The following is a 143,314-nucleotide window of genomic DNA, read 5'->3' as shown; positions in this document are numbered from 1 at the left end:
ATTGGGAGAGGTGGGGAGAAGTGGAGACACCAGAGCTCCAAGAAAGCCTTTTTCTTGGCTTTCTGAGAGATATGAACTGAGTTAAAATATGTAGAATTTGGAGGAGGGATTCTGAATACTTCAGTTTTTCCATTTGACTGGAGCAGTAGGTGCTTGAAATTAAGCAGCTGGAAGTCAAGACTGAAAGGTAGGCTGGAGCCAGATCACAGAAGGCCCTGAATGCCAATCTGGGAGAAGATTTACTCATCGACCAGTTACTTGTTTTAGTGGTTTTAAAGATTTGGAGCTGAAGGTGAAGGGCAGTAATAAACTTTATCTCTGAGCAGGTTAATTAACTGGATGGGATTTCACTGCTAACAGGTGAGAAGCAATCAATATTTTTCATTTCATGCCAGAAAGTTCTCAGCTCCTTAATAGATTTATTCTTTTAAATGAGGTTGTTTTTCAGATATATCTCATTACATACAGAGATGTTGGGGTCATATGAATTAGAAGGGTAGAAGAATAAGAGGCTCTAAGGAATAGTCTTCAGGAATAAATATTAGGAGATGAAGATTTCAGAAGACTTATTATGGAGGCCATTGCACTTGCTTCTCCAACTAGGGGAGTCCTAAAGTGATCCCATACTAACTGCTATTGTTTCTTCTTCATCTAGACAGAGAGTACTCAGGCTAGAAGACATTTTGCAGAGGGTGGAAAGAAAAAAAAAAAAGAGGTCCAGAAAGATTAGGTGGCTTTGTGCCCAAGATCCCACAGCAAAGTAAGTGTCAGACAAGAGCTCAAACTTCTACATCTTCTGATCTTCAGTATAGTTTGCTTTCTAAATATCAGTTGGATCTCTTCAAACATATTGTTTCTCAAGAATAATTGCAGAATTAAAGTTATGCAAATTATTAATAGCTACCATGTACTGAGCCACACACCTTTTTCATACATACTTAGAAATATTTGTGCATTTATTAAAAATAGAAATTCTTAAGTGCCACGTAGGTCTCCTGAATAAGAATTTCTTGAGGAGAACCTGGGAAAATGCATTTTAATAAGTGCCTTACCCAAGTGATTTTTTTATTTTTAAAACTCTTTAGGTAGTGGGTATTTTCGACATTTTTGGGGTGAGAAAACTGAGGCTCAGAATAACTAAGCCTAAGACTATGCAGTTGGTGAATACCAAAGCTGAGATTCTAACACCAAAGCTGACAGGCCTCTCTCAATCTAAAGTCTATGCTCTTCTTATGATGCAACAGTGCCTTTTAAATTAAATTTCTGTGCCACATAGAATCCCCACACAGTTATTATCTGTCTGCCATATTGTGTCCCTTATTTAAAACTCAGGCTAAGGCGGTGATAGGCAGCATCTAAAAGGGTTTTCAATGATCCCCATCCCCTGGTAGTCAAGCTCTTGCATAATCCCCTCTTTTTGAGTGTGGGTTGGACCTAGTGACTTGCTTCTAGTAAATAGAATACAGCAAAAGTGATGGCATATCACTTCAGAGATCAGATTACAAAAGACTGACTTTCATCTTGCTCTCACTCTCTCTCTGGCTCTTCTCACTTGCCCACTCTGGTGGAAACCAGCTCCCATGTTGAGAGAGGCCCTATATGGCAGGGAACTGAGGATAGCCTCCAGCTAATAGCCAGCAAGGAACCAAGGCCCTTAGTCCTATAGCCCATGAGGAACCACATATAGCCAACAACCATATGAGTGAGCTTGGAAATGAATCCTTCACCAGTTGAGCCTTGAAATGAGGGTAGCCCTGGCCAAAAGTTTGACTGCAGCCTCATGAAAGAAGTTGAGCCAGAGGACGCAACTTAGCTGTGCCTGAATTCCTGACCTACAGAAGCTGTAAAATAAATGTGGTTGTTTTAAACTCTCTGTACTCTATCACAGCCCCCACCCCAAACACACATAGAGAGACATCTACCTCTCAACCAAGAGTCCATTTCCCAGCATGTAAGGAAATACATGAGTATTTGAGTAGATATCCATCTGCAAGCCTTGGGAGAAATAAAGTTTTGGGAATCCCTCACTGAACCTGAAGACCTGGTGGAGATTAAACCCCTCATGACTAAGAACTCATGAGAAGGAAATGCTTTGGACAGGAAGGGAGATGCTAGCTAGCATCATTTCCTTCCATTTCCTCTTCTAGAATTTAAGCCTGTGGGGCAGGGATTTTTTTTTTTTTTTTGGTTCATTTCAATCCCATGTGCCTAGGTCAGTGATGGCATGTAGTAGGTGTTCAATACATACTTGTTAAATGGATTGTGACCATCACTACCATCACCAAAGGGATTACTCCAAGCAATAGATCTCTTTCAATTGTGGATCACAAGAATCCAGAGCAATTATTACAGCCTTGCCTTAACCAAAAGCCCAGGCTCCTCTTTATGTAAGCTTTTCACTGAGCCACTGATAAGGGATCATCTGAAATGGATTTTAATTTTCTCTTCTTTTTCTGCCCCTGACTCATGTCACCCTACCGCATCCTTCTCAAGGAGTTTCTAATGAGCAAAAAAGTGTTCCAAATGTGAGAAACACACTAGATTTGGGGGTAATTTCTTACACAGCAATTGATAACTCTACATAAGGGCACTGAGAACATCAGTCATTGTGCCCATGCTTTCTCTGCCCCAAGGCACTCTACTCTGACCTCAGACAGAGAGTTTGATAATTCACAAGACAATGCAAGTATAAATGTGAGAACTCACCAGGAAAAAGCAAAATTATTTTGTATGCTTAGTTGGTGGACTGAACTTAAAACCTAAGAGAGCTCCTCTGAAGACTAAGGATGCCTCTAAGATACCTGTGGTGCTTGTTAAAAGTGCAGATTTCCCAGTAAACTCTCACCTCCAGAGATTTTTTACTTCTTTGTCAATCATAGACTTGGGATGTGTATTTTCTACTAGTTCCTTGGGCAATTCTGAAACAGGTGGTACTTGGGTTCCACTGTAGAGAAACTGCTTTATAAGATAAAGCTCAAAGTCAGGCCCCCACCCTACAGTTACCAGCCACTACATGGGCAGGGTGAACACTTCCCTACTAGGAGTTGATATTCTTCTCCAGAAATGAGTGAGGAAAGAGCAAGTTCCAAATCAATATCAAAAAGAGGCAACATAATGGTATGGAAAAGTGCTGAGCAGAGATTTGTGTGTTCACCACTGGAGTCCTGGACCATTCTCAGTGATGCGGATACAATAGGGAGCAAGATAGATGAAGGCTTTGCTCTCACAAAGTTCACATTTGTGTGAACAAAGTGTGGGCAAATAAATAAGTTAATTTCATATGGTGATAAGTGCTAGAAAGAAACTAAACAGATTATGGGGTGCCTGGGTAGCTCCGTCCGTTAAGCATGGGATCTGAAGAGTGATGTGGTTCGTTCCAGCTTCACCATTCAGTGAAATACACTGCAGTAGCCTGAATTTGAGCCAAGCTCTTATAGGTTAGTGGAGAGTAAGTCTCTGGTTTCCCTCTCACCACATGCCATGGTCACTTGATACCAGCTCAGCACTTCCTTTTCCTCTCTAAGCCTCCTGACTGGTGCCTGAAACCACCTGCACAACCTCCTTTCCCTGCTACATTCTTAGCTCAGAGCCATCTGTTGGGGTTTTCAATTTGAAGATACTCCTGGAGGGGTATGATTGTGGCCAGCTCCATGTCTCACAGCCCTCCTGCTCACCTACTTTACCAATGTCTGCATGGAGAGTACAAAAGCTTCTCCAAACTCTGTTTCTGGGAAGGCAAATTGTATTGTTAAATATTCAAAAAGCCTGCAATGAGGCAGTGGACATGAAAGACAGAATCTGCTTCTCAATTGTGCTGAGAGGTAGTTGCCTGCTCAGAGTCATCCTTGGACAAAGAAAGAAGTAGTCTCAGCTGAAGATTCCCCAAGCTCCACTGGATGTGCCTTTGATGTGTCCACCCCACACCTGGTCCCAGAACATGAGGGTTTTTGTCCTTTGTGGGGACAAAGCCCTTGACCAACCAACCCTCTTTGGGAACATATTGTCTTATTCCAGTGACATGTGACTATGCATAGAATTATAGGAACCTGAGATGTGCACGTACATATGTAATCCTAAACAGAAATATAATCTGTATTTATACCATGAATTACCCCCGCCCAGTTCACACATGTACAATGATACCCATACCCTGCAAACTTTAGCCATGTGCTATATATAACCCATTTTAACAGAGAGCTCACTTAATGCAACATGGCTTTAAAAAGAGCCTATTTTAAATGGCTGTCTGATGTGCACATGTAGATCGATAGCCAGACAGATAGAAATATTGATTTTTAGATACATACATGCAATAATAAAACCTTGAATTTATATACCCTCTTTGTCCTGGGGAATTCACAGGATATGTCGTCTCCCCTATGTGGAGAGCACAAAAGTTAATCTGTGCATGAGATGTGAGACAGAGTTAGTCAAAACCAAAGAAAGCCCCTTAGTATCCTGATTTATGCCAACTTGCACCTCGTACATCCCGAGTGTCTAGATTCATATATCCTGCAAAATAGGAAAAACCTGAGCTCTATAAACTACACCAAGATGTATGTAATGCCATTCATGTGCATGCGATATTGCTCTATTCTAAACAATATTAACTGGAAATTTTAAAATTATACCTTCACTTCCTGCAGTATTTATCATCTCTACCTTTTTAGATTAGATATAGCTATGAATATAGAGAGCTGTTACATGAGTATTTAATTGTGTAAAAATCTGTTAAGCTATCCACTTAAGATTTGTGCACTTTACTGTGTAAGTAAATACCTCAATATAAGAAAGTAAGAAAACACAAATTTGCCTCTTGAAGTCCAGGATGCATTCTCACACACTGGAATCAGGTTAATAACGAGTATAGTGTATGGGCATGTCTCAGAATTCTGTTAGTGCAGATAAGGTGGGACACTGTGTCTTGAATTTGATAGTTCCTGGTTGTGTGACCTTGGCTATCTTACTCAACCCTTCTGTGCCTGTTTCCTCATCTGTACACAAAATAGAAACAACCTTGCAGCGTGATATAAAGGTTAAATGAGAAAATTAATGTAAAACACTTAACATGGTGTCTGGCACATAGTGAATTCTCAGTAACAGTTGGCTATTTTCCTTATGGTTGTAGTGACCTCTAGCTCCTTGTGCTGACACAGCCAGAGGCCACTCAATGCATGGCACTCTCTACATGCTGCAACTCCTGCCCCTCCCACCACCAAAAGCATCTGCAAAAACAAAAAGGTTTAAATATAATCAGAAACCTAACTAATGATTTTTAATGTTCTGATTGTCCTACCCCATCCATAACAGCCAAATTAATAAATTTTGATCTTCCAATTTTTGAGCTGGGCATCATGTTTTCTAACATCCTCAGTAAAACAACACAACCTCCTCCCATCACCAGCTCCCCTACACTAACACGCTGTAACACCTCAGCTCTGCTTTTCTAATCTTGAGACTCTGTCTCACAGGCCTGTCACCCAGCAATTCCCCTTTATATACACCCCTGCAGTTATGTGCCCCAGAAAAACTACCTTGGCTAACATTCTCTTCCAGTTCACTTATATGGGGAACATGCGTGTGAGCAGCGTGTGTGTGTAGAATGAACAAGACATGGGCTTTGTAGTAAGAAAGGCCTGGATGCTGCTCCTAGGCATGTCTCTCAGGGCAAGTCATGTCATCTCTCTGAGCCTTAGTTTCCTTATCTAGAAAATGGGACCATGGATCCCTCCCTTAGAGGGCGTGATGAGAATGGGTAAGAACACACATATCAAGTAAGCGCCAAGCACAGCGCCTAGCATTAACACAACAGACCAGAAATATAGATTACTGCTAAGTAGGAGGGAGCTTGCTGCAAATTCCTTGTTTAGGAGACAATTTGCAGTTCTGTTGGACAGGATAACTTTTTATTAGCTGAAATAAAATTGCGTGCCTCCTTGAGAATTATCTTCTCTGAGCATTTTCATTGAGAGTTGGTCCTAGCTAGGACTGGCAAGATTTGTGCAATTCATACATACTTGTGAAATTCAAGCACATTATCTCTTACTGACAAACCATAATGACTGTAATAAACAGGGAAGCCTCTGCTCTAATAAACAAGTAATTATAGTTGACAATAAATGTGTAAGCATGATGCTAATTAGCAAATCCTCTCATAGCTGTTCCCAGTTTGGGGACCCATATACACATGCTTTGGAATATGGGTAAGACTGGGTGGTCCATGTTCTCATCCATAGGTATATGAATATGTGGGCAGTTGGTGCCACCTTCCTCGTCAGTCCTTTTCCCCTACAATAGAATTATCTTCTTCAGTGGAGAAAGCAAGGTCATTTTAACATCTTGGTTTCCAAAGTAATCCCTTTAAACTCAGGTTCTCTAGTAACCTTGGGAGACTGTGATTTTTTACACAAAGTGCCTTTAGATATGGGGACACTGGCCTCATTACCTGGGTTCTTTCCAAAACAAAGTCATGGCCTGTCAATCTTGGGATCTGGGGACGGCAGGTAAAAGAAGACTGAAAGGAGAAGGCGGTTGACATTAATAAACAGTCTTAAACCAACAAATTGTCTTTATTGAACTAAGAAGGAGAAAAGCCACATAGGGAGACAGTGACCAGAATGGAGGTTCTATCTCACTTGCAGACAGAAGGGCTATAGCTTGGAGCTTCTCTTCCAAAGCAGAGAGCATTCCCATTTATGCTTCCCTAGAGATGGGCTGCAAAATTATTTCCAATGAGGAGCAGCTACAATTAATTCCCTGGCCATATGCAAAAATGCCAGAGGCCCTACTTATAAAAATTTTTTCCAAAGAATCCCTTTTTTTATTATTATTATTTTTTATGTATATAATGACCAAAGGAAAGACAAGCATGATTTTCTCCTAATCTCTTTCCTAACTCTTTTATTCTTCTAGTAAGAGGGTTCATAAGTATCACATTCCTTTCTCATGTCCCCTTTCTCTCATCTTTCCTGGGTGACAACTTCTAAGAAGTCTTTTTGGATAAAGAGGCAGAGAGAAGCAATTTGCTCAGTGGTTAAGGACACTGCCTTTTGGCTCAGAAAGACTTGTATTTGATCCCAGCTCCTCCACTGTTTCAGTCAGCACAGGGTAGGTTATGCTGCAGTAACAAATAGCACCACATTTCCAGTTTCTTAACACAATGAGAGTTTATTTTGCCTTTCCACCAAGTCAGTGCAGGTCTGAGGGCCTCCGCAGGGCAGCTCCCTTCATGTAGTGCTCAGCAGTGCAAGCTGCTTTAATCTTAAGGCATCCCTTCTCAACACATGCTACCATGACTGCAGAGGCAGAGGAATGATGATTGAAGGTCGCATGCCAGCTCTGAAATATGTCAGCCCAGAAGTACCTTGTCACTTCCCATTGAGAACACTAGTCACAAGACCTTCCCCAATTGCAAAGAAAGATGGGAAATATAGCTTTCTATGTATCCAGGGAAGGGAAGAGAATCAGAAATATTGATGAGTATTGGTATTAATGACCATAGTTATCAGCTGTTTCATCTTGTTACTTAACTGTCTGAGCCAGTTCTCTCAGCTATAAAACAAGAAAAATAATAGTATCTAACCCATAAGTTTGTTGTGCAAATTAAATGAGGTAAAACATATAAGGTGCTTGGTACAGCATCTGGCATCTTATAAGTGTTCAAGAAATGGTAGGTAGCATTATCAAATATAGCATTGTCAGCACACTTTCTACTTACTTAGACAATAGGGTACAAATGTTGGCAGGGACTAGAAGCAGAGAGGGATAATAACCCTCAAATCCATAATTTTAACTATTAGGCTTCCCAAGAAGGCTAGGTCCTAAAGAACAAGTGTGAGTGACTATCCTTTAGACTTATAGAACATTGGGTGTGATCGAGGCATGTGATACCTTGTATGACAGTGTGGCTCAGTGGATCCTGGACCTGCCACCTGCCTATATTTTTTATTAGTTTCACAGGTAGAATTTAGTGATTCATCAGTTGCATATAACACCCAGTGCTCATTACATCAAGTGCCCTCCTTAATGCCACACCCCCAGTTATCCCATCCCCCCTGCCACATCCCCTCCACTGACCCTCAGTTTGTTTCCTAGAGTTCAGCATCTCTTATGGTTTGCCTCCCTCTCAATTTTTATCTTATTTGATTTTTCCCTCCCTTCCCCTATGTTCATCTGTTTTGTTTCTTAAATTCCACATATGAGTGAAATCATATGGTATTTGTCTTCCTCTGACTGACTTATTTCACTTAACATAATACCCTCTAGTTCTATCCACATCATTGCAAGTGGCAAGATTTCATTCTTTTTGATGGCTGAGTAATATTCCATTGTGTATATGTGTGTGTGTGTGTGTGTACCATATCTTCTTTATCCATTCTTCTGTCGATGGACATCTGGGCTCTTTCCATATTTGCTGCTATCTGCCTATTGTCTGAGTCAGGATTCTTAGAGGAATCAGACAACACACTCAGAGACTTTCTATTGAAGGTACTATATACAGACGTGTAGTTAGGAATAAGGGAACCAATACGGAGTGTTGAGTCACTCAAGAAGGTAACCTCCGGGAGTCAACATGCCACCTTTAGGCCTGAAGGAGCAAAGGGAGGGAATGGTATGATGGAGTCTAGATGAAAGAAGCATCATGAAAGAAGAATGACTCAACAGAAGCACTGGTCATAATGGAATGTAGCCACTGTAAGAACCATGACAGCAAGGAAGAATCAGGAGGAGTAAATGTCTGAATCTCTCCTCCCTCCCTTTCATCTCCTGGTGATGCCAACCATTGACCAAACCCAATCATAAACCAGAGGACAAAGGGGCCTGGGTGATGCAGTCCATAGAGCTCAGTTCCAGGGCAGAGAAATCATCTGAGGTTGGGGACACACAGCACACCTGTACCCCAACTCTCCCTCTCTATGAACACTTCTTAGCTACCACCTCCTCCATTCCCTCCCCCTTCTCTGCCTCTCCTGCTTACACTTCGCCAGGCTGACTGAGCACCTCCTTAGGTGAAAAGTGCTGCCTGGACGGAGGTGATTAAAGCCATAGGACGTCTACCTACCGTGTGCAATGAAGAATTCACTGGCACCAGTCCAGAGTCTTCCTAGACAGTCCCATTGACCTTCCACTGCTGCTGCTGCTATTTTGAGTCCAAGTACAAACACAGTTCTTGCCTCTGTAGTCTCTTGATGGGAGGAGGTGGGTGGTGGGCATCTGTTGTTTTTGCTACCCAGCATCTATTCACCTCATCTTGATTACCATCCCCAGCTCTGTCTGCAGTATCACCCTTTCTTCCCCCACTCTCAGCTTCAGGTAGGGTTGACTCATCCTGGCTCAGAGGTGGAGAACCTGACCTAGGCTTAAACCAATCATTCCTTCATTCCACTTCATCCTCCTGTACACAGTAATTGGTTCAGGGATGGACATGATAGTGAGATTTTCTTAGAAATGTTGGGACAAAAACTGTTGTTTCCAGATAGAACACTGTAGAAGACATTGTGGTTGACTCTTCACTAACCATTCCACTCTAAGCCAAGGTTTTTCAATCTCAGCAATACTGACATGTTGAACCAGATAGTTCTTTGTTGTGAGGGCTGTGTCCTGGGCACTGTAGGATGCTTAGCATCATCCCTGTCCTCTACCTACTAGATGCCCACTACATGCCCAAAAGTGTCTGGATATTGTCTCTGTGAGACAACATCTTCCCTGGTTGAAAACCACTTGTCTAAGCTAACATGATAATTGTATCCCACTTGTCAGTGGTTGGTTGAAAAACGGGCAAGTGGAATAATTCTGTCCCATAATATATGAGAAATCTTCTAGGAGATTCTGGGAACATTTCCTTTTTCTGAAGAAAAAGCTGGAGGAAGAGGTAGTTTTACTTCTTTTGCTGTGCATTGCAATGTCTGGATATGACACTTTGAATTCCAACAGCCATTGTGTGACCATGTGGGGGGCTGTTCTGAGAGAAAAGTTGATACTGAAAATAAAGGAGTAGACAAACTTGGCTCCTTGATGACATTATCGAGGCACTTAAACAATCTGGATCTCGCTACATCTTTGGATTTCTTGTTGTGTAAGGAGAAGATTTTCCTCATTGATTAAGCTAACTTGAATCATATTTTCTGTTGTCTGCAGCTCAAATTATCCCAGCCAACAAAGACTTTAATATGGATGTATGTGACCCTGAGAGTTTCTAGATGTTCTCTTGTGATCACAAAGGGAGATCCTACCTAAGACTTGAGAAAATACAGACGATACAGAGCTGAGAGGAGAGAAGAAATGTATTTTAGTGACAATGGTTCAGACATGTGAGACAATACATTTTCCTTGCTTGGTTTAGTCCATTTGAGTTGGGTTTTCTGTCCCTTGCAATAAAAAATGATCTAACTGATACAGATGGAAGAAGAATAGAGCCTCTAACATCAGAAAGTCACCTCAGAGTAAACAAGAGATGTGAGTATTTAAGATATCAGTCCACCCAAATTAATCTGAACCTTTCGGCTGTGTATATACCAGGAAGTAAAGTGGAATAAGGTACTTTCCAACTTCCCCAGCCCACCTTCCCAAGTATAAAAAATACTCCTGCCCAAAATATTAATAAAATTAAGCAAAGTATGGCCCTCAAATATGGACAACTTCTCCCAATTTCAAATTCCACTGACTCATTCTAGATTTTGCCTAGATGATCCGTGTAGCTATTTGATCAAATTGAGTGATGCTGGATCCATAAAAGGAAAGAGTTAAAAGTAAACTTAGATACATCCTATCTGACTTTTTCACTTTTGCACAGGAGGAAACTGAGGGTCAGGGAGGGGGAATGATAACCAAGGTCACACAGTCCCTAAGTGGCAGAGCCAGGACCAGAAGCCACATGTCCTGACTCTTTCTACCCCTATTCATTCTCCCTCACTTCACCTACCAGATATTGGGTCTCATTTTCTGGAACGGTCCCTGCAGAGACTGGGGACTTGGCTGGGCTTTCCTGAAGTGCTAGAAACCACTCTCCCAGCATCCAAATATTCTCAGTCAGCGGCACCCATGAGAACACGTGCTCTAGTATCTGGAGCAGCTGTGTCAGCAGCCCTGGGAAGCTCTGGGACGCTCATCTTCAGCTGGGATAGAAGCCCCGTCTGGTGAAGCTGGTCCAACTGCCTGCCCTCCTTCAGGCTGAGCCAGAGCCAGATGGATGCTGGAAGGGGGGAATAACTGGAGAGAGCAGAGGGGGGGAACGGGCCCTCCCAGTGGCAGGAGGCACAGCATCTTTTGTGCCACCAAAAATTCAATCCAAGTTTAAAGCTGACACAGGTGGAGTGGGCGGGCCTCTGTGATTTGATGGGTTCTCCGAGGTTCTGGCTGCCTAAAAATATCTCCTCTACCCACCTGCCTATGACACCCTCCCTTCTTATCGGGCCCGCAATTCCTGCCATTAGAGTCTCCAAGGTTGTAGATGACAAAGGATGGAGCATGTTTCCCAGCAGGTCGCCGTTAAAGCAGGTTTCCTGGGAGTGTAAGGGAGGCCCTTGTGTCTGCTCCTTTTAGCACAAAGAGCTAATACTGCCAGGAGCTCAGAGAAGACGAGACTGGCCTACTTTACAATTTTGGCTCCTACTGAGACACCAGTCACTCAATTCATTCATGCCATATGACCAGGGCTTTGAAGAAATTAGGCAGCAGGCTTTAACAGAAATAAGGTAAAGATGCTGACAAGCAAAGTATCATATTCTGCTTCTCCTTTGCATTCCTATTTAGGTTTCTTCCCCCATGGGAACCTGGGTCCAAGTTGGAGAACTTTCCCATGCACCTGCTGCAGCCAGCTATCAGAATCCTTCCAGAGCTCTGCAGGGTGCTCCAATTATTACTGTTCTTGTTTTCCCCTAAATCCTTTCCCATTTCCTCTTGTCATCACTTCCCTTGGGCCAATACCAGAAGAAATTTAAAATCCTGGCATGCTCCTGAGAAGTAGAGGGATGAAATGGTGGAGGGCAGGGAGGGGCAGTGGGAGAGATTCATAACCCTGTTGATTGATTTTGTCCACTCCATTCCGACAGGTGTGAGCCTCTACTCTGCTCTCTCAGAGGCTGGGGCAAGGGAGAGAGATCGACATGGAGGGTCAGAGGGAACGGTTGCTGACAGAAAGGGCCTGGCAGGCAGCAGAGTGATTAATTGTCTTGGGCTTGGGGAACAGACAATGGCCAGAGGAGCGGAGGGTAGTGTTGACGGGGTTTGGAGTTGTGCTAAGAATTTATAAGCTCTGGTGTGAAGGGGAAGCTTTCTGAATACTTACGAAGATGCTTGGTGTAGGGCTGATGGGTTGGAATCAGGGTGGATACCTTCGGTTTGGTCGGATAATTCATGCATTAATTTACAAGGTGCACATGGATAAGACTAGAGAACCCAGTTGAAGGAATGGATTAATGTCAGACCATTCTGTGATTGTCTTATCTGGGCCAGACACACCCTGGTGGCAGGGGGTGGGGGAGATGGGGGTGGGTGGGGGATGGCTTGCCCTTGAAGCAGATGGATCCTCCCTGTTGTCAGTCGTCCTGGCAAGACTTAAATCAGTTGTTTGCTCTAAGAATATAAGGAGGAGGGACTTCCATTGGGAAGAAAAAAAGCGTATCTGTTTTCCTCAGGGTACCCCTTCAGCTGGTGCCTCAAGGCCAAGAACAGCCCCAGGATATTTCTGGTGTGAGTACACGTTCAGGCAGGACAGCTGCCCTTTGTCAGTGGAGGCCCACAAGGGGCCAAGCAAGGAAACAGATTTAAAGGATGAGCCTGATATGGGGCAAGAGTTTTTGACCATTCTCAGTTTTCACAATTTCCTTTCATTAATCCCGGACTTAGAGAAAGTTCTTAAGATACATAATGTGGTTTCAGTGATGCTGTCGAAGCTGAGGGAAGCAGCTAGCACCTGTCTGGGACCCAGCAGCAGAGCAGTGGCTGGAGAAGTAGAAACAGTGGCAGCCGCAGGGCCCCTGTACCCAGTAGGAATGTCATGGAAGTCAGTGGCTGAAGCAGTGGCTCATGGACTTGCTCCTGAACAATGGGTAAGGCAGGATTCTGGGAAGCCCTCAGAATGGTCTGAGAAGGCTAGGGTCTCAGCTCAGGCCACTGTAATTTGAGGAACTTTCTTTTGTAGTCTCAAACACATCCTGAGGGGCCCTGCATTTTGTTAGGCTCTAGGGATATAGGGATGAACTGGACATGATCCCTCCCCTGAAGGCCCTTCCTGCCTAAGTGACTTTACCACATCCCTCCAGGAGTCTGGAAACAGAGGGCCCTGGGTAGGAAAAGGCACTCTGAATCCCGGGCACAGAGGGAGCACACCAGTCGATTCCCTTTGCATTGTTCACGTTGCCAGGCCCGTGGCTTGATTTTAGGAACCACCGGTTTGTAAGATCTGGAAAAAAGGTTGGGGAATATCTAATTCAACCCTCTGATTTTGCAGACTTAGGAACATCTATATGGTAGGATCTGGTGGGGAGGAGGATCTGATAGGATCTGGTGTCCAGATCTGTCCCTTAGCAAAGGGGCACTTTCTGCAAGTTGATATCAGAGCCTCACCCTGGAAATGAGGTTAGCCCTGTGGCCAAGCCTGCAGGCTCACACAGAAGGATTCAAATCCTAGTTCCAGCTCTTTGACCATAGGCACATTATTGAAACTCTCGAAGCCTCATTGCCTCGTCTATAAAATGGGGACAATAACAGCAGCTACTCACAGGGTGAGTCCACTGGGGAATAAATGAAAAAAAATCTGTGTCAAGAACTTAGCACTGTGTATGGTACATTAAAAATGCTCCACGGATTTTAATTATTTAAGAAAAGCTTTTTTCTCAAAATATGCTCGAGTTGGGATTGATTAGCCCTTTTTTTCTGCCTCAAAGTACATGTCACCTATAAACCTTGCTACTTTTGATATCATCAGTCATTATCAATGGATGAAAATACCCTTGCTTAAGCTCTTGATTCTCATTTCCCTGCAACTCTAGTGCTTTTTCCTGCATCTCACAGCCTCTGTAACACTCCTGCTGGTAAGAGGTAATGTTCCGGTCATCTACTCTTGCGCAACAAACTACCCTACAATGTAGTGGCTTAAAACAGAAACTGTCTCTGTTCTGTCTCATGGGTTTATGGGTCCAGAACTTGGGCAGGGCTTGGCTGGGTGGTTCTTTTGCTCCATTTAGTGATGACAGAGGTTATTTGGTGATAATGAGTTTGCCCTGGTGCAAATGGCTAGAATTCTGGGCTCAGCTGGGATGGTCAAGTGCTTAGACATAAACTCTCCAGCAAGGTGGCTTTTAAGGTAGTCAGACTTCTTACATGGAGACTGGGGATTTTATAAGCCAGTGCAACAAGGGTATAACCTTGCATCAGAATTCTCAGGACATTAGTTCTACTATATTCTATTGGTCAATCAAGTCACTAAAGCCAGATTCAAGAGAAGAAGAATTAGACTCCACTTCTCAGAGATAAGAGTAATGAAGGATTTGCAGCCATATTCAATCTCCCAGAGGTAATGAGAGCATACAGATCAACACTGTTAATGTAAAAATAGAAACCACTAGAGGGAAAAAATAAAAAGAAATATACATGATTGTCTGCCCTCCCCCCACGACCATGGATAGGGAAACTAAGCATAAGAGGATTGAAAGAAACCAGTGACGCAAATTTTGATAGAGTTCAACCTTTTGTATTTCAAAAGCATTATAAACAAGACTGAAAATAAAACTCAAGTCATTAAAAAAAATTGCTACAACATAGAATAGGCTGTTTCTAAGGTAGAAAATTAATACAAATAAATAAGAACAAATAAAGTCAATAGAAAAGTAGGGAAAGTAAATGAACAGAAAATTTCCCCAAATAAGAAATGCACATGATCAATAAATACGCAGAAACACTTCAATCTCAGTCCAAAAAATAGATTAAAACCATTATAAGATATTTTATAATCTCGTTGACTTTGGCTGACCGAAAGTACTCATCTGGATACTGGCTAAGATGATGGGGAGACAGACATTCTCAACAAACTTCCTGGAAATCAACTTGATAACATATATCAAAAGCTTTTAAAATGTCATATTCTTTGAACCACTAATTCTGTTTCCAGCAATTTATCCAAAGGAAATAATTATCGGTGTGCACAAAGACTTAGAGACAAAGATATTCACTGCAGTATTGTACAGACTAACAAAAAATGGGAAGAAATCTAACAATAAGAGTTTGCTTAAATAAATTATGGTATGTTTGTATAGTGTAATACAATGCCGCCATTGAAAACAAGGTAAAATATGCTACTGACACGAGGACATTTTCAAAATCCATTGTTAAAGGAAAACATGCAGTATTATTCCATTTCTGCAAGAAAAAAATATATATTTACATAGAAAACAACTTTGGTACCAGACAAATGTCATTGCTTCCACTACAGCCACTTGAAGGTACAAATCTACTCTTTCCATATGACGGTCATGGGTTGAACTGTGTTTCCTCAAAAGATATCAAAATCCTAGCCTCCAGTATCTGTGAATGTGACCTTATTTGGAAATAGAATCTTTGTCGATGACCAAGTTAAGTTGAGGTCATTAAGGTGGATCCTAATCCAATATGACTGTGTCCTTATGGAAAGGGGAAAGTTGCATACAAACATATACCCACAAGGGGAGTGCCATGAGAGAATGAAGTGGAGATTGTGGTGATACAGCAGAAGCCAAGGAATGCCAAAGATCCCAGCAAACCAGGAGACATTAGGGAAGAGGCATGGTACAAATCCTCCATCCAAGCCCCCAGAAGGAACCGACCCTACTGTAATCTTGATCTTGGACTTCGGGCATTGCAGAACTATGAGACTAGGACTTTCTGTTGATTACACCCCTAGCATATGGCACTTCATTACGACTGCCTTTGCAAACTAATACAGATTTGTGACCCGCTCTACCAGATGAAGTTTCCTGGCCTAAGCTGGCGGTCTTCCTGGATATGGAATTAGGACAATGAAAGATGGAGCCAGTGAGATTGAAAAATCATTGAGGCCCCAGAGCAGGCATGAGGACCACATGTGAACGAATAAGTGAGCAAAAAAGAGTGGTCTTCGGAGACAGAAGATTGAAGCAGGTGGACAGATGAAGCAGAGATGCCCTGGGAGGGAGGTCGTCAGGCCCCTCGGAGGCAGAGAAGGCAACTTTGGTGTCTGTTGGAGTTTAGTTCCCTTGAGGCCCAGAGACACTTTGTGCCCTGTAGATTTCTCTGGAGTCCATGGCCGCCTTTGATCAATATTCCTGTGTTGGGGCCAGCTGAAGTGGATTTCCACTGCTTACAACTCAGAGAACATGGAAGAGAACAGTCAGCATGGATCCATAATGTCAGAAATGTCAGCACTGGGTATTTCCAGATGATGGTTCTTATTTCATTCTGAAGGCTTATTATAGTTTCTAATTTTTCTATGAGGAACCCATATAATATGTTTCATTTTTAAATTAACTAGATTAAATCATTTATTCATTCACTTAATATAGTTACTGAAAAGCTTCTAGACCCTAAGGATGCAATGAACAAACCCACAAAAATCCTTATCCTTATGGAGCTAAAGATAAGGAAGATGGAGAAGTAAAATATAATTGGTGATAAGGGTTATGGAAAAAATAACGCAGGGGAGAGGGAGGGCATTGCCAGGTGAGGGAAAGACTTTTAATTTTAAATAAAGTGATCAGGGAAGGTTTCACTGAGAAGGTGAGTTTTTGAACCAAACCTTGAAAGAGGTGAGAGAACAGGTCACTGAGTGTCTGCAAAGTGCCTGAGGTAGCCGCATGCCAGGAGGCTGCTCAGCACAGAGACCTCTTCAGACTGGCCTCCCGCCTCCTCAACCCCAGGGAGTGACCCAAGACAGACAAGGTGACAGCCTCAGTGTCTTCTCTGACCTGGCCTAAGAAGTCCCATTCCACACCCAGTATTTGCAATACGGTACTGGTGAGTGACACAGATCAGCCCTATTTAATAAGGGAGGAGACTCAAACAAGAATGTGAATACCAAGCAGCCCTTTTGGAGGCTGGCTACCACAGCTATTCTCTTTAAATGATCATTTCGAATATGCGCAAAGACAGACGATTTGCCAAGTTCAACCCAATACCCTTTACAGGGGTTATCTAAACATAACTAAATTGAAGCTAGTAATTCTCCAAGTTCTAACTTCCAAGGGACCTAATCTACGGTAGTTGATCTTCAATCTGCTAATCTCCTCCTGATTGTCATTTGCCCCCAGAATGAAAGAATCTTTAACAGACATCAACGTTAAGCTGGCTTGAGCATAAAGAAATGGAATTTGGGGGAAGGATATGACTTTTCACGAGGAGTCGCTTTTAATGTAATTCATCTCCCACACCCAAGACTCCCCATCTCTCAGTTCAAAATGCCAAGTTCCTGCGAAAGGGGATCTGATGGGCTTGAACTGGGTCAGGTGGGCCCCACCCCCACCTGGACCAATCACCTGTTGGGCTGGAGGGGTGGAGGCAAGTGATACCAGGTCCCCAACTGAGGGCTTAGCTTGGTGTTGAATGGAGGAAGTTCCCAGAGAAGCGTGACACCCCAAGAAATATTTTCTATAAAGCTCATAGACATACTGTACTCTGATGGTCACTATTGAGATTTTAACCTGGGAGTGATTTGCTTTTTTGTATTATTGCATGCACATTTATCCGTATTCTGACATGAAATTATTTCATTTTTCAATATTTCAATATTCAATTTCATATTTCATTATTCAATAATGAGTAATTATTTCATTATTATACTGAGCAAAATGAACAGCAATTCTTTCATCCTAGTATCCAGTTCAAAAGTTTCTTGATTATGTCAAGGTGTTCTTTTTACATTTAAAACATCTCCATTTTCATCCCATTTTTTTTACCTTTTATTTACCTTGATTCACATTTTGCATTTAATTAGTTTGACTCACAATCTAATTTTTAGTCTAGCTCAGAGGGCACTTTGGAAGAGTGTGGCATGTTTGGGGCTGGCTCAGTGCTGGGTAGGGGTCTCACTCCTGGCACGGAGGGGATGGGCGTAGATAGGTGGGTACACAGGTGCAGCCTGAACTTTTGCAATCTGTGAGACAATCCTGCACATGCCGGACCCCACGCTCCACACCACTTCCCCATGTCCCACCAACACATTTATAGAGTTGGAAATTTATAATCATCCAATCTTTATTTTTTTTTAAGATTTTATTTATTTATTTGACAGAAAGAGTCAGCGAGAGAGGGAACACAAGCAGGGGGAGTGGGAGAGGGAGAAGCAGGCTTCCCGCTGAGCAGGGAGTCCGATGCGGGGCTCGATCCCAGGACCCCGGGATCATGACCTGAGCCGAAAGCAGACGCTTAACCCACTGAGCCACCCAGGCGCCCCTCATCTGATCTTTAAAATGTGATGTTTTACATGTGAACGGAAGGACTTTTTAAAATGGTTTTTCATATATGCTCGGTGTACACTAAGAATGGGACTGCTAGGCAAATTATAGAAAGATTGGACTTCACTGGGCTCAGTGCTTTCCCAGGAGTTGTCCTGCGTTTTGCAAAGTCACATCACTGACGGCCATGCTGCTTGTGGTAACTGAGTCTCCAAACATGCCCACCTGCGTTAGCCTCCATTCATAGCTGTCCCACTGCAGTGATTTTACCTTTCGTGTCTGTTTCATCGTCTTCCGGTGCTGGCCTCTCTGTTAGTGTCTGTCAGCTCCTCGTTATGCCCAAACCAGACACAGAAGTCTCCAGCTTCATTTCCCTTAGGGTAACGTCCTGACATCCAGGTTTGGAGGGGGTCTGGACGAGAGGTGAGCATGCATTTCCCGAGCTCCCTGACATTCACTCAGGGGGCCAAGGAATGCCCCTGTGGGTCACAACAGAAGGGGCTTACATGGGAAGAAACACTTTGGTGTCGCCCTCTTGCCCCCCTGCCACCACCACAGCTGCCCCGCCATCATCACCGCCCACCTTCAAAACAAAACTCTTACTCCACTGGCTCTAGAGTCAACTTACGTCTCCCTAGGCGCCTCCACCCTGCCGGTCAGTGGGCCACGCATCTCACGAGCATCGACACAGGCATTATTATCCCCATTTTACAGGTGAGGAAACAGACCCGGTTTCCACAGTGCGGGAAACGACCCCGAGAAATCCTCCGAGAACCCTCACCTGCTTTCAGGAAGGGCTGGGTGGTCCTTTCCAAGTTCAGGCAGAGACAGGCTTTCTCTCTGTTCATTCCCTCTGTCCCTTCTTATGCCTGTGCAGGCTTGGAGGAAAAGAGGGGCCGGGAGGAGTTCTGGCCAGATGGCAGGGTAATAAATGTCTGATTTAATAATCTGCTGCTCTCCTCTTAATTAAAAGGCTTTTCCCTAAATGACTTGGTGATCACCCGAGAGCATACACAGCTTGGGTGAGGTCTGGGGGCCAGAGGAAATTTAGACTGAGAGGAGGAGGACCTGGAGAAAGAGGTGCCAGATGGACTGAAGAAACCCACCCTACACATGCCGGGGACCAGCTTCGGGGCCTCCCTCCCTTGTCAGGTCTCAAACATACTCCATGTAATCACAGAGCTGTGAGGAACGGATTCTTCTTTGGGGTCTGGACTGTCCTGGAAGCTGACTTAGCCGTAGGGTTTTTGAATTTCTAGGGTTAAGTATTTTATCTAACACACACCTCGGCACTCAGGTTCCCCAAAGCCCTATCTGGCCTTGGGGGGTGGTGGGATGACCCATGGACCATTTTGGGTACGTAGTGTTACTTACACCCTTGTTATCCAGGGCAGTGGCAGGAGGAGTGATGGGGGTGCCCATCGTTCCAGGCACTGTCAAGATCTGCAGTTGCAATCAGTTAAACGCACTGTTTAGTAAACCCCTATTTCGTCTGTGCAATTATTCTGTATAAGTCCCGGTGACTAAAATCGTTACAGCAATTATCATTCAGCAGCATGCTTTCAAAGCCTCATATGGAATTAGAACATGGTATCGATAAAGTGTTAGCTAAAGATTTAGACTTTGAGTTTGTTCATGAGGGATTGGATTAGTTAATATTGATACTACCCTCCCCCAAATTTAAACTGTAGTGGAGAGACTAAGATGTCAAATTAAATCAAAGCCCACATAACACCCCCAACCAAGGGACTCCTGGCCCTCCCTTACTGCTTCAGATTTGTTCAAAGGACCCCCAAAGATTACGTCTGTCATTCCAGAAACTAGCCTGTCACACTGAAACTCTTTTAAACATATTTCATGTAATTAACCACATTTTCCTCAGCATTTGTAATTTTGTCAGATTGGATCATCCTTGTAGCTAGCATCTTTCCCCCTTTATCTTTGCAGGTCAAACCCCTACTTATTCTTCGAAGGCCAGCTCAGATAGCACTGCACCCACTTGGCCTTGTTGGTCCTGCCCTGGCTCTGTGGCCCCCAGGTGCTCTGTATTTTAATTCGTAACAATGGAATAATAACTTACTTCCACTGATCATTTACTATGTTCCAGGCAGTGGGCTAAGGGCTTTACATTATCTCATTTAACAGGGACAGGAAGTCTCCGGGATAGGTACAGTGATTTCACAGAGGAGGAAATGGAATTACAAAGAAATTAACTCACTTCAAAGCAATGCAACAAGCAAATGCACACCCGGGTGTATAGCCTGTTACCACTTGTATAAAAGGAAGGAGGGATAAATATGTTTTTACTTAAATGTGCACAAAATATACCCAGAAAAATATGCAAGAAACTGCTGACATTGGTTGCTGGTTGGGAAGGGAATGGGGTGGTTAAGAGACGGGGATGGGGGCAGAGGCAGAGTCAAGTTTTGGAGGCACCGAAGTGCATACAATCTGGGGGGCAAGGGAAGCTTTTAAAGAAAAAATAATGCAAGATCGTGAATACAGAATTAGGTGCAGGCCCTCAGAAGGGGCCTATGCAAACGAGGGTCCCTGAAGCCAAAGCTTCTATAGCTTCACGTTAAATCTGCCTCCAGCCAGAAGAAAACATTCCCTGTAGGGACTTTTGCATGTGTCTGGAGTTTGAATCCTGTAACTGTATTGCCTATCCAAAAAGTATATAGTTACTTTAATTAATATTTTAAAATGCCATCTCTCCAACTGACAGCGTGAAATGGGCCTTTTAAATTTTTCAAAAAGCAAATAACTGTTTCGTTTATTTACAAGCAGAGAAGGATATACTTGCAGCAAGCTGGAGGGGGCGTTGAGAAGGAGTTCTGGAGCTGTCTGTGGAATGCAAGCCAGGTAGCAGAAGACAGGGATTTACTTTCATGGTTTAGAAGTAGAGGCTTGTGCCGGAAGTCTAAAAGCCTTGCGTGTGTAACACACTTGCTGTACAAGTCGGGTTAAGAAGAGAGTCTCTGATCTTTCAGAAGCTGACAAGGGAAAAATAAAATAAAAACTAGAATAATATTGAACTGATGGCTAAGAGAGAACTGATTTCCCGAAAACAAGTGCTGGAGGACCAGTGTGAGTGGACTAGATGCTAATGCTCTTTCCCAAATGGATCTGATGGCCCCGTGGTTTTCTATTACTGCATCCAGGAGTAGGAGGTCCTTACCGTAAACTACCTAGAAAGCACTCATCCTCTTGACCACTCAATTAGGATAATTCACCTTCATGATGAATGGCACTGCTCCTTCTCTCTGATTTAGTGTGTGCGGGCCCCCATCGAGTGCAAATATAGATGGTCCTGTTTGCAGCAGAGAGCCAACCCTGCGTCCTCACCACCCTGATGCCCAAACTTGCAGCACTGCACATTCCATCCATGTGGAAGGAAAGGGTAGCAAGCCCCTCGGGTCAACAGAACATAATATAGCTAGCATTTCCTTCCATTTACCTTTCTCCTGCGGACAGAACAAATCTGAACTCACAGAGAATTTGGAGTGGTTACACAGGAGAGTCTTCTGACAGTAAGAACTGAAATACTGGGATAAAGGAAGGCTTTCCCTCCAATCCATAGGAACTCCACACTTTGGGTGGTTATTTAGATGCCCTCTTGGTTACTGTGGAGACAGGTTGCAGCCACCAAGGCCTCTCAAATTTTCCCCTACTCTTGGACTTCCTCAACAGTTGCATGACCTTTTATTTTGCGATGTTTTATTTGGGTCAGGAGTGGGTCTCCTTTCTTTTTCTATTGAAACAGAGGAGAATAGATATGACCATGTAAGTAAAACAAACAAATGAGAGTCAGGGGAACCTAGGGGAAAGGAGTATAAAGTGTTTCACTTATACTTTCTGAGAACTGAAAACCGGGAAGCAATTCAACACATACACCAAACTACTGAAAATAAGCTTTTCCTCCACGCTGTGGGCAGACTGGATACGGAGTGAGAGGAGCAGAAATAAAAAGAGAAGAATAAGAAGCAAATAAATGTAACATAAAATGAAAAAGAAAGACACAGGAAGAGACAAACATACACCGGGAGAAGCAAGATATAAAAAGAGACCCAGACAGAGGGACTGGTGCCCAGAGGGACAGGTAACCGTGACAGGGCTGACCAGCTTTCGTGGACTCTTACTCGCCCCCTTGTGGCCTTCAGGGATATTGCACCAAGCCAATGACCATCCAACCTTAAATTTCCACCTCCGTAGAAACAAATGGGGTGTCATCACATGAGCAATTTCCCATGGGAATGGGAAATTGAGTAGAATACTGAGCAAAGTCGTGGCTGTCTCCTCCTTGTAGGACCCATGGAGGAGCATAGTGAATGAGGAGTAGGAAGTAGGACATCTCAGCAGGTGCTTACTTCAGTGTTACTTGTATCCTTGAAGAAGCTACTTAGCTCTTCTTTGCCCCCATTTTCCATGAATAATAATGAAAAAATGTAACTGTTCCAATTCCCGCAAGGAAGCTGCAGGAAAAAAAAACAGTCCCTGGGAGAGTTCCATATATTACCCTGATTTTCTAAGCCAATTTCACGTCTCTTGCTGCCAGTGGGAGGTGAGCCATGGAGCCCCGAGTGTGGGAGTATGCTAGCCTCAGACATTCAGGCTCCTCGAGAAGGAGAGATGGTGCTGGAGTCTCCCTCCAGGCAGCTTTCCAAAATGAGCATCCAGCCCGGCCAGCCTCATCTCTCCCCTGGACTCCTGCCATGCCTTCCTCCAGGGCACGCTCCGCTCAGAGGCAGCAGCAATGTTCTCAAGGCACACATCGGATCACACCATTGCAGCGTGAATCCTTCAGTGGCTTCCTACTGCTAGCAGAACAAAATCCAAACTTCTCAGCCTGGCCTGCAGGACCCTGAAGTTATCTGTCCTACTTGCTTCTCCAGCCCTCTACATTCACACTGTCCTGCAGCCACCCTGGCCTTCCTTCCGCTCTGCAAACATACCCAGCTCTCTCTTGTCTGGGTGGTGGTGCTGCCTTTGCCTCTGGTTCAGAGCCTTCCTTGCCCCAATATCTGCAGAGCTGCTCCTGTCCTCCTTCAGGTCTCAAGGTTAATGCCTGCCCCCAGCCCCCAGGAGACCTTTTCGAACCACTGTGGAATGGTTCCCTCTTTAGTCTGTAATTAAACCCTCTGTTTAGGTCCTTCAGGCCCTTATCATCTTATTTTCTTTCTTTTCTTTTTTCTTCTCTTCTCTTTCTTTTCTTTTCTTTCTTTTCTTGTCTGCCTCCCCAAATAGACTGTAAGCTTTATGGAGAAAGGGTGACATATTCAGGTTCTTATTTACGGTTGGCAACCCCAGTGCCTTTGCACTCTATGTGGCCCCTAGTAGGCCCTTGAACTGTTGTTAAATGAATATATGAATGGATGGATAAAGTGGAATTTGGGATTTTGGAGGAATGGAAAAAGTGAAATTTTACAGGTCTAAGAAAACTGGATGAGGGTGTTGAGGGGGATGCTTTTGGCAAAGGATATACAAAGCCATCCTGGGCAGAAAATGTGCCAGATTTGAGAGAGAAGCTTGTGAAGTAATCACAGACACCAAGACCAAACAGTTAAGAGAAATTAAGATGCTTGGAGAATACTCATACCAAAATATGGAGTGCACAGCCTAGAAATAATCCCAGAGTTTCTGTCTTTATCATACATTTAAAGTTTTGGGGGAGAGGAGAGCTAGGGAAAGGCAGACCCACGAGGGAGAAAAACTGAACTGTCAGACTCAGAGCAATTAAGTCCATCAGAACGGAACAACCGCTAAGGAAGGTGAATTTCTTGGCTTATAAACCTTCACATTGCTCCTCTGTGCTTTGGATATGTAAATGTCTTTGCCAACTGGCAGCACCGGAGGAGGGAACAGCCTCCTTATCCACCCAAAGTCTTGCATCTACTCCACAATCTTATCACAGCACTCTGGGTGTAATTAACTTGAGCGATGACATGCCCTTGAGGAGGCTGTCAAAAGCTCTCTCCCCAAAGAGCTGTCAAGCCCTCTCTGGGGGATCAGAAACAGAGGGAAGTGGGAAGCCCATCACCTATATCACTAGCATGTAAGCTCCAGGGGGAGGGACTTTAATCTGTTGTAGGTTCCCACACATACTATCAGGCAAGGGCAAGCATGCAACAGCTACGTAATTAGTGTCTGGAAAGAGCTCCACACTGGGACTGAGGTTCCCCTTTCTCTCCTGGTCTCTGCCTGGTCTGTGACATCATGCAAGCTAACTTCTCTGGGTGCAATTTTACAACACACAAAGGTTGACCTGACCTCTATTTCCTCCTGTAGGAAACTCCACAGGCTCTGAAGTCCCTTCTAGCTTTAAAATTTGACATATCAATATATCTGTAAGTCATCTATGTATCAATGTATATTTGTTTGCAGCTCAGCTAACCCTAACTGATAACACGAGTGGACTATTTTTATGGTTGTCAGATAAAATACCAGACACCCACTTAAATCTGAACTTCAGATAAACAATAAATACTTTTTTAGTATAAGGAGTCCCGTGCAATATTTGAGACAGATATTTAGGACCTTGGCTAAATCTGACAATTTTAACTATTTGTCTTCTATCCTCCAGACTTTGTAAACTTTTGGAGAGACAGTAATAGATCTTACTCATCTTTGGAATCCCTTACAATTGTGTCTGCCAGATTTTTGGATTTCACAGATGAAACATGATTGGATTTTCTTTCAGGGGTAAACAGTTTTTAATTTTGGTAAATAAAAGTATTTATAACCATCATCGCTTTACTAAAGAAAACCAGGTAAACATGAAAAACTCTGACACAAACTCTCAAATCATTTTATATAATTATGCATAATCATGTAATTATATTAATCATTAAAAAATTTTTTACCTTTACAAAATACTCATTACATTGTCCTTGTGCGTGCGTGTCTGTGCGCCGCGTGCGTATGTGCGTTTCTAAGGCAACCAGGCGACACTTCCAAGCAGCGTGGCACTGCCCAGCTGCCCTGTGTTTGGGAGCTTCAGTGGTGCGGTGTTTGCTAGAAGGCCTGGCACAACTTTTTGACTTTTTTGTTTTAGTTGCCCGGGAGGGTGAATTCAATTAGAGCTCAACTGCCTCAGCTATCCTCTCTTCTCCCTCCATCCCTTGGCTCATGTGCTCTCCTCCAGGCCTTAAAAACCTTTTAAGGAGTGAATTTTCACTCTAAGTTGCCTCAAGAACCTCAGAAGTATAGGGGAAAAAAAAAATAAATAAATAAAAGCCTTGCCTATCTCAAGGCCTCAACAGATGATGCTATTGGCAAAGCAGATGTGAGTATTAAGTGGGACCTGATTGTATTTCTTTCTGAAGACGATTTTTCTTTTTCTTTCTTTTTCTTTTTCCTGAATTCTTATTTTAAGTTCCCCTTCCTAGAATTTTAGAAAGTTAGAGCTAGAAAGGTAATTGCAACTTCTAGTCCCAATGCCAGACCTACCAAATTGGGACTTTGAGGGGTAAGATCCATAAAATCTAGGATCCGAGTTCCACTGGTCCACATGCCCTCTTAGTAGGTATCAAAGGGCAATCTGTCGTTTTCCAGGAGAGGTGGCTGAGCACCACAGAGTGAAGTCACTGTTATATAAATAGGGGGCAGACACATGTGAAGAGCACAGCACTCAACTTTCTTAGCAAATTAATGGACTCTGTTGGGGAACAGGAAGGGCAGGGAAAGGTGTTCATTAATTTCTGTTCATCTGTACAGTAGAAAGTTCATCTGGGTGTAGAGAAATGAAAGACCAAGAAGATTTACCTCGAGCAATAGCAACATCCATCTGGCATCTGTTCTGGGATTTCACGGTTCACTAAACACTTCTCTTGTCTTGCTTTGATCCCCAGCACAACAAGATTTAGCAAGGTGGTGGTGTTTTCTACCTTAACTTCGAAGAGGAGAAAATGGAGACACAGTCACCGTGCTTACTTGGCCATAAAAGAGGTAGAGTGAGATTGGCCCACTTTCTAGTACTTAATGTCACTCAAGTGGACTAAGACAGGCCAAAGTCTTTGTCAGTTAAAAATTTACATGTTTCAGGGCACCTGGGTGGCTCAGTTGGTTGAGCATCTGTCTTTGGCTTGGGTCCTGATCTCAGGGTCCTGGGATCGAGCCCCACATCGGGCTCCCTGTTCGGAAGGGAGCCTGCTTCTCCCTCTCCCTCTCCCTCCGCAGCTGCCCCTGATTGTGCTCTCTCTCTGTGAAATAAACAATTAAAATCTTAAAAAAAATTTACATGCTTCAAAAATGATTTTGTGTTTCAAAAGTCACAAGTTCTATATAAGTATTATAAGAAAATCCAAATCATTCAGAAAAATATAGATTAAAAAGAAGAGTGAGTTTTGATGTTTCCTTTCCAGACCTTTTTCTATGAGGTTACATGCATTTATAGTTAAGCCTGCCTTCTTTCCTTCCATCCTTCCTTCCTTCCTTCCATCCATCCATCCATCCATCCATCCATCCTTTTTAATGGCTCAATCTATACACATTGCTGTGCTTTGTTTTTCTTAACATTATGTCTTGGCCATTTTTCCAAATTCTTTTTTTTTTTTTTAAAGATTTTATTCATTTATTTGAGAGAGAATGAGCTAGAGAGAGCATGAGAGGGGGGAGGGTCAGAGGGAGAAGCAGACTCCCTGCCGAGCAGGGAGCCCGATGCGGGACTCGATCCAGGGACTCCAGGATCATGACCTGAGCCGAAGGCAGTCGCTTAACCAACTGAGCCACCCAGGCGCCCCATTTTTCCAAATTCTTAAACAGAGATCTACCTCTTTGTTTTTAAGTGAGCCATGTTTGAAAACTGAATAGCAACATATGTGTACACTGATGATAAAGAAATATTATATTTAACACCAATATGTAATAATTGACTTGATGGTGTGAGGAAAGGGGTACTGATGCTCAGAAATGGGGTAAACTGACTCTCATAATGTCAGTTTAGTAATTTTCCCTGAAGAGCAGGGACTTCAGAATCAGAATCACAAATAGCCTAACAAAGCCTTGAAAAAAGTTAGCAAAGTGCTGTCTTAGTTTTCCCGTCTATAAAATGGGATACGAATAACACATGTCCATAAGATTATCGTGAGGATTAAAAAAGAAAATTTACATGAAATGGTCAGCACAACAACCGATGAAGACGATGATGACGAGGCCAAATCTCCTAGTCCGAAAAGGTCAGGTCGGAGTTGGGACAACGGGTGGGGCTTAAATTGCGAGGTAATCAATACCTAGAACTGATGCTCCAGTTGATATTTTTTATTAAGAGCTACGACATCAGTGTCTGGGATATCCCTGGAGACAGGTGAGACCACGAGACTGCAGCTTTGGAAACCTCAACGTTCCAGGCTTTCGAGACGTGGTGTTTGGCCAAACCTTTGTGGGAACAAAGACTACAATTCCCAGGCTGCATCACTCCAGCCCCGCCCCGCCCCGCCCCGCTCACGTTGTTGCGTATCGCCTAATTCTCGCCAGGCTCCCGGCCGGAACTACAGATCCCGGAAGACCTTGCAGCACCGGTCCTGTCTCCCGGCTCATCACTCCCACTTTGTCAAGCGTAACTGCGACCGCGTTGCCCTTTGGGAAGCGTAGTTCTGCGGTGACTGGGCCCCTCCCCCTCCAGGCCCAGGCGCGGCAGTAAGGCGGGCGAGCTGGCGGAGGTGGAATAGCGGTTTCTAATCGCCCACCCGGAAGGGTAACTTGGCGGGGAGGACTCTGGAGACGCTCCTGGGGTCGGGGTGGCCGCGAACGTGGCTCGAGCTCCACGCCTTTGGTGAGAAGGCGGACGAGACCAAATGCCAGCTTGAAAGAGGTAGTGGGCCAACGGGACGGGTGAATCCAAGTGGAGATAATAGGGGTGGGAGTGGGGCGTGGCGTGTAGTGCCTGGCCGGCCGGAGGCGCCCGCGCAGCATCCGCTGGAGGAGGGGTCCCGGCAAAGAGGCAGCGGGGAGTCTGGGTAGTGGGAAGTCTTTAGGGTTTGGGGCTGATCAGTGAGACTTCTTCATCCCCTGGCCTCGCCTCCCCTGGCTCGTGGAGGCGGCGGACCCGGCCGTGGGCCTGGAGAGTTTGGGGGCGTAGGGGAGCCCTGGGTGGAAAGTTAGGAGTGTGTTACCCAGGGAGCCTGAGGGCTTCAGCTCTGCCCCGGGAACAAAGCCTTTCCCAAATCCTTCCTAACTGGTGGTTGGAGGAGGTGAGAGGTCTCTGGGGGTACCATGGAAACCCGTATGTTTTGGAGCTCTGCCCAAAGGGAGTCTTCAGCAACAAGGAAAGCTTTGAACCCTTTCAGTCTCAGCAGTGCTCCTGGAGTCATCCCCATGTCATCGTTGTGAACATTACGTGGCAGTGGGTTGGATGGAGGCTTAGTCTGAACCAAGCCAGAGAAATTGGGGTCCAGCTCCTTGATTCTAGAATATTGTAAAAGATTGTATTGTTCATAGAGAAATGTCCTGAATTGTAAATTAATTGAAAAAAATCAGGATACAAAACAATGTATATAATGAACCTTTTTTGTAATAAATACACGTATCTCCTAAATATGTGGCATGTATCTATGGATATGAATAGAAAAAAAAAAAACAAAAAAAACTAAACTACTCTAAACCACCAGCAGTGCTTATTGATGGGTGGTGAGATTACAGATTAATTTTACTCTTTTCTGTACATCTTTTTGTAGCATCTGAGTTTGTACAATGAGCATGCATTACTTTTTTTTTTTTTTGCTTATTTTTCCAAAAAGTCACGGTTGCTCCACGGTGGTGCATTTTGGAAGGCAGGCACTAAGGTTCACTGCTTTGTGGCTTGCATCTGGCCACCTGCAGCTTGGTTTGCCAGGAATGATAACAGGATTGAATTAAAGGGGTGAATTTAACGTGCAGTCTATGTGAAGCTAATGTTTCTTCCCTTCTTCCAGTTTAGCAGGAGTCTGTTAACAAGTGTCACACCATGGTATGTGGCTGTTTTGGTCTATGTCAGCTTAATCCATTATTCTGGTTTGAAATGTCGTCTTATTATTTGATAGATTGGGATGCACTGCATAACTTCCTTGGGATCTGCTAACTCACATTGGCTGGGGATGAGAGGGAGAATAATACTGCAGCTAACATACCTTTTTAGTTTTGGATTCCATCTCACCTTGCTCTTTGCTTTTTTGTCAGGGTCTTTATTTCAGTATATGCTACTACTATCCCTGTGTGTGTGTTTAATTATAAAAGAAACCTTTAACATATCCCATGATTGTGCAAATTGTGCATTTCCTGGAGGAAAGCTTGTTAAAATCAAGGTAGGAGTATGAAAAATAAATATATTTAATGTTTATTTCAATATTGTTTTTTCTTCCTCAGCTTCTGCCAAGTTTCTGATTAAAGATTGACATCCCTGCATAAGCATTTCCCTGTTAAAATGTCCTTGCCTCTTACAGAGGAGCAGAGGAAAAAAATTGAAGAGAACCGGCAAAAGGCTCTGGCCCGTAGAGCTGAGAAATTATTAGCAGAACACCATCAGAGCGCAGGCTCTAGCTCCTCCATTATTGCCACCAACTCTTCCCAGTCCAAGCAGGGCCCTTCCCCAAACCTCCCCAGGGATCCTTCTAAGCCAGTGAACCATGGTGTTGTTTTCATGCAGCAGAATCTCAATAGTTCATCTAATGGTGACCAAAGACCTCCTAATTCCCACAGTTTTCATCTAAGCGCTCCAGAGCAGGCAAAGGGGATCTGGAAGAGGCGAGAAGATGTGCCCACAGCCTGCCCAGGCCACAGCCCATTAGGTCAAATGACTCTCACTGGCATCTCTCCTCCCTTGGCACAAAGTCCTCCAGAGGTCCCCAACCAACAGCTGTTGGGTGGTATGTTAGGTCAACATCATCCTCAGGCTTCACACGAGATCAGATCCACACTCTTCGCTAACAGAACTCATGAGCCTTTGGCCAAAGCCAAGAGTCTCCAGAAGTCACCAGCTTCTTTCTTTGGACAGCCACCCAGGGATCCTGGAGTAGAGGCCAAGGCAGTGAGGCCCTCCACCTCGGGGCAGGACATTTCTGACACAAACTGTGGCTCAGGGATCGTGGCACCTGGGACAGAAGGAAGATGCCCACAGAAATTGGGGGTCTCACTCCAAAAAGCAGGAAGCTCCCAGAAGGGAACGTGCATAAGGAGTGGGGATCGTTTCCAGGTGAAGATCGGCTACAATGCAGAGCTCATTGCGGTTTTTAAGCGTCTACCCAGCAGAAGTTACGGTAATGAGGCTTCGGTCTTGTGCTTCACATGTTTTTTTTTTTTTCCTATTTTTAAAGTCTCTTTTAATCTAACAGTTTCTCATAAATATGAAGAGAGTGCATTGGCACATTCTGTCTGTCCAGTTGTTGAAATTTTCTGTTTTAGCTCATGTTTCCTTTTGTAATAGACAAATGTTCCTTCCAACAGCTGCCAAACTTGGGGGCTGCCACGTGGCCATATGGAGAATGGATGAATATTTACTGAGAGGCCAGTTCCCCTGCAGGGTGCTTTGTTTGTGTTGTAGCACTAAAGTGTAACAACAGCTTTTTGAGATAAGTAATGTTATTTCCATTTTAAAGGCAATAGGACTGGCTCAGTAAGGTGAAGTAAGATGCTCTTGTTTCCTCTGGAAGGGCAGAGCCAGGATGTGCTAGCTCAGCATCAGCCCAGAGGGCCTGCTCCTTATTCTGTTTGCCTGACTATACTTGGATTCTAGTCCCATGTCTGTCCTCAGCCCTCTTAGGCGAAGCCATAACATTCCAGGGCCTGATGAGTTCCGCTATATGGAGTAAAAGCACTGTCCTCATTTGTATTTGCTGTTTGTCCCCCCCAGGGATTTTGTACATCCATAGGGGCTCTCATTCGACTGTTTTTCAAACCGAGCACTCATTCATTCATTAAACAAGCTTTTACTGAATGTCTCAGTACGACTCAGAACGACAGTCATCAGTCTCGTTATGGGCAAACCAAGTACTTCTGTTTCATTTCAGATCCTGCCACCAAGACGTGGAACTTCAGCATGACCGACTACGGTGCCCTAAGTAAGTAGGCATGTCATTGCCCTGCATGCAGGGAAGTCCTGGTATTGAGAAGCTCCTAGAGCAGCAGATGGGGTCTAGCTTATAGTTTAGATGGCATTTAGGGCGCTACCCCAGTGTCCTTCTCCCTTCTCACTCATGGCCAGCCCATTGAGGCAACTCCTTGGATGAAGGTCACTATATTAACAAAAGCTAGCACTTACTGGATCCACTCTGCCGGGTTGTTCTAAGCCCCTTATACAGGCATACCTCGGAGATATTGCAAGTTTAGTTCCAGACCATGGCAACAAAGCAGATAGCACAATAAAGTGACTTGGATGACTTTTTTGGTTACCCAGTGCATATAAAAGTTATGTTTACACTATATTGGAGTCTGTTAAGTGCGCAATGGCATTATGCCTGAAAAAACAATGTACAAACCTTAATTTAGAAATACTTGATTGCTGAAACATTACAACCATCACCTGAGCTTTTGGCAAGTTGTAATCACCGATCACAGATCACCAAAACAAATGTAATAATAACGAAAGAGTTGGGAATATCACAAGAATTACTAAAATGTGACACAGAGACAGGAAGTGAGCAAGTGCTTTTAGGTAAATGGCACCACTAGACTTGGTCTGTGCGGGGTTGCCACAGACCTTCACCTTGTAAAAACAACTCCATGTCTGCGAAGTACAGTATAGCGAAGAGCAGTAAAATGAGGTTTGCCTGCATATGCGAACTCTTCCACTTCTCACAACAACCGTTTTTACAGATGGGAAAACTGAGGCCCAGGGAGGATAAGTAACTAAAACTGGGTTGCACAGCCAATGAGTTGTATGCCCGGGATTCAGACCCAGACAGCCTGACTTCAGAGCCCATGTTCCCACGGGGCTGCTGGTTCCAGCCATGACAGGCAGCTGGGCTGCCCTGACAGGAACGGCTCTGCTGACAGCCGTGTCCTCACAGTGCTCCATGCGTTCGGTTCCCTTGAGGGTGCAGGGCGAAGATGTTGCCCCATCAGGCTCCAGTGGACCCCATTAACCCAGTGTGGTCCGTTGTCAGAGCCCTCGAGGGCACCCCTCTGCTTCTCAGATTTTGTTGACTCTTACACAAAGGTTTTCGTCACCTCTTGGTGCCCGGAGCCTCTACCTCTGCCAGCACGTCAGCCCTGGATGTTCTGGCCGCCCGTTTTTCCTCCTCTCTTCCCAGAGCCATTTCGATGCTCTCTTTCCCCACCCAGTTCAAAAAGGGGAAAGGCGAAGATGCATGACGAGGAGGTCACTTTGCAGGTGTGGGGCCTGGGGTAGAATTCTCTGGACTCACCAGCACGGATGGGACAGCCCGCTGCACAATCTCCCCTGTCTTTCCTTGGCATCCACCTCTTCAACTTTGTGGCATTGGGTGGTTCTTTGGTAGTGGCTGGTGACCTTTTGCGGGGGCTGGGGGGGGGGGCGCTCACTTTTACTGTTATTTTAATCCCTGTGTTAGGGGTTTAGGGAGGGGGAGAGCCCGTACTCTGGGTTAAGGACTGCGGGTTTCAACACCTGGGTTTCTCATTTCTGCTCATTTTAAACCAGTGATTTCCACGACCGTGGTATTGTTTGTATTACCGTCTTCTTCCTCCCGTGCTCACAATGCATGGTGACTTGGATAACTTCTGCTTTTGCAGATTGGTTTTGGTTTTCTTTGTGGGATGGTTGCTTTTGGTAATGCCCCACATCTTTTTTAAAAACTGGTTATTGGGCACAAAATTCTCTATATAGCTTTTGGATGAATTTTACTGATTACGAATTACTTAGCTCATCTTTGTCTTTACCAGCATTTCATACACTTGACTTGCTGTTTACTGAGATGTCCCCTGAACACTTGTGCAATCATTGTGGAGTTGTGCATTTATCCTTGTTCTTTTTTCCCCTTGTTGCAGTACAATTGACACACAGTGTTACATTTGTTGCAGGTGTACAACATGGGGATTGGACAACACAATGTTAGGTTGTGCTCTTAATTTTCAGAGTTTTTATGATGTGCCTTCCTAGTAGGTTATCCTTTTTATCACTGTAACGTGTAAAGACTGTCAGTCTGTCATTTTGCTTTAGGCATACCTGTGGATTTTGCCTTTTTAACCTCCCACACATACATTGTAGAACATGTGGAAAGTATATCGTCGTGTAAAGATAACAGCTGTTCCCCTGTAATCTCCTTAGTTAACCACTATTAACATTTGATTTTGCTCCTTCCAGCCTTTTTTCTGTGCGTTAAAATATACACATTTGGGGCGCCTGGGTGGCTCAGTCGTTAGGCGTCTGCCTTTGGCTCAGGTCATGGTCTCAGGGTCCTGGGATCGAGCCCCACATCGGGCTCCCTGCTCCGCAGGAAGCCTGCTTCCCTCTCTCCCACTCCCCCTGCTTGTGTTCCCTCTCTCGCTGTGTCTCTCTCTGTCAAATAAATCAAATCTTAAAAAAAAAAATACACATTTTATCTACATAATAGGATTTTTATCTTGCTTTTTTTACTTAGTGTTCCAGCAGAAGTATTTTTATTGTAATGGTGAACGTTAGCCACTAATTCTGAGCAATGACAATACAGGATTCCTTGTTGGACACTTCAAGCCCTAAGAAAAGGATTTCATGCTGTCGAACTTAATACTGGTTTTTGTATTTTTGTCTTTTCCAAAACTTCTCCCTAAAAAAAAATGAAATGGCTGTATAACGTTCCACGGTATAAATGTGTCATAAATTTTTTTTGTTTTTGTTTTACTTGTCTGCTCCCAGTTCGCCCAGGATTAAAGCTGTAGGAATACCTTCCTCCATAACTCTGTATTTTCGGTTGTTGGTTTGGGCAGATTCCTGGAAGTGGAATCATGATCACTGTTTAGGACTCTTGTTCTAGATTGCCAAATTGTTCTTCAAAAGGTTTATTCCCAGCGAGCAATGCAAGACACCTGGTTGGTTTTTTTTTTTTAATCTTGCAAATTTGATGAGTAAAAATGGCTTTTTATTTCTCTGATTATTTGTGAAGTTGAACATTTTTCCAGAAGTTTGTTACATTCTCCCCCCCGCCCCCCCCCGCCAAGTTCATGACATCTCTGTCTTCTTACATTTTGTGGTCTTAGTATTTTCTCAAGTGCCAGCTCTACTCTGATTTCTTGCAAAAATCTTTATTTGGTAGTTTTGCCTTTCAATTCCGTTTGGGTTTTTTGGGTTTTTTTTTTTGACAGTTTAGTTTTATGTAGTCAAATCTGCTAATCTCTACAGTGCATCCGTAACACATAAAATCAGGCTCAAAACTGCATTTGTGGGCTGACAGTTCTGTCTCTTTCCCTGGCTCTCCAAGTAGGAGCAGCTGGGGCCTGGGGATCGGGTTAGGGGGCAATTCCTGGGCCGTTGGCTTCAGTGGCTGAAACAGCAGCAGCAATTATCCATTAAGTTCTCACATCTTGGTGAGACCCCTCCTTCCCCTGTTCGTTTCTGAGTTGCAGGTTTTGTAACTTGAACACTTAAGCAGCAGAAGTTATATTCAGTGAAGACTGGACTTCCCCATGCCCCAGTGAAAGCGCACTTGCAAGCCGTCCTAATCTAACCATGCTTCTTCCCTCCCCGTGTGGAAGTCAGCCACCTTACCACATCTCTCCTTTTCTTCCGCAGTGAAAGCAGCCCAGAGCCTCCCCACGGTCACCCTGCAGCCCTTGGAAGGGGCGGAGGACAGCAGGGGGTCACCCTCCACCGCTGGCGTGGCCCAGACCTGCCTGCCTTCAGCTCCCTCCCTGACCTTTGTCAAAGGGCAATGTGTGCTCATCTCCCGGGTCCGCTTCGAGGCAGACATCGGCTACTCCGAAGACCTGATTGCACTGTTCAAGCAGATGGAGTCCAGAAATTACGGCAAGTAATTGGCTCTTGCCTGATTCCTGGGATGCAGAGTGGTCTGTGATCTCCGAGCAGGTTATTTTCTTCTCTGTTTGAATGTTCAGAAATGATTTGTGTTCTTAGGAGAGCTTGAAACACAGACATATGCCATAAAAGTAAATGCCCTTGGGTAGACTGAGTCCATGGTTGTCAGACTGGAGCATGCATCCAAACTGCCTGGAGGGCTTGTTAAAGCAAATTGCCAAGCCCCACTCCCAGAGTGATCCCTGATGCCTGGTGTCCACCCAGAGATGCTGATTTAATTCGTTGGAGGTGGCCAGAATTGGAAACCACTGGCCCAAGCAGAGCAGTTCTGCTTTATTTTTTGTGAGGCTCTTCAGAAGGTGCCCTATCAGAATCAGGCGCAGAAGTTGTATTAGAATTTGGAACTGCTGGGTTTCATTCTCAGCCTGGGCCATGTCACTTTACAAAACCACGTGGCTTTTATGGATCACTATTCTTCCATCCTTGAAATGGTTTTAGTCTTTTCCTTAGGTAAGTAGGAAGCAGACCTGTAACACCTCATGTTTCTGAGACCTCATGCTCAGGCGATGTCATGGAGGTAGCCTCTCCAGAAATATTTGCTCCGTGAGCTTTCCTCAGGGTTTGGGGCTCCTTCAGGAGGAGGATGATGCCGGCTATAACATTTGTATTCCTTGGATAGAGTTTTAACTCACAAGGGCAGCCTGCTGGTAGGACTTAAGGGAGACTGGCCGGGCCTGGCCTGAGTCGTGAGATGGGCCAGATGCACGAGAGCCAGTGTTCTTGGCCTCCTCTGCTCCCTTGGATTTTCAGCTTCACTGTGGGGTCACCCTTACAGGCCAGTGCACATGGCCTGTGTGCATTCCGCCAAGTGGGAGAATACCTCACCCCTGACGTGACCTGTCAGGTTATACCTGGGCTACCTTGCTTTTTAAACCCTGGACACCTACTCACTGTGTTTATGCCGCTCATTCCCTCAACACCTGGCTTTCTCAGTGATGATGCAGAGAAGACTTAATGTCTGCTGTCCAGAAGGCATTTATCTAGCGGAAGCTGTTGTGATTTTCTCAGAAGTAGATTGATAGGGAAACTCTAAGAACTTAGCTGGTGTTGGGTACTGCGATGCTCGCCCTTCTTGGTCGGTATTGCATGTGGTGTGGGCTGCACTGTACTAATCAGCAGATGGTGTCTGATATAATTGCCAGCTTTGTTTTGAGCGCTCATTGTTTGCCAGACACATGTTCATAAGCATTTTATTTTTTATTTATTTATTTGGGGGAGGAGGAGGTGAGGGAGAGAGAGAATCTTAACTGACTGAGCTACCCAGGTGCCCCATTGTACATTTTGGGGCAGGGGCTGCAGTGTCCTGATTTTTCAGGTGTGGGCACTGAGGCACAAAGAAGTTACATAATTTGCCCAAGGATACACAGGAGGTAGCAGAACCGGGATTTGAATGTAGGCTATTTGACCACTCTGACTACATGCAGCTTGTTTCCCGTGTGTGAAAGAGAGCTAATAATAGTGCCCGGCTCTTAGGGTCGTGAGGAACAGAGGAATGGCGCATGTGAGTCTCTTGGCACCATGCCTGGCTTCAAGTAAGCACTGATTAAATGTAAGCTGCCATTATTCCTGCTGTCTTGGAAATGGAGGGCATTTCTGACCTTCCGGGCCATCCCTGGTCACGGATGCCCGTAGGTCCCCATAGGACCCTTCGTCACCCCCTTAACAGCATGGTATCGTTGCTGTCTCTGGTTGTCTTTTCTCCCTGAATTCTCTGACAGCCTCGAGGGCAGGTACCCTCCGTTTCTGTATCCCCAGTGCCAGGTCCAGGCCCAGCCACAGTGTCCTAGCTTACTGGAGATTTCTGGAACCAGGGAATGAATGAGTAATGTAGTCACCCAGCAGGAGGGTGCAGGGTGTCACGCTTGCTTGTTTGTTTCTTGTCATTGCAGATGTCAAGACCAGGAAGTGGAACTTTCTCTTGGAAGAACACAATAAACTAAGTGAGATGCCTACCTTGCTTGTTTTATATCATGCTAGTGTTAAGCTTTCATTATTATCTGTCTTAAATTTAACATATTTTAGAGGAAGACGACTTCCCCACGGCCCCCGACTCCCCGCGTGTGGTAATTTTACATACTCGTGCACAGGACAAGTGAGGGCGAAGATGTTCCCAGGCAGCTGAGATGGTGGCTTTCCAGCCGCCCAGCAGACGCAGGGCCCCCTCTTCCATCAGAGTATGGCGGTGCTCGTCAAATTCCTAAGGCCCGTGAGAGAAGTGTTAGATGGGGACTTTGGGCATCGGACGTGAACTAGGTCTGCTTAGTGTAGATGGGAGCCACTGTAGATTCCCTCTAAGAACAGGCTCTCGGTTTACTTCTAGAACCAGATGATCAGTGAGAGTCAGAGGGTCTGAGTGGTTACGGGCTTCGTAATAGGCCTGGATGCACACTCACTTAATAAGCATTTTGGAGACTGACCAAGGGAAGGGATGTGTATGGGTGTAAGAATAGGAAGGAGAAGCCTGTTCGGGCTCACCATTCGTCTCTGTGCTCTGCATGGGCGGGGCACTAAATTCTAGTGTGCCTGAGAACGGGGGACGTGGGCATGGCTCAGCCTGTCCTGGTACGCCCATCTGTCACCCATCTACCCAGCTGTCACCCGCCCGCAGTGGGTCTGCAGCTGGTACAACTTCAGTTCCTCCTGCTTGGCCCCCTGAGGATGTATTGGGCCTCGCAGCCAGTCTGGTCCCAGTCAGGCCAGGAGAGACAAGCTCCATCCGAGGAGCTCCGAGTCGTTGCCCATCTTGCCCAGCAGGCCAGGGCTGTCAGCAAGACGGAAGAGCTGGGTTTCTTCCCTCAGTCTTCTCCTCGTATGACTTAGGAGGTGACATCGGGCAGGGGTGATCCAACATTCTGGGTCCCCCCGTCCTTTCAGTGAAAGAAGGGGTTTTCAATCCATATCTGCCCTACTCCCTGAAATTCAGTGTAAGGGAAGTGCCTTTGATTCCTTGCAGAGAGACTTGCTGCAAACTCAAGGTTAAGTTCGAATGTGATGAGATCCTTATTTAGTATCAGCAAACGCCTGATGAGCTGAGACCCCGTGGCCGCTGCTGTTTGGAACTTGTGATTCACAGCGAACTATTTGGCCAGAGCTGAATTACTGATGAGCAATGGGAGCGTTTCCTTCTTGCCCCCTTGTTTTTCAACTACAGAAAGATACATAAAAATGTTAGCCATAAAGACTGACTTTTGTGGACCAACATGTGAAGCAGGGTCTGGACAGAGCAGAGGAATGTAACAAAAAACCGTGACTTGCGACTCATGTGACATTATATAATGGGTCCAAATCTTGTGTAGGCCATACACTTTGAAATGTCTGAGGAAAATGACGGATTCTTCACCCAGAAAAATGCACAATAATGGCCACATGTAAAATTTTGCATTTGATATTAAGAACTCCATGGATCTGGAGTTAAGAATTTTAGAGTTAGGAATCAGATTGCTGTTTTAAGTGCTGGCTTGTCAATACAGCGTCTTATGGAAGGGAAGACAGATTCTCCCCACTTCGTAGATAGTGAAAAGCTTGAACCCAGAGAAAGGAACCCGTTGTTTTCCCTTCCCGGAGCATTACAGGGTCACAATAAAGTCCGTGATGGAGATCAGGCCACACAGGTGATCTTGCCTTTGTAACGTGACCCATTTGGAAGCATAGAAACCAGACTCGTGATGAACAAGAAGCTGAGGAGATGATTCCATTGTTCACCAACTGTAAGCCCGGGGACCCCACACCTCTCCCCACATCCCAGGTCTTGTTCCTCGTGTGCGAAGCTAGCTTACTGACCCTGAACTAGTGAACGTGTGCATACGAAACTCATTAAGAAATGACAATAAGACCTTCTGAGTATATGAATGCTCACTGATGACGTGGTGACGATTATTTTCTCCAGATAAGGGGGATCTGAGAGCTTCCCTCTCCCTCTTTTCTCAGTGACTTGAGGCCTTTTGCCCACAGTGAAATTGGCATAAGGCCTTTTGTTTTCCCCAGGCTGTCACAGTCCAGAAGGGTTCTGCATCCCCCTCACTGATCTTGTCTTGTCAGCTGCTATTTGAAAACATTAACATCTCTCTGCTGTGTAGCTCACTAGCATTCTGCCAAAGAGCTATTTTACAGAAACGATTTCTAGATGACTCATGAAGCCAGACAGCACACTCCTGTCATCTTCCAGCCCCTGGAAAGGACATCTGCGAACTGGGGGGCTTTCTCAGAAACATAGCCCCTTGGCTGAACTAGCAGCACAGGATTATGGAGGTAGTAGTTCAGTGGGGGACAGAGTGGAGGTTGCTTTTTCCTCTTGAACGGCTGGAAGAACATAATGCTTACAAAGCACCACATTTCACACCAGCCAGATCATCAGGCCTTTTCTTAGCTTCCATCAGGTATTCGAGTGCTGGCGATGACCAGGATTAAAATGAAAATGGTTTCTGAAAGCGCATGGGGTGCTCAGTCTCCTGAAGTGTGCAGAAATCAGCATGTTCAGATTTAATTTGGAGGCATAAAATGTATTTCTCCATCAATATGGGAAGTCTCTTTTATATTAAAGCCGCCAACCTTACCTAATTTCATACCATGGTGATTCTGTTCACACAAGGCGTTTCCAGAAATAACTGGTATATACATTTAGTGAAAAATGGAAATGGATTTAAATATATTGAGAACACAAAGCGACTTAAGGTAGCAGTAGATGGCTCAGTCCTCCATATTCAGATCAGTATTTGCAATGGTAGCCAATTGATGGTGTGGCAATGAACTTGGAATGCTTGTGAGGATATTAGGAAAACACATGACTGTATGGAATACAGAACCAACAACTTTAGAATTTCAAATAATATTGGGGAGAAATGAAATATACCCAGTTTTTTATTTGGGTCCTTCTACCAGGTTCCTGAAAACAGCCCCTTGGAGGGTTACAGTGACACCTGGGGTGTCCATGCAAGGTAAAGGATAAAGAGCAGTCGAAGATCTGCAAACAGTAGTTACTCTTCCAGTTAGGTTTTTCAAAGGACATCTACAACCCATAGGATAGCGGGCTGTGATTAGTAGCTGGATGATAATTCTACCACCAGGGTTGTCTGGGCCTATCGTCTTTAATTTTTAACTTGTCTCTCTCCTACCCCCAGAATTATCTGTTTTATTTGTATCTCTGGTTTATTCTTTTTCTGTTTCTCTACTAAATAAAGGGGCTTTTTTTTTTTCCTCCCTTCTTAATTTTAAAGTCAGGTGAGGCTAAATTCCTTCAAAAAGCAAAAATCATTGAAATTAATTTGCTTTCATTTCATGTAGATCCCAAGTAGTTTTTCCCACTTGAGATAATGGGTCTGACTGGAAGGGGAGATTTCCCCATCCATTATATAAGGGGATCTGGAACCTGGAAGGAAAGTAAAGACCCCTAAATACAAGCTTTAATTGGAAGAGTCAGAGCAGTGGTCACTCTTGGTAATAGTTTAGACTCTGAGCATAGCAGGAGTGGGTAAATTATTTTTGTAAAGGGCTGGATAATAGAGACTTTAGGCTTTGTGGGCTGTGTGGTCTCCCGCCAGCTCCATTCTGCCATTGTGGCAAGCCCACAGCCGTGGGTAGTCCATAAGCAAGTCGTCATGGCTGTGTTCCGTCATACTTTCTTTACAAAAGCAGGCAGTAGGCCGGTTTAGCTTGCCAGCACCTGCTTTCGAGCCTAGGTGGGGTGCCGTCCGGTCGCTTCCAGACCAAGGGACTTCCCACCCACTTCACCGCGGACATCCCGCTCAAACTCCCCTCTCCCACGGGGAGATCAGTGTTCTCTTAGGGGAAGGCCACAAGGGCGCAGGGCCACTTGTATTTTTATCACTTGGTGGCCTTAGCGCGGGCTCTGCCCTTTGTCATTGCTATTGTTGTTTGTAAATAGCCCTCCTGTCCTCCTGATCTTCCTTGGAAACACCTAACCGCTGCTCTGAATGGAGCACAGCGCTTCCTTGCCTGTCGGCAGCAGGTAATGTAGAGTTCTCGACTTCTCGAACATCAAAACCCAAAGAAAAAGAGAATGGAAGCATGACAAGATTTATTCATTCTGCATTTTGCTTTTTTTACGGGTCTTTCAGGACTGGTTTTTAAGAATATGAGTCCTTATTTGAATGCGAATACTAAGATAATTTTTTTTAAGTTACTTTAGGTTAAAAAAGAATCAGTCACAGAAACATCTGCAATTCTTCCCAGGGTCCGTGTAGTGTAGAAAATAAATTTGGCATTTGTGATTGCCCTCTTATTTGCAGAAACCAGGAGTAGAGAGGGAGCGTTAGCTCTCTAGGTTTATGTACTTGCTCAGGATACGATTGTCAGCCCTCGTTTTCTCTCCAGTTACGTTTTGAGAAGGTGGCACACAGCAGAATTCCAGTCACTGAGCTCTGTATTTCAAGCCCCTTCGCTGTCCTTAGCTCTCATGAGCATTTCCCTCCAAGTCATACACCTCTGTCCTCCTTTCTAGTCCAGAGCGTGGGCTGCCTTCCGCAAGTTCAGCTGGATCCTCTGCCCAAGACACTCACCCTGGCATTCGCGTCACAGCTAGAGAAGACGTCTCCCTGTCTCACAGAACCCATCCCCGAGGCAGACCTTTCTGGAGTGGACCCCAAGCTTGTGTCCAATCTGCTGCCCTTCCAGAGAGCCGGAGTCAAGTAGGTTCTTGGGTCTTCCTCTCGTCTGGGCTTCATGACTCATACAAACTGGGTTCAGATGCTCTCTTTTAAGAACACTCATCTTTCATGGACATCTAGGAGCATCTAGGCATTACAAGGCCAGGTGTGCTGTAGGCAAAGCCTGATTATAACCATTGATTTCAAATTCCATGAGTTAATCAGGACTGTGGATCCAGGTGTGCAGAAACCCAACTCAGACTGGTTCAAGAAAACAGATTTCTCAGTGTAGGTAGTAGAAAACCAAGGTCTCCAAAGATCTCATCAGAACTCTGTCCCACCCTCAGCTCGGCTTTCTCCTCAGTTTGCTTTGTTCTCAGCCAGGTGCTCCTCAGGTGTGGTGGCTAGAGCTCAGCAACCCAGCTTAAGCACCTCTTTCCTGGTGGGCCCAACACTGATGGGCGTGGAATCAGGCCTGGTGGGCCTGAAATCTGGTGCTGATGCCAGAACCAGTCGCTGTGGCCTGGGGGCTGGGGAATCTTATTGGTGAGACTGGATGACAGGCGCATCCGGAGCCAGCTGGTAGCTCCCCCGGTCCCTGAGTTATTTGGACTGAGAGTGGAAGGTGGTGGTTTTCCAAAAGAAAGTCAGGGTATTCTTACTATAGACCAAAAAGAAGATGAGCCCACATCATGACCTGTCCTGTTTTCCAGAGCTTCTTGGGAGAAGCGAAATGACAAGTTTGAACTTGCCTTCTAGTGAAAATACTAGAGGTCAAGGAGAGGAAAGAGATGGTAAGAGCTTCATCTGTCATTCGACGGTGTGGCTGGGGATATAGCCCTGGATAAGGGAAGAAAGTAAATCATCATGGACCTGGTGAATGAAGACAGTCTGCCCACAGGCAGCCTCCTCGTGAGGTTTTGGTAAAAGCTTGGCCACCTTCTTGGACAGGATTTTGTTCTTCGATTTGGGCATTCCCCAAATCCCCAAATTCCCTCCCTGCATTCCCATGGTCCCAGCTCTGCTCACACCCTTTCCCTCGTTTTCTCTCCCAGTTCCATCTCTCTCAGATAACACGCTTTGCACAACTTCATCTTGCTTGAGAGGTTACCCACCCCCACCCCCAGGCAGCCTCTGTCTTTGGTGCCCAAGCTCCCCTGGGCGCCATTAGAGATCCTGGGCCCGTGGATATGTGCTACCTTGCCAGTTAGGCTGTCCTATCGAATGGCTCTGTGTGGAGGCCCCCCAGGCCTGATGGGAGCCAGAACCAGAGCCCGGTCAGCAGCTTCCATCTTTTTCCCTGTGGTTCTGAAACCACTAATGGTACTTACAGCCTTTCTTCAAAACTGTGTAGTTAAATCCAGATTTTAACTTTTCATTCTCTGAAGAGGAGGATTTTGGTGTTGAGGCAAAAGGGCTGGCAGTTCCATGTTGGTTTTGTAAGACCCACAAGGAAAACACCCTTAAATTTATGGAGCAAAGTCTCTTAGGTATATATCAGGTTCCTCTAACAGCTGAAAGTTTCCTTTTAATGGATGAGTGAGGTGAGACCCAGCATGACAGTCATCTGCCCAAAGTCACTCAGCTTCCAAGAGTGGGAATTGGAGCTGAAATCCATGTTTTGTGATGATGAGCGCAGCACTTGTGTTCTATCGACTGCCCTGTCGAAAATGGCGTCCAGCTGTGTGCTTGTTTCTCTGTTAGGCATTTCCTTTGTTCTCATTTTTGGCCACTTTGTTCCTTAGTTGGGCTACTTCAAGGCAGGGGAAAAAGGAAAGACCACGAATTTCAAGGGTCTCTTCTGCTTTGAGAATGACCGGATGGACAAACCATAGGGACGTTGCAAATGGCCGAAGCAGAGGGTCCTCCATGGTCTGTTGCTTAGGTGCCCCCATCCGCCCTGGCTATCAGTTTTGTAAACTAAAAATGAGATGGAAAATGGATCTTTTTCACACTTGCCTCCCCCATCCATCTGTGTGGAGGGTTGATCCTGGAAATAGTCTAGAAGATTTAACCGGGGCAGATGTGCCGAGAAGAGGCTGAGCCTGTCGGAGAGGTGAGGTGGCACCGCGCCGGGCTCCCTTCCTTGCCACAGAAGGCACATGGTGGTCACGGCCCCGGGGGTGCAGAGGGGGTGCTGCCTCCCCTGGTGGGCCGCCGTGGCCGCTGGGGGGACAGAGCAGTGCTGTGACATGACGCATGTCGTCCGCCGAGCCCGGGCGAGCCGGCTCCTACCACCCGCAGACGCACTGCTCACTCTGCCGCCTTTGCTGAGTGCTGGCTTTCGAAGGACAGGCAGCTCAGAGAGGCCCCCCGCAGCCTGCAACTTCTGTCCGCCGTACCCCGTGCTGATCAGAGGGGGCTACACTCGCTGCCTTGGCTGTGTGAGAAGGGAAGAAAAAGAGCTCATCCACAGGCTTATTCTCAGGCTTCGGAGCAAATGATCAGTTTTTCAGGAATTGAGATGAAAGAGGGCCGGTGTTTGGAGCAGGAGACCAGACATCTGGCACTTGGAATCCTCTTCGCTTTTCACTGATTTATTTGTGAGGCAAGCAAGTCCTTCTTAGCGTTCATCTTGATCATTTTTCTCTTTTTTGTGGAATAGTGGTTAGAAGAGAAACACTTGGCCAGCACGTACGTGGTGCCAGGCACTGCAGTCAGTGCCCTAAACATTAGCTCTGTTAAACCCTGATGAGGGTCTCTGGGGCGGTTCCTTTTGTTCCCTTGTCACGGCTGAGGCACGGGGAGGTGAGATAACTTGCAGGGAAGGTACCCCGCTGCGAAGCGGTGGAACTGGGGTGGCCTGCAGGCCAGTCGGGCTGCCGGAGAGTGGAAGAGCGTGCCCTTCTTCACAAAATGTCAGCAGGAGTTGTAGCGCTGGAGGGCTGAGGGGTCCTGGCGGCTGCTGGTGGAGGAGACGCTGCTGAGGCTGGTGCTCCCCGGTAGACAGACAGACACCTTGGCGCTGTCCTCCCTTGGGCTGTGCTCTTCTGCAGTGTCCTCTGTCTTTGCCGCTCCTTCCCTTTGCCCCTGTGCATAAACGTCCTCTGACCTTGAGAAAGCCTGATATTGATGCCACCATCTCTTCCTTCTTCCCTTCCCTTCCCTTCTAGGCAGACGTCTCACGTGAACAAGACTGCCCCTTCTGGCCCCTGTTTAGGGGCTGTTTCCCAGTCTCCCCCCTCTCTCACTCCTCCAGGTCTTGCCTGCACTGGGCTGAGGGGGCTGCCTCTCTTGGAAGCTTCCTCCCTTGGCTTCCGTGACCCAGTTGTCTTCTAGAGCCTCTCTACCTTTTGACCACCATTCCACATTGTCTCTATTTTGACTCTTTAGTATTATTGCTGTCATGCCGTCCCCTATTGGTTCCTGTCTTCCCTCCCTGGGGGAGCAGGGCCCGTGCTGCGTACTGCGGTGGCCCACCCTGAGTGGCGCGTATTGCTTTACCTGGTGACATGATGGCGGGTTAACCCCTGACGGACCTGCCACGCCCCTGTCCTTCCCTTGTCTGCTTTCAGTTTTGCCATAGCGAAGAGAGGCCGCCTGCTGCTGGCTGACGACATGGGCCTGGGGAAGACCATCCAAGCCATCTGTATCGCTGCCTTTTACCGGAAGGAGTGGCCACTCCTGGTGGTGGTCCCGTCATCTGTGCGCTTCACCTGGGAGCAGGTCAGTTCTCCTTGTGTTGTGATTTTTACCAGGAAGTGTCCTCAGTGTTGAAGCAATCAAATAACAATTTGGGGACAGGGCCTGGGGAGCTTTAGAAGATCCTGTGTCAGCTGAAGGAGGGAGGGAGAGGAGGTGGTGGCCTTCGGAGGCCAGGCTCATGGTTTTCTGAACTAGAATCAGGTTATACCTTTAGGGAAGAAAGCCGAGGGCTTATGGGCTCAGACTTGCCGCTCTCTGGCAGCAGACGCTTCCTGAGCACCTCCTGTGCCCCTGCTGCTCACCCCGCTCGCCTGTACCACATGGAAGTTTCACAATGGCTACCTCCTTTATTTCCCTGAATCCCGTAGCAGCTGTGTGTGAGTGGACGCAGTTGGTATTAAACCCATTTACAGATGACAAAACTGAATCTCAGCGAGGTGAAGCAGCAGGCTCACTGGTAGTTGGAGGCGTTCTTGGACCTCGAAGGGGCATTTCCTGAGTTGTAGGATCAGGGTTTGTGCACCCTGCAGAAGGTGGTGTGGGCAGGGTGTTCACTGTCAGCCGGGTGCCGTTACAGCTGAAGAACCTGATGTGGGCATTGCCTTAGCACTCGGCCATGAGCTTTGCCTGCCATAAATCCAGGGATCAGAGTGCTTCCGTGAAATGAATAAACACCCATAGAAGCAAACTTGCTGGAGAAAGGAGACCTAATTCATCGTCTGGAGCTTTTCCCAGCTCTCTGCTACTCATGGCAGCTGCTTCCTCACACGCTGGCTTCTTACTAAGCCCCCCGTGAGCCACTTGTGGGGAAGAGGCAGCTCTGCCTGTCGCTGGTCAGCCTGAGGCCCAGACATGCCCTTCCAACTGAACGTGCATCACAATACCTCATTTTTCCTCCCGTCCTTGTGACCTGAATTCCGCCACTGCCTCTAGAAATGAACACTTCAACATATTTATTTGGTGTGGTTAGGTTCCCACAGCACCCTCAAAAATTCTCCAAAAAAAAAAAGAATCAGGTGTTCACTTAGCTATGAGCAGGACCAAAACTGGAGGAAGAACCAGCCCATCGACATCACCATAGTGTCAGCCCAGGGACCCAGCTGCTGACCTGCAGGTACCTGGTGGCCTTCCGTTGGCTCCAGGCACTGGCTTGGGCTAGGGATGGCAAGATTTCTGGAGAGAGCAGGTGTAAGTATTTTTGTCATTATCAGTGTCTTTGGTATATACCAGGATCTGCTAAAAATTCCTTCTCCTAAAAAGAATCACATTCTTGCCCTGCAGAAACTTGCCATCTAGTTAGAGATTCGAGGCCTGAAACCCGCAGACACCGCAGTGCCTGCTAACAAGCGCTTGCTTACGAAGGCAGGCGGTGTCGTGTCGGTGGAAAGAGAAGGAGCGGATGGGTAGGAAGGAGGGCAGTGAAGGCGATTGCTGTTCATGGGCCCAAGGGCCCCAGCAAATACAGGGGGGTGTGGAGAGAAAGGCGCTGAGGCCGTTTTTCGGGGAGCATTAACATCCACTGAGTGCTGTTGATGGGTGGGCTGGGGTCTCAGCGGGCAGCTGCCGGCCAGATACCCCAGGTGTCCTTCTCCGCTGTCATCCCCAGGCCTTCCTTCGGTGGCTGCCATCTCTGAGCCCGGACCGCATCAATGTCGTGGTGACCAGCAGGGACCGCCTGACGGCTGGCTTGGTCAACATTGTCAGTTTTGACCTTCTGAGCAAGTTAGAAAAACAGCTAAAGACCCCCTTTAAAGTTGTCATCATTGTAAGTGCCTCGGCAGAGTCTCCAAGTACTTCATCTCTGGGGAAACTTTCTTCTTGAAAGGTCGGAGAACTTTCACGTCTCTGCTCTCCTGGAGCCTCCCTCTGTTTCTGGGAGAATAGAAATCACTGTCTTTAGTTTGTGAGAAACTGACATTTTACTCATCTCAAATTGCAGTTCTCAGCCCTGGCTACATATTAGAATCTCCTGGAGAGTGCTATGAAAAGTGTCATTTACTAGGCCTGAGCTGGGGGTTTGCAGCCCATCTCTCCGACGTGAGGTCATGGATGGAGGCTGGCTTGGGGGCCCTGGGCCCCTGGCCTGGACAGCAAGGGCGTGTGCCTTCATCTGATGGCCTCTCTTGTCCAAATGGCTCAGATCAAACAGTAAGGTTTTTTTCCAGCCAATATAAAGACACTCCCCCACCCCAAGAAAAAGTACAGCTGACCCTTGAACAAGATGGGTTTGAACTGCATGGGTCCACTCATAGGCAAATTTTTTTCAATAGATACAGCAAAGTACAGTAAATGTGTTTTCTCTTCTTTATGGTTTTCTTAATTTTTTTTTCTAGCTTACTTTATGGGAAGAATACAGTAAATAACCATATACCATACAAAATACGTGCTGATTGTGCATGTTATCAGTAAGCCTTCTGGATGAGTAGTTAAGTTTTGGGGGAGTCAAAAGTACATGCTGACTTTTGACTGCAGGAGGCAGGGGGGTTAGCACCCCCAACCCCTGCACTGTTCGAGGGCTAGCTGTACTTTTCACCAGTTTTTGGCTTGTTTTTTTCTTAAGTAGGCTTTACTCAAGTTCTGCTCCCAGATGGGACCGTGCATCTTTCAGTTAACTGGCTTTTCTTCTTTTCGTTCCTCAAGTCCTCCATAAGGAAAGTCTAGAGAGGCCCTGTGCCGGCCACCTGGCAGAACTCAGTGTATTCATGTGGCTTACAAATAAAGATTAGGAAAAGGCATGCAGCTCCCACCCCCCAGTGCAGGTAACCACTAACAGGCATTCAGGGCCACAGAGCACAGTGGATGATTTTCAGCGAAGTTTACCCTTGTTTCTCCTCTTGGCAAAGAAGGGGAAGCCAGTGCCTCCGGACTGATATGAAAGGTTCTTCTTTTTTCAAACGTGTGGATTTTAAAAGCCCGTGGTATTTTCCTTCTCTTAAAAATAGAATTCTCTGCTGACAGTGGCTTCCCAAATCCTGATGCTCAGAACGTGTAGTGCATATCTTATCTAGAAGGAGGGAAAGGAATGAGTTTTTAGGAGGCCCAGAAAAGTCACCAAGATTGCAGTAGAGCCTGTGGGTTTCTCAGCACGGGTCTGGCTGTCGGGGAGGCTCGTTCATCCGTGTGTTCAGCTAACATTGAGCACCGACGGGCACCACACCCTGCACAGACCCACACACTGAAGGTGCGGAGGGAGGAAAGTCGGCCCCATTGTCAGTAGGACAGACAGACACACACAGAGATCATTAGAATACATTTTAGTGCCCAAGTATCATGGGAGCTCAGAGAAGGGAAGAAGGCATAGTTCCTGGTCTCAGGGATCTATTATCATGATTTGGACATGAAAACCATACTATATTCCTAGCTTAAGCAACCTTAAATGTTTATATGTTTTTACAGTTGTAAGGGTAATGAGTCTCTGGGGAAGTCATTTCTGGTTTGGCACAAATTCAGGTGTCGCTTTGAAAAAATGTTAGCATACACGTGAAATGCAAACATTAAAAGAAGTATCCCAGGATGATGGTGATGGCTCTCTAGTAAGTAGGAAGAATAATGCCTTCATTTCTTGGGTGTTCTCCTGTGTCAGGTACTTTACACATAATTGCCGATCTTCCCCATGGCCCCTGAGGCAGACATTATGTCCATTTCACCACTGATGGAACTGACAGAGCGATTTGACCACAGGCATGAAGCCAGAAAGATGGGACATCATTGATCAAAGTTGGACTGCATCATGTGTCTCTGTTTCTGGCTCAACACTTCAACCTGCCATATGATTTTTGTCAAGCCACTTACCGCCTGCTTCAGTTATTTAAGAGCCCTGTCTTCTGATTTCAGAGAAATGTTATAGAAAGGAATAAAGTGTCAGCTCTAAGATGATTCTTAGAAGAGAATTCAGATGTAAGCCATTTCTTGTGGTTAGTTATAATAGTGGAACATTTTAGCCCATTGGTTAAAAGGGTCCATTCCCTTCCCCATCCTCTGTACTTCCTGCTATTTCTCACTATAGACCCCTTCCTTCTTGGCTGTCGTATGGGCTCATCATCAGACAGGAGAACGAATGTTACACCCCAGGTTTCTAGGAACAGATGCTCTGACATTTGCGGGTTCATCTTGCACTCCTCTCTGTTGTGCTTTTGAGGACCACTTTGGTTCATCATAGCTGAAATGGAACAGGACGTTTCTTACAGATCACCTCTCGAGATAGAGCCGGGATCCCCTTGGTGTCCCCATCATAGGGTGGCCGATACCACTGAGTGCTGACCGAGTTCAGTGGCAGGACTGTTCTAAGGGCTTTATGTGTGTTAGTCCATTAAGACTTGCAGCAACTTGGTTAGTTCGGTAGTGGTGTCTTACCCATTTTGTCCATGGAGAAGCTGGCACCATAGAGAGGTACATATGTATCTGTATGTATGCTGTGTATGCTCAGGTCCATGGCATGTGATTTGTGTACCAAAATAGAAATTTCTTCTCCAAATAAGAATGTGTTACTCACTTGGCTTTAGAAAATATGACATGGGCACCTGGCTGGCTCAGTCAGTAGAGCATGTGACTCTTACCCCAGGATTGTGAGTTCATGCCCCATGTTGGATGTAGAGATTACTTAAAAGTAAAATCTTTGGGGAATCTGGGTGACGCAGTTGGGTAAAGCACCTGACTCTTGGTTTTGGCTCAGGTCTGCTCCAAGGGTCGCAAGATTGAGCCCTGTATCAGGCTCCATGGCGTGGAGTCTGCTTGAGATTCTCTCTCCCTCTCCCTCTGTCCCCCACCCACTTGCGCACTGTCTCTTTCCCAAATAAATAAATCTTAAAAAAAATAAAATCTTTAAAAAAGAAAAAAGAGAATATGCCATATTCTAGTTTGCTCATGCATAGAATGCAGAGCTATATAATTAGATTCCATGTTGTAAACCTGACAGTGCCTTGAGGACAGGAATTGGGTCTTCTTCCCCTCCTTGAGTTCCCACGGTACTTTGTCACACTTCGTCACTGACAGCACTTACAACGTTGTCTACCCAGTTGTGGTGTGGCTGACATCCTTCCTGTCTGGTGAGCCCCAGGGGGCAGGAGCCGGGCGCCATGCTGCGCACCAGGGCAGGGCACACGGTGGGCCCGCTCTGGCGTCGTGCTGTGCAGACGTGAGGCATGTTGTACTAAGCAGCAAACCACCTCGCAGCAGGTTGCTCAGCGCCGCCTGGGAGGTGGGCCAGCCAGAGAATCATTAACCCCGCTTCACAGTTGGCAGACTGTCCCGGAGAGTTGAAGCGACTTGCCCAGAATAAGGTGGGGAAGCGGCACCAGAACCTGGGTCCTTACCTAGGCGCACAGCTGTCTCCTTGAACAAGAAACTAAGGGAGGCATCCCCAGTGTGACGCCGTGCCAGGGTCAAGCTTAACGTGGGCTCTGGCTCCATGCACTCAGGATTTGGCCCTGTTCACCTGTGTGACCCTTTCTTTTCAGGATGAATCTCACTTCCTCAAGAACATTAAGACTGCCCGCTGTCGTGCAGCTATGCCCCTCCTCAAGGTGAGTCCTGCTGTGTGTTGCTTAGGCTAGCAAGGGGGCCAAGGAGAACGAGGGCTTCCATCCAGGGCGAGGGGTTGCAGGCCATGGACGTGACTTAGCCTTGACTCCGGCCATCAGCGCCAGACTCGTTTTTCTTCCTAACTTCCTGCTAAGGAACTGGCAGTCGGTGCAGTCGTTTCTTTCTCTCAAAGATGAAGGCCTCTGGAAGGTCGCAGGCTTGATGGGGACCACACTGTAGGTCCTCCTCAGGCTCGCGGACAAGGCAGAGGGGGGCCGCCAGCAGCATGCCCTCTGAACAGCTCAGGAGAAACTGCCTGTCTTCTAAGTCACTGTGGGGACAGAGCTGTCGTGGTGTTGAGAACCAAGGGAAGAGGAGTCATGCAGACTTGGAACCAGGCCATCGGGTATCAGCAAGAAGCCCTGCAAAGCTGAGGTGTGCCTCATAAGCCGACGCCCTTTCCCGGGGCCCCCCTAGGCCTGTGTGGTTATCGAGAGGATCAGCCGTCCACGCCCTCACTGTGGTGGTCTAAACTGAGGCCTGAGTGCTTCGGTGGGTCAAGCCTGCAGGGCAGGTGTCGGTGCGGCTCTGGCGTAGCTTCACATCTGTATCTAGAAGTGTGCTATTCTGGCATCCCACCCCAGATGGTGGGAAGGCCCCCAAACTTCCATCTTTTTGTGGTGAGCTTTTTCTTAATACTGGGGAGCACTAGTACAATTAGGAAAGTCGCTTTTTCTCTCAGACCCACATAGAAACCTCCCGCAGATGACTTTGGGAGACTCTACTTTGGTTTATGTACACTGAGCAAACTAAAGTCCGTGTTTATCTTGCGCTTCCTTAAAGCAGCCTTTGTGTTGTGCCAGCAGTCTCAACTGCAGTTTTCATTGCTTAAATGAAGCTCGACGTTGTACGTAAACTAGGGAAGACAAATATGCTAAATGTTGGTGAAGCTTATTAACATTTGAAAATTAACTTAATTTTTCCAACTGCCCGTAAAGCACAACTGTCTACTTGTTTCAAGTTTCATTGTTTTCTTTTGTTTTAGGAATAACAAGTAACATGATACATCTTCCAAAGCAGCATTACATCCTGTGCTCCAGACTTAAAAGTCCTTTACTTAAAATCCCTGATTCTCTGCTCGCATTACCTATAAATATTTACGCACACACTTAAATGAAATGTTTTTCCCAGAGTGGTGACCCTTCTTTTGGGGGTGGCTTCAGTAGGTTTTCTTTTGAGACACGTTAACAGATCTTCATACCGTGGTTCCAGTATTACAGCCGCCCCTAGAATTAAATCTGGGCCCCTGATTGCTTAGAAGCTGTGCAGTAGGTAGGGTGTATCACTACAGGTGGAGAGGAAAGCTGCTTTAAAAAAAAAAAAAAAGTCATCTATTTGAGAGAGAGAGCATGAGCAGAGGGGAGAGGGAGAAGCAGAATGCCTGCTGAGCAGGGAGCCTGATACGGGGCTTGATCCCAGGACCCTGGGATCATGACCTGAGCCGAAGGCAGACACTTAACCGACTGAGCCACCCAGGCACCCCAGTAGAAAAGCTGAGCAACCATCTTGTTCATGTGGTCATCGCCTGGCCAGGCAAACTCGACTACATACTTGTTTCTGAAACGTATGCTTCTGGGTCAGACCTTTTAAAGCAGCATTTACATCTTTAATGTCGTGGGTGTATTTCAGATTGATGCATTTAAGACAAATCTTTTAGCTGTTAACTAGTATAGATTACTCTGCATTGGCTATAGAACTTGGATGAGTTAAACTTTAAGATAGGACCCATGAACGTAGCCTTCTGTTTATGGAGGTGTCTTGAAGGCCCTCTTGTCTGTAACGTTGACTTCACGGGAATCCAGGCTGCTGATGGGATTGAGTGGAAGTGCGGCTGAGGCATTATGTGCTATTCTGCTAACCAGACCTTTCATCTCTCTGCTGTATTTTCATCTAGGTCAGAGTTTCTCGGTCTTGGCACTATGGACACTTTGGGCTGGATCGTTCTTTCCTGTGCAGAGCTGTCCTGCACACTGTAGGATGTTTATCGGCATCCCTGGCCTCTGCGCACTAATTGTCAGTAGTCCCCCCTGCCCCACACACCAGTGGTGACAACCAAAATTGTCTCCAGATATTGCCAAACATGCCCTGGGAGAGACAGATCACTCCTCTCCATCTCTGTTGAGAACTACTGATCTAGATACTCTAAGGAGATGGATCTAAATATTTTGGGAACAAGAGGAGAATTGGGAGAAGTAAAATATGCTTTTAAAAAGGCACACAAGGGCCTAATTTAGTACCACTTGATTGTTCCTCTAACTTGTGCATCTCCTAGAACTGTATTCTCATAATTAATATTTCAAGACATGTTCAGCAAATGTGCACAATGAGGTAATTAGGTGATATCCTGCAGTCTGTGAGCTAGCCAGGCTGGATCATGTCCTGGAAATGTGGGTCTTGTAAATGGTGACAGCAGGCGCACGCGGGGCACACGTGGCTTAGGTTGTAGGAAGTTGGTGTTGTGGTCCCCTGGGAAATGTGACATCTTTCTTCCCCCACAGCACTATTTGCTTGGGTTACCAAGCAGGGTAGTTCTATTTTTTATGTACACATGTGTAAAAGTAGGCAAGACAGAAAGCTATGAAGAACAAAATTCAATCACCTTAATTCCTTCCAACAGAGAAAAACCACCATTAACACGTCCGTTGTAGGGCAAGGTCATTATTTTTAATGGCTCTAGAGCCTTCTGTTGGGATGGATGCATCCCATAATTTAGCCCTTAGTTGGACATTGTTTTGCTGTAATCAGTAATTCTGCAAGTGAACGTCATCGATGTACTCGTAGTTTGCAAACTTTGACCTATTAGGACAAATTCCTACGCGCAGAATTGCTGGGTCAAAATTTCACCTTTTGATAGATGCCTCTGAAGTCTAGTGTGGCCAGTCATAACCATCTTTACTCCCACTCAACCCAGGTCACACAGTCTTCTCCATATGACTCCAACCTGAAGGTTGTCAGTCTCTTGCTTTTGTGCAGTGAGGTATGTGTTTGAGTTTTTCTTTGATTTATAGCGCTTTTTATTGTCAGACTAGTGTTCGATTATTTCTCTAGAGGTAAAAAGCCCTCAAAATCCCACCATCCTTTCCTACTAAATAGCTTTTTCTCTTTTTGTGAGTAGAGTCCTTTTTACATCTCTACTGATTGGTTAGATGAAACAAGAGTAGTGGCCTAAAACGAATGAGCTATTTCTTTTTTCCTTTCTCATTAAAGGAGTTTAAGTAGATGATATATTCAAAGGGTGTACAGTGAAAAATAACTCTTTCTCCCTCCTCTGGGGCCCTGATCCCTTGATTTCTGTCTCCGAAGGCAGCCAGAGTTACCAGATTCTCACATTTACTTCTAAAATTTAGTCTGTTCCCAGCTAAGCGTGTGTGTGTGTGAGAGTGTGTGTGTGTGTGTGTGTGTGTTTCCCTCCTCCCTCCTCAGAGTGTTCCTCAACCACTGTTTGCTCCTGCCTTTCTTCTCTGAATAGTGTATCTTGGAAATCATCCCACCTTATTTCAGATGACTGGACCTCGTTCTTACAGATAGTATTGTATTGTATAAATCTATCATAATATGTATCATCTGCTCCCTTTTGATGGATTTATAGCCAGGTTTTGGCCATTACATATAGTATTACGGTGAACTGTTTTTCACATGATATACAAGAAACAGGTGGTAGAAAACCTAGTCTCTCCTCGTCCAGAAGAGATGGCTCTTTGCCCCTCTTAGCCTGAAGGGAGAGTGGTATCATTTGGAAGTTCTGTTCTCCCAGTGTGATTCCTGCGGGAGGAGTCCCTTGTGGTCCTGCTGTTCTGGCAAATAATCCTCCACTTTATCACAGAATCAGGAAGGAAATTGTTGGAGTCTAACACTTAAGGTAAAATAGACTATTTTTTTCTAGAGGAAAAAAACATAATGTTTAACTTGAGCCTGTGTGTTATATTAATAACATCTATGCACATGCATGCCTTGAAGGTCAAAACAATGTAACTTTAATTAGCTGTAATTATGGCATTTGATGTGTTCTCATACATTTTGGTGTTTGTGAACCAGAACACCTGTAGTCCCATCCTTCCTTCTTTCTTTTCTTTTTTATTTTATTTTTATTTATTTTTATTTTTTTTAAAGATTTTATTTATTTATTTATTAGAGAGCGAGCGAGAGAGAAACAGCATGAGAGAGGAGAGGGTCAGAGGGAGAAGCAGGCTCCCCGCTGAGCCGGGAGCCCGATGTGGGACTCGATCCCAGGACCCTGGGATCATGACCCGAGCCGAAGGCAGTCGCTTAACCAACTGAGCCACCTAGGCGCCCTTCTTTTTTTTTTTTAGAGATTTATTTATTTATTTGACAAAGAGAGACACAGCAAGAGAGGGAACACAAGCAGGAGGAGTGGGAAAGGGAGAAGCAGGCTTCCCGCGGAGCAGGGAGCCCGATGCGGGGCTCGATCCCAGGAATCTGGGATCATGACCTGAGCCGAAGGCAGATGCGTAACGACTGAGCCACCAGGCGCCCCCTTCCTTCTTCTGTTCTTCCCGCAGAACTAGTCACCTTTTACATGGCTTCAGTATTTTATTAATACCAGGGCAGTGATGCTTGCTTAGCTCTGGTTCTCATGCAGATCAATTTGGTGTTGGCAGGAGCACTCAGACTTGTGACTGGAACTTTGTCTCTTTTGGGAAAAGGCTAGATCCTAGAAGGAACCGTTTTGTATGAAATATGTTGACCCAGCCAGAGACTCAGAAAGGCCATCTGACGTATCACTGGGTGGTAGGTGGCCCTCTGCTGATCCCTGGAGTGGCCTCTGGTCAACAGTGGTCATAATGATGCCGTTTGTCTTGGTTTGGTCTTGCATATCATGGAGAGCAGAGGAAAAAACAGAGCCTCGATCTTTTCCCCGATTCCAGTCACTGGGTTTCTCCTGAAGAATGGGTTTCCCCTCTTGTTCTCAGGGTTTAGACTTAACCACAGGTGTTGACTCTTCTGTTGCTTCTTGGCTCGTGACGGTGATCCTGCCTCTGTTCTTGATCTCTGTACTTTTGGTCACATGCCCCCAGACTGTGTTTGCCATTCTCCTTGTTTTTGAAGATTCTGTAATGACTTCTGAACTCATGACAGTGTAGCTCCGGTGTCCCTGCCTCATGGGGCCAGTGTGTATCAGGACACTTGGGTGGCACAGGTGTGACCTTCTCTTCGATGTTGCCAGCTTTCTCAAGTAGTACTTCTAAATCACAGGGGACTCCGCCTGTAGACCGAGCTTTATTTAGAGTACCATTAGGAATAACATGGGACAAGAATGGGGCTCAGCTTTGGGGAGCATGACGTTTTCCCCTGTCCAGAGTCTTGGTGAAGTGTGTTATACCCAGTCAGAATTATTCGGTAAAGCAAGTTATTGGCTCAGTTGGAAAAAAAGAGGTAACAACAGAAAGTGATGAAGAATTCCCAGGCTGCTGCTTGTATGAACTTACAACAGTTTCGGCTCTTCTCTGCAACAGAACATTCTCTTGGCTCATATTTAAAAATCTATGTGTAGTTTTATTTACTCTGAGTTGGATTGGATTCTCCTTGGCAAATTATATATACCAACTCGTCCTGCTAGCATCCTGTTCCCCAGGGCTGAACTGATGACCTTAATCCCTTAGGAAACTGAACCTGTCTTTGAAAGTCACCTGCCCCCAACAGCGTCTGCTCCTGTGAATCACATCATTTCTCTCGGACATCACACAGAAATGATTTTTTTACATTGCTCCATGATGGGTTTCCCGGGTGCCGCTCTCTTTTGTTAGCCAGAGGAGTTGACTATAAAGTGTTCTGTTTAGTGTTGATTTACGTAGTTTTATGCATTTCTATTTTCCGAAATTGGAGGTTCTCCGAGGTGGAGGGTGACCCATAAATCATGGGCAGCTGGGCAGGTGGACAGGATTAAAGGCTGTTTGGGTGACAGTGGGATGACAGTACCAGTGTGTTGGGGCTGAGCAGGGAGCAGGCTAAATCATTCCAGAATAGAAAAGACGCTATTCTGGTTTCTTTTCAAAGCTGGCCTTTTTCTTTTTCCATAATGCTGCCTCTGCTTTTTAAACACCCACAAACGCCCATTTTCAATGGTCTTATCACCCCTAGTGTATGGGTGAACGGGCTCAGAATTGACTCTGTCCTGTAAATACCCACCCAAGAACCTGGGAGTTATTTTCCATCACCTGATGAGCTGTCTCTGCCCAGGCTCCATCCCCAGGCGGCAGCAGAACAGCGACGTGGGGAATCGGTTTGGGAAGACAGGCCAATTTTCTCTCATTGGTAAGACTTCTCATTGTCCCCGTTTCATTGAAATGGTCTTGAGCCAAGGCAAACGATGCTACAGACGTCATTCAAGAAGCTCATTGTTATTTTAATGAGCCTACATTAAACCGTGCAGGAAATTAGAAGCCTGGGTAATTGAACTGTGGAAAACTGTGGAAAATTATAGCTGGAGAAATTCATACCTCTCCTGTCATAATGGAATTAGGTATTGGCAGTCACGGAGAGGGCAAAAGTGCATCTTGAGAGTTGTATATATTGTATATGTATAAAGAGTCCTTTTTCTTCCCTCTGTTGCACCTTTATTTATTTATTTTTATGAGGCAGCATATCCATTTGAAAACCTAATTTCCTCCCTTAGGTGATTTACTGCATGCCATTGCCTTATACTTACACTCGTTAACTCAAGGTTACAGTGGTTAACAAGGTGTTTCTAGACGATGAGCTCCCTGGTAGGCTTCCTTCTAGGGCTGAAATGGATTTTACCTCCAGGAATTTTTGGCCATTCCATGCCCTAATACAGTGAGGAGTGTCTCCCTTATTCTCATCCTCTGTCTCATCTTAGTAAGAGGTAGGATATTTCGGTCTGATCTCTTCGGGTCAGGTTGGGGTCAAGCTAGTTAGGAACCTGGAGTTCATCACTGGAATCGACCATTTATTTCGGTTCTACCCATTGCTGAGCAGGCTGCTGCAGACCTGGGCTGAGTTTAGGGTAAATGGATCTGGGTCCCACTTTTTAAAGTCCTTATTAACTGCAAAATGAGCTAAGTCAGGGAGCTCTGGGCTCAAAGCGTTGTGCAGCTGAGTTAGCGACAGCCTCTTTGTCCTCCGAAGAAAATCAGGTAGAGGCTTGTGCACAGGCCACCCCTGACTCTTCCTCCTGGCAGTGAGAAAGGGCTGGTCCTCAGTGTCATTTTCTGACTGGAAGTTCAGCTCGGATGTCAGAGATCCCCTCTGGAAGCAGGTCAGACCTGTTGCTCTCTGTCCCCCACTTCCACTTCCTCTTCCAATGCTGGATTCGTTGAGTTTTTCCCATCTTCCCGGGGACACTGGTTAGCTGAATATTTCTCAGCATACAGCGAACATTTGTTGGTTGCTTACTTTGTGCCAGGCTCTGTGCTACAGAAGATAAAGGTGAACACAGCCCTGATCTCAAGATGCTCACAGTCTAGTGAGGGAGACAGAGAAGGTGGAATTCAGTATCATGTGCTGAGTCCTGATGTAGGGACTTATGACAAAGGCAGCCTAGGAGGTGGTATCTCACTGCTTATTACATGGGTCATACCATGAGGCTCTCGGAACGTGTGTGCTCCTCTACCTTTGCTTAGAGTTCCCAGGTATGGGCCACACCGGGATCTGGAGTGAGGCCAGCCTCTGGTGTCATTGGGATCTAGATCTCCCTGGGTCAAGAGGAGTAAACTGGCGAACTGCCAGCAGTCAGGGCGCCCAGGAAGGGAGAGGTGCTCTTGCTGCCTTCCAAGGCATTTTGCTCTTCCTGGGGCATCCAGCTCCAATCCCGGTGGGGCATTTGGGATAGTCTCTAGGTGCTCCTCTGTGTGCTTTCAGCACCTTTGGCTGTTTGTCTTCTAGGTTGCAAAGAGGGTGATCCTGCTGTCTGGCACGCCAGCGATGTCCCGGCCCGCAGAGCTCTACACCCAGATCATCGGGGTCAGGCCAACTTTCTTCCCTCAGTTTCATGCTTTTGGACTTCGCTACTGTGATGCCAAGCGGGTATTTATTCTTTCCTCCCCTCCCCCTCCCCCCCAACCCACCGCCCCGTCCCTCTCCCCGATTTTGATACTTACCTTTTGTTCCTTCTCTTTGGCCATGGTATGATCAGAAGCACACTGGCCAGGGAGCCAGACCCAGATTTTCATCCTGCTTTGCCCCTAACTCTGACCTTCAAGTGTCCTCAAGAAGAACAGTCCCTCCTAGTTTTAATGCTTGTGATTCTAGGGTGGGGTTTCCCAATAAGGGGACCAGTGGCTGATGTGTAGGTGCCCGGAGCTCTGAGAAGGGCGCAGAGGCGAGCTAGGGGTGCAGCTGGGGCCCATATCCTCTGCATGGAAATAACAGTAGAGGCCTCGAAGCAGGTAGAGAGGGAGTGTGATCTGGAGCTGCGTCAGTGGGCTCTCATCAGCCAAAATGTCGACTCATTACAGTGAAGTGTGCCTGCTCAATAGGCCAGAAGCCTCTGACCTACAGATTATCTGTAGGTGCCAGCAGGGCAGGTGCCTCTGGGACTCGAGTCTGCACAGCTTCAGCCTCCAAGGATGGCAGAGGGAGCTTGTAACCGCAAATGCCATTGCAATCAAAATCTTGATTTCTAAAACCTCGATTTCTTTTAACTGAAAAAAATATTTAATGACTTGGGGAAATAAAAGAGTGGGAAAAAAGTAGGATGCAAAATTTTCCCCATCATTCAGTTGTTCATTCCTTCTCTCTTCCTCTCCCTTCCCCATCCCCTCCCCTTCTCCCCCCCACCTCTCTTTCATTTATGATTGGAAGATAATGTACACCAAAATGGATTACTTTTGTAAGCCAGAAAATCAACATTTTTTTAAATGTTTAAATGACATTATTCACTGATCCTCCATTCCTCCTCATGGGCCATTGAATCCATCAGTGTTCATCGATAGGATCCAGCCCACTGAGCATGGGACACTGTCCTCCTCAGCAGAGGAGGCTCCTCACCAGAGCCTCCACGATTTCCTGTCTCTCCTTGTCTACGGCCGCGCCTCCCTCCATGTCAGCAGCATGTTCGTGGCAGACTCAGCATGTTTCCTGAGCTAGGGGTGCCTCTCAGTGTCAGGCAGCCATAACCGGCTTGGCCAAAGCCTGTGCACGTTTCCAGTATTCTTCCCCAAAAATAACTCGAGAAAGGATGACACGGAGAATCAGCTCCTTGTTTGCTGAGGTGTTCATTTTTTTCCTTACTCAGCTGAGCTGTTTTCTTCTGGGATTGGGCTGCTTTCTCTTCAGGAAGGGACTCCTCCTTCTTGGCCTCTAGTGCCTTCTGAACTCTCTCCAGACCCGCCAGTGGGATACAACTCATCTGTTTGCTGGGATGCAAGGGTCTGGGTTGGCCATGGGGGATGGAAGCACAGGTCTGGGTTGGCGACCTCGCAGACGCTGATGGGATATGGATGGGCCTGGCCGGCATCTTCTTCCTGTGCCCCGGTAGCTCTCTCTGACCCAGGCTCTGGAACTTCCACAGTCAGAAAACCAGAGGGAAGATTCGCTAATTTTTCTTTCTCATCTCTATTTTTGAAAGTGGCCAGGGCAGTGAATTTATCCTTCAGTGACAGATCTTCGTCTCGCAAGGTCAGACTTCTCGAACTCCCAAACGCTGTTCCCACAGGGGTCCACATGGCCCTGAATTAGAGCGGCAGACTCTGGCCCCTCTCACAAGTGTAGATCACTTCTCCTTTTCCCCAGTTTTCTGCTGTAACTTCGTAAACCTCGACGCCACAACCCGCACTCTGCCCGACTTCTTTCTTATGGATGGCGCCCTGGCTGCAGAGGTTCCAACCCGGCTCGAAGACCCCATTAGTTCAGACCTTCAGGGTTCCTGTTTTGTGAGCAAAGGACAAATATACTGAGCCACTATTTGCATCAAAGATGCTGACACTTTGGAGAAATGGCTGTTTGCTTACCCATGACGCATGCCATCTTGATGAAAAAGCCTTGCTGTGCAAGTTTGTGATGTAAATAAGATTGTCTGCCTTATTTTTTAAATACTTTTTTCAAAAAACTTTTCAAGTACTTTAAAAATACCCACTTACATTCAAACAAAGTACTTATAATGTAAATTGTAGTGCTTTGCAAAGTTAATTGCAAACCATTTTTAGCTGCTTATTGAGGCAGGAAATTTCTGTTATTAAATGTATTTAAAGCTATACACTTCTTTAACAAAATCTGTAATGACTTTCCCCGTGGATCAATCCAGATTAGATTCTGCCTGGTTGTCATGGTCCCTCAAAACTCTTCATGAGTGATTTGTACCTCTGTCCTATTTGTAAATGTCCCACTTTCTGAAAAGAATCTTCTCTTCCTCGACTATCTGGGCTCACAGGATAATGCTTAGCTAGTGATGGTAGGGGCTGAAGACAGAATTCATTGCCTTTACCCCCAGACTGTCCCTTCCCGTGTCCCCAGTCTCTGTCCACTATCTCCCCAGTCTTCATGCCATCCTTATTAAATTCATCCTTCCTCTCCTTCTCACTGTGTCCCCTCCCCCACTAACAACCAAGAAAACAAACATAGACAGTGCCTTACCCCTTCCCCTCCTTCCACCTAGCCCAGTGCCTGCTACATGGTAAATTTTCAATAAAAGCTTGCTGGATTGTGAATATTCCAAATTTTAAATCTTTGGTATTATTGGGTTTTAACCTACAAGATTAAAAGCTGACATAGGAGCATGCTATCCAAATTAATTATGGTATCCACTTGTTCCCAGCATGGTTTTTATTTAATACAGCCTGTAGGGCAGGGCTGCCTTTTTTTTTTTTTTACTGTGGCCAACTTCTTGCATTGAGAAAAGCCACTGAAGAGACTGCCCCTTCCTGAGCTCATTTTTGACCCCATTGCATGAAGGCATTTGCTGAGAACTTCCAGTTGATTTCAGAGAATTTTTTTAAAGAAGAAGCAGTTTTTGATCATTTTACTTTTCCACCTTTGACCATCTATCTCTTCCTATCCTCTGTTTAGCAAAGGACACCCGCCATGTCTTCACAATTAGAGGCTAGGTTCACTGGCCCTCGGAAATGAACAAGCCTAGCTTCTGCCTAAGGTGGTTTATGGTCCAGGGGAGGTTGAGACAGAAAGAGAGACAAGCAGCTGGAAACGTAAGGCAGCAGACACCTTGGTTCCCTCATTTCTACGGGACTGGAGATTTCAGTTCTATTTCGAGTAAGATTGGTAGTGAAAGATACCGGTTTTCATTTTAACATCTTCTCTAGCTATGTGACCGGGAATAGATATTCTTGCTCATTGCCTCCCATGAGCTACTAAGTGAAGAAACCATTTTTATGAAGGACTGCCTGGGCACCCTAAAACCCACCTCTGGTCTCAGCCAGACTGGCAGAAGCCTGTGCTCTTGGTCCCTCCCTCCAATCCCCGGCAGCAGCAACAACACACTGTGCATCTCATTGCACTTGGTTGTGCGGGGATAGTCTGTACTAAGGAACAACAGCATCTTAAATCTCAATACATCTCATCAAATAAAGATATTACTGAGAAAACGTGATTTGTTTCATCGTGCAGTGGACTTTAGGATGAGCCCTGGGGAAGATGATTTCTTTATTGAGAATGCATGAATAGTCTGACAAGCCACACCTCTTACTTGTTTTTAAAAGTAACGGACACCAGACCTCTCAGCGTCTTGCATTTGCTGCTAGAAAGTTCAGCGTGTAGAACACCAAGATAGATGTTTTTAGTTCACTTTATTCCTGACTTTCTTTTTCTCTTTTCCTTCCTTGCTCCCACCTGTATTATAGGAGGTTTCATTCATACTTTAGAGCCCCTTGAAGTTGTCTGAACAAAGCCACAGGAAGAGAAGGTCGTGAGCCGGTTGAGGTCGCAGCCCGGTTACTTGGCCCTAGGAGAAGCTAACTGGCTGCGTGTCTTGGTTCTTCCTCCACAGCAGCCCTGGGGATGGGATTATTCGGGCTCCTCCAACCTGGGCGAGCTGAAGCTCCTGCTGGAGGAAGCGGTCATGCTGCGACGCCTCAAGTGTGACGTCCTGGCCCAGCTCCCGCCCAAGCAGCGCAAGATGGTAGCCATTGTCCCTGGCCAGATCAGCACCAAGGCCAGAGCCGCCCTGGACGCCGCGGCCAAGGAAATGACCACCATGAACAAAACTGTGAGTCTGGGGCTTGAGATGGGGACCTGGAAGTCGATGTGTCCACAGCTGGTCCTTCCCGGGAGGGGGTCCACCGGGGTCACCCAGAGTTCTCGGAGCTTGCTGTTCCAGGACCTCTTCCCACGCCCCTGGGCAAGGACCGTGAGCCCATGTCCTCTCTCAGCCTACCTAGTCTCCTTCCAAAATCTCTTCCTACTTTGCGGTTTTGTACATGTGTAGATCACTGTTGACAGATGGTAGTAAAGATAAACCCCATGGCAACGGCAGAATGGTGACGTACATTCAGAATCTCTCAGAGAGAATCAGAGTTTCTGTTTAGTGTATTTTGAGAATGCCTTAAAGTCTAGTAACTGTTACTCAGTCTAGTAACAGTTAGAAGTTAGTTCTAGGTGTATTTGTTATATACGTTAACCTCTTTTAGTCAAGATAACAGATCGACATTTATAGAACAGTAGGGTCTTCAGACCCTCTTAGCCCTTAATCCTTATTACAGTCATTTATGGTTGGTAAGAAGTTGGCATCCCCATTTTATAGAAAGGGAAACTAAGGCCCACAGAGAATGTGATTTACTCAGTCTTACGGCTGCTCCAAGCCTGTTACCCCTATATTTTAAGGTCTTAACACTATGGTGGTTTTATCTTTTCAAAACACTTTCATATCTGTCTTCAGTGTCACACTGTGCCAAGTGCGGTAAAGTAATTTACACCAGCTCCATTTCTGTCCTTTTGGGATAAAACCATCGCCAAGAAAATAACAGTCATTGACATTTCTTTGACATCATCATAAAGCATTATCTGAGCTTGTTATTACCCTGTGTAAAGAAAGTTAGATCAAGATGAGATCCCAGCCTTGTGGGAGAGCACAAAATAAATAAGAATGACAAGAGACAGAATGTGTAGGGTTTTTATGTTATTTTACCATGTTATGAGCAAGACCAATGGGTAACTTTTAAGAAACAAGAGTGGGGCGCCTGGGTGGCTCAGTTGGTTGAGCAACTGCCTTCGGCTCAGGTCATGATCCTGGAGTCCCGGGATCGAGCCCCGCATCGGGCTCCCTGCTCGGCGGGGAGTCTGCTTCTCCCTCTCCCACTCCCTGTTTGTGTTCCCTCTCTCGCTGTGTCTTTCTCTGTCAAATAAATAAATAAAATCTTTAAAAAAAAAAAAAAAAGAAACAAGAGTGTAGGGTAGAAGATACGCTGGTAAGTTGTCAAGCTGTCTGTAATTTACGCGTATTACATACAATAATCTGGATAGTCTGGAGGAAGTGAGCAGGCGTAATGTCTTCATTGTGGGGTTTTCCAGCAAAATTCCCCAGCACCGATGTGGAGATACAGACCAGTGGTTCTCAAACTGTATTTCAGTGGAACATGAGCCGAAGCAGAACATGTTGCTAAAATCACTGTTGGTGGTCTTTTTCTGATTTCTAGAGATAAAAATTCAATGAATGGAAATTCTTTTTTTTTTTTTTTTAGATTTATTTATTTTTTAGAGAGAGAGAGGGCTGGGGGTAGGGACAGAGGGAGAGAGAGAATGAGAATCCCAAGCAGGTGCTCTGCTGAGGAAAGAGCCCAGCATGGGACTCGATCTCACGACTCTGAGATCAGGACCTGAGCCAAAATCAAGGGTCAACCGCTCAACCAACTGAGCCACCTAGCCACCCCTGAATGGAAATTCTTTTTCTCAGTTTTAAGCTTTTTCTTAATAATTCTCTTAAATCTTTTATGTCTACTAACTGTTGCCCATGAGTGAACTCTGCCATCAAGAAAACCAATGAACAAGTATAGCAAATATATTAATGGGAAAAATTCAGATGTGGGGTATTTTTAGGTGCAAAGATCTGAATGTTTATAAATATTCTACATTTTAGTTCCTTGTGTGTGTGGTGGAGGTAAGCCTATCGGTATTTTGTGGAATTCCCCAGAGAATCCCCTCACCAGTCCCTGGTCCCCCTCCCAAACCAGGCAGAGACCAGCAATGTAGACAACAGAAAAAGCAGGCAGTGGGCATTTGAACTGAAGAGGAACAGCATATCGAGTGGCCAAGAGGCAGCTGTAAATTGTGCAGTATGGCTCAAAAGAAGTATGGGAATTTTTAACTTAGTGCAGCAAGGTTTGCAAGCATTTTTAAAATTTTTTGCCAATTTATGTAGTTCCTCGCCTTAGGTTATGGGGCTCTTTCTAAAGATGATTTCAAATGTGACCTGGAGGTTTGACTTCTGAGTTTACAGGCAATAATGGGCGCTGGGGGCGCCTGGGTGGCTCATTGGTTAAGCGTCTGCCTTCGGCTCAGGTCATGATCCCAGGGTCCTGGGATTGAGCCCCGCATAGGGCTCCCTGGTCAGCGGGGAGCCTGCTTCTCCCTCTCTCTCTGCCGCTCCCCCTGCTTGTGCTCTCTCTCTCTCTTTCTTTGTCAAATAAATAAATAGCATCTTAAAAAAAAAAATTTACTAGGCTAAACCATGGAAATCAGGAATGTTTGGTATTTTTATTTACATAGGTACTATGTAAATCCCCCGAATTCTTTGGGCTATTTTGATATTTTCTTTTAAACCTAAAAAGGGGAACCATGACGTGCCTCGTAGGCCTAGTGCTGGAAAAGTCCCTAAGGACAGTGTCAGTCGCTCTGAGACCCTCCTGTTGGGTGACTGTTCTCTCTGCTTCTTCATCCCAGAGTCATAACGCTGTTGTGCAGATTATGAAAAACCTTGATTGCAGTGGAATTCGAGAATCCAGCAGAGAAAGAGCCTAGAGCTCTTCTCAGTCCAGTGCTTGGGACTTGCTGTTTCCTTGGCATCTTAGGAGAATTAGGAGCTTGTTCCTAAAAGAGAGAAATTGAGTTGGTACAGATGACCCGCAGGATGATGCTGAAGCCGGATACTAGATTCTTTCCGATAAGAAGATAAATCCTTGATAAATTGGTTCCCTTTTGTGGTCTTTAATGTAAGCTCATTTTTATGTGGAACATCCAAGTAGAAAATGAATTTAGGAGCTTTGCCCTTGAGACTGCCAGAACCTTTCTTACTCCAAAGCCACTGATGTGGTGCATCTGTCAACTGCGGATCCGATTGGAGGCAAAACCCTCCCTCAGTTCAGGAAGGGGAACCCGTGTCAGCCAGGAGTTGGACTAGCTGGCCCTTGACATCCCTTCCAAACCCTGGCTGGCTGTGAAATCCTGCGTTGAAAAAGTCAAAATGGGGGTTAGTGGTTTTATGGTTTGGGGCAAGTAAGGAAGGCCTGTGAATCTACAGAAAGTTGCCCCTACCACTTTTTTTTTTTTTTTTTAGATTTTATTTATTTATTCATGAGAGACAGAGAGAGAGAGAGGCAGAGCGAGAAGCAGGCTCCCAAGGAGCAGGGAGCCGCATGCGGGGCTCGATCCCAGGACCCTGGGATCATGACCTGAGCTGAAGGCAGACGCTTAACCATCTGAGCCACCCAGGCGCCTACCCCTACCACTTTTAAGTTACTTTGTAGCCCCAAGTTTCCCAGCGGGGTTCCAGCAAAGGGCTCCTGCTCTGTCAAGAAGCAGTTCTTTGCTCCCTCACACCTTCCCATCTGGAGGAAGACATTTTTTTAAAAAAAAGCTTTAAATCACAGAAGCCAAGGCGAAGCGGCCCACTTATAAAACATAATGTACAATGAAAGCTCTTTCTTATTTTCAGGTGAAATAATAGCTGTCCCTTCCCGGGCTAAGAAAAGCTGACCTAATCCTCCTTTGTCTATAGTAATTTTTTGATCAGCAAACCAGGAACAGAAAAATAGAGCAAGTCCGCACAGACTTCCTGGTGACAGTGGCAGTTCACCCTTCTGCCGTTTGACAATACATTCAAATTCCAACAGAAAAAATAGAATCAAAACCCCAGTGGATCTAATTTAGTAAAAGCCGAAGAACAAAGAACGCAGGTTATTTAAAATTTCCTGGCCTGTGGCTGGCAAAAGAAGTGAGATCATTAATGCACTAGTATTGTGTCTACTCAGTTTTGGGGAGGTTTGGGTTTTTGTTTTTTTTTAAGATAATACTGTTGATCTCTCCTACATTAAAATAGCTGTCTATTGCATAAAATCTGTAAGATAAAAGTACTTAAAAGTAACATCGATCAAGTGTTTCTTATTACTACACTATGAACAAGAGTCACCTATCTTTTTTATCATATAATTTTGGCATATATGATCTGGGTAGTTTTTCTATAAAATGTGTGTATATTTGGCTTTCAAATATGCATGATTTACACGTACACTTATATATAGATACAGATATAATTTATGTATATAATAAGTAACATATTTTTGAAAGCAGAATTGGTACCCTATAAATGTCTATCAGGTGGGGAGGAAAACAGGTTACAAAACTTCATCCTGAACACTTTTCTGTGTTGTTAAATGTTCTTTTAAAGCACAATATGTGTTTTCTCTCATGGCCATATTAGAATTTTGCCAGGAATTGTGAGTTGGACATTTGGGTTATTTCAGTTCCCTATTGTAAGTAACCAGATACCAAGAAAGCAGCTTCCATAGGAATTTGTGAACGTGGACTGTATGGTGAGGGTAGGCATGAAGGAGTGAGTTGCTGCAACATGGGGCTGGGCGCACTTGGAAGTCATCCCTGCCAGTGCCCGTGGGCCGACCCCACAACTGAGTATGATAAAGGGGTTTGCTCCCCACACCTCCTCAGCTCTTGGTGGTAAAGCTCAGGCGAGGTTTCTCAGAGTGCTTTCTGCCACTTGCCTATCTGTTTGTTCTGCCCTCCCCCTCTCTGCTTAGCCGGTGTGGAGGGAGAGAGCGTGGGTGAGAGGAAGGACCTGACAGGAGCAGGGGTGGCCTCTGAAGGGCACGGGAGTCAATGTGAAGACAGGATGACTGGGGTGCGCTCTGCTTGAGGCATGCCCACTTGCGGGTGAGGTCAGCACTTGGAAGCCTGGCTCTGTCCCTTTGCTGTATCCTACCAGGGACCGCATTATGTTAGAGGGCCTGGCCTGCTACAAGGGACCCTTTGAGGGGACATGAATGTACCTCAGACGTCTGTGAGCTCTTTGTCCAGAAGGGAAAAGTGTGTGTCCAGAGCTTCATCAGAGTCTACACTGGGTCTATAGCTGAAAAAGAGTTTAAGACACACTGTCACAGAGTTGTATCTCCAACAAGAGTTCTCAGGAAGTTTGTTCAGTTGTACCTCTGCCACAAGGCAGGAGGGACGGTGGCCACCACTGCCACAAGAATGACATGGCCCCACTAGCCTGTCAGCGGCCCCCTGGCTTCCTGTGGTTCCGGGTTATCTTCCTTCTTTCTCATCAAGTCCTCGAGGAAAGACACTGTTGGGAGGCAGGAAGCTGTTTGGACCAGGCAGCTTGTCCCACCACCTGTGGTGTCCGTTGTTTAAGGTACAGCCTGGCTTCAGGGCCATGGATGTTATTACTGTGGGCTCACTTCCTTGTTACATGAAGAAGCTATCGTGTCTGTCACCTGCCTCACAGACCCCCAGGGGCATCTGTAATCCACGCTTGCTACTGGAAGGAGAGGGCCACCCTAGCAGTGATGGTAAGGGTGTCTGTCATCTCTGGGGAACCCAGAGTGATGGTAAATGTTTTCTCATAATATTGTGAAACTGTGCACCTCCTGTGCTAGCATCCTTGATTAGTATTTATTTAGACGCCAGCTATAAAGAAAACATGGTTTCTTCTCCTGGGAGGTCAATGGCCTTATGTGGGAGCCAGGCCAAAAGACACATGAATAATGGTTTTGAGATGATTCTACAAGAGACTAGTTGGGGTCCATTGGAATTGATTCAGTAAGTCTTGGACAGAAGGAAGCTTTATCAATTGCGTATGGACACAGCATGGCAGAAGAAAAAGGGGAGGCAAAAAGCAGCTTGGGCCAGTGTCATGTGTAAGTTGTCAGCAGACTATAGGAAGTGGTTTACATAGCTTAACAAGGGCTGCATTTCAGCTGATCACGTGAGCCTGTGTGGATGGTGGAGCGTGGCCCAGGCACCTTTCCCGAGGGCTCTCATGTTCTAGGTCTCACCACTGGCTGTTCACAACAGTTCCTGGGAGATGACAGAGGACCTGTAATGGTGCACCTCTGATGACAGACTAGAGTCTCTGCGGCTCCCATGGCTCGACTAAATTGAGTGGATGAGTCGGGGTCTCCCAGCTCCGATAACTGGCATTAGGATTTGTAAAGCTCCAAGCGGTGATGATTATGTTAGCTCATCCCAGGGTTCGCAGAGTGGGAGACTTTCAACCCTAGACTTCTCTTTCCACAGAAACGGCAGCAGAAAGAAGCCCTCCTTCTCTTCTTCAACAGAACAGCTGAAGCTAAAATCCCATCTGTCATGTAAGTGGCCACCAAGTGTCGCCTTCTCTCTCCCACACTCTGTCTCTCTCTCATCTTGAAAAAGAAACACCTATCACCTTAACCTCCCAGAATGGTTTTACTGCTGTGCAAGAAACAATCAGAGCCTAGAATTACAGCTGCCTTCAATACAAAGTTCAGGGCAGCGTAGCCTCATCACCCGCAGGGCATAAGCGGGCCTGTCACAGGAGCACTGCCGGTCGAGTTTGGGGTCCTCGACAGCTCCTGTCTTAACCAAGCTGGAGCTGCTGCCACTTACAAGGAGGGTGGGGTTGACCAAACACTAAAGGGAGCTTTTCCCCGTAGTAGGAAACTGTGGTCATTTGCCTGTAGACACAAGTGAGGGGTTTCATGGAAGACCAAGAAGGCTGCCTTATGGGGATTCTCTGGTATTCTCCAAAGACATGAAGTCTCAGCCATTATTTACCTGCATAAAAAGGCAACTGTCAAAGTTTGTTCAAAAGATATGGGCAAGGGGCCATTGTCACACTTAAGTTTTCCTTCCGCCTTCTATACTAAGGCTGAAGTCATAATTCCTATTCTTAAATGTATTCACTGACTTGAAAAATTGTCTGCCTTTCTTAAAGAAAGGAAAAACCCACTCATGTTCAAATATTCACTGTGGTAGAAACCTGAGGCAATTCTCATGACGTGCATTTGCCTGATTTTTTATTGTTTAACATTCATGAGAGACTCTGGCAGGATAATGGTCCAAGTGATTTAATTACAATGAAAATGAATTTAGCGTGGGTTGAGCGGTGCCAGCTTGGCTGTGGGGACCAAGATCTGTGGATAAATTGAGACACACGCAGCCTACCCCACCCTCTCACTAAGCCTCCAGATCCCCCAGCCTCTCCGGCCTCTCCCTCTGCACCCTAAATGCAGCAAGAGAGTGCATTCACCACATGATTCAAATCTAAGATCCCCCCTCCAAAAAGACTGCTGAATGTTGGCCAGCTCTCCTTCACCCTCGGGCCGCTGCCCTTTTCATTTATGAGACTGTTAGGAGACTAATGAACTCCAGCTGTGGTTTTACAACCTGGAAACTTCTCTCTCAGAAACTCATCAGAATTGCCCCCACCAACCCATTTCTCACGAGCTGCTGAATAACAGATGGCAAGGGTGTGATTCTTTTCCCTCACTCTCTCCGCTCGTGACCTACAAAATTCAGGGCCTACTGAGTGCTGGGCCCAGAACCACCCATTTCTCTGAGAAATGTTAAATCTGGCCATTCTGCCACCTCATAAATAAACTTTGGTACTACCTTGTTTTAGTGTGTTTAGGCTGCTGTAACAAAAATACAGTAGATTGGGTGGCTTGAACAACAGGAATTTTTTTCTCACGCTTCTAGAGGCTGAGAAGTCCAAGATCGAGGCAACAGCAGATGTAATGTCTGGTGAGGGCCCTCTTCCTGGCTTGTAGATGACTGTCTTCTCCCTGGGTCCTCTCGTGACAGAAGGGGGGGGTCTCTGATAAGGGCATTGATTTCATTCATGAGGGCTCTGCCTGTGTGACCTTATCCCTTCCCAAAGGTCTCATCTCACAATAACCTCACCTTGGGGGTTACTGTTTGAACAGGATTTGGCGGGTGCAGGGGGGGGCGTCAGGGTGCAAACATTCCATCTATTACATACCTTACACATACTTTTTCAAAATTCTGTGATAAATTGTATAGTGATTTCTAATTTCCAACCAGTTTTGACATCTGCTAACTCATTTCACACTTACAGCCTCTTTGTGAGATCAGTCAAGTAAGTCAAACTGGCCCCATTTTTAAAATGCAGAGACAGAGTAAATCTCATGTCTGTCTCTAGGTCTCAGAGTCACACGACTAGTAAGTGGAAATTAGATTATAAATCTTAAAACCCCATTTCCTCTGCCAATTGTTTTTCTTCCCCTTTTTGCTGTTGTTTGTTTTCATTTTAATGGGCATCTTTTGATATAAAAGCCAACGGTATTGTGGTAGGCAGATATTTCCAGCCTGGTAACTTAGGGACTTGGGAAGGATAGAAATAAAAAACCACATCTGAGATGTAGAGGGGAGAGAGGAACGAGGAAAACTGGGACCTGTAGTTGTTAATGAGCTGTCCAACTTGATTTTACGGCCTTGTGACTTTTTGATGTTGTAGCAATAAACTTTCTTGCTTATATCATGGCAAATTTTATGTCTCTCAAACTAATTAGATTCTATTAGTACCTGCTCTTCACAAATTGAACTCAAATCCATTCCCTGGTTGGCCATAGTGTTGCTTGAAAATAATTCTTAGGTGCTTAGAGGACAGGTCACCACCTGCCTGACAGGAAACCTTTGAGATTTGTCCTTCTCCAAGGAGGGCAGTGTCTGTTCTATGCCCAGACACACCCACGTGTGAGGATGGCCTCAGGCCGAGTGAGTCCTTTTCGTCAAATGCAGTGACTATATCCTGGACCTACTGTTTGTGTCCAAGGAGGCTCACCTTCCCGTTGCCTATGTGGGAACAGTGACGTGTCCTGGGATTGTGAACCCCCTGCAGGGCATTAATTCCAGGGAAGCCATAAGAGTCTGCTGACTGGGTGACCCCTACCCCCACCCCCAATAGCTCCCAGTGTAGCTGCCTTCCTTCGGGGCCACAGCTTAAAGAGGGGGTAGGAAGTCAAGAAAAAACAGTGATGGAGGAGAGAAGTAAATCAAGGGGAGAAAAGAGCAAGCAAACAAGGTTCTTCACTCCATCTTCCTTTGCCTCAGAAAAAAATTCCCTTCCCACTGACTTAGCTGTTGGCCCTGTAGCTTGCCCCCTGCTGTGTGAGGGAGCTGGGGAACTTTGCCTGACCGGCTCTTCAGTACTATTAAGTTTCAATATCACACTTCCAGAAATTTGAGTACTGTCAAGAATCCTGTAATCCCCTGCCTAGGCATTTTCAGATCTTAGACGACATTTCAATTTGTACTGAAAACACATTACAATGATAGTAGCAGCAAAAGTGAAAACTGTTAATTATCTTCTGTGGTCCCAGATAGTAAGAAAGTTTCAGTAGCATATCAGACACATAAAACGTAACGATACTTTATTTGTGTATGGAGGATGACTTAAAAGCATAGAAGAACTCTTTCTGCACGTGGCAGAAGGTGGCTTCCCCACAGCTTCCAATTTTGCTTCTTCTACTTAGGTGACCTGGCCTGAGGCGTAGGGCAAGAGGTCAGCTCTCAGAGAAAGGGAGGGAAAGGGCAGGGGAGGGCAGCTACCTCGAAGGTGTCTGCTAAAGATGCAGTGGAGTAATTTCAACTGGATAAGTATATGTTGAATTTATTGTGCTCTCATTGTCAAATGCAGTGAATATATCCTGGACCTCCTGGAAAGTGGAAGAGAGAAGTTTCTAGTATTCGCACACCATAAGGTAGTCCTGAGTGCAATTACAAGAGAGCTTGAGAAAAAGGTAAGCTCCCTTCAAAATTCAACACAGGGTGCTCCTTTCGTGTGTTGGCTGCTGAGTGGTTCTGAGCAGGTTGAGGGCAGATCTGAACCAAAGAAGTGAGATGATGTTTCCAGAAACATTGCTGAAGACTTTCTGAAGCATCCTTGCTTGTAGAACCACAGTGGGGTCAAAATACTTCCCAGCAGTGTCCTTTAACTTCTTCCCTGCTCCCTGCAGCTACCCCTGGAGCCTTGCTTTGAGAACAAGGATCCACTGTGAACAATGGATCTTTCATGACTCTGTAAATAATTACAAGACTGTCAAGAAAGGAGGTAGCAGAAATTCTCTTGTGCGGAAACAAGTATTTATATGAATATCCTCTTCCTTTTGTTCTTCCTTGTTACCGTCAAAGTGGCTTTATTAATCGTACATGGCAACATGCAACTTCAGTCGAGTTTGTGGCCCTTATTACATTGAATGAAAAATATCCAGAAAGATTTCCAAGGATGTTCATTAAAACTAAACACATCAAATTAAGAAACAAAACTTACGAAGTTGTAACATTTCACATGGAAGTGCTGCCCAATCTTCACCAGCTTCTGCATATAGAATTAAATCAGAACAGCTAAACACATTGTATTTTCACCTCCCTTTTCATTTTTGGTTAAATTTAGGACCATAAATTGCTTTTTGACTTCCTTCATCTTTATTACATTTTATGTAATGTTTCTTTTCTTTTCCTTTTTTTAAGAGAGTGTGTGCACGCACATGCGTGCGCAGTAGGGGAGGGGCAGAGGGAGAGAGAGAATCTGAGCGCCGGGCCCAAGGCAGGGCTCGATCCCATGACCCTGAGGTCATGACCCAAGCCAAAATCAAGCACTGGTAGCTCAACTGGCTGAGCCACCCAGGCGCCCTTGTAATGTTTCAAACATGGAGAGGAGTACAGAGAAACATAAAGCAGCCACTTGTGTGTCTGCCACCCGGATTTAATAAATTGTTTTGTTATATTTATTTCAAAGTGTGTATTTTAAGTAATAACATACTTAGGCCCCTCAGCAGCCCTCTAATTCATTCTCTGTCCTCCTCCCTGGATGTAAGCACTGTCCCCAGTCCTTCCCTCCATGTTGTCATACTTTACTCCAAAGTATATATAGTCTCCTCTGTATGTATTTTTTAACATACATAAATGGCAGCATAATGTGAGTATCCTGAAATTTGCCTTTTCGCTCAATGTTATTTTTGAAATTTTTCCGTGTAGTATTATAGCTATAGCTCATTCACCATAAATGCAGAATAGTATCTCTCTGGGTGACTGTAGCACAGTTTATTCATTCTCCTGGTGAGAGACATGGAATTTTATTTACAGTTTTTGCTATTATATGAATACTTTGACATGCATGTGTACGTACATGTAGGCATGTCCATGCATGATCTTGTATAACCATTGGATAGGCTCGTCTTCAACTCTACTAGGTATTGTCACATTTCTCCCCCAGGTGGTAATTCACATTTATAATTGCACCAACAGCATTTGGAAATTCCTACTGTTTTGAGTGCTCACTAACACTTCGTATTATCAGACTTTTTACTTGTGCCACTCCAATGAAATGAAATCTCGGCTCTTTCTTATGTTAATTTGCATTTCCCTGACTACTACTAACAGTTGTATCCTTTTATGTGTTTACTGGTGATTTCAGGCTCTCTTCTGTAGATACTCTGCCTGTTTTACTGTTAGATGGTTTGTCTTTCTCTTACTGATTTGGAAATATTCTTTATAAATTCTGGATATTTATCAGATAACATTTTTTTCTTTTCATTTTGTTGAAGTTTTATTGAGCAGAGTGTTTAATTTTTACTTTAGTTGTTATAACTGAAATACATTTCAAGTTTATTAGTTTTTTCTATATGGTTTTTAAGTTTTATGAATGATTTAAGAAATCTTTCCCTACTTAAGGTCATAAAGATTTTCTCCAGTGATTTTTTTTTTCCTGAGAATTTTAGAGGTGGTTCATTAATCCACCTGGGCTTGAATTTTGTATATGATGTGATGCAGGAAGCCAGCCAAAGGAATTAAAATCTATGATCCCTGGATAGGAAAAATCAGAGCTGTCACTATATTCAAGCAACTCAAGACAGTTAATTGGAAAACTGTCAGAATGCGTAAGAGTTTAACAGGGTGCCTAGATTCCAAATAAATATACTAAAATAAATTGCTTTTTTTATATACCAGCTATAACTAATAAGTAAATACAATGGAAAAAAGATCAAATTCGGAGCAACAAAAACGTATAAAGTACCTAATAGTAACCTCACCAAGAAGAGTGTAGAAACCAATGAAGAACTGGAGAGACTTGGGCCATGCTTCAGTGTAAACACTGTAAAAATACTGGTCCTTCCCACATGAATTCGTAGGCTTGACTCAATCCCAATAAAAATTCCAATTGGTTATTTTAAGGGAACCTTATATTATTATGCTAAAGGAGTTTCAAAAAATAAGCAGGAGAGATATCTAAGACAACTTTGAAAAAGAAGACCAATGTTGATAGATTTGTGCCTCCAGATATTAAAATCTGTTATAAAACTCAGCCAGGCTAGTCCAAGAACTGGTGGTCAGATGGTTGGAATAGAATGGATAGCCCTCTTTAGTATTAATAACTCTTTAGTTGAATGGCCCTTTAGTATAAAAAGACAATGTATAATCAAGGAGTCATCAAAAATTAGGCTTAATTTATTCAACAAAAAAAGTTTGGGTGATTGACTAAGTAATTGGGTAGAATACTTAAATGAAACTCAACTTCACTGTTTATTAAATTTCAGACAAATCAAAGCTCATTAAAACCATAAAGCATTAGAAGAAACTACAGATGAATATATAGCTGATCGCTGGATGGGGAATGACTTTCTAAACATAAAAACAATGAGGGGCGCCTTGGTGGCTCAGACAGTTAAGTGTCTGCCTTCGGCTCAGGTCATGATCCCAAGGTTCTGGGATCGAGCCCCACATTGGGCTCCCTGCTCAGCGGGGAGTCTGATTCTCCCTCTCCTTCTGACCTGCCCCCTTGCTTATACTCTCTCTCTGTCAAATAAATAAAATCTTTAAATAAATAAATCAATAAATAAACAAACATAAAAACAATGAAAGAAACCACAAAGGAAAAAAATTGATTTAAATTACCTAAAACTATGGATCTGTTCTGTCACAAACACACATTGGCTAGACCATGGGGGTTTTTTATACATTTGGTACCTTTTCACAGGGCAATTTGGCAGTAACTTAATGCACACTCAACTTTTTCCAAGCTTGTCTTCTAGGAATTTATCCTAAGGAAATAATGAGACCAAACAAAGATTTATGTATAAGATTAGTGATATTATTATTTATAATATTGAATAATTAGAAACCTAAATGTTTGTCAGTAGACATACTGTTAAATAGTAGTCTGTTTAACCATAAAACATAATAATGTAGATCCATGGTTCTTAACTTTGTGGAGATCACAGGACCCTTTAAGATATGAACCTAAGATATGAAAAAATGTGCAGCGCTTACTATTGATAATAGTGCAGTGAGCTGGACATGCTCATACATTACTTATTGGAAAGCAATTTGGTGATAATATCAGGATCCTTAACTCTTGGCCTCTTGCCAAAGTATTTTGATTTTTAGTAGTACAGTCTAAGGAAATAACCAAATATGGGCAAAGAACCATGAACAGGTTTATTTTAACCCATCCTTTAAAATTTTTTTTATTCTAATAGTTTTATAGAGATCTAATTGCCGTGCAATAACCTGCACCTAGGTGTACAGTTTGATAAGAATTAAGACAGTGAAGGGGCACCTGGGTGGCTCAGTTGGTTAAGCATCGACTCTTGATCTCAGCTCAGATCTTGATCTCAGGCTCGTGAGTTCAAGCCCATAGTGAATGTGTCTGTTGGCCCCAGGAGTTTCCTTGTGCTCTTTGTAATCCCTCCTGTTTTTCCCTGCCCTCCCATCTCCAGGCCACCACAGATCTGCTCTCTGTCCCTCTAAATTAATTTGCATTTTTAGGGCTTTATATAAATGTGGAATGATTCAGTGTGTACTCTTTTTTAAATTTGATTTCTCTCAGCATATTTTGAGACTCATCTGTTATTGCACGTGTCATCTGTTCATTCCTTCTTTTTGCTGAGTAATATTCTGTTGTATGTATATACCATGATTTTTATCCATTCACCTGTTGGTGGATGTTCGCCAACCCATCTTTTTTAGTGAAAATGAAGAATCCCCCAGGGGCGCCTGGGTGGCTCAGTCGGTTAATTAAGCGTCCAACTCTTGGTTTCTGCTCAGATCATGATCTCAGGGTTGTTAGATGGAGCACCGAGTCAGGCTCTGTGCTCGGCAGGGAGTCTGCTTGAGATTCTCTCCCTCTGCCGCTCCCCCTACTCATATTCTCTCTGTCTCTCTCAAATAAATAAATCTTTTTTTTTTTTAAAGATTTTATTTATTTATTTGACAGAGAGAGAGAGATGGAACACAAGTGGGGGAGAGGGAGAAGCAGGCCCCCTGCCGAGCAGGGAGCCTGATGTGGGGCTCGATCCCAGGACCCCAGGATCATGACCTGAGCCGAAGGCAGACGCTCAACGACTGAGCCACCCAGGCGCCCCAATAAATAAATCTTTAAAAAACAAAAAGAATCTCCCAAATATGAAGAAATACACGAATGGATAAATTATACTGTTGCCACATAACAAAATATTATATGGACATTAAAAATCATGTTTTAGAAAACTAATAATTTAGTTTATTTTCAATATAATGTTTATTGGAGAAAAGCAGGATATAAAACTTTGTGTTTAAAAGCTTATCATATACATTGAGAAGAGAGTACCTGGCAAAAATAGATTGGTAATAGGAGCACCTGGGCGGCTCATTCAGTTAAGCATCTGCCTTCGGCTCAGGTCATGATCCCAGGGTCCTGGGATTGAGCCCCACGTGCGGGGTCTCTGCTGAGCAGGGATCCTGCTTCTCCCTCTCCCTTTGCCTGATGCTCCCCCTGCTTGTGCCTTCTCTCTCTTTCTGTCAAATAAATTAAATCTTTAAGAAAAAATAGATTGGGGGGCACCTGGGTGGCTCAGTTGTTACACGTCTGCCATCGGCTCAGGTCATGATCCCAGGGTCCTGGGATCGAGCCCCACTTTGGGCTCCCTGCTCGGCAGGAAGCCTGCTTCTCCCTCTCCCACTCCCCCTGCTTGTGTTCCCTCTCTCTCTGTCAAATAAATAAATAAAATCTTAAAAAAAAAGAAAAAATAGATTGGTAGTAGTCCTGATATTTGTATTTCCTTTGTAATGTTTGTCTTTATCATTAGAAAAAAAAAATGGATAAATCCCCCCTAAAAGAAGATAAAATTCAACTGGACATGCAAGGAGCATGTGGCCCAGCAGCCAACTCCTGGGCATTCATCTCAGATTAGTGAAAACTTGTGTTTACATGGAAACTTGTATACAGATGTTCATGGCAGCTTGATTTGTAGTAGCCTCAAACGAGCCAGCCCACATGTCCATCCAGAGGTGAAGGGCCACACTGTGGTATGGCCACACCACGGAATATTACTCAGGAGTAAGAAAGGAAGGAGCTACCACCGCACGCAGCGCCCTGGTTAGATCTCCAGGGAATGATGCCGAGTGTAAAACAGCCCGTCCCAAAAGGTTGCCCACTATATGACTCCATTGATAAAACATTCCTGAAGTGAAAGGCACCTGGGAATGGGGCAGGGAGCAGGAGGGAGGTGGGTGTGGTTGTAAAAGGGCCATAGAAGGATCCTTGTGGTGTTAGAACTGTTCAGTGTCTCTTTTTTTCTTTGTTTTTTTCTTTTTTTTTTTAAGTAAGCTCTGTGCCCACATGGGACTTGAACTCACAACCCCAAGATCAGGAGTCTCATGCTTTACCCACTGAGCCAGCCAGGTGCCCCATAACTGTTCAGTGTCTTGACTGTGAAGGCAGATACGTGAAAAGCCACAGGAGTGATACCATTGTGTAGGATATACACATACGAGTTTAAGTAAAACAGGACACTGAGTAAGATCAGTACATCGTATCAAAGTCAATATCCTGGTTATGATACACTATAACAAAATATTACCCCTGGGAGAAAGTGGGCCAGATGTGCAAGGAATCCCTGTGTTTTTGCTTAAACTAAAGGGAATCTACAGTTCTCTCAGCACAAATGTCAATTTGAAATGAAAAGACCAGCAGCTCCGAAAGCAGTGTCAAGTGAAGACTATGCGCTGGCGGGTCTGAGCCAGCATGGCAGCGTGGCTGTGTCCTTGGGGCCACGGCCGCTGAGCCCCGGGCCCCCGTGCAGCCCACCTTGCCTCCCCTCTTGTCCCCTCAGCACGTGCCGCACATCCGCATCGACGGCTCCACCTCGTCGGCAGACCGGGAGGACCTCTGCCAGCAGTTCTGTCTGTTCGAGAAGCACGCCGTGGCCGTGCTGTCCATCACCGCTGCCAACATGGGCCTCACCTTCTCCTCGGCTGACCTGGTGGTGTTTGCTGAGCTGTTCTGGAATCCAGGGGTAAGGGACACAGGAGACAGGAGCGAGGGTCAGTCTGGGCAGATAGGGTTGCCGGGAGCTGTCCCTAGCACCAGTTTTTTGGGGTTTTTTTGTTTTTTTTTATGTTATGTTAGTCACCATACAGTACATCATTAGTTTTTGATGTGATCCACGATCCATTGTTTTCATATAACACCCAGTGCTCCATGCAGTACGTGCCCTCCTTAATACCCATCACCGGGCTAACCCCTCCCCCCTTCCCTGTCCCCTCTAAAACCCTCAGTTTGTTTCTCAGAGTCCATAGTCTCTCATGGTTCATCTCTCCCTCCAGTTCCCCCGCTTCATTTTCCCTTCCTTCTCCTAATGTTCTCCATGCTATTCCTTATGTTCCACAAATAAGTGAAACCATATGATAATTGACTTTCTCTGCTTGACTTATTTCACTTAGCATAATCGCCTCCAGTCCCTTCCATGTTGATGTAAAAGTTGGGTATTCATCCTTTCTGATGGCTGGGTAATATTCCATTGTATATACGGATTACATCTTCTTCATCCATTCATCTGTTGAAGGGCATCTCGGCTCTTTCCACAGTTTGGCTATTGTGGACATTACTGCTATGAACATTGGGGTGCATATGGCCCTTCTTTTCACTACATCTGTGTCTTTGGGGTAAATACCCAGTAGTGCAATTGCTGGGTCATAGGGTAGCTCTATTTTTAATTTTCTGAGGAACCACCACACTGTTTTCCAAAGTGGCTGTACCAACTTGCATTCCCACCAACAGTGTAAGAGGGTTCCCCTTTCTCCACAACCTCTCCAACATTTGTTGTTTCTTACCTTGTCAATTTTTGCCATTCTAACTGGTGTAGGGTGGTATCTCATTGTGGCTGGTATCCAGGATCTATAAAGAACTTCTCAAACTCAACACCCAAAAAACAAATAATCAAGTCAAAAAATGGGCAGAAGACATGAACAGACACTTCTCTGAAGAAGACATACAAATGGCTCACAGACACATGAAAAAATGTTCATCATCATTAGCCATCAGGGAAATTCAAATTAAACCACATTGAGATACCACCTAGCACCAGTTTTGTCTTCTTCCATCCGTTTTTGCTAGGCCTCAGAAACATGTTTGTACTTCCCACGTGTCAGTCTTCAAAGAAGTGAAGGCTCGCACGTCCGTCGGCTAGTTATTAGATCTTCATGGCAGTCTCCTCTAAGTAGTAGGATTATCGACTCCACTTTCCCGAAGGGAATGTTGAAGTGTGGGAAGGCCAGGAGGAATCTTAGGAGTCCTCCCTCTGTGAGGAGTTGGCACAGATAGCTCAAGGCCCCAGCTGTCCCTGGAGGGGAGCGTGTGGCCCCAGCAGCCACGGCCTAGGCCTCTGGCCTTCCAGTCTGTGCCCCTAGTATTGACCATTGCTGGGAGCTCTTTACCGATGCGGCCACCACAGGCGACCGCGGTGGGTGCCCCATTGGCCTCATCTCGTGAGCGAAGAGCTGTGACAGTAGATATGTGTCATTGGCCACACAGGGCACTGCTTCGTGGTGGGTGGACTTCAAGGCTGAAGGCATAGATAATAGAAACAATGCTCTTGGGCTCTATTATTTATTATAGGGCTTACCACCATATTAAAGGATCACCCAGCCCCTGATCATATATGGCCTCTCCCTCGGTGGCGGTATGTTTATTTAGAAGGTCACAGTTTCTTTCCCGGTGAGAAGCATGGCAGCGTGCTGGGCTTCCTTCGTCTGCCCTCAGCACAGCCTCCTAGCAGAGTCCGTACTTGCTGTTCGTTCCTACTGGCACCTAGTGCTGTGCCCACAACTGGCCAGCTGCAGAGTCTAGCTCCCCCAGAACTTGGCTTGTTTTGGTTTGGTTCTCTCTTGTGTTAGGTGGCAGCTTGCTTGAAGGCAGAGGCTGCAGAGCCTGCAGACTTGGGTCGTGGAGTGCAGTCCTTGGAGGAGAGAGGGTGTGGTGGGCTCAGGGGCAGGGGGCTGCATGCTGTGGTGGACGGAGCCCCTTCAGGCCTCAGCCTGCATGCATCCTGATCCCCGGACCTCACAGGTGCTGCTCCAGGCTGAGGACCGGGTGCACCGAATTGGACAGTCGAGCTCCGTGAGCATCCACTACCTCGTGGCGAGAGGCACAGCTGACGACTACCTCTGGTATGGCTGGCCACGGGGCTTGAGCGAGGGTTGACGCCAGTGATGTGTTTCCTTCACTCCCTAAGCACTTCTGCTCTTGCTGATGTCTTCAGGGACCCATGCAGAAGACCCAGGTGTCATGCCCTCCCACTTCCACCGTGAGCATGCCGGGACTCCTTCACAGCATTCACTCACAGCTTGCTGGGTGCATGAGGACTAAGGGGCTGTGGCCTGAGACAAGGGAGGGGGGAGCTGATCATGAGGAAGCGTAGGTGCAGGTTTGCTCGTAAGACACTCTGTCCCAGCCGTGAAGGCACTGCTGAGACACAGTGATGTCCCCCTCTGCCCCTTTATGTCATGTATTGGTACAGTAAGCCCGCCCTATAGTACTGCTGCTGACCTTTCGGAGAAAGTGGGCTCACTGTGTAGTGCTTCCTTAGCAGAGCTGGGGTAAAATGTTCAACCCCGGGGTTCATGTCTGGTACCTAAGCAAAAAAAATCTCCAAATGCTCCTTCTCAATCCCATTTACCCCTTCCTGATACTAAGTTTCTTGATATCTGTTTCCACTACTCGTCTCTGTTTCCAGCTTTATGACTAAGGGGTCTTACCTTTGCCATGTGTGTTGGTTGTCCCTCCTCCCGCATCTTTGGATTTGTGGGTTTGTTCACTGGGCAGCTCATAACAGCACGAGGTTCAGAATTTTGTTGTAGTGAGACATTTATTTCCTCTATATCTTCCAGTGGAAAGGATTTTGAACCTAATTAACTCGAACCCTAAATTGGTTTGCAGCTGAGAGGAGGCAAATATTTGAGGTTGGGCATTGGCGCCTTGAGAGCGGCAAAGAAGTGAAACAGCATACTCAGTCCCATAGAAACAAGGAGGGTGATCTCTTTTTAATCAGCTCGCTGGTTCTGCGCAGCTTGTGTTCACCGCAGCTCATTTCTCCCCAACAGGCCCCTAATTCAAGAGAAGATTAAAGTTCTGGGTGAGGCCGGACTTTCTGAGACCAATTTTTCAGAAATGACAGAAGCTACTAATTACTTGTACAAGGTAACACTAGCAAATGTCTCCTTGCTACTGGGGTGGGGGGAGGCATTAAGTTGCTCAGCCCTTGGGTCCTGAGAGAGAAGGTGTGGATCACTCCTGCGGATTTCACCCAGCCTCATGCAGAAAAATGGCTTTACCGTAGCTCGTCTGGAAACCAAAGTGTCTTCTCCTCATGGAACTGCCCAGAATCAGAGTCTGAGTGAAATCAGCAAAATCCTCGAGTGACAGGAAGACTAGGGAGTCTGAGGGTTTGAACTTTCATTTACATTGAGGTAGCAACTAAATGCTTCCTTCCAAATGTAATTATTGAGATAAATAAGACTCAGAAGTCGTATTTTTATTTTTCTTTAAGTTCTTATTTAAGTAACTTCTACACCCAGTGTGGGGCTTGAACTCATGACCCCCAGATCAAAAGTTGCATGCTCCTCCAGCTGAGCCAGGCACCCCCAGAGATCATATTTTTTAATGTAGAGTATAGATTATCCTCATAGATGTAAACAATTAATAAGCTAATTTTGAAACAACCTTATTTTTAGGCTTTTTAAAGAACTCTCTAATTCAGTTGAATGATAAATATTTTCACAGAGCCTTGGTTATTATATGCCCTTTGAAAAGAAGGAACCTTATTTTTAAAGGATTCTCAACCTTCTTGAACTCAATAATGAGTTCATTTAGAACTCATTTATTTATACTGCCTTTGCCCTCACTCTGAATTAGTTGAGAATTTCTGCCTAAAGTACAAGATAATATAAATGCCGTTTATCAATACTTATTTTGATTAATAATTGTATCTATTTTTTTAATTAAAATGGAGCTGAAAATTTCATCAACTACTAGAAAAAGAAAATGTTGCCTCCTAGGAGGAGATTAAAGCAAAAGCAGTTACATCTCGCTAAGACATCCTGCTTTCCCAGAGGGGAAGTGAAATACTAATCAGATCTTGGACCTTGCTTCCATTAATCAGGCATGCTCTGAGTTAGAGCATAGTATTGCCACCACCATAATCAAATGCAGGTTAACAGTTATTTTACTTGGAACAGGCTGCCTTATGGGGTGGCATTCCTTAACCTTGCGGTTGTTCAGACAGAGGCTGACGAGGATATTTCTAGAGGAGGATGTGTGGATCACGTGAGGCTGACCTTAATGACCCTTTAATATCACTCCTGGTTGGGAAGGCTGGGATCCTGAAAGGCCAGGGAATGTCAGGTGCAGGTATATTAGGCAATCTGGAGTTCTCACATGACTATTCCCATGGTCAGTTTTCAGTGGCGTCCCATCACCAATGCGGGGGGCTTCTGTTAAGGAGCAGTGGGGAAATAGAAACCAGCTGGGTTGAGACCTGATCATAAAGGGACTGAAAAGCCAGGGAAGCTACTTCAGCACTGATGAGGTAGACAGAGTGGGGGAGCCCCAGGACATGATGAAAAAATCCTGTTAAAGAAAAATGGGGGGCAGAAATCGGCCCGGCAGAGACCTGCCAGGGATTGAAACGGGGAGAGGCCTGCAGTGGGAAGCACAGGTGCGCCACTGCAGATCCGTGCAGGTACCGAGTGCTGCGGCTCGGGTGAGAGTGTGCCTGTGGAACTTCGCAGGGGAACAGCCTGGAGAGGCAGACTTGCTGCCAGTCTGTGTGAGATTGGGGGCAGTCAGGACGCCCTGGTGATCGCAAGCCAGGGAGACCGGAAGCATGTTGGTAGACCATCAGAACTAGGCTTTTTGGAGAGAGTTGCTGGTTTGAGGATGTAGGATTGAGAGGAGAGATGGCTTGCATTTTTTTTTTTTTTAAAGATTTTATTTATTTATTTGAGAGAGAGAGAACACATGAGAGGGGATAGGGTCAGAGGACGAAGCAGACTCCCTGCCGAGCAGGGAGCCCGATGCGGGACTCGATCCTGGGACTCCAGGATCATGACCTGAGCCGAAGGCAGTCGCTTAACCAACTGAGCCACCCAGGCGCCCGGCTTGCATTTTTAAACAGCGTTAGTTTAACGGAACCGGGATGTCAGTGGAGATGTTGAAAGCGCACCTGGATTGAAAGACGCTCAGGGTTGGGAATTCACACTTGGGAGAGATCAGCAAAGGGGTGATAGCGAGCGCATTGCGTGCTATGGTTGTAACTGCTGGGCATGATTTTAACACTGCGCCAGGGCCGTCAATGCACAGAGGTAGCTGGTGGGCCTTTTGATCATTGGCAGATTTCAGATAGAAACAAGTATGGGAATCTAGTTCTCCGTATGTCAAGTACGGCTATGTTGTATCAACCACTCCGAAAATTAGGTGTAAGCAGTGGCTGAGTACACGGGTTTGGCAGTTGAATTGCAACTTAACTAAGCCCTCGGTGGAGAAGGGCTTTGCAGGAAGTGAGAGCTTGGGAGCTATTTCAATACCGATTTGAAAGCTAGAAGGAAGAAGACATTTCCAACATAAATTATACTTTGAGAGCATGTTCTTTATGGCTCTCACACCATTTCTAACTCCCCACCCCCCCCCTTTTCCTTTACTCACGAGCAGCAGAGCAGCAGAAAAGAAACGATGTCAGGCAGTAAGGCCGCCCTGGTCTACGGTGGCCGTCATGCGGCACCTGCCGCCGTAAAGTGTTCGGCCCCCACCTCCGAGCCTCCTCCCCAGCCTCGGTGGCCCAGGGAGAGTCGGTGCTGGAGCCTGCACTCTGACTGCTTTGTTTTCTCTCTCTGATAAAGGACCCAAAGCAGCAGAAGATCTATGACCTCTTCCAGAAGTCCTTTGAGGAGGACGGAAGTGACATGGAGCTCCTGGAGGCCGCGGAATCCTTTGACCCCGGAAGTGCTTCTGGTGCACCTGGAAGTGATTCCCAGGACCTGGGCGACGCGGTGGACGAAATCACGTTGACGGGCAGCCCCGTGAAGAAAAGGAGATTTGAATTTTTTGATAATTTCGACAGCTTTACCTTTCCCCTATAAGAAGGGGGGCGGAAAGCATTTAAAAATCATGGAAATAAAACAAGGTGTTTGAAGCTTGTGCTCCTCTTGACGTCACAGCAGTGCTGCCATGTCTCCGGCCCGCGGGTTCGCAGGCCTCGGCGCAGCATTTCCTTTCTGGCCTTTCTGTGCGGGTCGCCTGGGGCCTTCACCTTAGCTTTTCCGGCTGAGAAACAGAGCGAGCAGATCGTAGTAGTGATAACTCCTGTTCTTTACGTAACGAGGTGCTTCCTGTGCAACCGCTGGAATTTGGGTTTTTAAAATGTATTGATTGAACAAGTATTTATAGAGCAGCTGATACGTGCCAGGCAGCGTTCTAGGTGCCGGCAGTAATTCAACAAGAGAGAGAAAGCCGGTGCCTTTGTAGAAGTTACATCACAGGAGAGATCATAGTTACACATCCTACGAAGAAAAGTAAAGTTAAGGAGGCAAGGGTTTAGAGCAGGAGGTGACAAGCCTTTTCTGTCAATAGTCAGACAGTAAATATATTTGGCTTTATGGGCCAGGTTGTCTCTGTTGGAATGACTCAACTCTGCTGCTATAGGACAAAAGCTACCCTAGGTAATCCAGAAACAAATGATTATGGCTCTTTTCCAATAAAACTCTGTTACGGACACTGAAATGCGAATCCATACAGTTTTCATGGCCACGAATTTTTCTTTTGATTTTTTTTCAACCATTAAAAAATGTAAAAACTGTGCTTAGTCCACGGGCCATACAAAAGCAGGCAGTGGGCAGGATTTGGCCCACAAAGCATAATTTGCGAACTCCTAGTTTAGAGCAGCCCCGTCCAACAGAAGTATAACACAAGCCACAGATGTGAACTCAATTCTCTAAAAGGGTATTTTAAAAAATAAAGAAGGATCAAATTAGTAATATTTTAACTCAGTGTCTTCAAAATGTCAGCTCAACATACAATCACTATTAAAAACTTACTGAGACACTTCTACGATTACATTCTTTTCTTTCATGCTATATACCCAGTGTGTATCTGTTGCTAACAGCACCTCCCAGAGTGGACTAGCCAGTGTCAAGTGCATGTTTAAGTGCACTTGTGGCTGGTGGCTCCTGTGTTGGCCAACACAGGTTTAGAGAGTGGTGAGGGGTGGGGGTATCGTGTGGCAGGATTAGAGGTGATGTCACTGAAGAGAAAGAGGCCAGATGACGTGGAGCCCCTAGGTCGTGTAAAGAATCAGATTTAATTTTGAACATGAAGCCACTGGGTTTTGAACAGGGATATGAGGCAGTCTGATTATATTTTTAAAAGATCCCTCCAGGGGTCCCTGGGTGGCTCAGTTGGTTAGGCAGCTGACTTGATTTTGGCTCAGGTCACAATCTCAGGGTCGTGAGATCGATCAAGCCCGTCGTCGGGCTCCACACTGGGCATGGAGTCTGCTTGAGATTCTCCCTCTCCCTCTGCCCCTCCCACCACTCATGCTCTCTCTCTAAAATAAAAAAAAAAAACTTTAAAAAATAAATTAATTAAAAAATGAAAGATCCCTCCAATTTGTGTGTAGCAAATAGATCGGGAAGGATGGTCAGGGGAGCAGTTTTGAGAGGAGGCTAGTGAACTATTGCAGCTGACCACAGGGCAACGCTGAGGTGTGGCCCAGCTGAGCGGCAGTGTGAAGGAGGTAAGAAGTGCTTGGATTGGATATGTTGTGATTGTAGAGCTGAACGAATTTGAGATGCATTGACCGAGAGGCATTTGAGAAGGAGAAGTCAATACTTAGACCTAGGATCTGGCCTGAGCAAAGCTGTAGTGCCCTTGACTGAGATTAAAGGAAAAAAAAAAAAAAAAGATGAAGAAGTGTGGGTAGGTTGGGTGGCAGGGCAAAATCAAGGTTTTGGTTATGGACTTGTTGAGTTTGAGACGGAGACACCCCACCCAACTCCCCCTTCAAGGAGGGAAGCTTCCTGCCCAGCTCCAGGGAGCTCAACTAGCATATAGCCTCCACCGGGCCACAACTTCTAGTTGGTCTCAGTTCATGGAGAGCCACTTTGTCCGAAGTTACACCCTTCCTGGAGCAGCCTGCATAAGTGACTGAACAAGGGGGCCACAAAGGCCAGGCCACTTAGGCCTGATGTGGGACACCCCTGCCGGGCGGGTGGTATTCACTGCAGAGCTGCCCACTCCCCGCTGGGCCGTCTGAGGCTCTAGTTCACCTCCCTCTGCCTTCCCTGCTTCCTCGCCTTCCTTCACAGACACTGATCTCTGATAAACACATTGTACCACACACTCCCTGTGGTTCCAGGAAACCCAACCTGGGCATGATCCAAGGGCTAGGTTATGTAGGCTGTAGGATTTGGGTCTCCGGCAGGAGAAGGTCACACCTAGAGCTGTGACTTCTGCCCTCACCAGATATAAATGGTATTTATAGGCATGGGGCTGGATGAGATTGAGCAGGTAAGGTGACTTTGGAGAAAAAAAGCAGATCTAACTAACCCCAGAGCACACCAACAGTTAGGGCTGGGAAGAGAAAAAGGAGGCCAAACAGCAAAGAAAGAGAGGAAGAAAATCAAAATGGGTGTCGGGGAGGGGGATATTTAAAAAGAGTTTCAAAAAGGAAGGAGTTGGCTGCTTTAGTTGGTATTGTCGAAAGACAATGGACCAGGGTTAAGTAAAGGTTTAGAGTTAGTCCAATTTTCTTGGCAGCAGTGCAAGATGTCTAAGTTGCTCCAGCATGACTATATGTGTGCATTTGTTTGTTAGACTTGGATGGTTTTCACTCTCATACAGTTTACTAGGTGCCAGGCACCGGGCCAGACACTTTACATGTATTGACGCGGTGAGCCCCACTTCAGAAGAAGGTAGTTCGATTTTCATTGTGCAGATGCAGAAACCGAGCCAAGGGAGTCTCAGCGAGGAAGTGGCAGAGCAAGACTTACAGCTAGGCCACCCCCTCTAGAGCCGCCCACTCTAGGGTAGGTGCACACGTCCTACACCAGCAGGCTCGGGGCTGCTTTGGCGGGTCTATGAGCAGCTGATTGCGTGGCAGCGTTCCCGAGGGGCTCAGCCTCCCTGCAGGCTCCCAGCTAACTCTGTTCTAACTAGAACAAGACCCTGGAAGGCACCATTTTCTTGTGCCTTTCGGCCCCCTTTCCAGGGCTTCTAGACAGTTCCAACAGAGAGATCTTTGAGAACCACCCAACCCCCTTCACTGCTGCTCAAGGGCGGTCAGGCATACTGACATGTCAGCACGATCCGATCCAGACTGCAGGGCCATGTCCTGTGGGAGGCTTTGGCCTTGGGAAATAACTGGCTGACTTTCTCCTTCCTCAGTCAAACCCGGCATTTGGTTACTGAGCTTCCTATTAATCACTGTATTGATCTACTGCTGTGAGCTTCTCTGCAGGGTCAGAGCTCTTCAGGAAATCCAGCCCGAACACCTGCCTCTGAGGGGCATGAGTTGCTTCTCCTGTCTTTCTGCAAAGGACTGTGGAGATTAACAGCTGAGTCTGCATTCCGCCGGTGTATCCTGCCATGCTCTGGTGCCAGATCTCCATAGATAATTGGGCCTTTGGTTTCCTCTAGCACCTCCTGAAATGAGAATGACCCAGTGTTACCAAAAAAAAAAAAAAAAAAAAAAAAAAAAAATCCAGAGTCAAAGGCCCGAGAGAGAATGCTTGTCTGGGCTCTCCTCTAGGCAACCGGAAGTGGTCTTATACTATCTTTTTCCTCCAGCTCTCTATTTTGTTAGCTGTACCAGTTTGTTTATAATACTGACTATGACTTGTTGGAAGCTTCCAGAGGACAAGTAATGGGTCTGTCTAAAGTTTACTCTAACTTTGTCCCAAACGGCCACTTAAAATAAATATTTGTCTAAGAGTAATTAAGAGCAACGGCTGCTGTGTCATCAAATAAATTGTCCTTAGTTCCCTCAGGAGTGGGTGCTCTGGAAAGCCAACTACATCACTTCATGGTTGCTGCCCTTGGAGTCCATAATCAATCTGCCACGGACACAGCCCCCAGTGTAGTTCTAGAAAAGGATACAGTCGATCGTGCGCGGGGTGGCCTGCTGAGTGATGGCCCAATGAGGACAGAATCTGTATGAAAAGAAAGGCTAAAATCCTACCTCAACATTGCTTACGAGGTTTTTGCAGTCTTGGTGGTTCATTGATGGAAACAACCAGTCACTTCAGAAAAGTCTATGGAATGAGTTAAGGCCCAGGATGCAGAAAGATTCTGGATCACAGTTAGATGCTGAGAGAGTTTCAGAAAGGAGCATTTCTTCCTCGCCTGCCCCAGAGCCTAGCCACAGCCTCTGCTCTCTGTCCTGACATCACACGGCTTGAGGAGCATTACGAAGCCCTCTTCTGTGAGTCTGTGGACGTCTCTGGAGACTCACCTGCTGCTCACTCAAAGATTGGATGCAGCTTTCTCAGGAGCCCTGCTGGAGTTTGGTCAAGTCCTTTAATGTCTCAGAGAATGAGATTATAGCATCTCATTCCTTACTTTTTTAAGAGCTCCTCCTTACTCTAGGCATGTGGTTAGTCTACAATGGGTATGCTCCAGAAATAAAGTGAAAGGTGCCAGTGATTTTGAGACATATATATCCAGTGTTGCTTGGGAGAATCAGTGACCATTGTTAAATGAATAAATCTCTGCTTTATTCACCTTGGGGCCTGCCACAAGGTGTCAGATCAATGCCTGCCCTTGGGAGGGTTTGCCCTTGGTCCTTGCAACTTGGTGTGCATGTTTAAAACCGTATTCTTCTGGAGTCTTAGTAAATATGGCCTGTTGAGCCTCCATCTGAAGCCTGCAGTTAAACCTCAGTTTCAGCCGCTCTAGAGAAAGACTCGCCATCTCTGAGATGTCCTTGAGGTCCTCCAAAGCAAATTTTATTTGTACTACGAAGCCGGTAAATTCTAAGTTATACAATCCCAAATGTACCTCTAGAACTTGTTGAGAACCATCTAGCCATTTCTGTGTGATTCAGAAAAGACACTTGGATTTATTTATAGAGAGAAATGGCTTTGGATTTAAGGAAGGATTTCTGCACTTTTTCCATCTTTACTTCACAGTCAGTCCAGACGCATACCTGCCACCATCCACTGTGTTTTCTGGAAATGTCAGTTCTAATGAAGAAAATCTGGGCCTATCTCATCCCACTTCCTGTCCCTGCCATTAGTTGGCCCCTTACAGGGTTTTATGAAAGGCCCCCCAGGCCCACCAGAGCTGTCTCTGCCTACCCTCACCAGGGTCATTATCCCCTGAATGACCCTGGTTAATTTCTGCCTTTAGGGCTGCGATCAGGAAGACTCCTAGAGGGAGCAAGTCATCCCGTAAATCTTGATCCATTTGTACTAGAATTAATTGTGTCTTTTCCTTCTTGGCTTCCCACAAGCCTTTTTCTAGGTCAGAGGGAGAGCTAAGAAACCGAGCCGGAGGGGCCATCCCCTCACTGCTGGCTCTTGGGTTTTGCCTTGTCTATGCATTCTTATCTATTGGAATCTTAATACTTTTCTTTTTTTTTTTTTTTTTTTAAATTTTATTTATTTGAGAGAGAGAGAAAGAGAGTGCAAGAGCATGAGCAGGGGAGAGGGGCAGAGGGAGAAGCCGATTCCCCACTGAGCACGGAACCCCGGGATCCTGAGCCTCAGAAGGCAGACGCTTAACCAACTGAGCCACCCCAGAACCTTGGTGCTTTCTGAAGCTCTTTGTAGGTGAAATTTAAACTGCAAAAGGTATGAAAAGAAGTCCAACCTTATCACCTGCGCTATCCTCTCACTTCTTACCACGTGCAGGATTACAAGGTTTAAAAAAAATGGCATGGAAGCTTAAAGAGAATTTATTGGAGTACTCTCTCATACCTGCAATTTTGGTTTTGTCTTTTCCTGTGAGGTCCCAGTGAAGGAAATGGATTCCTAATCATAGCAGAAAACATCGAGAAGCCTGTGAGTCACAGTGTTTGGGATATTATGACAGCCAACAGCTATTTGGTTTTGCAACATCCTCTGCCCACATCCCCCCTACCAACCCATTTATCTGACTTATTGAGTGCCAGGCACTCTTCCCCTTTGTTATTAACTCCCCTTTTCTAGGGTGAAATATCATACATAAAAGAGTTCATAAAACAAATTTACAGCTTAACAAAATATTACAAAACACTCATGTAAACCATAATCCCAAGGTTGCGAATGTATGTTCTAGATGTTTATTGTTTTGCTTTTAATGTTTAGATCTACAATCCAATTGCAGTTTATTTTTGTACATGGAGTGAGGTAAGGTCAAGGTTAATTTTTTCCATATGAATATGCAGTTTCTCAGCATCACTTATTGAAAAGACTGTCCCTTCATCTAGTGCTCTGCAGTGCCTTCTTTTCACTATTATAAATTTGATATAAAAATTAACTAATCGGGGCACCTGGGTGGCACAGTCGGTTAAGCGGTTAAGCATCCAACTCTTGATTTTGGCTCAGGTTGTGATCTCAGGGTTGTGGGATGGAGCCCTACATCAGGCTCTGTGCTCAGGGCAGAGTCCCTTGTCCTTCTCCCTCTCCCTTTGCCCTTCCTCCCACTCATGCTCTCTCTCTCAAATAAATAAAATCTTAAAAATAATAATAAAAATGAAAAAATAAAAAATAAAAATGTATAAGTAAAAAATGAAAGCCCTGCATTCTCATCCCTCCTATTCCTAGCCCTACTTCCTACAGGTAATAACTAATATAAACAATTTAGGATGGAGCCATTGGTAATTTATTCCCAATACATATAAATATATAAATATATAAATATACATAGAATTGTTTTTACAAAAATTGAATCAAACTCTTCATATTAGAAATGGCTCATTTCACATAATATATTTGGCTATTGTTTCATATTGATTGACCTTCTCTTTTAAGAGTTACCAAGTAACTCCCATCCTGATGGATGCATTACCTGTGTCAATCCCCTGTGAAATGTCCATTAAAACAAAAAGCAAACAACTAGAATGATGAATTTAAAGTAAATTTGTGGAGAGAAGAGAAGAAGGAATGAATCCACATACTGAATTCTTTTCGGATACCTGATTCTTTCTAGGAGTTTAAGCCTTGGCCTTGTCAGGGCCCGCCTTCCCTGGCGGAAGCTAGCCCACAGGGCTCTTAAAATTGTGTGCAGACTTCACTCGTTTGTGGCCACCAGGCACTTCAGTGAAGGGCAAGCAAGAGCTCTTCGGGCACAAAGTGAAGGAACAACATGGAGCCTAGGACTCCAGGATAAACCTTTTGGTCTCCAGCATGAGATAAATTGGGGATGATGTTTGCACCTCAGATTTCCTTCAAGAATCAAATGTTCCATATGCCCCAAAGAGAACTGGTTGGCTCAACAGCTAAAAGACCTCTCCTCTAGAGGCAACTTTTAACTTATTTTTTTTTTAAGGGCAAAGTGAATTTTGCTTGCTCCTGATGAGCAGGTGTGACTCAGCAGAGGTTTCTACTAAGACTTTTATAGGTACATATTACAGTTCATCTCTACACCTGATGGTCTTCTAATGGGGATGGAGATTTATTAGCCCACAGATAAGACAAATTGAGGCTTTGTACACAGTTCTCTGAAGCCACTTAGAGCTGATTTCATGAGAGTGCTATTTGTACATCCTCAAGCTTGCTATTTAAAGAGAATTGTTCAGTTTTGAGAAAATTGCTCTGAGCATGAACAATTTCCTCCTATTATGGTGTCTCATTTTCAGCCACTCTACTGCATTCTTACTCATGCATTCTATCTTCTCTTGCTCTCTCTCAGACCCCCTGAAGGACAGAGAGGTAGGAGGCTACACAGGGGATGGCGGGGAGGTGGTAAATTTGCTAAATGATGATCTGAATTAGGCTCTTGAGCCAGCCCAGGAGGGCTCACCTCAGAGAGTGCAAGCTGGCCATGCTTATACACTCACCCAGGGCAAGTGAACCCCACTATTGCTCAACTTGCAGGCACAGACCAGAACAGGAGGACAATTGGAGTGCTTCTCAACTCTTCTTCCACCAATCCCATTTGTTTGCACCAACAGGAATGTATTTTACTTTAATTTATAGTTTTCTAGAAGCAGGGCATAGTTTTGGTGGTGAGGTGTCCAGAAATCATCCCCAACATGCAGTGTATTTCTCTCCTGAGGGAGGAGAGACTTGCTCCCTCTGCCCCTTGCCGTTCTTCACCCTAAAGGGGCAGAGGGTACTTGGAGGCTGTGGTGGAACTGGGAGATTTTGAGCACATCCCATTCCCCCAGCCAGGAGATGGGTTTGCACAGATGCATTGGTGTATAAAACAAGGTACTTGGCTGTGTGTGTCTCTAGGCATCATTCTTCTTGATGTAGTTTTTACCGAGAGGTTAATGTTTTCAATATGTAAAGGCAAGAATGTAATGCCAAGGAATACAATATATAATTTAATTGGTGAAAATGTGTATTTATTTAATTAGAACATAAAAATAATCTCCCCAAGTCACTGTATGAAGCATTTTTTAAAGAAGGGATGTAGTTATTATGTTTTAAAAGATGTGCCTTTGTATATCATACCATTTCTTCTACTTTTGTTTATATTTGAAATTTTCTGAAATGTTTTTAAAATGTACTGTGGGGGTCAATATCAACAGCTTCATCAATGGACATTTTTCGTTTGCGTATTTATGTGTTGATTTTAATGCGTACTAGGAAAAATACCCACATAGCACATTCGCCCTGGATTCCACGGATAGTTTTGGCTTAGGACGAAGCTTCATTTTGTTAAGTTTTTCAAAAGTGACTTCGCTTTAAAATAAATGGTAAAACAGTCAATACCAGTATGGCAAAAACTGGAGATGCAGCTTTCGAGTGACTAAGTTTTGAGAAACACTGGTCTAGTATTTCCATCTGTTACCATTCATACAAGAAGCCAGTTAATTAAGTAACAAACTGACCTCCTTCCATCCCTAGCAATAAGCCTGTGATAAATAATTCTATCTCTTTACAGCCTGCTTAAGCAATAACAATTTTAATACAGGAAACAAAAAAACCACAATCCCCAGAAGGCCCCGGGGGCGAAGAAACCTCCGGAGCATAGAGTTTAATTCCTAGCTGGGCCTCCCGTTCGCCACTTCCGCCCGTTCGCCTAAAACTGCGCTTGCGCACTGAGTCTCTTCCTCTCTGGGCTTAGACCTAGCTTGCGGTGACATGGTGAGTGTTGCTGCCGTTGAGGCCTAGAGGTCTATCCGCCCGCATCTGACCTTTCCTTGCTCTCTTCGCCCTCACCCGGCGTCTGCTCGCCCGCCCTGCGCCGCGCCGTCTTCGGCCTTCGTGCCGTGGCCGCCCCTTTCGGACGCAGACCGGGGCGGAGGGGCGGGGGCGGCCCGGTGGCGCCTGGCCCATCCGGGCCGGGTTAGCAGGGTGCCCTCGGAGCCCGGGGACCGCTCTGGCCTCAGATGTTGCCAGGATGGAATGAGGGGGACCTAGGTCACTGGCAGGGACTGGGTGACTGGAGGAATGGTGTTCGGCGCAGGGAGCGGGGGGCCAAGACTCCGTCCCCGGGTCCTAATATCGACGGCTTCTCTCTTTGCTCTTAACAGGCGAAACGCACCAAGAAGGTCGGAATCGTGGGTAAATACGGGACCCGTTATGGTGCCTCCCTCAGGAAGATGGTGAAGAAGATAGAAATAAGCCAGCACGCCAAGTACACTTGCTCCTTCTGTGGCAAAGTAAGGTGGTCTCCGGGGGTGGGGGGCAGAGGGAGGGGAGGCTTTCCTGCGAAGTGCGCCCGCTCTCGAAGGAAGCTTGTGAATAGTGTGCGGGGTCGTGGATGACTGTGGAGTTCGCAGAACGCTTTCCGTTGACGCTTGGGAACTAAAGGGTCGAACATTCGACACGGAGCCCCAGCCTGAGCCAAGCCTGCTTCGTGGGAAATGACTCGTCCGTTCTGTCTGCTGGTGTTGCTGGAGAGTCTCGTGTAATGTTTGGGTGTCGGTGGGTGCAGGAGTGCGGTTTGGGAAGGCGGGGCGCGATCCCAGGACGCTGGGATCCCAGCCTGAGCCACCCAGGTGCCCCCAAACACACCCATTTTCTCGTGTAATTTAGACTCCTGGATGGTGGTGAGGTAAAAGGCTTTCATTGGTTCATAGGGAAAACTGACGGTCTTTTACAGACAAAGATGAAAAGACGAGCTGTGGGGATCTGGCATTGCGGCTCCTGCATGAAAACCGTCGCTGGTGGCGCCTGGACCTACAAGTGAGTCCCTTTTCTTGGTGGTATTTGGAAGGGTGTGGATCACATCAGAATTCCAGGTTTGACGCTGGACGAGCTAGTTTTAACTCTCTTCACAAGACAGGAAACAGGAATGCTTTTGTTTTTTCATGACTCATGGAGACTTATGGTTTATGTTCAGTTATTCAAAGACTAGAAACAAAACTACTACAATAGAAAAGTCTGAAATGACTTCAGAGTTTCACAGAATTCTAAGGGTCGTCAGTGTGAGCGTAATGATACTGTCCGGGTAGGTCCTTTAGTGGGACTGGATCTATACTGAACTGTGACTTGTACTGCAAGCTGTTTTTATAAAAATGAGGTCAGTTAGCTTGTTACTGTGGATGGAAACTTGAGGCCACCTGCACCACGACACCTTTGCCATTCCAAACAATACCGGCTGGACCTCGACAGCTTCGTGACCCTGACAGGCGCCGGGTGATGCTGCTGAGATAAATCTACCTGTGCCGGTTATTGATTGAGTGGACTTTTGAGTTAATCTATTTCTGGAAATTAAAGCCACCCTTGAAGATCTCTAATTTTGGAATTCGTTGCTGACCTTAAAGGCTGATAAGTGATCCAGTATCTAGATGTGTGCTGTCCAATACTCTAGCCTCCCACGTATAAAATGGTAAGGCTAGTGTGGTTGAAGGGTTGAATTTTAATATTTTATACTGCAGCAGTGTATTGTGTACTGGAAAGTGTTGAAATGATCATTTATATATATATATTTTATATATGTGTGTGTCTTGTGGGCGTCTCTGAGGTCAAAAAGGCAAACGGAGCCTAGCGTGCTCTCTTGGTTGTGATGATGAAATGAACTAGCATTCCTGTACCGACCATATGTGATGGTTATCGGTGTTCCAGGTAGAGTTCCAGAATCTTTTGGTATAACTTTTTGTAGTCATTTTAATAGCTGTCTTCCCAAAATATACTTGTCTGTTCTACCTATTTTGACACTGTTTTGATATCTCTCATTTATGATACCATCTTAAAATTTATTTCTTCTGACATTGTGTCCATTCCCTTTCAATGAGTTTAGGTCAGCCTCCTGCAACGATTCAGTCATCCCTGTAATTTTTTTTAATGCTGCTTGAGAGATCAGATGCATGAGATTGCCTATTTAATTCTGCAGAAGCCTGAAGACACAACTCTTGTTAAAAGTTGTCATCATCGTTAAGATCTTAATGTAAAAATGAGGCAGGATTTACTCATTTGCCATTTCACGTGTTAGTGTAGCTAATTATATCGGAACCAACTTTGTTTTTCTTTCCAGCACCACTTCTGCTGTCACAGTAAAGTCTGCCATCAGAAGACTGAAGGAGTTGAAAGACCAGTAGAAGCTTCACCATTTGAACATTGCTAGCCTATAATAAATGGGTTAATTTATGTAACAAAAGTACTTTGGCTTGTTGTTAAATTTATTAATTAGATCTTTCAATTTGTGTCGCATTAGTTTTGCTTTCTCAAAGGCCTTGGAAATTAAAAATCCTTCTAATTTTTATTGGAAAAGTGTGCTGAGATTGGGTTTTCCTAATTGGCTTTTTTTTTTTTTCTGTAGTCAAATGATAGATGATATAAGAATATAAGTCTTAGAGGTTGGATATGTGTCTTTGCTTTCTATAGGTGTATCCTTGGCCAAGTCAACTCTTTTGAGCTACATGAATTCAAATTGTGAGGACTTTTGTTTTTAGATCACGGTTAATTTTTTTGTTTCTAAAGGTAGGATGACATATACTGCCTTCTAACTTAATGGGTGTTTTGTCTCACCACACGTTTTATCAGCATCTTCAGAAAACAATATGAAACAATTAGAATTTTAGGACAAATTTTGCAGATGTCTACACCATTCTCCCATTTTTCAGTTGCAAAGAAGGATGGACAGGATTGAATTACTCAAGTTGGTGTAGATGGTCAGTTACACTAATAAACATGAAGAACCATGGAGGAATTCGAGTTGTGTGAATAGTTTATGGTGACGATTAACCTTTTTTTCATCTTTATTCAGTCCATCACTTAATTCTCTGCCAGTTTTCGTGGTTCGCCTTTTCTCAATCTTGTCTAAGCTACCATCTGTGGTAAGGAGTCCTTAGGAACCTCCCTAACAGGTATGTCTGTCTATACTCCAAAGACAGTAATTCTTTAGGAATACAAATCTGATAGGATGAAAACATGGATTTTCTATGCCCTTAGGATAGAGTAAAAATCTTTCTTCATGGGCTGCCCTTCTCTTCCATAACTCTCTGGCCCATTACTAGCTTTTTTTTTTTTTTTTTTTTAAATATTTTTATTTATTTATTTGACAGAGAGAGACACAGCGAGAGAGGGAACACAAGCAGGGGGAGAGGGAGAGGGAGAAGCAGGCTTCCCGCGGAGCAGGGAGCCAGATGAGGGGCTCGATCCCAGGAGTCTGGGATCATGACCTGAGCCGAAGGCAGACGCTTAACCGACTGAGCCACCCAGGCGCCCCGCATTACTAGCTTTCTTAAGTTCTCTATAACATCTGTTCACAGATTTTTTACCTTTACTTCTACATTGGCTGTGGCACAAACATTGCCTCAGGGTAATGCTCTGTTTGTCAAGCCCTTATTAGACTCCTAGCAGGAACTCTAGGTTTGTGTTTAATTGTTGCCCCCAACAGTTTTGTTCGTTAACGTATCCCCAGTATCTAATATAATTACTTGCACATAGTAGCCTTAAGTATTTGATGAGTGAATGTGTGGCTCTTAATTTTGTAGCAAAATGGTACCTGTAAACAGTGTGTTTTTGTACTGTGAAACGTCAGTTCTGTGAGTCTGTAGGAATAAGACCAGGATTGACAAATCAGGATTTTCAGACTTCATGGAAATGTTTGACACAGGTCTTCCAAAACCCCAGATTTTGCGTTAGCATAGGGAGTTAAATAAACATTAGGTACCTGGAGTTAACAGGTACCAACTCAGCCAAACTGCCTCCATAGTTATGTGGTCCAGGTTACTTAACCTGTGCTTCAGTTTCCAGAACAATGCCTGGTAGTAAAATGGAGTATATGATGGGAGCTAGGGTTTATTAATTATTGAGAATCTTATTTGAAGGCCTTCTGTGTTACTTTGTTCGGAATTTGGATGTGATTGTATAGGTAGTAGAGAACCATTAGAATTTTGTAAGCAGTGATGTAATATTTAACATTTCTTGAGCCTGAGTAGTCTAAGCACTGAATATCATTTAATCCCAAAACAGCTTTATGAAATGTAGGTAATATCCCCATTTACACACATGAGAAAGCTATTTAACTTGTAAATGGTGGAGCTGGGATTTGAAGCCGTGCGTGTTGGCTGATAATCCTAGAAATTTTTTTACTTTTAATGTGTTTATTAAGATAAAGAACAGATGGGGAACATAGAGGCTAGTTAGAAGGGTGTTGAAATAGTAAATATTTTGTGGATGGAAAATAGTGACTTTCTCAAGGTTATGGTAGGCGGTGAGGGTAGGGCTTAAAATTAGGTTTCTGACTCCGTAGTCCAGGATTTTCCCACTTTGCTAAGCTGCCTTACGAGCTCAAGAGTTTGTTTCTTCTCAGTTTGCCTCTTTACAGATTAAAGATCCCCACCTTCATTTTACTCTCACGAAGCAACCCTGGTTTGTTTTCAGAGCCTTTGGTTTTTAAGCCATTTAACTGACTGGATCAGGATACAAAGGTGAATAAGGCAAATGTTCCTCACTGGACAGGCTGTATCTCATTCTATTCTAAATATTTTTGTCTGTGTGCTGTGATAAACGCACGGGTTGCCCGAAAGCCCAAACACATACAAATGCAAGTTTGTTCTGGGCTTGGAGATGACGGATGGGGACTACTTAGAGATAGGACTAGAGTTCAAATCCTGCAACCAAGATCTGGGGCCAAGAACGGGTTCTACAAGCGCCCAACTAAGAATGGAAATAATACATGTGCAGCAGCAGTTTTGAAATGTAGCCGCCAGAACCAAGCAGTCTATATGAAGTTAAACCTTTCCTTCCTTTCACTGTCTTCCTCAGGAAAACCAAAAGCCATTTTGTTGCTGCTAGCACTTTGGGCCAAAATTGAACAACAGGGCAGGGAAATGGATTATGTGTTTTGGGATAAATGAGTCAAAATGAGTCAAGGGTCAAGTGTATGTCATGCCATGGTCAACCCTGTAGGCCAGAGCCTTTGAGAATCAGGACAGTGGGTGGTGTGGCTCACAGCAAAGACCCGCAGGGATTTTTGTGGTTCAGCTAATGAAGAAGGGGGTTAGAGGGTAGAGACCTCATTTGATCAGCATACATTGACCACTCCCTGAACTAGGGACAAGGTATGATTGCCAATCTTAGCTTCACTAGTGGGGTGAAATATGCTTCATTACACTTAACAAATTCCTGGTTTGGAAAAATGGTATATGGTAAAAGCGTTTCAAAGTAACATGTTGGGCGCCTGGGTGGCTCAGTCAGTCAAGTGTCTGCCTTCGGCTCAGGTCATGATCCCAGGGTCCTGGGATCGAACCCGGCATCCAGCTCCCTGCTCAGCGGGAAGCCTGCTTCTCCCTCTCCCACTCCCCCTGCTTGTGTTCCCTCTCGTTTTGTCTCTGTCAAATAAAATCTTAAAAAAAAAATTAAAATCTTTAAAAAAAGGTAACATACAGTGTGTACATGTGGGTGCCTTATGTGTGTGGCAATTCCAGTCAATATGCTAATTTTCAGAGCTCAGCAAAATGTTTCTAAAATTTATTTGGAAACAAGTAGAAAGGATAAGCAGAAAGTCTGTAGCTTAGTGATTAAGAACATGGACTAGGGTCAGAAGTAGTTTAGATTTCTTACTAGTGAGTGACCTTGGACAAGTTTACCCCTTTTTTCAGGTTAAGTGTCCTTATCTGTAAAATGGATATAATAGTGTTTCTTTCAAACAACAGATTAGGTAGTTTTGGTTCCAGAATACTCATTAATGGTAAGGTCCAGGAACCCAGGATACATGGAATCCTGGATCATGGAGAGGGGAGGGTGCTAGAGGTACTGGAGCTGTTTGAGTAAGGGTGTTACGGCAGAGGAGACAGGAGGGAAACTGCCTGTGGTAGGAGGAGGAGTTCCGTTGAGGAAGGAGGAGAAGATGTCAGGTTCAGGCAGAAGAATTGCATAAGGTAGTTTTTGGTCCAAAAGGAAAGGAGGCTAAAGCAAGACCTTACTTGAAAATAGGAAGCCAGGGTCACACTGTATGTGTGTGCATGCACGCATGTGTGCCCATATGTGTATATGGCCACATGATGTGCCGGTTATGTGGAGCACTCGTAGGATTTCATTTGTGGAGGCTCTTGTGATACTCCCTGTAGGGGTAGGATACAGTTTGCTCCTTTGTCATCAGTCTGCTTGTGCTGTTCTGTCTGTGCAAACTTGTCACGTGGACCTGTACATCATGGGTCAGGTTGTGGCACATTTGTGCTGTCTCAAGCAATAACTTTTCCAGGTGCTTTACATAGATATTTTAGTCTAATTGTAGATTATTTAATCTCTTCAGTTTACTCCAGGCTGTGGGGAAAAGAAGGTCAGGGTTGGCTGCATTTTGCACAGGAACCATAGAAAGATTGCCCCAGGCACTATGGAAAAAGGGATGGACATCTGACAAGAGTAAATGGAACCAGTCAACTCTCTGCAGAGAATTTAAATCAAATGATAGAGGGGCAGAGTTACACAAAGGCGGAGCGCTAAGCTTCAGGAAAAGCTCATGGACTCCCTGCTGCCAGGATCACAGGGCTGCCCCAATTCCTAACTTGTTTCAGCTAGAGTTCTTTGGTTGTGTGCAACCCAGACCGACTCAGGCTAATTAAAGCAGAAGAGATCTTACTGGAAGGTAACAGAGTGCTTCACAGGATAGGAAAAAAAGACCAAATTTGTAAGGGGAAGAAAACCAGGGCATCTTTTCTGGTTATCACTGACAGATGCTGAGACAGAGTCCTCTTAAGGAATCCCCAGTGGGGGCATCAGATCTGTGTTTTGTCTTTCTGACACTGTTTAGGGAGTGAAAGACCTGAAGAACTAATCTCATTGGCCTAATTGGGGTTACATTTCCAGCCCCCGGGCACCTGAGTAGACAGTCTCACCAAGACTACACACAACAGGAAAAATCTCCAAAAGGAAATCGGATTGGCTATAATTTGAGGAGTGAAAGTGACTTCAATACTTGAATTATCAACTTGAGTTATCATTTATTTATTTATTTATTTTTAAAAGATATTATTTATTTGACAGAGACACAGCGAGGGAGGGAACACAAGCAAGGGGAGTGGGAGAGGGAGAAGCAGGCTCCCCGCTGAGCAGGGAGCCCGATGTGGGGCTCCATCCCAGGACCCCGGGATCATGACCTGAGCTGAAGGCAGACGCTTAACTGACTGAGCCACCCAGGCACCCCTTGAATTATCATTTAGATTGTGTTCTTACTAAACCATCTAATTTAAAATTGGAATTTTGTCTCTCACCTTGCAAATTGCAGCTCATGGAAGAACACTACAACACGGCCACAGTATATCCTGTAAGTTGTTCTCCAGTTCTTCCCAATGGAAACCTGAGGCCACTGGCCATGGTCAGACTAGGAGTGTATGGAGGTCGGATGATACATGATGTATTGAGTCTTCTGTGGGTTACGGAATGATGACTCCCATCCTGTGGTTTTTACCCCCTCCTCAGGATATAGAATGGGATAGATAGACTTAGGAACTTGTGAAGTACCTTCAGTTGTCCTTTGGCCAGTGGAGGGAGGGCTGTTAGACTGGAAATGTCAAATGCTGCAAACCTCTAGAAATTGTACTCTTTCTCTGCCCCTCAACACATACACCAACATAGTAGGACAGAAGGAATCCCTGGGAAATCACGGATTAATGGTACCACCAAATAACTGAAATTGTCACGAGCAGTGGTCTCATGATCATAGCCAATCTCAGTTATGATTTTTTTTTTTAAAGATTTTATTTATTTGAGAGTGAGAGAGCACGAGTGGGGTGAGGGGCAGAGGGAGAAGCAGACTCCCCTCTGAGCAGGGAGCCCGATCTGGGGCTCGATCCCTGGACCCTGGGATCATGACCTGAGCCGGAGGCAGACACTTGACTGACTGAGCCGCCCAGGCGCCCCAGGACAGCAGTGTACTTCAATCGTTTTGCTTCAGGGCTGTCAGGTCACATATTCTCTGTCATTACACTAAGGACATAATTGGACTGAGAGGTCGGGATGTCTTGTGGACCTTATATGCCTCAGTAGACATGCATACAGTAGTTTAGGTCATCTTTGGGATATCCTTTCTGAAGTGATAGACAGGTTTCATCACCTTAGACACCCCCAATTAAGAAAGGGCATAATGTTGGATCTGTTTGAATTTTGGAGGCAAAACAGCACATTTAAATGTGCTTCTCTGTCCCATTTACTGAGTAACCTGTAAGGCTATCAGTTTTGAGGGGAGACCGGACAAAGTAAGGACTGTGGAGCAGGTCCAAGTCACTTTGTTATTTAGTTGATGACTTACCAAATTCGAACATACTGGCAGGATTAATGGCAGACAAGAGATGTTCTATGATGCTCCAAAAGAAGAATCAGTACACTGGAGGTTCGGGGTTAATGACTTCTGTTAACATCTATTATCCATTTGCAAAGTACCTCTTGTTTGCTCCTGGACCCTGTAGGATGCCTGAACGGTGCAACTGAAACTACCCATTATAAACTTGGTGTCACCTGATCTATAAAATAGTACAATCAGATGCATGCAGCAGCATTCTATTCTAAAATGGAATTTTTGGATTTGCTAGATCATAGAGACTAAGTAGCGGAACAACTTGAACCACAACTTAAACCTGTTCCAGAGTCTTTTCTTTCTCTAGGCAATGGGCTTGAACAATGGCCAGCTAGTCAGAGAGTTGGAGAGAACAAGAATCAAGGACTGGTGACAAGGATGTTAAAGGAAAAGATACGTGGATAGAATTCTTAGAACAAGTAGAGTTGATGATATTTGTATCCCATGTAAATGCCCACCAGAGAATATCCACTATAAATATTGTTCTCACTAGGCCAGATAAGTAAGATAACCCATTCTGTGGAGGTCTGTCATTTATTTTCCCCAGCCACTACCTTGGTGCTTGTTCATTAGGCACAGAAACAAAATCATGACAACAGAGATTGATCCAGTGTATGAGCTCAAAAAGCTGGACCTCCCCTTACCAAGGGTGACCTGGCTATTGCCTCGGCTGGAGTGGCATGTTGCAATGAGGGAGGCTAGTGCTGAGCCCTAATATGGCCCCATTCCTTAGGGGTACCATTTAGCCAAGTGATTACATTAGATAGCTTCCATTATGCAAGAGTCAGCAGTTTGTCTTCTTAAGGATAGATGTGTATTATGGGTGTGGATTTGTCTTTCTTGCCTGCAGTATGTTTGCCAGCACCACCATTATGGACTTGGCAGAATGCCTTATCCATCACTGTATCCCATATACAGTATAGTCTCTTGACAGTGAAGGAAGTGAAGAAAGTACATCAACTGGCTCACACTTACGGAAATAATTTTTACCATGTGCCCCATTATCCAGAGAGAGCTTGCTTAATAGACTTATGTTTGCCAAAGGCTTAGCTATAGAACCATCTGGGAGTTAACTCATTATGAAGCTAGATAATGTCCTAAAGGACAAGGTAAAGGGTGCTTTTTTCCCCTAGTCAGGATGCATGGATCAAGAAATGAAGGGATGGGAGTGGACTCACACCATTGAGAATTATGCCAGTTGACCCATTGAAGGCATTTTTGCTTCCCTTGCTTGTGACCTTGAGTTTGGAGGTCTTAGTGCCTAAGGAAGTAATGTTTCTTCCAGGGGACACAACCTTAATTCTGTTTAAATTGAAATCTTGAGACTGATCTCTGATCATTTTGGGCTCTTTATGCCACTGAACCAATAAGCTAGAAAGGAGTTTCTCCTCTTGTATCACCTTTACCACCCAGCTCTGTGCTCCAGGAGATTCCCTGCTGTATATGGGCTGTAGCAATGGGTTCCCTTGTTCTCCGGCTTCTGGTTAGGTTCAGTAAATGGGAGGCACCAGCAGAAGACTTGGCAGATGAGAGGAAAGTGAAGTCATATTTATTTCCCCTGCTCCTTGCAGAGTTGCTTCAAATATAATGGCCTAAAGAGTACAGCTTGGGGCGCCTGGGTGGTTCAGCCAGTTAAGTGTCTGTCTTCAGCTCAGGTTGTGATCCCAGGGTCCTAGGATCGGGTCCTGGGATCGAGCCCCGTGGCGGGCTCCCTGTTCAGTGGGGAGTCTACTTCTCCCTCTCCCTCTGCCCACCCCCCTGCTTGTGCTCTCTCTCTCTCTTTCTCTCTCAAATAAATAAAATCTTAAAAAAAAAAAAGAAGTACAGCTCTGTTAGGTGGCACTTTCCTCTCTACGGCTACTCTTTCTGAGATTTAGTGCCCACTTTTCTCCCCTTACTCCTGCAGGCCTAAGGTGGTAATGGGTCCCCATTGTCACTGGTCCTGGAGGGCTTCATCCATCATTGATTTCTCTTAACCCTGCCCACATTGTTGACCTTAGTCCCTTTATTCGGCTCCCCTCAATTACCCCATTTGAGTATCCCATCTGTTTTGTGCTGGGACCCTGACCAAATCAGATGTTTCACAATAACCTGTTTGGACATTTCTGGAGCTGAAATCATATTCTCCTCCAAATTTGTTCCCTATCCCGTGTCGCCTATTATTCCTTCCCCTTACGTTCTATAAGACACGTTCTTTTTGTTTCCCCAAATCTCTTTTTTTGAGCAACTTACCTCCTCCATTCCAGTTGGTTAGAGTGGAGTTACCAAGAGCAGGATCCTTTCCTTTGGCCACAAAAGGATGGTCGCATGACACAAAATGGTATAACTGATCAAATTATTTCTTCCGGGAATCGATAGATTGTGCAGCATAACACACAGAGAGGTGGCTAGTTGGAATTGAGTCTTTTAGACGTACCCAAAGAAACAGACCATGAATTGCTACCTCTAAGATTTCCTGAAGTTGCCCTGGTTCTTGCCTTGGTATTAGCGCTAGCTTCCCTTGATTTGGTGAGATCCCACTGTGGAGTAAGACTCCAGCAGCCTACACCCTGAGACAAGTGAACAAGAAATAAACAAGCCCTCCCGGGGATTGAAGATGAGTTCCAAATCATCTTAATGATTGGATTTCGTTAATTAGAATTACTAGTGCCCTAGCTGCCTACAAGAAGCAAATGTAAATCCTCTCTGGGAGAAGAAGAGATACCTTAAACTTCAAGTTATCACTATACTTCTTTGTACATGATGTCTGACACCTGAGTAAAAATAACCAAGGAGACAAGACTTACATTTAAAAAACCAAAAGAGACGTCTGGGCTTGGGAGAGCATGCAGCTCTTGATCTCAGTTGGGAGTTCAGGCCCCACGTTGGATGTAGAGATTACTAAAAAACAAACAAAAAACAAAATAAACCAAGAGAAACAATAGAAAACTGAGAAAGATACACAGGGTATCCAAATAATGGAGTTGTTAGACACTGACTTAAGAATAACTGCTTCATAATAGACAAGGAAGTAAAAGACAAGACTAAGAATTTCATCACAAAACAAGTCTATTCCTGTGCTGAAAGCTTTAATAATTAAAAGTAGAACTCCATGGATGGATTTAACAGCAAATGAGATGCAGGTTAAGAGATAATCAGTGACTAGAAAGATAAATCAAAAGAAAATATCCAGAAAGGAGCACAAAAAACAAAGGAAAGGAACAAGTATGTGTAAGAGACATTGGAGATACAATGCAGAGCTCTAATACATGTGTAATTAGAGTCCCAGAAGGAGAAAGAGGAGGGATGATAATGGCTAAGAATTTTCCAAAACCAATAAAAAAAAACTAGAAAGTCACAGATTTAAGAATTCCTGTAAGCCTTAGGCAAAATAAATAGAAAGAAAATAATATCTAAGGATATTGCAATATTATGAATACCAAGGACAAAAGGAATTATCTTAAGCTAGGAGAGAAAAAGCACTAAGGCAGTCAACTTTTTTTTTTAAGAAATCTCTACACCCAACATAGGGCTTGAACCCACAACCCCGAGATCAAGAGTTGCACACTCCACCAGCTCAGTCAGCCAGGTGCCCTTAAGGCAGTCGACTTCTTAACAATAGACTCTACAAGACAATTTATATCTTCAAAGTCTGTCAAATTCTGTATCCAGCAACCATATCCTTAAAATATGAAGATAAAATACAATTTCAAACAAAAAACCCACAGAGCTTTTATTACTGCAGACCCACCCATTGGACAGAAAGTAAAAAATCTAAGGAGGAGACTCAAAGATGCGGGAAGGAATGAAAGTGAACAAAAAGGAACACCACAAGTAATTACAAGTGACTTTAGACTGTATATATAATAACAATAATTAGGGGGTAATAGTATTTAAGTATAATGTTATTAAAGCAACAGCATGTAGGCCAAGAAAGTGGGTAAGTGGTGTTAAAACGTTATAAGGCTCTTGCATTGTTCAGGAAGGGGTCAAACTACAAATCAAATGCATGTTGTAATCTCTGGTAATCATTAAAAGAATAGAAAATAATGCATAACTAACAGTACTGTGGAAACAAAATTAAAAAGCATTCAGGGGATAGGAAAGAACTAGTAGGACAAATAGTGCACAGTAAGGCGGCAGATTAAGTGTATACATATATACAACCTACATGTGTGTACATTGTATATATATCAGTAATAACATTACATACCAAGAGACTAAATGCTCCACTTGAAAGATAAAGTTAGTCAAATTGGATTACATACACAAAGTATCAAGATTAAGGAAAGACATCTAAGGAATCAGAAATCATAATACAAGGATACAGACACAGAAACTGAAGATACAGAAGGGTTTAAAGTAAAAGGATGAGAAAAGATATACCCTGCAAACACTAATCCATGAAATGAAAGCTATATTAATGGCATCGTGATGTTGCATTAGGCTACTTCTGACCTTCTGACCCTATGTTAGTAGGAGACTCATCTGCTTCCAGACCGCAGCTGACTGTGGGTAACTGGGAAGCCAAACTTCGGGTAAGGGGAGACTACCGTAGCATTACACGTATAGGAGAAAAATGTGTGTATTTTTCAGCATTTCTGGGCCACTGAGGAAGATACAAAACACTACATAATTAGGTGATGATGCTGTGAATTTCTTGAGGAATAAATTGAAGAATTAATTGAAGAACTTAGAGAAACACTGGAGAAAATTAAGAACTGATAAATTCTACCAAGTCAATGCCAATTGACCAAGAAGAACCCTCAAGTTGGAATCAATATAAGCTAGAAAGCATATGAATTAGTTAATTTCTAAGTAATAGATATTTCTATGAAGCGAAAGCTTAAAACAACAAATGTTTCAGCAGCTCTAAGTATAATAGATACTAATCATTAAAAAAAAATCTTTAAGGCTGAACTAGAGCCACCCACTTGGTCTGTGGTTTGTTCTCTGTTACTAAAAGCCTGGCACTCCACTTGTTTGGCATGAAACATTGATGCATCCCTACAAATGTCAACAGGGGGAGAACAGTAATCATTTGGTGTGTGTATCACTATATTCACTATTTGTTTTGTGTCTTGACTGGAAAACAACCTTCCTAAGGTGTCAGGTATAGTTCTTTAGATCTTTTTGAAGGTCTATATAGTGCCCTTTGGCATTAGAACCCAGTGGATTTACATATATTCTTTGGGAAGCTGCTCTGTAAATCAGAAAAGTACTCATCTCCAGGATCACATATATTCCTTCAAAGAAGCAGAGAAATTGGTCAGCTTGTGTTGGCTGCAAAGCATCAAATATAACGCTAGGGGGCGATGCAATGTAGAGAAGAAAGGAACATACCCTGACAAGCAAAGGTTGGAAGAGTCATCTTGAGGGCATATAAATGGTTAAGAGCTTGTGTAAAATTACAGCTTAGTAAGTACCAACTTATTTTTAAATTTCCAGGGTGCCATAATGTGACCAAGCCGACTAAAGTAAAAAAAAAAAAAAAAAAAAAAAAGAGAAAAGAAAAGAGAGAGAGACAAAAAGGAGTTAATAATTATAGGTCTTTTGGGACAAACAACCCATTAATATATAATTAAGATGGACTTGGGTGTATTTTCTAGGATCTGCTAGTTTGAAGAGAAAATTTCAGTATTTTTATTTTGCTAATAATATTAAAAATTATTTTTTACTAGTTGTAAAAACAAAATTTCATTGGTAATGCATCGTTGAAATATATTTAATTGAATAAGATTTTATTTATCAAGCACTTCTCAATCTGGGGTGTGCGGGTCTCTAACTACATTTTCAGAGTCTTCAAGAATTTTTTTTTCCTTTAAAAAATTTAGTACTTTTTAAAGGAAGAAAGTATTAAATACACTCACAAATCACTGGGCTTTGTAATTGAGTAACTAGAGCAATGAAGACATGAACCAATGGGGGAAGCTAAGTGAGAGCGCGGCCCCCCAAAAAGTGGGTCAAAAGGTTACACTGATGCAGGGAGACACCCTAATGGTGCCACCACTGGGCAGAGCCAATGGGATACTCAGTAGCAGTATGACTTGGAAGGGAGCCAGTAGGAGAGGGACCTCCCTCGGGAGAGGGGGCTGTGTGTGTTTGTGTGTGTGCACGCACACGCGAGAAATGGTGTAATTTGCTAAGATGCAGAGGCCAGTATTATATTGGTGACGTGAGGATCTTCTCTTTCCTGATGTTCCTTTTCCCCAAGCACCTGTTTTGTTTTGTTTTTTTAAGATTTTATTTATTTATTTGACACAGAGAGAGAGACAGATCACAAGGGGGGGGGGGAGGCAGAGGGAGAGGGAGAAGCAGGCTCCCTGCTCAGCCGGGGCTCGATGCCAGGACCCTGGGATCCTATGACCTGAGCTGAAGGCAGACACTTAACCAACTGAGCCACCCAGGCGCCCCTCCCAAGCACCTGTTTTTTGACTCATCAACTCAAGGCTGTTGTGCTCATAAATTTCCCTGCTTTAGTTTCTAAGTCATGATTAACAGTGGTTTTATTCATTTATTCATTAACATTTAGGTTTTATTAGGAATACCTAATCATACACTTTGCTGTGAGCCTGGCTGTGTTCTAAGGGCTTGACCCGTATAAGCTCAGTTAGTCCTCACAACAGCCCTGCACTGGGGAACTGTGGGACCGTATTTTACGAGGCTCTTCCTGACATGATTCCTGATTTCCTTCCCAACCTTATCAATTGTGAGGTCCTGTTTCCTCTCTAAGCACCAGCCATGCTGAACTTCTTCCAGTTACTTGAATACACTGTGCTTTAAGACTGTAGCTAGTGTTGACAGTGCTCTTTCTATGGCCGATTCTCCTTTCCTCCTGCCTTGTCTCCCCTTCTTACACCACACTCATGGGATCAATACGATTGTTTCTGCCATCTTACAGACGGGGAAAAAGAAGCTTAGGGAAGTTAAGTGTTATGTCTAAGGTCACACACTTCAGAGAGGGATGATAGTGTGGAAGAAGGGTGAGCTTTGGACCAGAAGTTATGTTAGCCAACTTTCCCTCTGTTGTTTACTGGCTTGAACTTCAGAGAATGTTTATTTATTTATTTATTAGTCTATTTATTTATTCAGATAAAGAGACAAGTTCTCTGAGAGTAGCCTACTGTGAAGGATTTTGGTGATGGGAGGGCCAACCTAGGCATGAGACAAAGGCATACAATTCGGGGAAGTATAACAGAAAGGAGAAGAAAGAATGTCTTCGAGAGAGAATGTTAACGAACAGCACTGCACTGATGAAATTAGGGCACGTGCACATTCTGCGCCCCAGACTGAGGCATCTGGGCATGTCCTATTTTCTATAGGATGGTAGGATGGTGAGTGTAGAGAACGGACAGCAGAGGGAGCCCTTGATGGGTTTTGCTCCAGTCTGGCGGCAGAAGAATGATAAAGTGACATTATCCCTGGTGCTGTCCCTCCGGGAGCATATTTCTTCCCTTTCTAGTCTCCACTCAGTGCCCACCCAGCGTTTCCTGAACAGAAGTGCATGTGAGGTGCTAGCAAGGCCTGGGGAGGGACTGCCTTACCCTCTTGGCTAGACGAGAAGACCAGGCCTCAGAGGGATTGAATCACTGCCCCCAGTTCAGTTCCATAACTGGTAAATTGTTGAGGCAGGATTCCAGGTCGTAGGGCTCTGGGATTCAAAAGTGCAGCGTCCTCCTCCACAGTCATTCTTCCCTGCCCCTCGGTCCCTCATGGGCCTGTGTTCCCGCTCTGTAAATGCCATCCTGGGTACAAATGGAGTTCAAGAGTCACTCTTAGAATAGCAGAGTCAGTTCAGTTTAGCAGGGACATTTTCAAAACAATGTTTTAACTCAAAGGAGGTGCCCCACACCCAGCAGGAGAGAAATGTGGGCTGGTGGTGACGGCAGTACCAAGATTGTGGGTTTGGGGGCTTTAAAATCCCCCCCATAATTTCTATTTGCTTTCTCTCTCTTTCTTTGGAACAACCGACATTATCTTAATCTTACATCCAAAGCTTTGCAAACACAGCTTCAAAGCCCTACCCTGGCTGCCCCCCTTCCAACCTTCCCCAGCGCTCCACTGTGGTCGCCTCTGCTGGCTGTCCTCAAGCCCTGCTCCTGGGAGCGATGGTGGGTTGTATACTCGGGTACCCGCAAAAGGAAAGAGCTCCAACTTCGCATCTTTAGTTGCAACAGAATAAAGACTCCTGTCTTCTCCCCTTCCTCTTCTGGGACCCCACCGTGCAGGTCGGCGTGGGTCCAAGTCCTGACGTGGGTTAGGGGGGCTCGGCAAAGACTTGGTGACAGGCTGATTGATGGGTTTCCCGCCTCTGCTTGCCCTCCCGCCCACTCCTGCAGGCTCTGGCCCAGGTCCACTATCCGGCTGCCTGAGGGGTCTGCTTTTCTTTGTTGAGTCAGCACCAATGAGTCAGGGCCAAGATCAGCTGGGGGTACTGGGGAGCACTGCAGGACACTGGGAAGGGAATACAAATTTAGTGGCCCAAAGGAAGGCATCACAAGGAGCATTTGAATGGAGGGCACTGAGGTTGTGGTCCGAGGAGTCCGAGCAGGGAGCTTACCTGTTGATGTCACTGACCATCAGCTGTCGGTGGACTGCTATCTCGTAGAAAAACACAGGTTACCCAAATCATAGTGCTTAGGGCCCTAAAAATTCCCAGTCTTGTCCCACTTGCGTTTTTACTCTTTTAGAGATGTCAAAATGGAACCAAATCTCCGTGAACTCAGCTGGAAGTTCATGGAGATGAGGAGAAAGCAGAAGAGTGAAATTCTCAGATGCACTCCAATGGCAATTCAGCCATGCCTTTTTGCCAGGGCTGCTGAGGGTCAAAACAAAGTGGCTGATGACATTTGGTGGCATCCTTGCATACTTCCTCATCCATACATAGGTTGCATACACTGGTAGTGGGGGCAGGAGGAGAGTTGGATGTGGCTAAGTAGAGGGACAGAAACTAAAGAGACATCAGCCTTCCAATAACACTTAGGGAGGGGGGGGATGGAGAGGGAGAGGTAAGCCAATGTTGCTATTCTTGCTTATTCAGGCACGACAGTTATGCCAATGTCCCCAGAACCACAGATATCATGGCAGCCTGGAATCATATTGTTGGGGCTGAACTTAGAGCCTGTCTCCTCTAACTCTATCATTTTAAAGAGTAGGGGATGCAGATCCAGAGAAGGGAAGTGACCTGTCACAGTCATATAGCTGGACAGCTATGACAGAGCCCAAAGCCTAATTCCGGGCTCTTTCCATGACAAGAACCCAGGATTGGATCTGCAATAGGTCTTGGTAGAGTTCAGCATTGCTTTGGACACAGATTTGTGGATGAGAAATTCATTACTGCCCAGGGGCTGAGAGACTCTAGAGGCCCTTGGTTTGACATTTCTGTTCCTCTGAAGGAACTAGTCTTTATTCAGATCAGTTGAACTCTTGAAATTTTTTCATTCTCAAAAGCCAGGTCATCAGGAGAAAGGGCCATGGAGAGTAAAAAATGTCTTCTCAAAAAAGTCTTTTTGTCTAACAGAAGAAGGGAGATGATGCAGGAGGGTCTGGGCACAAGATACGGGAAGTCTGTGTGTGTTCTACCAATGCCATTCTATGAAAATAGTAGGGTTTCCATTTTTGGGAAAAATTCTTTTTTTTTTTTAAAAGATTTTATTTATATATTTATTTAATTGATACACAGAGAGAGAGAGAGAGAGAGAGAGAGAGAGAGAGGAAATGCAAGCAGGGGGAGTGGGAGAGGGAGAAGCAGGCTTCCTGCGATCAGGGAGCCTGATGTGGGGCTTGCTAGGATCATGACCTGAGCCGAAGACAGACGCTTAACCAATGAGTCACCCAGGCGCCCTGATTTTTGGGAAAATTCTTACTCCTTGCACCCTTCCTAGGGGGCTAAGAAGTGCCTGTTGTGAGGATTAGTAGGGTAGAATGAACAAAATTCCCTGGGACAAGAGGCTGCAAACCCGAGTCCAGAGCCACATGATGAAGCCACCCTCACCCCACCCCAGCCTCCCCAAGAGGACCCCCCACCCCGGCCACCACTTCTCTGGTGATTTTCGTCTCTCTATAAAAATCTAGCAAGAGCAGAAAGGCTTTCTGCTTTGGTGGCACACTTCTCCCACAGCAAGGCAGCATCTTTGGACAGGAAGGTGTCTGGAATGGACCTTCTGCTCCTGGAGGAGGCTCATCCTCCTCTGTGGACGGGGGCACCCGCTCCGTTTTTCCGGTGCTTTCCTCAAAGATGTTCAGAGCACAGCACAAATGATTTTCCTAACCCTACAAGATTCGGGCAGTGGTGAAGATGGGTCTTGGTTTCAAAATCGAAGACCTAGGGGGGCAGTTGTTACCATATGGTGATGTCACAGACTCTTAGCAGGTCCAGATGGACAGGATCTTAGAAATGACCCCACAGATGTGGCACAGAGGTCAAGAGACAGGACTGTCGTGTTAGACCATTTGCATTACATCACTAATTATCCTTAGTATCCTTACTCCCCTGGGCAGCCTCCTAACCTCTCCAGAGCTCTGTTCCCTTGCCTATAAATGAGGACAATGGTAATACCCACCTCTTAGGTTTGCTGTAAAGGATAAAATGAGATACTTTTCCTAAAGTGCTCAGCCTGACACAGGATAAGCATTCAATTAGTGATTTATATTGTTATTATTTTGTTATTTTTCCCCCTTACTTTACAGAAACTGAGGTCCACAGAGGCATATTTTAAGAAATAGATTTTCTTTTTTTTTTTAATATTTTTAATTTATTTGACACAGAGAGAATGAGAGAGATAGAGACAGAGAGCAAGCACAAGCAGGGAGAACAGCAGGCAGGGGAGAAGCAGGCTCCCCGCTTAGCAAGGAGCCTGATATGGGGCTCGATCCCAGGACCCTGGGATCATGACCTGAGCTGAAGGCAGCAGCTTAACTGACTGAGCCACCCAGGCACCCCAAGAAATAGATTTTCTTTTCTTAAAAATTGCAAAACCAGCTTAGTTGTGTGTGCATTTTCATTGATCAAAAAAAGGGGAACATGTGGGCATCTGGACATTAGCCAGGCAAGGCCAGGTTATGTGGCAGTAACAACTCCCAAATTCCGGGCCTTCAGGCAGAAATGTTCATTTCCTGCTCATACCCTTTGTCCACTGTGGGTTGGCTGGGGGCTCTGCTCCTATCATCATCCTTGTTCTGGACCTGGGCATTTGGAGCAGAAGCCTACTCTTAACGGCATCCATCTGGAAGTGACTCTGATCATTTCTGCCCTTATTTCTGTTTCTGGCCAATGCAAGCCACACGGCCATACGGCATTTCAGCAATGTGGATAAGCATGATCCTCTTACAGGAGGTAACCAGATATCGGTGGAGTAATACAATTTATGATGATCTGCTACATAAACAAATGTAATCTTAGTGTGAGTGATCCTCTGACACGAGCCCATTGAAACACCTGCCCTAAGATGTCAAAATTGTTATGAAAAATGAAAAGACCCTTCACATAGCATTAAAAGGAGCATCTATTGATGCCCACTCCTTGAGATAATTTCTCAAAACTCCCAAACCACGGCCAAGATAAGAATCTCCATTCCTTGGGGCGCCTGGGTAGCTCAGTTGATTAAGCATTCAACTCTTGGTTTCAGCTCAAGTCATGATCTCAGGGTTGTGAGATCGAGCCCCGTGTGGGGCTCTGTGCTCAGGAGGGAGTCTGCTTGAGGTTCTCTCTCTCCCTCTTCCTCTGTTCCTCCCCCTCTCCCTCTCTCTCTAAAATAAATAAATAAAGTCTTTTTTTTTTTTTAATCTCCATTCTTTGAAAACCAACCACACACAATCATGTGGCTCATCCTAGAATGAGAGGGTGCTTGTAATAGGACATCACAGAGTCTCCCATCCTCTCCCATCCCAAAGTGTTTACCACCCACTCATCCCACTGCATGCCCCTTGTGGTTCATTCATTAACCACCACCGATTTAGTGCTGATCACTGGTCCAGATGGTAGAAACATAAAAAAGGGGAGACACAGCCCTTGTCCTCAGGGAAAGGGGCAAACTTCAAGTCAGGGAAGACTAGCAGTAAAGTCAACAAATAGAATATAAGATAAGGGCTGGTATGGTCTGCAAGCTGTAGAACCACAAAGAGGGGTCACTTACTCTAGTGGGGGGTGTCAGAAAAACTCAATATGGGAAGGTTGATATTGAGGGAGTTTTATTCTTAAGCAGGGGCAGGAATATTGCAACAGGTTGAAGTTCTGCAATGATACTGGGGACAAAGTATTCTGTCCCTCAATAAGTAATTGTTCAGGGGTGCCTTGGTGGCTCAGTCGTTAAGCGTCCGCCTTCAGCTCAGGTCATGATCCCGGGGCCCTGGGATCGAGCCCCGCATCAGGCTCCCTGCTCAGCGGGAAGCCTGCTTCTCCCTCTCCCACTCCCCCTGCTTGTGTTCCCTCTCTTGCTGTCTCTCTCTGTCAAATAAATAAAATCTTAAAAAAAAAAAAGTAATTATTCAGCCTTACTGGTATTTCTCATTTTTTTTTTAAAGAAGAGATTTTATTTTATTTATTTATTTATTTAGATTTTATTTATTTTGTTCATAAGAGACAGAGAGAGAGGCAGAGGGAGAAGCAGGCTCCCCGCTGAGCAGGGAGCCCGATGCGGGACTCGATCCCAGGACCCTGGGATCATGACCCGAGCCGAAGGCAGACGCTTAACCATCTGAGCCACCCAGATGCCCAGTATTTCTCATTTATTAGCAAGTATCTTACAAGCGTTCGGCATTGGTGGTACGGCGGGCAGTTAAGTGACACACGCTGTACTCCTTGGGGACTCAACGAACCTGAAGCTGGGGTTCTGAAGGAATGGGTCTTGGGTCACCCACAGGTGCAGACTAGGTGTAGAACCCAGAAACTGGCATTTTAAACAAATGCCTATGATACTTTTATCACACCCCAAATTTGAGAGCTACTGCTGAAAAGGCAGCCATAAAATTGATAAATGTGGAGAGGACCCAGGGAAAATGGGACAAGTGTACTGAACTAAGAAATACATTGGAGTAAAAAATATTTGTGTTACCCGTGGGTCAGGGGCCAATGGCCTTTGAAGTGGGGTGCGAAGGTTAGAGCCCTTGGCATTTCTTTGTCAAGACTGCTGTTGGCTTCAGTGAACTATGGGCTCTCCAAGGCAGCTCTCCTATGCTAATGTTTTGTTTTGTTTTTTAAATTTGTGTTGCCTTTTTATCTCTCCGAATAAAAAAATTTAATGGCAGAATCTGATATTCATTTTGTGAATAACAGCCAATTAGGGGTGCAGGCGATTAGTGACTGAGGAATAATGACATCTCTCTTTTGGCTTGGAGTTCACAAAGAACTTAGATTGTCTCATTGGCTCTTCACCCAATACTGTGGAGGCAGGTCTCTCACTAGCCTCATTTTGCAGTTGAAGATCCTGAATTTGGAGAGGATAGACAATTTGCCTGAGGTCACGTCAGGGAGCTGGTAAGCTAGCTGTGCCAAGAATTGGTGGACTTCTTTGAGATTTTAGCCTTGGGAATTATTCTTTTGACCCTGAGGATCCGGGTGACGAGTTTGCCTCCTTTGCAGCCAGACTGCCTCTAACAGAGAGTTCGCTCCTTCAAGAAAGCCCCCTGCAGCCCGCCCTGATCATGTGGTACCCCTTTTTGAACCCTGGCATCCTCCCATACTGCTAGATCAACAAGAATGAGGTGGTCCAGATGAGTGTGGGGCACAGAAAGCAGAAGAGAAGATCAAAGAAAATGTCAGAAAATGGAGACCTCCTTCTCCCACTTCCTGAACTCAGCACGCCGTCTACAGCATGCTGGACCGACCTAAGCAAAACTATGAAGAAGTTTTATATGGCCTGCAGTCCCCCTCCGCTCCCCTCAGCTGTCTTCCTCACCCCAGTCAGTGGTCTCCTTTCTGTCCCAAAGAGACTGTGAACTTTCTCCAGATGGAAGAATTAGGGGGCTGATATGTGACTCTCCCTGGGGGCATATTTGTGCTTTGAGCTTCAGGCCAACAGTGGGAACTGCAAGACCAGAAGGAATAGATGATTAATGAGAGAGTCTCAGCTGGGAAGGAATGGCTGCCCTCTGTCATTATGGAGAATCCCAGAGAACTCTTTTCTGACCTCTGGTGAGAGGACCAGCCATAGAACCAAGGATCCTGGAGGATCTCCTTCCCCTCCTCGTTATGACCTTGACATACCAGCAAGAGCAGATGGCTTTGGCTTTAGAAAACTGGGCTAGAATTCCAACTCCACCAAATGCTTGCTGTGACCTTTGATGAGTCTTTCCCGCCCCTGTTATGTTCAACTCCCCCATGTGTTGAGTGAGGATGGAAAGGCCTGCCCTGCCCTCCTCATAGGGTGGCCACGAGACTCAAAGGAGAGGATGTAGAAAGGAAGTTCATGCCAGCTACATGGGGGAGTGGTAGCGAGTGAGAATGGAGATGGGGCATCCCTGAGGACAGGCGCTTTATGAACGACCACTCTTGAGTCCAGTGGAGGATTCTTCTCTCATCCGATGATGGGCATGAACACAGGTCACCAGCTAACCTGTGATAGCAATCAGGAGCCAGTTAAAAGGCAGTAGAAGGCACTGGTTCAGAGGGTGGGCTTCAGCCCCACTACCTGGCTCTCCCAGCTGTGTGATGCTGGGGAGATATTCAGCTTCTCTGGCCTCAGTTTCCCCATGTGTGTAATGAGGATAATTATGATCCCCACCTCAGTGAGTTGCTCAGAGATTTAAATGACACAAGAGTGGAATGCTTAGCAAAATACGCGGCACGAGAGAGAAGCCGCAAAGGTTAGCTGGTAACATTATTGTTATATTTGACCAGAGGGTGAAGCTAAGACCAGGGCTTTCTGCTTGCTCACCCGGCCTGTGCCAGGCAGGTCCAGGAGACGTGGGCTAAGCATTGAGCAAGTGCAGGAATTAATTAAGTGGCTACTGGCTGCAGTCAATGAATAATGCATCGTCCCTTGTACTTACCAGGGACCGGTAAGTGCACCTCTGCTTGGGTGCTTCGGTCTCCTGTGTGCTCTCGGAGGAAGAGTGGCCACACGACGGTCCCTGCATGGCCCCATCCTGTAAAACAGACAGAATCCCACCCTTTGTCTTGCCTTGCAGTCTTCCCTTGCGTCCCTCAAGGGAAAAAGAAGCTGTGACTCTAGTCTGGGAGGCTTTTCCTCCTGGCCCTCTGGCTGCCGCCAGCCATGCCTCACCTTCACCCGCAAGTATTCTGCAGCACTGAACCCCCACTGCAAAGCGCTGCCCTGCTCCAACCCCCAACCTCAAGTGGACATGAAAATGCGGCTGCAGGAGAGCTGGTCGCGCTGTTACTGAAAACAAAGGCCTGGCTGGCATCTGCTCTCCGTTCCTAGCTTACACTCTCAATTTCCTTCTACCCCTGCCTAGATCAGCCCCTCAGGAGCACCACCCTTGCCCACTGGTTTCACTTACCAGTGAGTCTTTCCGGGAAACCTCGGAAGGGGGCTTTGTGTGGTCTTCGGTGATTTATGGAGTCAATGGGAGGCGCTGAAAGAGGCACGTTATTTCAGGGATGGTAGGGTGGGGCTGGGTGGGGGGCTGGACCCCCTGGGCTCCCGTCACCGCCACCAATGAGCAGCATCTGTGTGGGGGAAAGCCGGCGGGAGACCACCTCTCTCTCTGACAGTGCTACTGCTTGGGGTGGTTGGAGTAGGGGAGACCCGTGTTGTGGGGTGCATTGGTTTGGGTGGAGGAGAATGTGGGTTCCTACCTCCTATGCCACTAGCTCACAGTGCCTGGTGCTTACGAGCTTTGCAGGAATTAGGAAACTTCTAAGTCTTGGGGGAAAAAAAAGATAGCAAAAGGAAGCTGCAAGACCAAAATTAATACATGTTCAATTAAAACTTCTCCTTATATCACCTTCATTAACTCTTCAATATAGCATTTACAGATTTCCTGTGAAAACCATTTTTAGTTGAGGTTTTCAGACTTTGCAGGAATCCCAGGGAACACAACTATTAAAATACCCTGGAATCATCAGCAACCATCAATTTAGTAATTTACTGGTAGTCAAACCACTTCAAAAGCAAAATTAGAAATATGCTTTAGAGATTGTGTGGACAAAGTTTCTTCAAAAGTGCGGGCGCATTTGGACATGCCGGATGTGATGGGCAGCCTCCAAAATCACAGGGGCCCAGGGCCCCAGAGCTCTTGGGTCATGCCGCCAACAAGCCTGGACAAGTCGCTTCCCTTCCCTGACTCTTTTTGCTTGGTGAGGTCCCTCTGTTGGAAGCTCCCTTGGTGTCTTCTCTCTCTATTTTTTTTTTAAGATTTTATTTATTTATTTGACAGAGAGAGAGACAGGAGAGAGGGAACACAAGCAGGGGGAGTGGGAGAGGGAGAAGCAGGCTTCCCTCGGAGCAGAGAGCCCGATGCTGGCTCGATCCCAAGACCCTGGGATAATGATCTGAGCTGAAGGTAGATGCTTAACGACTGAGCCACCCAGGCGCCCCAGTATCTTCACCATCTAAAAATCTGTAAATAGTTCTGCTGTTTTTTTCCTCTTATTAGTTTATTTTTCAGCCCATAAGATTTAAAAGGTGATGAATAAGCAATCAATCAATAGGAACCTGTCTGGGGGTCCACTGCGCGGAGGCCGTTGAATGAGGTTGGCAATGTTTTTCTACACTAATTATTTGCCTAGAACCTTTATGACTTATCATATTCACATAGCACCTCACTATTATTCAAGTTAATAATTTTCTGTAAATCATCTCATTTTTTTCAATTTATTTTTTGAATAAGTACAACATTCACATGATTCAAAAGTAAAGCACAGAAGACAGAATTCCTCCCCCTGCCCTGTCCCCCATCACCCCATTTCCACTCTCTTCTCGTTGCCCACAACCGGTTTCTCGCATAACCTTCCCAAGACTTTTTGTGCACGTATGACAACATGCAAATATACTTACTCCCCCCCCCACCATGTTTTTCACAGAAAAGTTTTGCAAGTTAAATAGATACACACCTACTTGTTTTACTTCACCATATTCCGTGGTGATATTTCCCCAGCAATACACAGAGAGCGTCCTCATTCCTGCTCTGTAACAGCTGCTGAGTATTTTCATTGTAGGCATCCTCCAGAATTTATTTAAACCAGACATCCTATTGATGAATCTTTGGTTTTATTCCAGTCCTTTGCTATTACAATAGTGTCCTCATGAATATATCTCTAACTAAAAAAATCTGTGAGTATCTTGCTGTTTTTTCTTCCGGGATCACTTTATTTTCCAGCCCACAAGATTTAACACACGTCGTTGGGGGTTTGTCCAGAAGTGTTACGGACTGGATGCTTGTGTCGGCCCAGAATTCAAATGTAGGAGACAGGGCCTGGGAGGAGGTGACAAAGGTCAACTGAGATGGTACCCCGATCCCACAGAGCAAGTGCCCTTAGGAGAAGAGGAAGAGACACGCAAGGACATGGTGACGAGGCACCCATCTTTAAATTTTTTCACTGTCAAGTTACTCTTTTCCCCCATTTGTGTGGCTGCGCTCTTTGGAAGGAAGTTACCACGCACAGCCCATACTTACAGAGTGGGGGGTTATGCTCCCCTCTTCTTGAGAGGGGATTATCTATATAAATCATTTGGAATTCTTCTTTAAGAGAGATTTTTCTCTTCTTACCCATTTATGTATTTATTCATATATTTATATCATACTTATTTATATCTTTGTGGATTCATGGTGATTTTACACTTTGGGGTAGAAATCATTACTGCTCTACTTCGTGGCTCAGATTTCTCCAGCTTTGTCCATTGGGAGCTCTTTTAGTTGGTTCCTGTGTCCCTTTGACAGGCCCCATTAATGCAGGTTTTAAAATTTTTTAGAAATATATTTTTAGTACTTCCTTACTTTTTGGCCTTATAAGATGTTCCAGGTTCATAATATATATTCTTTTTTTTTTTTTTTGCTGCAGTCCTAGAAGCAGCCAGTTTTCCAAGGAGCCCTGGTTCCTTGCATTGGAGAATGATATTAGAAATCAAGATCTGGGTGTTAGGTATGCTTGTGGCCACCGGAGTGTCAAGTCACAGTTTTAATTCACTGAAAGCATTCAGGACACCTATATTTTCAGTCTCTTCCTCTTAACCCCCGATAATGCCCATTAAAGTCAACTGGTGACCTCACTGTTGCCTCAAAAGATCTTGGGCGCCCCCCCCAGCTTTTCCTTCCTCCTTTCCTCCCTTTCTGTCTTCATTTATTTATTTTTTTTAAGATTTTATTTATTTATTTATTTAAAAGATTTTATTTATTTTTGACAGAAAGAGAGAGTGTACAAGCAGAGGGAGAGGGAGAAGCGGGTTCTCTGCTGAGCAGGGAGCCTGATGCAGGGCTCGATCCCGGGACCCTGGGATTATGACCTGAGCTGAAGGCAGACGCTTAACCGTCTGAGCCACCAAGGCGGTCCTAAGATTTTATTTTTATGTAATCTCTACACCCAACGTGTGGCTCAAGCTCACCAGCCCAAGATCAAGAATTGCGTGCTCTGGGGCATCATGATCTCAGGGTCCTGGGATCGAGCCCCACATCGGGCTCCCAAGGGGCCTGCTTCTCCCTCTGCCTGCCACTCCCCCTGCTTGTACTCTCCCTTTCTCTCTCTCTGGCAGATAAATAAATAAAATCTTTAAAAAAAGAAAGAAAGAAAGAAAGAAAGAATCGCACGCTCTACCGACTGAGCCAGCCAGGAGGCCCTCTTTCTTCATTTGAATTGTGTCCCACGCTTTGCCTAAATCCTTCCCATCCTTTGGGCCTCAGTCCTCCCTCTGCCACCCACCCCTGCTTCCTTTCTTACATGCCTGTCTTGTTTCCTGCTGCAGGAGGCTCGGAAAACTCAAATCCAACAGAAGCCCAAATCAGTCTTGGAAAGCAAACTCCGCGAAACCCAAGCAGGATGGAATTAGGAGCGGAGGACGCCATCTAAGCAACATGCTCAGGCTCCATTCTTTTCTTAAACTTAGTTTTGTGGTTTGAACCCATATAGCTCAACTATCTGAGCTTTATTAGGGTTTCTCTCCCTTTGTCAGGTTCTGATACCGGCAGCAGGGGTGAGTTTTGCGAGTCAGAGCCAGAGCTGAGCGGTGACTCGTGCACCTAGTGCAGCATTGGTACGGAAGTGGTGAAGGTGAGCGGTGCTTCGAGATTACTTCATCCAGCTTCTCTACTGTAGTTTCACAGATGGGGAAACTGAGACTCAGAGAGGAAAAAATTCTCACCCAGGGCTATAGAGCTCATTCAAAGGCAGAGCTTGGTCTTGAAGAATTTTTGATTGCTGGTCCAATGACCTTCCTGTGGTTGTGTAAGGGCTCACTCAGTCAAGATTTTTCTCCTTGGGGCTCCGGGGTGGCTCAGTCGGTTAAGCTTCCGACTCTTGATTTCAGCTCACATCATGATATCAGGGTCATGAGATCCAGTCCCATGTCGGGCTCCGTGCTGGGCGTGGAGCCTGCTTAAGATTCTGTCTCCCTCTCCCCCTACCCCTGAAAAAAAGATTTTTCTTCTCTAAGTAATATGTCTTAACATCCACATCCTGCAGCCGTTGAGGCACCCCCAGCCACACTCTGGTGGAGGGGGCAGCCCTGTTCTTTGAAGCTATACAGGTTTTGGAACCAGTAAGACCTGCACGGAAAGCCTAGCCTCACCTCTTAACAGCCACTTAATCTCAAGCAACCTCTCAGAGTCTCAGTTTCCTTATCTGGAAAATGGGTCTAACGATGCTTGGGCCACAGGAGCCTATTTCAGCTTAAGTAAAAGCATGGATACGAAAGCACCTGGAACGCACCAAATAGATAACTGGCGCTCAGCATTTGTCCAAGGAATCTGAATTTGCTGGGTTGTTCTGTAGCTTCCCATCTGGTACATTCTCTATCCTGAAACAAATGGAAAGCTTCTCTGTTACTTTTACTTCCTCTATGCCCCATAGAACTGGACACACAGTGCTCAAAAATTCTTGCTGAATGAAAGAATGTCATAGAGAACAAAATCTGCTCTTTGGAACTCACCCCCCGGGGGGAAACAGAAGAGCAAACGGTGTTACAGAATTTCCTGGAGGGTTTATGCAATCTGAAGGGGAGGGCCTGCTTTCTGCAGGTATGTGGGGCATGTGGGAAAGAGAGCAGCCCAGCTACCCTCTCATTTTACAGATGAGGAGACTGAGGTTCGGGGCAGGAGGGAATTGCCTGAGGCCCCCCAGGGAGGGCTCTGCCAATGGACCTCTGTCGGCTGGCTAGGCAGGAAGCCTGATAAATCATTGTGGGGCCCAGGGCCTTTGTGCTTTCATGCGTTCTGGCCTGCCTATCCCTGCTTGGGGCCCGGGCATGTTCATCGATGAACAAGATGTGGCAGGAAACCATGAATCAAGGGGAGGGGGGTGAAGGCATTAATGACGTCGAGCTGACTTCTGGGTCTAAATCCCTTTCCCTCTCCTTCAAGCTTGCTCTGACCTGTCCCCGCTTGGCGGAGTCTGGAGGCTGCCCTCAGCTCTGCCTTTCAAATCGCACCGGGAGCCAGGTGATGGCTGTGAGAACCTACGGCTGGCTCAGCATGCACAGGGGAAGTGAGAGTCCGAGACCAAGCTGGATTGTTGCAGGGATGGGTGCCTTGCTGGAGCACAACTCTTACGGAAGGGAAATCTCCTTTGCAGGAAGTTTATCTGTAAGAGGCAGCATGGCATTGAGCAGGGGTCGGCAAACTTCTCTGTGAAGAGCCAGGTAGTAAATATTTTAGGCTTTGAGGGCCACACAATCCCTCCTGCAAATATTCCAGCTCTTCCGTTACACCACAAACGCAGCCAGACCATACACACATGAACAGATGTAGCTGCGTTCCAATCAAGCTTTATTTATAGACGCTGAAGTTTGAATTTCGTATAATTTTTGCATGTCACAAAATATTAGTCTCCCTTTGATGTTTTCCCCCCAACTATTTAAGAGTGTAAAAACCCTTCTTAGCTTGATGACCATTACAGAAACAGGCACCGGGGCAAACGATGAGGGAGTTTTCAGAGTCCTGGCATGGAGGGTGTGGACTTGGGAGTCCGACAGCCTGAGTTCCCAGCTCAGCCACACACTTGACATCTGACCTTTGCCAGGTGACAGGCTCTGAGCCTTAATGTCCTTATCTGTAAATAGGGATAAGAGTGTCTACCTCATAGGGTTTTTGTACGCATTGAATGAGATTGCGAGGGTCAGGGACCTGACAGGCACGATGTGAAGCCCTTGATTGATGGAGGTGGTTAGTGACGCCTTCATCATCCATGAGAGAGCTCGTAATGGAGCTGATGGTGTTCCCCGCTCTCCGTTCCTACTCTGAACCTCGGAGGCCTGTTTGGAAAGGCAGTCACCACAGGCCTTTTACAAAAGCTGTAACCCTCTGCTCCTGGCAGAAATGCTGTTTGTGTCCAGTTTACTTCAACCGAACAGGTGCTCACCAGGTTCCTACTTTGTGCAGGGCTTGGGGTGCAGCAGATGTGGAAAGATGAACTTGGCCCAGTTCCCGCTTACACGCTAGGTATCTCCTTCGGAGGGGAGATAAGATGCAAACCCAAATAACCATAAATCGAAACAGCATGCGGAAGAAGACCTCCCAGGGAAGCAATCATGCCTCCCATTTATTGAGTGCCAGGCGCTGTGCTAAATTCATAATGTACACATGTTAATCTCATTTGTGTAACCCCGCAAGGAGAGGGTGAGGATGAACCTCATCTGGTAAGTGGGAAAATGGCAACGGGGAAACCATTAAGGTACTTTTATGGAGACTCATAGCCAGGCCTGGCTGGTGTGGGAGCCGGGGCTTTATCCACTGGAGCCCAGACAGCCATTCTGGCTGTTATGGGTCAGAGGGAAGCTGGGAGGGTTTCTCCAAGTGTTGATGGGGGAGCAAGGATGGGGGTGGGGGAGGGTTCAGGCAGAGGGAACACTGAGCAAATGTCTGTTGGCGGGAACGTGGAATACTCTGGGCATGTTTGGGGAACAGCAAGTGGCCTGTGGGACCTGAGGAGAGTGCGTTCTGTACCAGGATCCTGTCCCCTGAAGGATCTCTCTGTGCCTTCAAGTGGGGTGGGGGCAGGGTAAGGCTGGGTGACTGCCCTGGGCTCAGGGAAATAGGAACTTCCCTGCGACAAAGGAAGACCTTCTCATGGTAAAGCATCTGCCATGCAATGTACTCAATTCTTCACACTTGTTTTTTCACCCGTCATCCCTCTCTCCGCCTCCAGACATGACTTTCCTGGAGTGAAGAAGAGGCCACAGGGTAGAGGGACTCTAGTGCTGGCCTGAACGCAGGTATCTCAGCGGACGCCACGTGATCCTGGGCTGGTCACATCCCTGCTCTTGTCTCAATTCCCTCAAACATGAGATGAGGGGTTAGGTGATCTCTAGGTCCTTTCCAGTTCTAACCTTCCAAATTAGGGCAGACTATCCCTGCATCAGTAAGGGAGGAGGCCTTGGTGGTGTAGATGGGGCTTCGGGGGGCAACAGGGGATGCCCGACAGCAACTGCTTCCTGGGCAGTGTGGGGGGTGGGGGGCGGAACTCCCAGCCTTCAGGTTGTTCGTATGCTGCTTACTTAACCTACCCCTACTGAGTTCATGTCACTCCTTCTGAACGTCTGGGGATTTCCATATCCGTGTCCTTCATCCATCCGTCCACCAGTACAGCAACTTTTTAATTAGTTCATTTACTCACAACCAGCCTCTGGAGCCAGAGTTGGAATCCCAGATCTGCCAGCCCCCAGACCATGGGCGCGTTACAAAACCTCCCTGTGCCTTAATGTCCTCCTCTGTGAAGATAATCATGGAATTTGCCTTACGGGGTGGTGAAGGATTCAATTAGTCATCCATATGAAGCGCTGAAAATCATCCTGGCATGCTTTCCGTGTGCACGATCATCCTCATTATTAACTAAGCTCTACGCCCAACATGGGGCTTGAACTCACAACCCTGAGATCGAGAGTTGCGTGCTCCACGGACGGAGCCCGCCAGGCACCCCTCGTCTTAGTATTATTATTTAAAGCATCTCTTGAGTGGATACTGTGTGCCAGGCACTGTGTCAGGAGCTTTTCCTCTGTGACATGTTCACCTACAGCCCCACAAGGGAGGCATTACTGAGCCTGCTTTCCCGAGGAAGGAACTAAGGCCTGAAGAGTACGTGACTTGCCCGAGATGGGCTTCTGCCCCCCAGGGCTGCGGAGGACATGCCAGCGGGGCCAAGAAGGAGCCGGCGGGGAAGGGCGGGCAGGTCACCTCCTGCCCCTGTCACTGAACACCCATCTCAGGGTGCCTCCCCGCTGCACCGCGTGGTTCTTGCTCAGACCCGGACTCCCGCTGCTGTCTCGTCTTGAACTGCATAACCTGTCAACACACGAGAATCATTTGCAGTGACTGGCGGTGGGGGGCTGGGGGGATCTGATTTAGGAGCGGGGGGGGGGGATGCGTGGGAGAGAAGCTCCGGGAGACGGGTTCACGTTGGAGCTGCCTCTCAGCCAGAGCAAACGGGAAACGTCCTGCCTCGGACTGAGCGGGATGTTAACACTTAGGTAAGTGAAGACACGCATGTCTCAGCTCCTATCCCAGGCCCATCGGACCCATCATGCTGCGCCGCAGTGCAATTTCCTCTCCGGTCTTCTTTTTTTGGCCCAATGCTGGGCAGATGGTGCGCTCCGCTTACTGGAACCAAGTGTGGAAATGATAAAATAGAAACACGAGACATTTGGATATCGCTGGAGCTGAAACTTGACACTATGGGTCTGATCGAAAATCCAGCAGGCCTCTCTCCTGACCCTTTATCTCTGCTCCCCCTTCCCCACAGCAGGTGCCTTTGGGGTATGGGGGATACCCCCCTACCCCCAGCTCTCTGCAAATCCCGCTGTTATTAGCTCTGGCTCCATTAGCCCTACTCCTCACAGGAGATGTCCGATCAGGTAACCCCCTCATGCAAATCCCATGACTCCCACATGTGTGCATACGAACACGCACCCCACTCCCATGCCGCCCAGGGCTCCCCTCCCAGCCTACTGTCCACCGAAACTTCTTGAGTTTCTCTCTCACACTTTTCATAGGAAAAAGCACCTTTCTTTGTCCTTTGGGGTCCATCTCCTTCCTCCTTCAAAAGCCCAGCTCACAGAGCACTTCCTCCAGAGTGTCTCAGATCCCCGTCTTTTGCTAGCCTTCTCTTTATTCTAGTAGCCCAAACCTATTTCAAAACCTGCTCTCCACACAGAAATTCAAATTTCTTAAAGTTTCAGGATGCCTCCCCTCTGTCCCCCCATCTCCAGGCCCCACTGTTCTGCAACCTGGAGCCCTCACTCCTCTGTACTTCTGGTGGTTTCCATGTTGACTGCAGATTCTAGGGTGACTTGGGTCTCCACAGCGCCTACATCAGGGGCTGACTGGAACTCTCAAAACCCTTTTTCCCATCCAATCTCTGACTAGACCAATTTTGATTACCCAAAGCTTCAACCTGTATTTTTGTCTTTTCCTTTAAAGATTTTTTTTAAAGGAATTTCTATCCCCAACATGGGGCTTGAACCCACAACCCTGAGATCAAGAGTCACACACTCCGCTGACTGAGCCAGCCAGGTGCCCCATTGCTTTTCCTTTAATGATGAACTTGCTTTGAGGAATCCAGGAGCCTAGATATAGTGACGCCTGACCTAGTTACTGACCCATCCTAAAGATGTCTCTCATGAGGTCCATCCTTCGGGCTCCAGTGCATTTCATATGAGAATGGGAACTCATTTTGGGGGCCCGTTTTTTTTTCTCAAGCCATGTAGAAATGTTGATCTGGCCCCTTGACCCTGCGTCTCTCAAAGGTTTGCTGTAAAAAGGCCTCTAGAGTGGAAAGATTATGATGGCTTTGCTTTGTTTTAGGTTTCGTGTTTTAATCTCTTTAAACCCCTGTTTGTTTGTTTGTTTTTTTAAGATTTTATTTATTTATTTGACAGAGAGAGACACAGCGAGAGAGGGAACACAAGCAGGGGGAGTGGGAGAGGGAGAAGCAGACACCCCACAGAGCAGGGAGCCCGATGTGGGGCTCGATCCCAGGACCCTGGGATCATGACCTGAGCCGAAGGCAGATGCTTAACGACTGAGCCACCCAGGCGCCCCTAAACCCCTGTTTTTGATCTTACTGACTTCAAGCCCTCGTCTTGGGAAGGAAGAAACCATCAATTGTGCTGCTGTATACAGCTCCAAGCCGTCTGGGGCTTGTCACCTTCAGAGCTGGGGAGGCTGAAGGGTCCTCAGGTTCCCCACAGCCAAGGATGAGGCAAAGGTGGTGAGCTCCTCTGTGTGGGCACCACATGCCTGTCCCAGACTTGCTTCTCCTAGCTTCTCTGAGGCACCCCTGGGCCCTGCTCTGGGTCATCATAACAGTACCATAGACCCAGGGGCTTAAGCAACAGAAGTCACTGGCTCTCAGTTCTAGAGGCTGGAAGCCCAAGATCAAAGTGTTGGCTTCTTTTGAAGACTCTTTCCTGGGCTTCTCCCTAAGTCTTCATATGGTCCTCCCTCTGCACCTATCTGCGTCCAATTTTTCTCTTATTAGGACCCAGGAATGTTGGATTAGGCCCACCCTAATGACCTCATTTAACTTAATTACCCCTTTACAGACTCTATGTCCAAATACGGTCCACATTCCGAGGTACCAGGGGTTAGAACTTCAGCTTACGAATCTGGGGTGACATAATTCAGCCCCTAGCACTTTTAAATATCCACTGCCCGGTTTTAGGGCCTCTTGGACCTTCATTTAGGTTCCTGAAAAGACATTTCCTCCTTTGTAAAATGGGATCAGTAAGGATACTGATATCTTGAAGTTCTTGTGAAGATTAGGTGCCTAGGAGGCTTACCGGAGGCTGGCATACAGTAGGTGCTTAGTAATGCTGGAACCATTTAAATAAATAACAGTGATGATGATGCTAATAACACCACTGTTATTAGTGGATGCCTTGGTTGTAACAGATTTCCTTTTTTATAGCACCTGACAATCATTTCATTTGGGTCACTGTCATTTTGCTCATTTCTTTTTTCTTTCTTTCTTTTTTAAGATTTATTTATTTGTTTGAGAGAGAGCGAGAGCGCGCACTTAAGTGGGGGAGGGGCAGAGAGAGAGGGAGAGAAGCAGACTCCCCACTGAGCACAGAATCCTACCTGGGGCTCAATCTCATGACCCTGAGATCCCAACCTGAGCCAAACTAAGAGTCAGATGCTTAGCCGACTGAGCCACCCAGAAGCCCCCATTTTCCTAATTTCTTTCCAAAAAAGCTTACCCAACTCCCCAAAATTCAGGTTCAAGGCACTCTGCACTCCTACTTTGAGGACTTTTAAGTGTTCTAGCAGGAGGAACCACGGGGCCTGCCCCAGGGCCTCCTGGTTACCAGTGATGATGGTACTCTGGCATCTGCTTTTGACCTTGGCACCTTCCCCTGAGCTGTGCCAGGTGCCTGGGGAACTGCCAGCTCTCCCGGCCTGCCAAGCTGACTCTCTTCCATCACTCCAGGGACTTGGGAAACCCCACCTCCCCTCCAGCAGTCCAGCGAGATCGACCACAGGAAAGGTGCTCCCGTGGGAGCGCTCGGCCCCACCATCCTCCCCTCCACACTCGAGGCTTGGCACGCACTCAAAGCCCCTGCTCAGAAAGGCTTTCTGCTCAAGACTTTCTGTTTATGTGCATCCAAGTGTCCATCTCTGTCCGCATTTTTTACAGTCTTAAACTGTAGGGCTGGGTCTCATTCCATTCTCTGTCTGATGTATTACATGTACATCAACACGCCCGGTGGAGGAGCAGGGTCTCCGCGGTTTACAAAGGGGTTGCGCATGAGCACTTCATTCCTCTCTCCACCCTGCTTCTTGCTCCTGTGCTTTCGCATCTGCTGGTTCCCCTTTGCCTGGAAGCGTGTCCTCTGCCTCGTACCCTGGTGGAGGCTTGTCTTAAGTCAGGCCTGGGCCAAGGCTTTGGAGAGGCACTGCTGACCTTCCCCAGTTGAGCTGATGCTCCCTCCTTGGTGGCCCCATTGGACCACTGGTGGCATCTTGGCCATACTTGCCATCCTGTACCCTGATGGGCTGTTTGTGCAGCCTCCCTGGCTGGACGGGCGGCTCCTCCAGGGTAGGCATGACAATTCATTTAACTCTGCATCCCCAGTGCCCAGCACAGTGCCTGGCTGCAGATGAATGGAGCCTGTGAGGAGGGTTCTGGGCCCTGGCCGTGCTGGGCAGGGCCTTTCATGGCATTTTCCATTTGGCCTCACCTCTTCCTTTGTCCTGTTTTTAGCCTAATTCCTTTCAAGGAGCTGGCATGGGACTCTGAGCTCATTTTCATGATTGCTTTAAATATTTGGGGCTGTTGGCATGCCAACATGAGGACCCACGCTAAGGAGGGAGAGGAATTCTCTAGCTCTCTGGGTCCTGCCCAAACACAAGGAATGTGCCAGAGACAGGGGAGGTTCTAAGAAAGTGCCAGATCGGGTCGGACTAAACTGCTTTTCTACCTGGCTGAGGGAGCCAGGAATTTTGGCAGCAGACAAAAAGTGAGAGGACATAGAGATTGGGGGGGGGTGGGAGCAGGGGAGGGATGGCATTCCAGGAAACCCAGGAAGAGCCCCGGATGGCAGTGAGGGAAGGGGTGGTAGCAGCACCCATCTGGAGATGTAGTGTCCATGCCCCGAAACGGTGAAGAGCCCCCTGGAGCAAATGCCGGGACGCCCGGACTGTCCCAGGAGCCAGTTTTGAAAATCAGATAGATAGGAGGAGACTCTGAAAGTCTTGTCATGGAAGAACTTGGGAGCCACAAAAGAAGCTCGTGAACGTCTGCATAAGGAGGGGCCTCGGAGGGCAACCCCATCACCTTATAGATCAGGAAATGGAAGCTCAGAAAGGGATGGGATGACCACGAGCACACAGTTTTATGGTGGAAGCGCTGGGACTGGGACTCAGATCTCCTTCTTCTCTTTCCAAGACTCCCAGCTGTTCAAGGGCTGGAGAGGAGCTTGAATTAGGTTCTTCAAGTTTTCCCCAATAACTGTTACACATAGCATAGAAAGCCTCACTTCTGCCTGGTAAGCTCTTGTTACCTGCCATGCATCGTGCTAAGTGGGTCCCATGTTTGATCAGAGCAGCCTGACAGACATTCATAGCTCCACTTTAAAGATGGGGAAACTAGGTTTAGAGGCTAAAAGATTTGCCTAGATTAACCAGCTACTGAGCATTAACATCCAGGTTCTAACCCAGAGACTGCCTGATTCTGGAGGTTGTGGTTTTAACAGCTACTCTCTAAAACCTTGCCTGCCCAACCTTGAGAGATCTCAAGAGACTGGGTCAAAGGAAAGATAGCTTGGAACTTCTAGATGAAAATGCAACATCACAGCCCTCCTGACAGTGAGACTTGAGGCAGATAGGTGTGGGCATCCGAAGGGGTCTTTCCTAAAGACTCCCCAGTCCAAATGGAATATTATGCAGCCATAAAAAAGGGGATGAGACCTTGCCATTTGCAACAACATGGATGGACCTAGAGGGTATTATGCTAAGTGAAATAAGTCAGACAGAAAAGACAAATAACATATGAGTTCACTCGCATGGGGAATTTAAAAAATAAAACAAATGGATAAACAAACAAATGAAGAACAGCATCAGACCTATAATAGAGAGGACAGACTGATGGTTGCCAGAGGGAAGGGGGTGGGGGATGGGCAAAATGGGTGCAGAGGAGTGGGAGATCCAGGCTTCCAGTTATGGAATGAGTAGGTCATGGGAATCCAAGGTACAGCATAGGGAATATAGTCAATGGTATTATGAGTGTTGTGTGGTGCCAGATGGGAGCTGTTGAATCACTCTGTTGTACCCCTAAAACTAATGTAACACCATGTGTCAACTATACTCAAATAAAAATGTTCTTAAAAAAGAAAGAAAACTAAAACAAAGATTCCTTAGTCCAAAAAAGCCCTGTCACTAGGGGTAGAGATGGACAGAGGACCATCCAAGAGCAAGAGTGGGGAATGAGACGAGGGGGCCCAACAGAGCGGCCGCGTGGATGGAGACAGAGATTCCTGACTCACTTCCCGAGCTGGTTGCTGACTTTAGAGCTCTCTTACCTCAGAGCGTGGATTCGTCAAAGAGGACAACAGACCTTTGAAACTCACACACTTCACATTTAGAGAGCAACTTCAAGCTCACGAAGTGCTCTTTCTCACACAGATTCTCACTGGATTCTTAGAAGGCAGGGTAACTAGTCCCACTTTAAAGACGAGCACACCGACCCAGAGAAGTTCAGTGACTTGCTCAGCATCACCAGCTAGCTAACAGCAGTGCGCAGACCAGAACCTGGGTCTTTTGAACCCTACGTGGATATCCTTTGTTTTGATACCACTTCCAGTGGACAAAGGAGCCAGTAGAGATGCTGCTGGAAGCTGCACTGTTGTCTCAGGGGATGATGACCTTACTCCCCGCTCTATGCTTGCCCTGATCAGGCTACAGAAAACCCTCTTTCCTTTGCTACCAGTTGCTTCAAGGAAGGCCATGTGACACAATTCTAGCTCGTGAGGCAGGAATGGGGGTCTGCTGGGCAGCCTATGGGAAAACTTCTCTTGCTCCTAGAGAACCACAGGAAGGAGCAGCCTCTCTAGTCCTCTGGTTGCTCTTATACCTTGTAACATGATGGCTGGGACTGCTGCAGCCGACTTGTGCTTGGAAGAAGCCAGCACATGCAAGAGGAATGAGCAAAGAGACGAGAGAGTCTGGGTCCCTGATGACATCATTCAATCAACACTGAGGCTCGTTGGCCTCGGGCTGCACATCCCAGAGATCAGACTTTGGACGTGGCACACTGGAGAAAATTAGAGTCCAGAAACTTTGTGTCTCCTCCTTAAGAGTTCGCATAATCTCCCCAGAAGGTCCCTAGCAGACTGCCCTCATGACTTTTTGACAAGTGCCCTGGGAATGCCACGATCATCTTATTAGTTGGGGTAAAAATAGCAAGCCCTCCATAATATAACTTGTATTATGTACCAGGCACTCTCCTAAGTGCTGTATCATAATGCTGTAGAGGAGATACTATTAATATTCTCATTTTACACAGGAAGAAATGGAAATAAATAGTAGATAATTTACCCAGGGACCACACAGCTAGGAAGTAGCAGAGCTAAGTTTTGAACTCAGGCTGCAGCACCTGTGTCCTTAATCACTACTTACTCAAGTTAAGAATGAGGTCAGCCTCCCTGGGGCACATGGCTGTGTGAAGGAGAGGTGGGGATTTGAACAAAATTTAAGTTCTGTTAGGAAAGAGGGAGAGACAAATAGACGTTGGTTAGCAAGAGTGTTTGTTACCGTTGACCCCCTCTGGGTACTCTCCCTGCAGATTTTCTTTGACGCGAGCCAGCAGATATCCTTGTGGTTGAAACCAGTTTGAGTGTTTCTCAAACCATTACCTGTAGCACTAAAATGCTAACTAAAATGAGTTATTGTTGCAGGCTAGATCGGAAAGGACTTCAGGGAAGAGAATGATTTGAGGATGGATAGGATTTAAAGCAAATGGACATTCCAGGCAAAGAGAATTGCAGAAGAAAATGTGCAGAGGACAGAGCCGGAGATGTAGGGTAGGGTCAGGTCTTTGAAGTCCTTGAAAGCCAAGTGGAGGAGTGTGGTCCTTATTCAGGCAGCGAGGACTGCAGAGGATCCTTGAGCAGGGGCATGGCTGGGCGTCCGGAGAGATCCATTCTAAGGTTGAGCAAAGGAAGGAGTGTGCAGAAGGAGAGAGCTGGTTGACAAGAGGGAGGACCTGCCTTATAATAAAAGTTTGAATGAGGGAGAAAGTGTTGGAAGTGGCAAGGGAAAGGCACTCTAGGAGCTACTAAGAAAAAATGATGGACTGGTCTGATGACTGCTTAAGATGTTTGAGGAGGAGGAATCCAAGGTATCTTTGGAGTTTCAAGCTTTGGTGACAGGAAGAAGGAAACCAAGAAGAGCTTGCCTGGCAGAGGTGGACGAGAGAGAACAGGATATGGCGGATTTGGCGTCGGGTTTGAAGCTTTGAGACGATGGACACCCACATGGGGATGTGGGATTGGGACATTCATGAGGAGTGAGAACCCAGGATGTGTCAATTAGCAAGCTGAGGGCAAGGATGGAGGCAATGAGACCTCCAAGAAAGAGCACGTGGAGAGCGGATTGGGAGCCTCGGAGGCCGGGACCTGAGGAAATCCCCCATCCCTGCCTGGTCCCGGGGGAGTGGGTACAAAAACAGACATGGAGGCAGATCAGAGGCCTTGAAAGAGGACCCAGCAAGCCTGGGGACAGAACCAGGGACTAGAGGGCTCCGGGAAACAGGGGTCAGTAGTGCTCAATCCTACAGCTACAGAGAAGTCCGGGTTGGTGAGAGGCAAACATCTTGGGTATTTTAAAAGAAGAGCTTTGGAAGACAACCCAACATCTTTACAAGCTGCTGGTGGGGATAAAAATTGGTAGAATCCTTCAGAAGGCCCACTGGGCAAGATGTTTCCGAGGCCTTAAAAATGCATAAAATTGCTGATCCAGAGATTCTTCCTCAAGGAATATAATCTCAGGGGCATAATAATTAAAGCTTGAGTACTTTCTCAACCCATGACACAGTGTCAAGGATGGCATTGTTTTCAGACTGTATATTTAATAACTAATTTAATAATCAGGACAACCGTGTAAGGTAAGTTGTATTCATACTTTTCACAGGCAAATTGAATATTTCACAAAGAAAGAAAAGGAGGCCAAGAGAGGTTATGTCATTTGAGCTAAGGGCTCAAGATCTGGGGAGAACAGTTGCAAGGCCCTTGATCTTAACCACCAGGCCATCCTGCTTCTTTTTTTTTTTTTTTAATATTTTATTTATTTATTTGAGAGAGAGAGAATGAGAGAGAGAGAGCATGAGGGAGGGAGGGTCAGAGGGAGAAGCAGACTCCTTGCTGAGCAAGGAGCCCGATGCGGGACTCGATCCCGGGACTCCAGGATCATGACCTGAGCCGAAGACAGTTGCTTAACCAACTGAGCCACCCAGGCGCCTGGCCATCCTGCTTCTTGAAAAGATTAGGAATGAACACAGCATTGCACCCCTGAGGGTGTTCATCTTAGTGTTATGATAACAGGAAACAATCTAAATGCTTAACAGCTGGAGGTTGGCTAAATAAAGTCTGATTTCCAAGCGAGAGCATGATGCTATATAGATGTTAAAAATCATGTTATAAAAGAACACTCAATGACATGGGGAAAAGGTTGATGATACATTTTTAAGTGAGAAAAGCTGTTTTCAAAACCGTATGATCTCAAATATGAAGAAAGGAAGATGTTTGTTATTACTCACATGTGTATACACTGGCAGGCAGATCTGGCTTCCGTACTGGGCGGCCTATGCCCCCACCGGGTGCCCTCCTTCACCCACCCCGCCCAGCCCGAGAGCCAGGCCCCATGCCCCAGTCACTTTGCGGTGGTCATCCTCATGCCTCTGGACTAAAGCGCTGTGTATTTTAACAAAGATAAGAAGGATGCATGGCAGAGTTCAATGCCCCCAAATGTCATTATTTCCCCTCAGGTCACTCCTGGAATACTTTCTCGATGAGGCAGGATTTCCAGGGAGTGTTGACCATTGGAAATGGTTGGGTGGAGCTCATCGGAAGAATATTTCAGATATATGGGACCTCTTCTGAAGAGGTGTAGAGGAGAGGATGTGTCCCTCCAACGTAGGGGATGCTGGAAAGTACCTGTAAGTAGGGTGTCCTGATCCTTAGACTGGGGAAGGTAGGCCAGTCCCCTACCCCTGGAGTCACCAGCTTTATGTTGCAGGCAACTGAGCTCCAAGATGGTTCAGAGGCCCCACTCAGAGTCCTCTTGGCTTTCTGTCCTATGCTTCACCCCAGCTCCACAGCCATGCTTAGGCAAAGCCCAGAACTGACGACTTAGAAAAATATTTAATTGAGATTCCTCCTACAGTGCTTATTTCTGTCTCAATAAGGCCTTGGCATGCCATGGGTAGCTAAATATATTGGCTGTTTCTTCTCCAATGCCAGCCTAGTTTTTTAAATATTCCCAAGTACATCTGCCCAGTTTTCTCTTAGAGAGAATTTACAGCATTAGCCCTCTGTAACCCAGAAGGGGAGGAAAAAAAACGTGGAGGAGGTTAACTTACTTAGAGAAGAGAAACCAGGGGATTTATGTCTGTGCAGGATAAGTATTCATTCCTTCGTTCGTTCTTTCATTCATTCATTCATTCATTCATTCATTCATTCATTCATTCATTCAGGAGCCATCTATTGAGCTTCTCCTGAGTTACTGGCACTGTGCTTAATGTGGAGACTGAACAGATATATGGAATTAGACCTGGTTCCTGCCCTCAAGGTGTTCACAGTCTAGGTCAACCAATGATACAGAGTGTTAATGATGGAGGATGAACAAAACAGAGCTGAAGGGAGGATCTACAGTGCCCCAGAGTGAGGATACAGAGGACGTTTCCTAAATGGCACCTCTACCTGTCCTTGCAGTACTTAGGAATTGGAAAGGGGAAGAGCTCAGCAAAAATATAAGGATACACAGGATTTGTGTGCATGTCACATTAGTTTGGGGTCAACAGCATGGGTACTTTTCTCAATAGAATTCCTCCATTGGGTTTGGTATTTGATTCTAAAGAAGTCTTGAGTACAATTAATTTTTTCTCTCTAAACTTTGGTTTCTTTATCTATAAAATATATTATTGCAGGCAGATGTTTTATAAACATTTTTAGAAGCACAGGATCCCTTTTGTAAACAAAAGCATATATGGCACCCTGTATATAAGATGGGTAACATCAGGGGTGCCTGGGTGGCTCAGTTGGTTAAGCGACTGCCTTCGGCTCAGGTCATGATCCTGGAGTCCCGGGATTGAGTCCCGCATCGGGCTCCCCGCTCGGCAGGGAGTCTGCTTCTCCCTCTGACCCTCCTCCCTCTCATGCTCTCTGTATCTCATTCTCTCTGTCTCAAATAAATAAATAAAATCTTAAAAAAAAAAAAAAGATGGGTAACATCAGAACTGCTGTGGTTGAGGCAGGGGTAGGGGACCCAAAACGAATCCTGATCTACCCCTGTTCCAGCATCAAAATACCTTATCGGGATTCCAGAGTTCCCTAGGCTGCAGTTCAAACACACAAGTTAAGATGATGTTTCAAGCTTTTCTGGCTCTAAGCCAGTCCTCCATGCTCTCTCTTCGCCTCCATTTGGGCATGGGGCTGGTCCTACCTCCTGGAGGAGTCTGCACCTGCTACCTGGGAGCTCTGATGGAGGCTGGTGGGAAGTGGTCTTGGAGCGCTTGGGATCACCAAGTTCTGGGAGTGGTCAAGTCATAGTTCCTTTGGTGATGGAAGTAAGCTATCATCTGAAAGCAGGAAGGGCGTTGGCAGCCAAAAGATAAGCACAGTCTGGGAGCACGTTTTATAGATGGCGCTGGCCCCATTTACTTGTCTAGGGCTTCTGGAAGATGATCTAGGGGTGGAGGATCCTTTCGACATGTCAAGGTTTTTAGCATCTAAAGTGGGCTTTACTCTCTGTGATATCAATAACACAAGGTAGAGAATGGTTCCCCCCATATTACAGATGAGGAGGAGGCTAGTGTGGTTGTCTTCTCCATGAAAGAACATTGAGACTTACTTTGGAGGGTGTGGGCTATACTTCACATCTCAGACTCCTGAGAAGTGCTTTCTGTTCTCTAACTTATATTCATTTCATCGATGTGCATTACTTCCCCTGCATTTACCTGTTTCCTTCTAGTTCAGAAAAGCCTGAAGTTTGACTTTTTTGTTCTTCTTGACATTGCATAGAAAGCAATGGAAGTATTAGGGGGTCTTGAATGAATGACCTGCAAGAGTTGTGGCAGATTTCCATCTCTGTTAATGAAACACTGCTTTGGTGATCTTGGCAGGAGGCTGGAGTGTGGACATGAGAATTTTAGGGTGAGGGTGATTTCCGTCCTGGGGAGCCTGTAATTCCTCAGATCTTATTAACAGAGGGGCCGAATACCAGACGTTCCTTTGGGTCTGCGTGCCCATGCTCTCAGCCGTTCCTAGCAGCCTTTCTCCACTGGTCTGGAACCTTTTAGGGCATTCCAAGCCCCCGCCCCTCCCCCCCTCCCCCCCCGCCCCGGGGCTGGCCTGCAGTCAAGCATCTTCATACTCTGCTGCTTCCATCTGGAACTCTCTTCCTCGATTCCTGATGCTGGCTGCCTCCAGGCCTGCTCACTGTTCCGGTGCCCAGAATCCCACACAGCAATGCTAGCCGAGTCCTGGTAAACCGCAGCAGCAGATAAGGGTGGGCTTCCCCGGAGGCAGAAGGCATGGGCAAGAGGATGCCTCCCAGGGACCTCTGACCACTCATCAAAGGGTATCTTACAAAAAGAGAAATGACATATTCCCAGCTTCGAGGAAGAATCTGGAATACACATAATTGATAAAGGATATCATCAAAAGCACATCTCCAAGTTACCTTCGGATTCTAAGATTCTCTATAGCATTTGACTCTCCATAAGACATGAGAATTTCCCTGATGTGGAGTCACATCCTCTCCAGAAACTCTTATTTTTCTGCTGCGAAAAGGTGAGGGAGTCTGAGCCCTTTTAGGGGCCCACTAGCTGACTATTTCAGGGACTCAACTAAGACTCAGGAAACACAGGTGTGAAACACGCTCTGGCTTCCTCTGGACGCTTACATAATGTCCTGTGTCCAGGCAGACCCAGTTAGGAATTCCGTTGAGGTTTTAGGAAACAAGGTGCTGGAATAAAGCGAGAGGAGGGGGTAGAGTGAAGTAGATGCTGGAAGGAAGCAGGCCCTCCTGCGGTGTGCACTCCCTGGAGACCTGCACGCCTGCCTCACCGCAAACCCGCCCCACACTGACTGCATGGTTTTCTTCTTCAGTTAGTCCCCTTGTCCAAGAACCTCTCCATCTCTGGTATTGGCAGCTAACTTCCTTTGCTATCCTGACTCAAACCAGGGCTCATCCGAGAGTCCTCTCCCCTTATGTTCCCCACATCCGGGCCCCTGGGGAAGCTCACCCTTCCCTCCCTTGTATGTGGTTCTCCACTTGCTCCTTTTGCGGGGCCTCGTGTCTGGGGAGGAAGGAGGGCTTCAGCATTCCATTCCATAAAACTCTGATCTCATGATAGCAGACTCTGCAATTTAAGCTCATTTCTGATGAACTCATGCCCACCTGCCTCTGCCTGGCTTCTCAGTGTCTCCACACCGCGCCCTGCACCTTCCTGCAGGGGCATCTTGTGTGGCTCCTCTTCGGGGCTTCCCCTCCCTGGTCAGTCTCGTCCTGTCTTCCTGCCCTCTTCCTCCATCCACAGCTGGGCCTGAGTTGCCAGACTCAATTCTGCTGCCAACTGCTGATCCTTCGAGGCCCATCTTCTCTGGGAGGCAGTCCCGATCGGGCCATCCGCTTTATGACCTGACATTTTACCTGTTGATTATCTCCAGTCTCCCACCAGTTTGGCAGTTTATTATACATTACTAAGTGTTGTCTTCTCAACAAGGTTGTAATCTTGATGGTAAGGATGTGGCGATCCCTGTTTGAATGATCTCTCTGCTGCACCCAAAGCGAGGATGTGGGAATGAGGGAAATTAACATTTAGCAAAGGCTTTAAGACATTATCTCACTGAATCCTTTCAACCCTAAGCGCTGGATATTTTTTTGTCTGTGTTCTGTACATGAAACCAAAGCTCAGAGAAGTATTTTTACATCTACAGCGGGTGAGTGGCTGAGTCAGGATTTGAAACCAGGGTTGCTTGATAACAAAGCATTTTTCACTACTCTCTGTCTTGATTCTAAGGTGGGGCAGAGAGCATTCTTAAATGCACTGAATCAGAAAAACAGTTGGACACATGAAGCTGATGTGCAATTATAAGCATTGCTAGTGTTGAACATGCCACATGTGTTTCTTCTATTCCCAACCTGAAAACTTGAGCCCCCTCTCAATCTACTCCGGTGCTTATTTTTTTCAAAGACGCTAAGAGCATGTTTTATGATTGATGTCTTTCAAAGTGTCCTCTTTATTTTTCTGGAAGCATAGTTCTTCTAAAATTTTTGTTTGGCAAGAAATGGCCTGGGGATGTGTGGTGTGGCCTCTGAACTGAACAACCGGGGAAGGGGGCTCTGATAGCTGCTAGTTGTCTCTCTCAAGGCTGGTGTCCCAGCAGAAGGTGCTCCCGTACTTGCATGGGATTAGATTATCATCAGAGGAACAGGGCTGTGAAGCATTCTTAAGATAGAGCTCAGATAAAGACATACACCTTGGCCACATTCCTGGATGTCAGAAATTCCCCCCTGAGCCCCAAAGAAAAGTATTCCATTGAATGAATTGGATTGTGAAGAAAAGAGAGATAGAGACGGGGAGGGGGGGTTGGTACAGGGGGAGATGGAGAGAGGGAAAGAGAAGGAGGGGGAGAAATAGGGAGAAAGAGAGGGGGAGAGAAAGAGGGAGAGAGAGATGGGGGAGGGGAGAGAGAGAGAGGAAGAGAGAGAGAGTGTGAGCGCTCAAACACTGATGAGGACAATAATGAAAACGAGCAAATGAAGAACAGGTGGGATGGAGGAAGGTTGGAAGGAAGCTTGGTGAGAGGTTTTCCCTATGAAGGGAATAGAAAAAAATATCTTGAATCTTTAGAATTGGAAGGGAAAGCAATTTTTGTATTAAGTGGCAACCCTCCTCAAATCCTTTTTCACATCCCAACAGGATGAAGACAAGGCCTGGTGCTTTGGGATTTTGGCCGAGTTAAAGCAACCTGGCTTCAGCCTGGACTCTCTGCTCATGATGCTGGAACTTTCTGACTAGGTAGGTCAAGGCCTGGGCTCTGCCTGACCATCCTCTGGGCTTCCCTGGGGGGACGAGAAAGGATATGGTTGACTAATCCCATCCCAGGTACTCTGTGGTTCCCTGACCTTGATTCTCAAGCACCTTCACTACAGAAAACGAAGGTTTCCGAAGCATTACCACAGAATGGACACAGAGCTCTCGGAACTTCTAAGCATGGCAGCAGGCTCTCAACTTCTCTGACGCTGCCCCTGTGATGCTCTTCATTTGACTCCTCAGTCCTCCTTTGGCTCAAAAAGAGGGGATTCAAAGGCTGAGGAACCCGGAGGAGGGGAGGGTTCAGGCCCATCGAGGAGTCCTATTTCTCTCTGTTCTGGCCTCTGGGTACCCCAGGGCTACATAAACCACAGCCCTTCTGGAGCCAGGGGGAGAAGGCAGAGGCGAGGGATCAGTGCTTAGGTAGGAGCGAGTCTCTGCTATCTGCATTGGTCAAGGCTGATCCCAAAGGGCAGGCGTTTGCCATGGTTTGTCCAATGCCCAGACCACAGGTCAATGTGTCCCGTTCAGTCACTGCTTAGATGAAAGTGCCTCCGTTCTTTTTTTTTTTTTTTAAGATTTTATTTATTTATTTGACAGAGAGAGACACAGCAAGAGAGGGAACACAAGCAGGGGGAGCGGGAGAGGGAGAAGCAGGCTCCTGGCTGAGCAGGGAGCCCAACGCAGGGCTCGATCCCAGGACCCTGGGATCACGACCAGAGCCGAAGGCAGATGCTTAACGACTCAGCCACCCACGCGCCCCAGTGCCTCCATTCTTGAAAAGGAAAAAGCCTGTTTCGTAGAAGGTGACATGCCATAGTGGAGACAGAATGGGCTGTGGAATCACATGGTCCTGGGTTCAAATCCCAATTTCACCGCTAATGATGATGTGGTCTGGTAACTTCTTTGTACGTCTGGAGAGTGGTTGTGAGGACGAAGTAGGACAGATGCCTGACTCACAGTCAGTCTTCCTGCTGTTAGGCTCTTGGCTCATGCAGGGAGAGCAGGAGCCCTTTGAGGTCTCTCCAGGTTCATCTGCTACTCCTCCTCCCGATCCCTATCCCACTGTGCTTTGTGTGCCGCCCTGTGGGACTGCCCCTCTCGTGGGACTGTGACACCCTAAGCCACTGAGCAAGAACCTCACGGATGGAGTGCAGCCCCTCAGGCTCAGAGCAGGAAGGAGGCTGGCCTGGAAAAACGGGGCCCATCACCCAGTTCTCCTGACCCCAAGCCCAGTGGTCTGTCCACCAGCCCATCTCTTAGGGCACCTCTGTCTGTTCCCTGCTACCTCTGGAGCTTCCAATGTGATGAGGAGCTCATCTTTGATGAGAACATGTTTCTAGCCCAGAACCCCCCCCCACCCCGCTCCCACCAGGGTGTCTACATATTTCCTCTAAGAAGCCCGCAGCTGAGAGATTTGCAGGGCCAGGGTTACCTGGCCCCCATCCCCCCGATCAGCAGCCAACTCAGCCCCACCCCAAGTGAGGCTGCTCTGAAGTCCCCAGTGCCACCCTCTGTAAAGACAGGGATCGTGCTTTTTCTATGACCTGACCTGACACCCAATTACAGTGACCTTTTGCATAAATCCCCACTGGGTGGAAAGGATGATGTGTGAAGCTGTGGTGCGTTTACAGGAGGCTCCTAGTGCCTCTCCTCTCTCACCCACAGTAGCCCGCTCGCCCCTCGCCCAGGGACGAAGCACCGCCCCAGGTGGGGTTTTGCCTTCTCGCTCGTCGCTGAGTATGGGGGTCACGGGGACCTGGGAAGATGGGGCACCTGAGTGCAGGGGTCCGGCCGGGGGTCTGGGAGGGTTAGAGTTCTTCCACGGCCGTCCAGCACGCCCTGCCGGGTCACCCCACACTACTGTGCAAGTCGGAACCTGCCTTGGGGCCCCCAGAGGAAGGAGCGAGGGAAACCTGACATTCTGCATGGGGCTGACTTGCCCGGACTTGCCCTGTGGGCTGCAGGGACCCCGTGCCCTCCGCCCTTCCC

At 45.8% G+C, this 143,314-nt stretch overlaps 2 protein-coding genes across 11 annotated transcripts; both read left to right on the top strand.

The window, feature by feature from the left end:
- Nucleotides 1–27,984: 27,984 nt before the first annotated feature.
- Nucleotides 27,985–86,697, top strand: SMARCAL1 (SWI/SNF related, matrix associated, actin dependent regulator of chromatin, subfamily a like 1). Of its 10 annotated transcripts, none has more exons than XR_004679594.1 (18): nucleotides 27,985–28,209; nucleotides 29,309–29,343; nucleotides 29,739–30,628; nucleotides 31,379–31,429; nucleotides 35,056–35,289; nucleotides 37,248–37,298; nucleotides 41,816–42,002; nucleotides 45,476–45,626; nucleotides 47,212–47,370; nucleotides 51,062–51,127; nucleotides 59,049–59,189; nucleotides 63,103–63,321; nucleotides 69,579–69,649; nucleotides 72,979–73,081; nucleotides 79,433–79,615; nucleotides 81,667–81,904; nucleotides 82,701–82,797; nucleotides 85,494–85,777. XR_004679594.1 is itself a non-coding variant. In XM_035007184.1 (18 exons), exons 3-18 carry the CDS (start codon nucleotides 29,797–29,799, stop codon nucleotides 85,731–85,733), a joined length of 2,886 nt encoding a protein of 961 aa, XP_034863075.1. In that variant the 5' UTR covers nucleotides 27,986–28,170; nucleotides 29,309–29,343; nucleotides 29,739–29,796; the 3' UTR covers nucleotides 85,734–86,697. The 10 variants fall into 10 exon arrangements, 9 of the variants coding, with proteins under 9 accessions (XP_034863075.1, XP_034863073.1, XP_034863074.1 ...); XM_035007184.1 differs by having other exon boundaries at nucleotides 27,986–28,170; nucleotides 81,667–81,767; nucleotides 85,494–86,697; XM_035007182.1 differs by having other exon boundaries at nucleotides 27,986–28,209; nucleotides 81,667–81,767; nucleotides 85,494–86,697.
- An 8,115-nt stretch (nucleotides 86,698–94,812) lies between these two features.
- Nucleotides 94,813–97,344, top strand: RPL37A (ribosomal protein L37a). Its single transcript, XM_035007181.1, has 4 exons — nucleotides 94,813–94,883; nucleotides 95,273–95,401; nucleotides 95,845–95,927; nucleotides 97,219–97,344. The coding sequence occupies exons 1-4, from the start codon at nucleotides 94,881–94,883 to the stop codon at nucleotides 97,280–97,282; spliced, it is 279 nt and encodes a 92-aa protein (XP_034863072.1). The 5' UTR covers nucleotides 94,813–94,880; the 3' UTR covers nucleotides 97,283–97,344.
- Nucleotides 97,345–143,314: the final 45,970 nt, after the last annotated feature.

Source organism: Mirounga leonina, unplaced genomic scaffold, assembly GCF_011800145.1.
Source record: "Mirounga leonina isolate KUSES-001 unplaced genomic scaffold, KU_Mleo_1.0 Mir_151, whole genome shotgun sequence".
In the NCBI taxonomy this organism is placed as follows: Eukaryota; Metazoa; Chordata; class Mammalia; order Carnivora; family Phocidae; genus Mirounga; species Mirounga leonina.
Note: the sequence above shows the minus strand (reverse complement) of the source record. Positions and strands in the feature narration are given on the sequence as shown.

What these genes read in the sequence shown, in the direction of transcription:
- SMARCAL1 (XM_035007184.1), top strand. Translation starts at nt 29,797, where the DNA reads ATGTCCTTGCCTCTTACAGAGGAGCAGAGGAAAAAAATTGAAGAGAAC. An exon ending in GATGGAGTCCAGAAATTACG is followed by an intron (nt 35,290 to 37,247) that starts GCAAGTAATTGG and finishes TTGTCATTGCAG; the next exon opens with ATGTCAAGACCAGGAAGTGG. An exon ending in ACAGCTGACGACTACCTCTG is followed by an intron (nt 81,768 to 82,700) that starts GTATGGCTGGCC and finishes TCTCCCCAACAG; the next exon opens with GCCCCTAATTCAAGAGAAGA.
- RPL37A (XM_035007181.1), top strand. An exon ending in CTTGCTCCTTCTGTGGCAAA is followed by an intron (nt 95,402 to 95,844) that starts GTAAGGTGGTCT and finishes GGTCTTTTACAG; the next exon opens with ACAAAGATGAAAAGACGAGC. An exon ending in GGTGGCGCCTGGACCTACAA is followed by an intron (nt 95,928 to 97,218) that starts GTGAGTCCCTTT and finishes TTTTCTTTCCAG; the next exon opens with CACCACTTCTGCTGTCACAG.